Source organism: Chiloscyllium punctatum, chromosome 4 (genome assembly GCF_047496795.1).
Source record: "Chiloscyllium punctatum isolate Juve2018m chromosome 4, sChiPun1.3, whole genome shotgun sequence".
NCBI lineage: Eukaryota > Metazoa > Chordata > Chondrichthyes > Orectolobiformes > Hemiscylliidae > Chiloscyllium > Chiloscyllium punctatum.
This window is the reverse complement of record NC_092742.1, coordinates 9,412,868-9,557,046: the sequence shown is the minus strand read 5'-3', so window position 1 is coordinate 9,557,046 and position 144,179 is coordinate 9,412,868. Positions and strand designations below refer to the sequence as shown.

Here is a 144,179-nt window from a genome sequence, read left to right as displayed (position 1 = left end):
AGTGAAAGGGAGGTAGAGGTGAGAAAGATTAAAAGGTAAGGTCTGTAATAGGGTCAAGTAATAGCACAGCAGGTCAGGCAGCATCTGAGGAGCAGGAAAATCAACATTTCAGGCAAAAGCCCTTCATCAGGAATTTCCTACTCCTCGGATGCTGCCTGACCTGTTGTCATTTTCCAGCACCACTCTAATCTTGACTCTAATCTCCAGCATCTGCAGGACCCACTTCTGCCCTGTAATAGGGTGTAAAATTGGAGAGATAAAATGTTGAAAGGATTCATGGAATGACAGCCAAAGGGAGTGATAATGAATGAAGTAAAGAAACAAAGATGTGCCCAGATGTGGTGTGAATGGTTAATTAGCGGCTGTCTGAACACAAAGAAAGGAATATGATGAAACCAAAGTGGCAAAAAAAATGCAAAATGAAGGCAGAATTTATGATTTAAAACTGTTGAACTCAATGTTAAGTCTAAACAGTTGGAGGATGTTGAGTTGAAACAAGAGGGGCTGTTTCTCATGCATGTGTTCAGCAGTTCATTGGTGTATTACAGCAGACCAAAGACACGGATGTCAGATGAGGATTCAGATTCGAGAATTCTATTGACAGGATTATCAGGGTAATGCTTGTAGACTGAATGGGGCTACTCATCATGTCTCTTTTAAACCCAATGGGGATTCAAACCATCCAGTGCTACTCAAACATTGTTCCCCCACTACCCATCCTTGCTTCTTACCCCAATCTTCCATCCCTCTCACTGGCACCCACTTGACTGGCCCCAGCAAAAACTCTGAATATTGTCATTGAGGACTGGACAGAGTTACTGGGACCAGGGAGTGGCCTTCCATTTGATTGATTGACAGTTCTTGAAGGTGGGACCCTTTTTCCTAAGCCAATTAATAGCCTGATAGGTGCATCCACATACTGGATAAGAAAATTTCCTTGTACACACTTAACTAATTCCTCTCCATCCAAGCTCTTAACATTATGGCAGTCCCAGGCAACGTTTGGAAAATTAAAATCCCCTTCCGTTACAACCTTACATATCTGAGATCTCCATATTACATATTCGCTTTTCAATTTCCTGCTGACTATTGGGGGTGGCTATAGTACCACACTGGGGAGACAGGCCAACTCCTTGCGGAACGTTTCAGAGAACACCTCTGGGACACCCACACCAACCAACCCAACCGCCCCGTGGCTGAACACTTTAACTCCCCCTCCCACTCCACCAAGGACATGCCATCGCCAGACCATGGCAACACGACGCCTGGAGGAAGAGCACCTCATCTTCCGCCTAGGAACCCTCCAACCACAAGAGATGAATGCAGATTTCTTCAGCTTTCTCATTTCCCCTCCCCCCACCTTTTCACAGTCCCAAACCTCAGACTCAGCACCGCCTTCTTGACCTGCAATCTTCTTCCTGACCTCTCCGCCCCCACCCCCTCTCCGGCCTATCACCCTCACCTTAACCTCCTTCCACCTATCGTATTCCCAGCGCCCCTCTTCCCTACCTTTTATCTTAGCCTGCTTGGCACACCCTCCTCATTCCTGAAGAAGGGCTTATGCCTGAAACGTCGATTCTCCTGTTCCTTTGATGCTGACTGACCTGCTGCGCTTTCCAGCAACACATTTTTAAGCTTTGATCTCCAGCATCTGCAGTCCTCATTTTCTCCTAGCTATAGTACCATCCCTTTCTCATCTCTCAGTTCCACCCATATAACTTCTCTGGATGATCGCCCAAGAATATCCACCCTAAGTACAGTCGTAATGTTATCCTTAAACAAAAACGCCACATGCCCTCCTCTCTAGCCTCCCTTTCTATCCTCCCGATAGTGCATATACCCTGGAACTTTAAGTCCTGTCCATCCCTGAGCCACGTTTCTGTATGATATGGTATGGTAGTCCCATGTTCTGAACCATGCCCTGAATTCATCTGCCTTACATGTTAGGCCTTTTGCATTAAAATAAAAACAATTTACCTAATTTAGTTTATCAATTTTGCCTTGTTCTCTGCCGTGCCCCTTGGCTATTTGACTTGCTCCTCTTCTCAACTGGACCGGCCTCAGACTGATCTCTTTTCTCACTATGTCTTTGGAGGGACCTTGAGGATCTACTTTTTAACCTCCTGCCTAATTTCCAAATTATCTCTGCAGAGCCTCCTCCTTTTCTCTTCCTATGTTGTTCGTACTAATATGTACAACAACCTCCCCTGGTCACTCTCCCCTTTAAAATAGTCTGCAACTTCCCTGAGACATGCTTGAACCCTGGCATCAGGGAAGCAACGCACCATTCTGATATATCACTGTTGGCTGCAGAAACATCTGTCTCTTGAGAGTCTCTTTCACAATTGATTGTTTGGAACCTGACATAGCCCTCATTACAGGAGAGCACAGGAACTCGGCTATCAGTGCTACATTCCCTTGAGACTCCATCACTCCCAACATTATCTGAAACAATAGACATTTTTGAGATGGGAATAGCCACAGGAGACTCCTGCACTATCTGCCTACTCCTCCTACCTTTCCTAACAGTAACCCATCTACCCAACTGTCTCTGGGGTTTCTCCACCTTCCTGAAATTGCCATCCAACACACCGCTTGGTTCACGTAAATTCCACCTTGACTCTAACTGTCCCCCTTTCCAATCCATGCAATCCAATATGATTCACATCCAAACATACTTCCTGCAGACATAATCGTCAGGAACATTGAAATTCTCGTTAATATCCCACATCCAGCAGGAAGAACACATTGCTCTATAAAAGCTATCTCTGCACCTTGAAGCAAGCTACAGACCCAGAATATGCCCCAAAATCAACCAGAACACATTTTCTCAAAAACTCAGTATTAGCACAGTCTTACTGCTCAAAAACACAGCTCTCGGATAACTTGATAGATTAAAAATTTATATTAAATTTTAATCTTTTATATTAAAAATTTAATCAAGAGATAGATTTCAGTAAAATATGAAAGAAAAACTTGCACCCTACTCAGAATTGTAGGTTTACAAAACAAAACAGATTAAGATTTATAAGTTTTTTAAGTCCGAAAATCAAATATGCAGCTGATCAGGCCCTGATCACTCCCAGCTGCTGTGTGTAGTTTCGATAATGGACTGCAGTGGTTTAAGAAGGCAGCACCATATTCTCAACGGGAACAAGGGAGTGGGAATTGATTCTGGCCCAGCCAGTGATGCCTGCAGCCTCTGAATGAATTAAAAAAACTAACCAGTGAGTATGTTTTAATGGAGACTAGAGTATCCACTTCTGCATATTTGGGATTGGATTAGCAGTGTTCATCACCATGTGTGACTAACATATTGATGATTAATTGCCAAGGTCAAAACATCAGGCTCAACAGAAAACTTTACTTGGAGTTTCTGTGGTTTTCAATTTCAGTGTTTTGTTTTCTCTGCTCTCTCAGTTTTCAGTGAGGAGGAGGCACATCCCACTGACCGTGCAAGCAGAATGTTGAGGATCACAGGAGAAGGAATCGACAGCCAGGTTGGATTAGATCACAGGACTGAGATTACACAAATGTGGAAGGGGATACCGTCCCAGATGTCCCAGTCTCCAAGCAAACAGCTATCAGGAGTTGTCTCCCGTACTTTGTCAACAAATCCCATCAGGTGTAACTTGCCAATGACAGCAAAACATGGACCAGAATTAAGGACCAGCAAAGAGTCAATCATTCAGAGCAGGTGAGGGAAATACCTGGGTAGTTTCACTGATTCTCTGGCATATCTAACCGCTATAGTTCCTGCATATCCATTCCCATTTGCTATCCTGGATATTGTGTGCACTGCTAATCATGGAATTATCACACTCATACTTCGATTCCCTCAGGAGAGGGAAAGGGGATAGTCAGATGGTGCAGGGGTTCCCTGTGGCTGTTTCCCCTCAATAATAAGTATACCACTTTGGATACTGTTGGGGGGATGACCTACCAGGGGAAAGCAACAGGGCCCAGGTTTATGGCACTGAGTCTGGCTCTGTGGCTCAGAGGGGAAGAGGGACAATAGGAAAGCAATAGTGAGAGGAGATTCAATTGTGAGAGGAACAGACAGGACATTCTGTGGTCGCAAGTGAGACTCCCAGATGGTGTGTTGCTTCCCAGGTGTCAGGGCCAGGGATGTGTTGGATGGAGTCTACAGGATTCTTCAGGGGCAGAGAGAGCAGCCAGGTGGCATGGTACACATTGGTACCAATGATATAGGTAGGGAAAGGGATGGGGACCTGAAAAGAGAATATAGTGACTTAGGTTGGAAGCTAGAAGACAGGATGAGCAGAGTAGCAATCTCAGGATTGCTACTGGTGCCACGGGCTAGTGAGGCTAGGAACAGAGATGATTTAGAGATGCCAGTATTGGACTGGGATGTACAAAGTTAAAAATCATACAACACCAGGTTATAATCCAACAGGTTTAACTGGAAGCATGTGCGTGCACACACACACACAGGCACTCCTATACACACACATATACATAGACACTCACACACACTCCTACAGGCACAGTCCCACATTCGCACATGCACCCTCTCACATACTTAGACCACCTTACATTCACACACGCACATATACACTCTCTCACGGACACTCACAACCCCCCACCCCAGACACACACACACTCCCACACTCACACATGCACCCTCTCACAGACTTAGACCACTTTACATACACACATATATGCTCTCTCACAAAACCCCACCCCAGAGACACACGCACACACACACACAAACCCACATCACACATACATATATACATTTGTGGGGTGAATTTGTACTTGCAGAGTTACATTGCACTTTGCTCAAAAACTGCATGAATCGATGTAAGACTCTGTTAACTCACTTTTTAGATTAGAATCAGTCTAAACTTTATGGCACAGACAGGGAACACAGGGGGCTAACACCTTCAACATCTCAACATCTTATCTGGGCTGGCACCAATTGTTGCAGTTAACCTGAGAATGTAACTTTTAAAAAAAGTTTTGTGATTTACATATGAAAGAAGTGAAACTATCATGGTCATTCTAACAGATGAGAGACTCAATAAACAATCGAGAAATTTTTCAATGTATAATTTCAATTACATCACACTGTAAACTTTTGCTATAAATTCTGTGTCCTACAATTGTGTCCTCCTCAACCACCTGACGAAGGAGCAGCACTCCGAAAGTTAGTGCTCCCAATTAAACCTGTTGGACTATTACCTGGTGTTATGTGATTTTTAACTAGGAACAGAGAGTGAGTGCAGCTGAACACTTGTCTGCAGGGCTGGTGTAGGAGGGAGGGCTTCAGATTGACGGGGAGGGTGGGAATCAGAGCCACATATCTAAGAGGGGAACAGTTGCAGAGGGGGCAGTGACAGGATGTAGTGAATCTATCGGGAAGGTTTCTCATGTGATGAAACAAAGGGATTTGTTAAAGTGTGTCTGCTTCAGTGCAAGGAGTGTCAGAAATAAGAGTGACAAACTTAGAGCATGGATCAGTACTTGGGGATACGATGTTGTGGCCATAACAGAAACATGGGTTTCACAGGGGCAGGAAGGGTTGCTTGATGTTCCAGGGTTTAGAACATTTTAAAAGAACAAAGAGGGTGGAAAAAGAGGAGGGGATGTAGCATTGCTGATCAGAGAGTGCATCACAGTTACAGCTACTGTTGTTGAGAAAGGTCTGCCTGCTGAGTCAGAATGGGTGGAAGTCAGGAACAGCAAGGGAGCAACCACCTCACTGGGGGTTTTCTACAGACCACCTAATAGCAGTAGAGAGATTAAAGAACTCATAGGCGGCCAGATTCTAGAAAAATGCAGATGTAGCAGGGTTGTTGTTATGGGTGATTTCAACTTTCCCAATATCGACTGGAACCTCCTCAGTGCAGATGGTTTGGATGGAGCCGTTTGTGTCAGGTGTGTTTAGGAGGGTTTCCTTACTCAGTATGTAGACAGACCAATGAGGGGGGAGGCCATTTTGGATTTGGTGCTGGGCAATGAGCCAGGACAGGTGTCAGATCTCGCGGTGGGAGAGCACTTGTGACAGTGATCAAAACTGCCTAACATTTAATGTATCCTTAGAGAGGGAAAGGAGCAGTTACCGAAATTGTTCCACAGAAAGGGCACAGCAGACACGTGGAGGCTGTTTAAGAGCAGTTGTTGCGAGTGATGCACACATTTATTCCTCTGAGACAGGTAAGAAGCGGTAAGATTAAGGGGTAGGCCACTTAGAACAGAGTTGAGGAGAAACTTCTTCACCCAGAGAGTGGTGGGTGTATGGAATGCTCTGCCCCAGAAGGCTGTGGAGACCAAGTCTCTGGATACTTTCAAGAAAGAGTTGGATAGAGCTCTTAGAGATAGTGGGATCAAGGGTTATGGGGATAAGGCAGGAACAGGATACTGATTGAGGATGATCAGCCATGATCATAATGAATGGTGGTGCTGGCTCGAAGGGCAGAATGACCTGCTCCTGCACCTATTGTCTATTGTCTGTTAAGGAACCTTGGATGATGAGAGCAGAGGAGCTTCTCATCAAAAGGAAGAAGGCAGCTTACGTAAAGTGGAGGAAGCAAGGATCTAGCACAGCTTTAGAGGATTACAGGTTTGCTTGAAAGGAGTTCAGAAATGGACTGAGGAGAGTCAGGTGGGGGCACGAAAAAGGCTTGGCAAGAAGGATTAGGGAGAACCCAAAGGTATTTTCCTCATACGTGAGGAATAAGAGAATGATCAGGGAGAAGGTAGGGCTGATCAGGGATCGCGGAGGGAACTTGTTTATGGAGTCTCAGCAGATAGGGGAAGCCTTAAATGAGTATTTTGTTTCAGTTTTCTCTTACGAAAGGGACCTTGTTGTGAATAAGAACTTTGAGGAGCTGGGATACAGGCTTGAACAGATCAAGATTGATGAAGTTAATGTGCTGGAAATTTTGGAAAACATTAAGATTGATACGTCCCCAGGGCCAGACCAGATTTATCCCAGGCTGCTCTGGGAAGTGAGAAAAGGAGGTTGCTAAGCCGTTGGTGAAGATCTTTGCCTCCTCACTCTCCACAGGAGTCATATCGGCGGATTGGAAGGAGGTGAATGTTGTTCCTCTTTGCAAGAAGGGGAATAGGGAAATCCCTGGCAATTACAGACCAGTCAGTCTTATGTCTGTGGTCAGCAAAGTTTTGGAAAGAATTCTGATGGATAGGATTTATGACTATTTGGGAAAGCATAGTGTGATTAAAGGCAGTCAGCATGGCTTTGTGAGGGGCAGGTCATGCCTCACAAACCTTTTGAGTTCTTTGAAGAGGTGACAAGACAGGTCAATGAAGATTGAGCAGTGGATGTGGTGTATCTGGACTTCCGCAAGGCATTTGATAAGGTTCCCCATGGTAGGCTCATCCATAAAGTCAGGAAGTATGGGATACAGGGAGACTTGGCTCTCCAGATTCAGAATTGGCTGGCTGACAGAAGGCAGAGAGTGGTTGTAGATGAAAAGTATTCTGCCTGGAGGTCAGTGGTGAGTGGGGTCCCGCAGGGTTCTGCTCTTTGTAGTTTTTATAACTAACTTGGATAAGGAGGTTGAGGGGTGGGTTAGTAAATTTACCGATGACTCAAAGGTTGGAGGTGTCGTCGATAGTGTAGAGGGCTACTGCAGGCTGCAGCGCGACATAGACAGGATGCAGAGCTGGGCTGAGAAATGGCAGATGGAGTTCAACCTGGATAAATGCAAAGTGATGCATTTTGGAAGGTCAAACTCAAATGCTGAATATAGGATTCAAGACAGGATTCTGGGCAGTGTGGAGGAACAGAGGGATCTTGGTGTGCAAGTGCATAGATCCCTCAAAGTTGCCACTCAAGTGGATAGGATTGTTAAGAAAGCATATGGTGTTTTGGCTTTCATTAACAGGGGGATTGAGTTTAAGAGCCACATGGTTTTGCTACAGCTCTACAAATCTCTGGGTGAGACCACACTTGGAATATTGTGTCCAGTTCTGGTCACCCTACTATAGGAAAGATACAGAGGCTTTGGAGAGGGTGCAAAGAAGGTTTACCAGGATGCTGCCTGGACTGGAGGGCTTGCCTTATTGAAGAAGGGTTGAATAAGCTCGGGCTTTTCTCTCTGGAGAGAATGAGGAAGAGAGGAGACCTGATCGAGGTGTACAAAATAATGAGAGGAATGAATAGAGTCAATAGCCAGAGACATTTCCCCAGGGCAGGATTGACTGGTATGAGGGGTTTTAGTCTTAAGATATTAGGGGAAAAGTATAGCGGAGAAGTCAGAGGTAGGTTCTTTACTCAGAGAGTTGTGAATGCATGGAATGCGTTGCCAGCTGTGGTGGTGGAAGCAGAGTCATTGGGGACATTTAAGCGACTGCTGGACATACACTTGGATAGCAGTGAGTTGAGGGGTGCGTAGGTTAGCTTATTATATTTTACATTACGATTAAACCTCGGCACAACATCGCGGGCCAAAGGGCCTGTTCTGTGCTGTACTTTTCTATGTACTATGTTCTATATGTGGACTGTTGGGATAGCTTCTGGGGAGTGTGGGACTGTAGAAGAAGGACAGGTTGTATCTGAACAGAAGGGATTACCAATACCCTGGGCGAGAGATTTGCCAGAGCTCTTCGGGACAATTTACCCTGGACACCCCTGGACACTATGGGACAATTTACCCTGGGCACCCCTGGACACCATGGGATAATTTAGCCTACACAGACCTGGATACTCTGGGACAATTTAGCCTAGACACCCCTGGACACCATGGGATAATTTACCTTGGGCACAGCTGGATACCATGGGACAATTTACCCAAAACAACCCTGGACACCAAGGGACAATTTACCCTGGGTTCCCCTGGACATTACAGGACAATTTACCCTGGGCACCCCTGGACACCATGGGACAATTTATCTTGGGTAACCCCTGGACACCATGGGACAATTTACCTTGCACACCCTTGGACACCATGCGACAATTTAGCCTACGCAGCCCTGGACACTATGGGACAATTTACCCTGCACTCCCCGGAACACCATGGGACAATTTACCCTGGACACCCCGGACACTATGGGACAATTTACCACAGACACCATGGGACAACATGGGATAAGTTACCCTGCACTCCCCGGGACACCATGGGACAATTTACCCTGGACACCCCTGGTCACCATGGGAGAATTTACCAAGCACACCCCTGGACACCATGGGACAATTTACACTGGACACCCTTGGACACCATGCGACAAGTTACCCTGGGCACCCCTGGACACCATGGGACACCATGGAACAATTTACCCTGCACACCCCTGGACACCATGGGACAATTTACCCTGGACACCTCTGGACACCATGGGACAATTTACCCTGGACACCCCTGGACACCATGGGACAATTTACCCTGGACACCCCTGGACACCATGGGACAATTTACCCTGGGCACCCCTGGACACCATGGGACAATTTACCCTGCACACCCCTGGACACCATGGGACAATTTACCCTGGGCACCCCTGGACACCATGGGACAATTTACCCAGCACACACCTGGACACCATGGGACAATTTACCCTGGGTTCCTCTGGACACTATGGGACCATTAACCCTGGGCACCCCTGGACACCATGGGACAATTTATCTTGCACACCCCTGGACACCATGGGACAATTTCTCATGGACACCCCTGGACACTACGGGACAATTTACCATAGACACCCCTGGACACCATGGGACAATTTAGCCTACACAGCCCTGGACACCATGGGACAATTTATCTTGCACACCCCTGGACACCATGGGACAATTTACCCTGGGTTCCCCTGGACACTATGGGACCATTTACCCTGGGCACCCCTGGACACCATGGGACAATTTATCTTGCACACCCCTGGACACCATGGGACAATTTCTCATGGACACCCCTGGACACTACGGGACAATTTACCATGGAGACCCCTGGACACCATGGGACAATTTAGCCTACACAGCCCTGGACACCATGGGACAATTTATCTTGCACACCCCTGGACACCATGGGACAATTTAGCCTACACAGCCCTGGACACCATGGGACAATTTATCTTGCACACCCCTGGACACCATGGGACAATTTCTCATGGACACCCCTGGACACTACGGGACAATTTACCATAGACACCCCTGGACACCATGGGACAATTTAGCCTACACAGCCCTGGACACCATGGGACAATTTAGCCTACACAGCCCTGGACACAATTGGACAATTTACCCTGCACACCCCTTGACACCATGGGACAATTTCCCATGGACACCCCTGGACATTACGGGACAATTTACCATGGACACCCCTGGACACAATGGGACAATTTAGCCTACACAGCGCTGGACACCATGAGACCATTTCCCATGCACATCCCTGGACACTACGGGACAATTTACCATGGAGACCCCTGGACACCATGGGACAATTTAGCCTACACACTCCTGGACACTACGGGACAATTTACACTGGACACCCCTGGACACCATGGGACAATCTACCCTGCACACCCTGGACACTATTGGAGAATTTACCCTGGACATCCCTGGACACTATGGGACAATTTAACCTGGGCACCCCTGGCCACTATGGGACAATTTACCCTCCACACCCCTGGCCACTATGGGACAATTTACCCTGCACACCCCTGGACACCATTGTACGATTTACCCTGGACACATCTGGCCACTATGGAACAATTTACAGCCCTGGACACTATGGGACAATTTACCCTGGGCATTCCTGGACACCATGGGACAATTTGCCCTGCACACCCCTGGATGCCAGGGGACAATTTAGACTACACAGCCCTGGACACTATGGGATAATTTAGCGTACACACCCCTGGACACTATGGGACAATTTACCCTGGGCACCCCAGGACACTACGGGACAATTTAGCCAGCAGGCCCCTGGACACCATGGGACAATTTAGCCTACACAACCCTGGACACCATGGGACAATTTACCCGGGACACCCCTGGACACCATCGGACACCACTGGACACTATGGGACAAATTACCCAGCACACCCCTGGACACTATGGGACAATTTGCCCTGCACACCCATGGACACCATGGGACAATTTACCCTAGGCACCCCTGGACACCATTTTACAATTTACCCTGCACACCCCGGGACAACATGGGACAATTTATCCTGGACACCCCCGGACACTATGGGACAATTTACTCTGGACATTCATGGAAACCATGTGACAATTTTCCCTGCACACCCCTGGACACCATGGGACAATTTACCCAGCAAACCCCTGGACACCATGGGACAATTTTGCCTACACAGCCCTGGACACCATGGGACAATTTACCCGGGACACCACTGCACACTACAGGACAATTTACCCTGGACACCCCTGGACACCAAGGCACAATTTACCCTGGGTTCACCTGAACACCATGGGACAAATACCCTGCACACCCCTGGACACCATGGGACAATTTACCCTGCACACCCCGGGACACTATGGGACAATTTACTCTGGACATTCCTGGACACCATGGGACAATTTTCCCTGGACACCATGGGACAATTTAGCCTACACACTCCTGGACACTATGGGACAATTTACTCTGGACATTCCTGGACACCATGGGACAATTTTCCCTGGACACCATGGGACAATTTAGCCTACACACTCCTGGACACTATGGGACAATTTACACTGGACACCCCTGGACACCATGGGACAATCTACCCTGAACTCCCTGGACACTCTGAGAGAATTTACCCTGGACATCCCTGGACACTATGGGACAATTTACCCTGGGCACCCCTGGCCACTATGGGACAATTTACCCTGGGCACCCCTGGCCAACTACGGGACAATTTACCCTGCACACCACTGGACACCATGGGACAGTTAACCCTGCACACCCCTGGACACCATGGGACAATTTAGCCTACACACCCCTGGACACTACGGGACAATTTACCCTGGACACATGGGAGAATTTACCCTGGAAATCCCTGGACACTATGGGACAATTTACCCTGGACACCCCTGGACGCCATTGTACGATTTACCCTGGATACCCCTGGACGCCATTGTACGATTTACCCTGGACACACCTGGCCACTATGGAACAATTTACTCTGCACACCCCTGGACACCATGGGACAATTTAGACTACACACCCCTGGACACTATGGGGCAATTTAGCCTACACACCCCTGGACACTATGGGGCAATTTACCCTGGGCACCCCTGAATACCATGGGACAATTTACCCTGGACACTATGGGACAATTTACCCTGCACACCCCTGGACACCAAGGGACAATGATCCTGCACACCCCTGGACACCATGGGACAATTTACCCTGGTTAACCGTGGACACTATGCGACAATTTGCCCTGCACACCCCTGGATACCATGGGACAATTTACCCTGGACAACCGTGGACACTATGGGACAATTTGCCCTGCACACCCCTGGACACCAGGGGACAATTTAGCCTGGACACCCCTGGACACTACGGGACAATTTAGCCTACACACCCATGGACACCTTGGAACAATTTACCCTGGACACCCTGGACACTATGGGACAATTCACCCTGGGCACTCCTGGATACCATGGGACAATTTACCCTGGACACTCCTGGACACCATGGGACAATTTACCCTGGGCACCACTGGATAACATGGGATAACTTTCCCAGCACACCCATGGACACCAAGGGACAATTTACCCTGTGCACCCCTGGACAGCATGGTACAATTTACCCAGCACAGCCCTGGACACTACAGGACAATTTACCCTGCACACCCCTGGACACCATGGGACAATTTACCCTGCACACCCCTGGACACCATGGGACAATTTACCCTGGAAAACCCAGGACACTATGGGACAATATACCCTGGACATTCCTGGACACCATGGGACAATTTAGCCTACATAGCCCTGGACACTATCATACAACTTAGCCTACACCACTCTGGACACCAATTTAGCCAACACACCCCTGGACACGATGGGACAATTTACCCTAGGCACCCTTGGAAACCATGGGGCAATTTACCCTGGCCCCCCCTGGAGACTATGGGACAATTTAGCCTACACACCCCTGGACACCATGGGACAATTTTCCCTGCACACCCCTGGACACCAGGGGACAATTTAGTCTATGCAGCCCGGGTTACTATGGGACAATTTAGCCTAGACACCCTTGGACACCATGGATCAATTTACCCTGGGCACCCCTGGACACCAAGGGACAATTTACCCTGGGCACCCCTGGACACCATGGGACAATTTACCCTGGGCACCCCTGGATACCATGGGACAATTAACCCAGCACACCCCTGGACACCAAGGTACAATTTACCCTGGGAACCCCTGGACTCCATTGGACAATTTACCCTGGGCACTCCTGGATACCATGGGACAATTTACCCTGCACTCCCATGGACATCATGGGACAATTTACTCTGGATACGCCTGGACACTACGGGACAATTTACCCTGGACACCCCTGGATACTGTGGGACAATTTCCCCTGCACAGCCCTGGACACTATGGGACAACTTAGGCTACAGACCCCTGGACACCATGGGACAATTTACCGTGGGCACCCCTGGACACCATTGGACAATTTACCCTGGGCACCCCTGGACACTACTGGTCAATTTAGCCTACTCACCCATGGACACCATGGGACAATTTACCGTGGGCACCCCTGGACACCATTGGACAATTTACCCGGGGCACCCCTGACACCATGGGACAATTTACCCTGCACACCCCTGGACACCATGGGATATTTTACCCTGGACACCCCAGGACACTATGGGACAATTTACTCGCAACATTTCTGGACACCATGGGACAATTTATCCTACACACCCCTGGACACCATGGGACAACATAACCTACACACTCCTGGACACTATGGGACAACTTACTCTGGACACCCCTGGACACCATGGACAATCTACCCTGCACACCCTGGACACTATGGGACAATTTACCCTGGGCACCCCTGGCTACTACGGGACAATTTACCCTGCACAGCCCTGGACACAATGGGACAATTTACCCTGCACACCCCTGGACACCATGGGACAATTTAGCCTACACACCCCTGGACACTACGGGACAATTTACCCTGGACACCCTTGGACACTCCGGGACAATTTACCCTGCACGTCCCAGGACACTATGGGACAATTTACCCTGCACACCCCTGGACCCCATGGGACAATTTAGCCTACACACCCATGGACACCATGGGACAATTTACCCTGGGCACCCCTGGATACCATGGGACAATTTACCCTGGACAACCCTGGACACCAGGGGACAATTTAGCCTACACACCCCTGGGCACCATGGGACAATTTACCCTGGGCACCCCTGGATACCATGGGACAATTTACCCTGGGCACCCCTGGATACCATGGGACAATTTACCCCGCACAGCCCTGGACACCAAAGGACAATTTACCCTGGGCACCCTTGGACACCATGGGACAATTTACCCAGCACACCCCTGGACACCATGGGACAATTTACCCGGCACACCCCTGGACACCATGGAACAATTTACCCTGGGTTCCCCTGGACACTATGGGACAATTTATCCTGGGATCCCTGGACACCATGAGACAATTTACCCTGCACTCCCCTTGACGTCATGGGACAATTTACCCTGGACACTGCAGCACATTTTACCCTGGACCTCCTGGTCACCATGGGGCAATTTACTCTGCACACTCCTGGACACCATGCGACAATTTAACTCAGCACACCCCTGGACACTATGGGACAATTTAGCCTACACACCTCCAGACACTATGGGACAATTTTGCCTACACACCCCTGGACACTATGGGACAATTTGGCCTACACACCTCTGTACACTATGAAACAATTTAGCATACACACCCCTGGACACAATGGGACAATTTAGCCTACACAGCCCTGGACACTACGGGACAATTTAGCCTACACAGCCCTAGACTCTATGGGACAATTTAGCCTACACAACACCCCTGGACACTATGGGACCATTTAGCATGGCCAATCCCCCTCACCTGCACCTGGACTGTGGGAGGAAACCAGAGCACCCAGAGGATACCCATGAAAAGGTCTGGAATGTGGAGGGATTTTGGTATCCTGTACATGAATCACAAAGAGTTAATTGTCAATGCTTGTGGAATGTTATCTTATATTACAGTGAGAATTCCAATACAAAACTGGGGTTACACAAGGCATTGGTTAGACCACATATGGAGTACTGTGTACAGTATTGGTTACCTTATTTAATGAATGATATAAATAAATGCACTGAAAGTAGTTCAGAGAGGTTTTACTCAGCTAATACCTGAAAATGGCAGTTGTCTGATGAGAAAAGGTTGGATGGCTAGACCTCCACCCCCTGGAGTTGGGAAGAATAAGGAGTGATTTGATTGAAACATATAACATCAAGAGGAATCTGGGTAAGCTGGACGTGGAGAGGATATTTTCTGTTGTGGGAGAATTTAGAAAGAGGAGCCACTGTTTAAAATTAAGGGGTTCCCTGTATAAGATAGAAGTAAAAAGAATTTTTTTTTCTCTTTAGAGTCATGAATCTTTGTAACTCACTTGTTTGAAACATCTTAGAAGAAGGGATACAGTCGCTCAGTGGTCAGCACTGCTGCATCATAGCGTCAGGGAGCCAGGTTTGATTCCACCCTCAAGCGACTGTCTGTGTGGAGTTTGCATGCTCTCCCTGTGTCTGTGTGAGTTCCCTTTGGGTGCTCTAGTTTCCTCCCACAATCCAAAGATGAACAGGTTGGGTGGATTGGCAATACTAAATTTCCCTGTAATGCCCAGGGGTGTGTAAACTGAACGGATTAGCTATGGAAAATCTGCATAGGGTATGCATGAGAGGGTCAGTGTGGACTTGATGGACTGAATGGCCTTCTTCTACATTGCAGGGAGAGTCTTTGAATCTTTTTATGGCGGAGGTAGATAGATTCTTGGTAAACAAGGAACTGAGTTGTTATTTGGATAGATGAGAATGTGGAGTTAAGGTTACAATCAAATCATCCAGGATTAAATGGCGGGGCAGACTCGATCAAGGGGCCAAATGGTCTCCTCCTGCTCTTAACTCATTCACTCAAATTTAGACATTCCATAAACCTCTCTGACCAACATAGTTCCTAATATCCTTACATACAGCTCATTATCAATTTTCATATATTATAATGCTCATGTGATATGCCTTGGGCCTTTCAACTACATTACAGTTAACAAGCAGTTTCAGACATTTAATGAGGTAATTCGTGACTTTCAACAAAACTACATCCCAATAAGGAGGGAAGATTCTGAGAGGGATAAACCCAACCATGGCGAACCAAGGAAGGAGAAAGAAAAAAACAAATGAGGAAGCCAAGGTCAATTATAGCCCCAAAGAGAGATAAATTCAGAATCCAGCAAAGCACAACACTACAAAGAGGAAATGGCCTGACCTTACAATCCTCCTTCATTGTTTAGATCTCCTATAGTCATGGATAATGATGCCATCTTCCTTTATTTCATGTGAATTCCAGAACTAAGCTGTGTGCTGGGTCTGTGGTGGAAAGGGGGACTGACTGGGAGGGGAAATAATTGCAGCCTACACTGACCCACTGCTCACCAGATGCTCGACCAAATGGTTGGTATTTGATAAACTTGGTATAAAGCACTGGACTTTAAAGGATGGGGAATGCACATGGAGTGTTGGCCCCTATTGAACGAGGTATGGTATAGAGAAGCAGGACTGTCTTGTTACAGATGCACAGAGTATTGCTGAGATCACACCTGACACTGTGTACAGGTTTTGTCTCCTTGATTCAGGAGAGATATTGGAAGGAATTCAAATAAGATTGATTCCTGGCATGGAGGCTTGGCCGAATGAAGAAAGGCTGACTAGGTTGGGCTTATGATTGGTTAGAAGAATGAGAGGCGATCATATTGAAAAGTAATAACTTCTGAGGTAGGGAGAAAGGAATCCTTGACAGGGCAGATACTGGCTGGTTATTTCCCCTCATTGGAAAGTCTACAATTAAGGGGGATATAATTTAGTCATAAGAATTATGACTCAGTTAAGACTGAGATAAATAGGTTTTTCTTTGCTCTCAAGAGGATGAGTGTTTTTTTTAAATTCTTACCCTCGGAGAGTGAGGTCTGGATCCTTGAATAGTAAGAGAGGAAAGTGGAGCTGGAATCACAGAAAGATAGAATGCCTACAATGCAGATAGAGGCCATTCAGCCCATCGAATTTGCACTGACCCTCTGAAGAGTGTTCTACCCAGATCCACCTCCCATCAAGCCACAATCAAATCAATTGTGATCTCATCTGAATGAAAGTGCCAAATGGCCTACTGCTGTTCCTATTTCTTATGATCATTAACTATGATCATTGCCAATCATCCAACTCAGTCCCCTGTTCCTGCTTTCTGTCTATACCTCTGATCACTTTAGCTCTCAGAACCATATCTAACTCCTTCTTGGAAACATACAGTATTTTAGCCTTAACTACTTTCTGTAGCAAAGAATTCCACAGGCTGTCCACTCTCCGGGAGAAGGCATTTCTCCTCATTTCATGACCAAATGGGTCACTCTGTATCCTTATCCTGTGACCCGTGGTTCTTACACTAATATTAGATTCCCTACAGTGTGGAAACAGGCCCTTCGTCCCAACAAGTCCACACCGACCCTCCGAAGAGTAACCCACCCAGGTCCATTCCTCTACATTTAACCCCTGACTAATATAGGCAAAAGTGAGGACTGCAGATGCTGGAGATTAGAGTCAAGAGAGTGGTGCTGGAAAAGCACAGCAGGTCAGGGAGCATCTGAGGAGCAGAAGAATTGATGTCATCTGGAATGATGAAGGGCTTTTGCCTGAAATGTCAATTTTCCTGTTCCTTGGCCTGTTGTGCTTTTCTAGCACCACACTCTTGGTCCTGGCTAACGTACCCAAACTGCACATCCCTGAACACTATGGACAATTTAGCATGGCCAATGCACATCTTTGGACTGTGGGAGGAAACCCACACAGACACAGGGAGAATGTGCAAACTCCACACAGACAAGTCACCCGAGACTAAAATCGAACCCAGGTCTCTGAGGTAGCAGTGCTAACGACTGAGCCACAGTGCTGCCATCTCTCTGCAGTCAAAGCATGCACTGCGCATAGAAACACAATCTGTATATAATACGCAGTATACATCATTGTACCCCAAGGATTAGATTTACAATAGCTTTTGCAGTTCTTAGAAGTTCTAAGTTTTTGTTTGCCAATGTAAAGCTGCTGTAAAGAATTATCATTGTGATTGCAACATTCAATTCACAGAGCATCACCGGCTGCCTCCAAACCTGCATTGTGCACTTGTTCAGACTTACTGGATATCACCTGTGGAAACCAAGAGGAAACTGTAGGAAAGGGAGGTTCATTTCTGCCTCAGCATTGGGTGACATGCCTGATAAATAAACAACAGGAATCCTCCCGCTCCTCCCTACACATCGGGAAAGATGTGCAACAGCCAAGGAGAAGCCTGAGAATAGGTTTTGTGGAAAACCCACAGAGATTCCACATGAATACAGAGAGTTCTTCAGGGGGCCAGAAGAGGAGGTTGAGAATGAAGCTAGACAGGACTCCATTGCATCAAGCTACTAGGGTGCCGAAACGCAATGTTGAGCAAAGTCACGGTGAGACTCACGCTCTCTCAAGTATCTATACCGAGGATATGGCAGAATCACCAAAATCTAATCTCTTGAAGTCCCTGGAAAAGGATTTCAGTGTGACCTCCTTACAAACAGCACTTCAACTGTCATGATACATAGGGCTAGCAACTGAGAACTTCCACCTCAAGTCATTCTTGACTAACTGGTAACTCTGATGAATGAGGTTACAGTTCTCTAGTCAGGGAGAGAGGATTTGTTCCTTAGGTTTATAATTTAGTGTTAATAATTATTGGTTTAGCATCATATGTCTCCACATTGATCAATCACACTTCAGGTAACTATGGTTTAGCAAAGGCAAGCATTTTTACAAACAGTTTGTGTTTACATCAACACAACCAAAAATATATAACGCTCCCTCCCAATCAATCTATTGTCAACAAAAGCAGGCAAGAACCAATCAACAATGACTTATTTTAAGTTGAATTTCCAACGAAGGAGGACTGTTCCATTGGCTGTTCACTTCTGGTTGTTAGATGTTAAGGTGAACGGCTCAGATGGGAGCTTAACAAAAAACATTTAGGAAGAGGACAATGCGACTGTCTTCATTCTTACAGGGCCCTGTGTCCAAGATTACAATCTACAGCGACAGCAAACATATGAAGAAGGATGCTGTCAGGGGAACTTTTGCCTCAAGGGACAGACTTCACTCCTTGAGCTAAACAATGGGAAAAATATCACTCAGGAAATTCTGCTCGGTGCTGGAAGAGCACAGAAATTAAGGCAAAGGCAACTTCTGAATCCAAAAAAACCTGGAATTCTTTTTGTGGGATAAGGCTCCTTAAGTGAACTGATACTACACAGCAGACAATACAAGACAAAGTCAAAGAATGTTCGTTTTACAATATTCATCAATCTATTTTAAATTGGATTCAGCAATAAATGGCAAATAAATGAAAATAAAGCAAGACTTTGGAAAATTGGGTTGTTGGATTTCTCCCTCTATCCTCCTCTTTGCTGTTCATAAGTTATTCATGTTTGTGTGCCTAAGTATATGTAAATATACCCCCAGTAAGTACCAACACACTTTCAGATCTTTACCTTCACTTTCCAAACTCCATTCCCTCTTCAGACCTTAGCCTTTGTTGTGCGTCCACAATATCCCACAAGCTTCCTCTCTCTGGCCCTGAACAATCTGTCCTTAGCAAAGGCCTCAGTTTTAGCCCGTGACCCCTTCTGCTGAATGAACTTCAGACTCACTTTGTTGTTGGGATCTTCCTCTGTTGGGTTGAACTCTCACCCTCTTCAGTCAGCAGTCTTCCGTCTACGCAATAGATCTTTATGCGTGTCTTCCAAAACTGACATTTCACTTGAACTCCAGCATCTTATCTTCCCCTTTTCAAGATAGTTTCATTGAGAATTGTCAGCCACACATCAGTCATCTCAACCTCTCTGCCCGGTCAGTCCGGTTAAATCTATCTCCCTCTGGAAGTGCAGCATTCTCTTATGATCCAACCCTATCAGTGTCATCAAATCTGCTATATTGTTTGGCATTCTTATCTAGAATATAGAACATAGAACATTACAGCGCAGTACAGGCCCTTCGGCCTCGATGTTGCGCCGACCTGTCATACCAATCTGAAGCCCATCTAACCTACACTATTCCATGTACGTCCATATGCTTGTCCAATCACGACTTAAATGTACTTAAAGTTGGCAAATCTACTACCGTTGCAGGCAAAGCATTCCATACCCTTACTACTCTCTGAGTAAAGAAGCTACCTCTGACATCTGTCCTATATCTATCACCCCTCAATTTAAAGCTATGCCCCCTCGTGCTCACTGTCACCATACTTGGAAAAAGGCTTTCCCTGTCCACCCTATCTAACCCTCTGATTATCTTATGTGTTTCTATTAAGTCACCTCTCAACCTTCTCTCCAAAGAAAACAGCCTCAAGTTCCTCAGCCTTTCCTCGTAAGACCTTCCCTCCATACCAGGCAACATCCTAGTAAATCTCCTCTGCACCCTTTCCAAAGCTTCCACATCCTTCTTATAACGCGGTGACCAGAGCTGTACACAATACTCCAAGAGTGGCCGCACCAGAGTTTTGTACAGCTGGAGCATAACCTCATGGTTCCGGAACTCAGTCCCTCTATTAATAAAAGCTAAAACACCGTATGCCTTCTTAACAACCCTGTCAACCTGGGTGGCAACTTTCAAGGATTCTGTGTACCTGGACACCGAGATTTCTCTGCTCATAATCTTACCATTAGCCCAGTACTTTGCATTCCGGTTACTCCGACCAAAGTGAATCACCTCACACTTGTCCGCATTAAACTCCATTTGCCACCTCTCAGCCCAGCTCTGCAGCTTATCTATGTCTCTCTGTAACCTACAACATCCTTCGTCACTATCCATAACTCCACTGACCTTAGTGTCTGCAAGTTTACTAACCCACCCTTCTACACCCTCATCCAGGTCGTTTATAAAAATGACGGACAGCAGTGGACCCAACACTGACCTTTGCAGTACACCACTGGTAACTGGACTCCAGGATGAACATTTCCCATCAACCACCACCCTCTGTCTTCTTTCAGCAAGCCAATTACTGATCCAAACTGCTATATCTCCCACAATCCCATTCCTCTGCATTTTGTACAATAGCCTACTCTGGGGAACCTTATCGAATGCCTTGCTGAAATCCATATACACCACATCAACCAGTTTACTCTCATCTACCTGTTTGGTCACCTTCTCAAAGAACTCAATAAGGTTTGTGAGGCATGACCTACCCTTCACAAAACCATGCTGATTATCCCTAATCAAATTATTCTTTTCCAGATGATTATAAATCCTATCTCTTATAACCTTTTCGAACACTTTACCAACAACTGAAGTAAGGCTCACTGGTCTATAATTACCTGGGATGTCTCTACTCCCCTTCTTGAACAGGGGAACCATATTTGCTATCATCCAGTCTTCTGGCACTATTCCTGTAGACAATAACAATTTAAAGATCAATGCCAAAGGCTCGGCAATCTCCTCCCTGGCTTCCCAGAGGATCGTAGGATAAATCCCATCCGGCCCAGGGGACTTATCTATTTTCACACTCTGCAGGATTTTTAATACTGGATTAGTGGTGCTGGAAGAGCACAGCAGTTCAGGCAGCATCCAACAAGCAGCGAAATCAACGTTTCGGGCAAAAGCCCTTCATCAGGAATAAAGGCAGTGAGCCTGAAGCATGGAGAGATAAGCTAGAGGAGGGTGGGGGTGGGGAGAAAGTAGCATAGAGTACAATGGGTGAGTGGGGGAGGGGATGAAGGTGATAGGTCAGGGAAGGGAGGGTGGAGTGGATAGGTGGAAAAGGAGCTAGGCAGGTAGGACAAGTCCGGACAAGTCAAGGAGACAGTTACTGAGCTGGACGTTTAGACCTAGGGTGAGGTGGGGGAAGGGGAAATGAGGAAACTGTTGAAGTCCACATTGATGCCCTGGGGTTGAAGTGTTCCGAGGCGGAAGATGAGGCGTTCTTCCTCCAGGCGTCTGGTGGTGAGGGAGCGGCGGTGAAGGAGGCCCAGGACCTCCATGTCCTCGGCAGAGTGGGGAGGGGGAGTTGAAATGTTGGGCCACGGGGTGGTTTGGTTGATTGGTGCGGGTGTCTCGGAGATGTTCCCTAAAGCACTCTGCTAGGAGGCGCCCAGTCTCCCTAATGTAGAGGAGACCACATCGGGAGCAATGGATACAATAAATGATATTAGTGGATGTGCAGGTAAAACTTTGATGGATGTGGAAGGCTCCTTTAGGGCCTTGGATAGAGGTGAGGGAGGAGGTGTGGGCACAGGTTTTACAGTTCCTGCGGTGGCAGGGGAAAGTGCCAGAATGGGAGGGTGGTTTGTAGGGGGGCGTGGACCTGACCAGGTAGTCACGGAGGGAACGGTCTTTGCGGAAGGCGGAAAGGGGTGGGGAGGGAAATATATCCCTGGTGGTGGGGTCTTTTTGGAGGTGGCGGAAATGTCGGCGGATGATTTGGTTTATGCGAAGGTTGGTAGGGTGGAAGGTGAGCACCAGGGGCATTCTGTCCCTGTTACGGTTGGAGGGGTGTGGTCTGAGGGCGGAGGTGCGGGATGTGGACGAGATGCGTTGGAGGGCATCTTTAACCACGTGTGAAGGGAAATTGCGGTCTCTAAAGAAGGAGGCCATCTGGTGTGTTCTGTGGTGGAACTGGTCCTCCTGGGAGCAGATACGGCGGAGGCGGAGAAATTGGGAATACGGGATGGCATTTTTGCAAGAGATAGGGTGGGAAGAGGTGTAATCCAGGTAGCTATGGGAGTTGGTGGGTTTGTAAAAAATGTCAGTGTCAAGTCGATCGTCACTAATGGAGATGGAGAGGTCCAGGAAGGGGAGCGAGGTGTCAGAGATGGTCCAGGTAAATGTAAGGTAAAAACAATGACTGCAGATGCTGAAATCACTGCCTTTATTCCTGATAAAGGGCTTTTGCCCGAAACGTTGATTTCGCTGCTCGTTGGATGCTGCCTGAACTGCTGTGCTCTTCCAGCACCACTAATCAGGTAAATTTAAGGTCAAGGTGGACTGTGTTGGTGAAGTTGATGAATTGCTCAACCTCCTCGCGGGAGCACGAGGTGGCGCCAATGCAGTCATCAATGTAGCGGAGGAAGAGGTGGGGCGTGGTGCCGGTGTAATTACAGAAGATCAACTGCTCTACGTAGACAACAAAGAGACAGGCATAGCTGGGGCCCATACGTGTGCCCATGGCTACGCCTTTGGTCTGGAGGAAGTGGGAGGATTCAAAGGAGAAATTGTTAAGGGTGAGGACCAGTTCGGCCAAACGAATGAGAGTGTCAGTGGAAGGGTACTGTTGGGGACTTCTGGAGAGGAAAAACCAGAGGGCTTGGAGGCCCTGGTCATGGCGGATGGAGGTGTAGAGGGATTGCATATCCATGGTGAAGATGAGGCATTGGGGGCCGGGGAAACGGACGTCTTAGAGGAGCTGGAGGGCGTGGGTAGTGTCTTGAACGTATGTGGGGAGTTTCTGGACTAGGGGGGATAGGACAGTGTCGAGGTAGGTAGAGATGAGTTAAGTGGGGCAGGAGCATGCTGAGACAATGGGTCGGCCAGGGTGGTCAGGCTTGTGGATCTTGGGAAGGAGGTAGAACCGGGCAGTGCGGGGTTCCCGGACTATGAGGTTGGAAGCTGTGGGTGGGAGATCTCCTGAGGTGATGAGATTCTCTATGGTCTAGGAGATGATGGTTTGGTGATGGGGGGTGGGGTCATGGTCAAGGGGGCAGTAGGAAGTGGTTTCCTCGAGTTGGCGTTTGGCTTCAGCGGTGTAGAGGTCAGTGCGCCAGACTACCACTGCGCCCCCTTTATCCGCTGGCTTAATGGTGAGGTTGGGATTAGAGCAGAGGGATTGGAGGGCTGTGCGTTGTGAGGGTGAGAGGTTGGAGTGGGGGAGGGAGGTAGACAGTTTGAGGCGGTTAATGTCCCGGTGGCAGTTGGAAATGAAGAGGTCGAGGGCAGGTAATAGGCCAGTGCGGGGTGTCCAGGTGGATGCAGTGTGTTGGAGGTGGGCGAAGGGGTCCTCGGAAGGTGGGCGGGAGTCCTGATTGTGAAAGTAAGCTCGGAGGTGGAGGCGACGGAAGAAGTGTTCGACATCACGGCGTGTATTAAATTCATTGATGCGTGGACGGAGGGGGATGAAGGTGAGTCCTTTGCTGGGGACTGATCATTCGTTGGCAATTCATTGGAGGGATGGTGAAAACTCGGCAGGGCTGGGAGATGGGATCTGGTGTGGGTGTGGAGCTGGGAGTGGGGTCGGAGCCAGTACCTGGAGTGGGTGTGATGGTGGGGGGAATGGGGGTGGAGGCATGAGCAGGGGTAATGTTGCCCTCTGGGTTCTGGGGGGTGGGTATAGTGACAGTGGGGTCTGTGGGGGCCGTGTCAGCAGAATGCAGGTGAGTGCCGCTGGTGGGGGTGGAAGTGGTGGTGATCATGGCAGTAGGGGTGGCGGAAGTCACTGAGCGTGTGGCATCAGCGATGATGTGAGTGCCGGAAGTGGCTGTGGGAGTGGCCATGATGTGGGCGGAAGTGACATCATCACTCAGCGTGGGGGTAGCTGCATCAGCCGCATGGCTAATGGCGTTTCCGAGGCCAGGGGAATCTTCTGGAATGTTTGAGGAGCGTTGATTATGTAGGTGGGTGGATAAAAGTTTGTTGTACTTACAGTTTTTGATGTTTGAGATGGAATTGAAATACTGTTTGTTGAGAGTATGAATTCTCCTGAGGATGTAGTACAGAATGGGTCCTTTGCAATTCTGAGAGACTGTGGCCCTCAGCTGAGGCAGGGCTGACTGGAGAGAGGTTAGGTGCCGGCGCATTGCTGCAAGCGTGGAGCGGAGGATCCTGAAGGAGAACTGTTGCTGGTGTTTTTGAATCTGTAGTCTGTACTGTTTGTCCTGTTCGGGTCCGAACTCTGCTGGTTTAAAGGTGGTCTGGAGTCCGTGTGGGATGAGTTGGTTACGGAGGCAGGCACTGAGGAAGCAAATGTGGCTGTGGTACCGAGTTTGTTTCACAACATGGTTGAAGAGCCTCAGGGCAGAGGAAATGACCTGGGAGTTGCAGTGGGAGAGGGACTCCCTGAGATTCTTGTAGAGAGAGGAGGAAAACTTCTTCAAGGCACATCTCCGAGACACCCGCATGAATCAACCAAACCGTCCCGTGGCCCAACATTTCAACTCCCCCTCTCACTCTGCTGAGGACATGGAGGTCCTGGGCCTCCTTCACTGCCGCTCCCTCACCACCAGACGCCTGGAGGAAGAACGCCTCATCTTCCGCCTCGGAACACTTCAACCCCAGGGCATCAATGTGGACTTCAACAGCTTCCTCATTTCCCCTTCCCCCACCTCATCCTAGTTTCAAACCTCCAGCTCAGTAACTGTCCCCATGACTTGTCCGGACTTGTCCGACCTTCCTATCTTCTTTTCCACCTATCCACTCCACCCTCTCCTCCTTGACCTATCACCTTCATCTCCTCCCCCACTCACCCATTGTACTCTATGCTACTCTCTCCCCACCCCCACCCTCCTCTAGCTTATCTCTCCACGCTTCAGGCTCACTGCCTTTATTCCTGATGAAGGGCTTTTGCCTGAAACGTCGATTTCACTGCTCGTTGGATGCTGCCTGAACTGCTGTGCTCTTCCAGCACCACTAATCCAGAATCTGGTTTCCAGCATCTGCAGTTATTGCTTTTACCTCGAGGATTTCTAACACCTCTTCCTTGTGGACCTCAATCCCATCTAGTCTAGTAGCCTGTATCTCAGTATTGTCCTCGACAACATTGTCCTTTTCTAGAGTGAATATTGTCGAAAAATATTCATTTAGTGCTTCCCCTATCTCCTCTGACTCCACACATAACTTCCAACTACTATTCTTGATTGGCCTAATCTTACTCTCGTCATTCTTTTATTCCTTAAATACTCATAGAAAGCCTTAAGGTTTACCCTGATCCTATCCGCCAACAACTTCTCATGTCCCCTCCTGGCTCTTCTGAGCTCTCTGTTTAGGTCTTTCCTGGCTACCTTGTAACTCTCAAGTGCCCTAACTGAGCCATCACATCTCATCCTAACATAAACCTCCTTCTTCCTCTTGACCAGAGATTCCACTTCCTTCGTAAACCACGGCTCCCATGCTCTACAGCTTCCTCCCTGCCTGACAGGTACATACTTATCTCGGACACACAGTAGCTTTTCCTTGAATAAGCTCCACATTTCTAATGTGCCCATCCCCTGCAGTTTCCTTCCCCATCCTATGCTTCCTAAATCTTGCCTAATCGCATCGTAATTGCCTTTCCTCCAGCTGTAACTCTTGCCCAGTGGTATACACCTATCCCTTTCTATCACTAAAGTAAACATAACAGAATTGTGATCGCTATCACCAAAGTGCTCACCTACTTCCAAGTCTAACACCTGGCCAGTACCAAATCTAATTTGGCCTCGCCCCTTGATGGCCTGTCTACATACTGTGTCAGGAAGCCCTCCTGCACACACTGGACAAAAACTGACCCATCTATAGTACTCATACGATAGTGTTCCCAGTCAATATTTGGAAAATTGAAGTCCCCCATGACAACTACCCTGTCTCTCTCACTCCTATCGAGAATCATCTTTGCTATTCTTTCCTCTACATCTCTGGAACTATTCAGAGGCCTATAGAAAACCCCCAACAGGGTGACCTCTCCTTTCCTGTTTCTATCTGATTTTAGAGGCTGAAATCCAACCCTGACACTTCCTCCTATCACCCCCGGACCATAACTCCATCACTCAACATTAAATCATTCACCTCAAGTTTCCAATCTGAAAAGTCCAATTTCTAGAACCTTCCCAGAATCTAAAGGAAGAATTTCCCTGTTTGACCCGACTTCCTGAGTGACAGTAAAATAAAACGAATCTGAAGATCTGAAGCGAAAACAGAAATTGCCAGAGAAACTCAGCAGGTCTAGCAGCATCTGCAGAGAGAGAAGCTGAGTTAGCTGTGTTAGCTGTTTGAGTCCAGTGATCATGTTTAAACTCTTCTCTTAAAAAAGGGCACCGGATTCAAAACATGAACTGTGCTTTCTCTCCTCAGATGCTGCCAGACCTGCTGAGTTTTCCCAGCAATTTCAATTTTTTGCTGCCATGTGACAGTTCCCTACAGTGTTAATGTTACAATGCTAGCTCACACTCATAGAGGAATAAAGCATTGATGCCTGCCTCCTCTAGTGACACTGCTTTTTGCCTGGTCCCTGACATCTCCATGGAGATGACTTTGCAGTGATGTGACACTCATTACCATCGAATGAGCAGCGAAATCAACGTTTCGGGCAAAAGCCCTTCATCAGGAATAATCCTGATGAAGGGCTTTTGCCCGAAACGTTGATTTCGCTGCTCGTTGGATGCTGCCTGAACTGCTGTGCTCTTCCAGCACCACTAATCCAGTATTTGATTTTCAGCATCTGCAGTCATTGTTTTTACCTTGTTTTTACCTAACTCATTACCATCGGCCTGACTGACTAAAAGACTTCTGGATTAGTGGTGCTGGAAGAGCACAGCAGTTCAGGCAGCATCCAATGAGCAGCAAAATCGATGTTTCGGGCAAAAGCCCTTCATCAGGAATAAAGGCAGTGAGCCTGAAGTGTGGAGAGATAAGCTAGAGGAGGGTGGGGGTGGGGAGAAAGTAGCATAGCTTCAGGGCAGAGGAAATGACCTGGGAGTTGCAGTGGGAGAGGGACTCCCTGAGATTCTTGTAGAGAGAGGAGGAAAACTTCCTCAAGGCAGGCATCCTTGCAAGAGGATTCGCAGTCGGGTTAAAATCAACGAGGTAAAAACAATGACTGCATTTGCTGGAAACCAGATCCTGAATTAGTGGTGCTGGAAGAGCACAGCAGTTCAGGCAGCATCCAAGTAGCTTCGAAATCGACGTTTTGGGCAAAAGCCCTTCATCAGGAATAAAGGCAGTGAGCCTGAAGCGTGGAGAGATAAGCTAGAGGAGGGTGGGGTTGCTAAAAGACTTCCTCACCATCCACTCAACATTGTGGGGGGACAGGATGAGCACTAAGTTCCCTGAGTGTGACAAGCGCAAATTCTAAAGGAAAAGAAGGCGTGGCTGGGGTGGACATGAGGTTCAGTGATATTCCCAGTTTGCAGAGAGAACTAAAAACAGTAGTAGGCCATTTGGCCCTTCGAGCCTGCTCTGTCATTCATTATGCTCATCCAATTCAATAGCCTGTTCCTACTTTTTCCCAAACCTTTTTGATTCCTTTTGCTCCAAGTGCTATATCCAACTCAAGTGTGAAGAGAGTGAATGCCTTTTAAATATGGAACCCAGTCATAGTACCCCAGAAGGTGCTGCTCCTGAATCTTTGCATTTTACTCAAGTGCGCATACGTAATGAGCTGAAATGAATGTAATCGCCCAGGAAAACATATCCCACCCCTAAATGGAAGAGCCTCCAGTTTATACACCCACCTCAAGTCTTGACCCGACAGAAACAAAAATGCCTGTTGTTTCAGCCGATTGTTTTCCGGTTTGACTCGATATGTTCTCCCCTTTTCCACTCTCTTCCAACATCTACGATTCAACTGTCAACATCAGCAAGGTATACTGGAGAAGCCGAGAGCATCAGTACTGGATCCCAGGACAATCAGGTGACCTTGTTTGTGGGGAGAGAGGGATCTGCTGCAAAGGGGAGAGTATGAATCTCTACATTTCCTCTCCTCCCCGACTACCATCCTCTCTGGACCCTGCCCTGCTCCTCCCAGGATGAAAACAGCCTGCACGAATTTTCCATTCAAGTTGTTCCATTGATGGTGAGTTGAGAAAGTGTCCTTGAACCTCCCCATCCTGAGACAAAGCGAGGACTGCAGATGCTGGCGATCAGAGTCAAAAAATGTGGTGCTGGAAAAGCACAGCAGGTCAGGCAGCGTCCGAGGAGCAGGAGAATCGACATTTCAGGCATTCATGATGCAGGGTTTGTGCTGGTAATGTTGACGCTTCTGCTCCTCGGATGCTGCCTGACCTGCTGTGCTTTTCCAGCGCCATCTTTTTCAACCCTTCCCATCCTGGATCAGTTGTTAGTGATGTGGGAAGGCAATATGCATCTTCTAGACTGGCTGGCTGCTCACCTCACTATCCACACACTCCAGGAGAGGGCATTAAGTAACCCACGAAATCTGATGAGTGCAAGTTCTAAAGAAAATGAAAATGTATTCATCCAGGCTGACTGGGACAGACATGACAGCCCAGTATATTTCCCATCACAGCCCAGTATATTTCCCATCACAGCCCAGTACATTTCTCATGACAGGCCAGTATATTTCTCATTGCAGCCCAGTATATTTCCCATGACAGCCCAGTATATTTCTCATTGCAGCCCAGTATATTTCCCATGACAGTCCAGTATATTTCCCATGACAGCCCAGTATATTTCCCATGACAGCCCAGTATATTTCCCATGACAGCCCAGTATATTTCTCATGACAGCCCAGTATATTTCTCATTGCAGCCCAGTATATTTCTCATGACAGCCCAGTATATTTCTCATTGCAGCCCAGTATATTTCTCATGACAGCCCAGTATATTTCTCATGACAGCCCAGTATATTTCCCATGGCAGCCCAGTATATTTCCCATGGCAGCCCAGTATATTTCCCATAGCAGGCCAGTATATGGTGCCACCTCGTGCTCCCGCGAGGAGGTTGAGCAATTAATCAATTTCACCAACACATTCCACCCTGACCTTAAATTTACCTGGACCATCTCTGACACCTCACTCCCCTTCCTGGACCTCTCCATCTCCATTAGTGACGACCGACTTGACACTGACATTTTTTACAAACCCACCGACTCCCACAGCTACCTGGATTACACCTCTTCCCATCCTACCTCTTGCAAAAATGCCATCCCGTATTCCCAATTTCTCCGCCTCTGCCGTATCTGCTCCCAGGAGGACCAGTTCCACCACAGAACACACCAGATGGCCTCCTTCGTTAGAGACCGCAATTTCCCTTACCACGTGGTTAAAGATGTCCTCCAACGCATCTCGACCATATCCCGCACCTCCGCCCTCAGACCCCACCCCTCCAACCGTAACAAGGACAGCACACCCCTGGTGCTCACCTTCCACCCTACAAGCCTTCGCATAAACCAAATCATCCGCCAACATTTCTGCCACCTCCAAAAAGACCCCACCACCAGGGATATATTTCCCTCCCCACCCCTTTCCGCCTTCTGCAAAGACCGTTCCCTCCGTGACTACCTGGTCAGGTCCACACCCCCCTACGAACCACCCTCCCATTCTGGCACTTTCCCCTGCCACCGCAGGAAGTGTAAAACCTGTGCCCACACCTCCTCCCTCACCTCTATCCAAGGCCCTAAAGGAGCCTTCCACATCTATCAAAGTTTTACCTGCACATCCACTAATATCATTTATTGTATCCATTGCTCCCGATGTGGTCTCCTCTACATTAGGGAGACTGGGCGCCTCCTAGCAGAGCGCTTTAGGGAACATCTCCAAGACACCTGCACCAATCAACCAAACTGCCCCGTGGCCCAACATTTCAACTCCCCCTCCCACTCTGCCGAGGACATGGAGGTCCTGGGCCTCCTTCACCGCCGCTCCCTCACCACCAGACGCCTGGAGGAGGAACGCCTCATCTTCCGCCTCGGAACACTTCAACCCCAGGGCATCAATGTGGTCTTCAACAGCTTCCTCATTTCCCCTTCCCCCACCTCATCCTAGTTTCAAACTTCCAGCTCAGTTACTGTCTCCTTGACTTGTCCGACCTGCCTATCTTCTTTTCCACCTATCCACTCCACCCTCTCCTCCTTGACCTATCACCTTCATCCCCTCCCCCACTCACCCATTGTACTCTATGCTACTCTCTCCCCACCCCACCCTCCTCTAGCTTATCTCTCACGCTTCAGGCTCACTGCCTTTATTCCTGATGAAGGGCTTTTGCCCGTAACTTCAATTTCACTGCTCGTTGGATGCTGCCTGAACTGCTGTGATCTTCCAGCACCACTAATCCAGTATTTGGTTTCCAGCATCTGCAGTCATTGTTTTTACCAGTATATTTCCAATGACAGCCCAGTATATTTCTCATGACAGCCCAGTATATTTCTCATTGCAGCCCAGTATATTTCCCATGACAGCCCGGTATATGTCCCATGACAGCCCAGTATATTTCTCATTGCAGCCCAGTATATTTCTCATCACAGCCCAGTATATTTCCCATGACAGCCCAGTATATTTCTCATGACAGCCCAGTATATTTCTCATGACAGCCCAGTATATTTCCCATGACAGCCCAGTATATTTCTCATGACAGCCCAGTATATTTCCCATGGCAGCCCAGTATATTTCTCATGACAGCCCAGTATATATCCCATGGCAGGCCAGTATATTTCTCATGGCAGCCCAGTATATTTCCCATGACAGCCCAGTATATTTCCCATGACAGCCCAGTATATTTCTCATGGCAGCCCAGTATATTTCCCATGGCAGGCCAGTATATTTCCCATGGCAGGCCAGTATATTTCTCATTGCAGCCCAGTATATTTCCCATGGCAGCCCAGTATATTTCCCATGACAGCCCAGTATATTTCTCATGGCAGCCCAGTATATTTCCCATGGCAGGCCAGTATATTTCCCATGGCAGGCCAGTATATTTCTCATTGCAGCCCAGTATATTTCCCATGACAGCCCAGTATATTTCCCATGGCAGCCCAGTATATTTCCCATGACAGCCCAGTATATTTCTCATGGCAGCCCAGTATATTTCCCATGGCAGGCCAGTATATTTCCCATGGCAGGCCAGTATATTTCTCATTGCAGCCCAGTATATTTCCCATGACAGCCCAGTATATTTCCCATGACAGCCCAGTATATTTCTCATGGCAGCCCAGCATATGTCGCATGGCAGACCAGCATAGGGGAACATGCAAACTCCACACAGACAGTCACCCGAGGGGATTCGAACCTGGGTCTCTAGTGTTATGAGGCAGCAGTGCTAACCATTGAGACACCGTGCCGTCCAATCAGTTAGGATGAGGCCAGGCCTTGCTTGCCCCCTGTAAAATTGCAGCACCTCTGGAGTGTTGGGGGTGGGGTGGACGGAGAGGCGAGCGGAATACCATCTGGAAAAACTGTACAGGACCTGTCCAGCTACAAGGCTATTGAGGGTAGACCCTAAATGTCTGACCAAGAAATTGTTACCTCTGTCAGACACATTTCTGGAGGTTGATCACAGCTTCCTGATCCTGTCCAACACAACCTCAAAGATAGATTTACAATTAGTTCACAAACATGTTTGGAGAAAATGGAAACAAGCACATAACTTATTTTTAACAGTCCGCATGAATTTTCTCCTGACCTACTTATTACAGTGTAGAGGAGATTAACCTTTAGACCAGCACAGCAGGACATGCAGCAGCCCTACACATACTGTCTATACAGCAGGACATGCAGCAGCCCTACATATACTGTCTATACAGCAGGACAGACAGCAGCCCTACATATACTGTCTATACAGCAGGACAGACAGCAGCCCTACACATACTGTCTATACAGCAGGACATGCAGCAGCCCTACATATACTGTCTATACAGCAGGACAGACAGCAGCCCTACATATACTGTCTATACAGCAGGACAGACAGCAGCCCTACATATACTGTCTATACAGCAGGACAGACAGCAGCCCTACATATACTGTCTATACGGCAGGACAGACAGCAGCCCTACATATACTGTCTATACAGCAGGACAGACAGCAGCCCTACATATACTGTCTATACAGCAGCCCAACACATACTGTCTATACAGCAGCCCTACACATACTGTCTATACAGCAGGACAGACAGCAGCCCTACACATTCTGTCTATACAGCAGGACAGACAGCTGCCCTACATATACTGTCTATACAGCAGGACAGACAGCAGCCCTACACATACTGTCTATACAGCAGGACATGCAGCAGCCCTACATATATTGTCTATACAGCAGGACAGACAGCAGCCCTACACATACTGTCTATACAGCAGGACATGCAGCAGCCCTACATATACTGTCTATACAGCAGGACATGCAGCAGCCCTACATATACTGTCTATACAGCAGGACATGCAGCAGCCCTACACATACTGTCTATACAGCAGGACAGACAGCAGCCCTACATATACTGTCTATACAGCAGCCCTACACATACTGTCTATACAGCAGGACAGACAGCAGCCCTACATATACTGTCTATACAGCAGGACAGACAGCAGCCCTACATATACTGTCTATACAGCAGGACAGACAGCAGCCCTACACATACTGTCTATACAGCAGCCCTACACATACTGTCTATACAGCAGGACAGTCAGCAGCCCTACATATACTGTCTATACAGCAGCCCTACACATACTGTCTATACAGCAGGACAGACAGCAGCCCTACACATACTGTCTATACAGCAGGACAGACAGCAGCCCTACATATACTGTCTATACAGCAGGACAGACAGCAGCCCTACACATACTGTCTATACAGCAGCCCTACACATACTGTCTATACAGCAGGACAGTCAGCAGCCCTACATATACTGTCTATACAGCAGGACAGACAGCAGCCCTACATATACTGTCTATACAGCAGGACAGACAGCAGCCCTACATATACTGTCTATACAGCAGGACAGACAGCAGCCCTACATATACTGTCTATACAGCAGGACAGACAGCAGCCCTACATATACTGTCTATACAGCAGGACAGACAGCTGCCCTACATATACTGTCTATACAGCAGGACAGACAGCAGCCCTACACATACTGTCTATACAGCAGGACATGCAGCAGCCCTACATATACTGTCTATACAGCAGCCCTACACATACTGTCTATACAGCAGCCCTACACATACTGTCTATACAGCAGGACAGACAGCAGCCCTACATATACTGTCTATACAGCAGGACAGACAGCAGCCCTACACATACTGTCTATACAGCAGGACAGACAGCAGCCCTACATATACTGTCTATACAGCAGGACAGACAGCAGCCCTACATATACTGTCTATACAGCAGGACAGACAGCAGCCCTACATATACTGTCTATACAGCAGGACAGACAGCAGCCCTACATATACTGTCTATACAGCAGGACAGACAGCAGCCCTACATATACTGTCTATACAGCAGGACAGACAGCAGCCCTACATATACTGTCTATACAGCAGGACATGCAGCAGCCCTACATATACTGTCTATACAGCAGCCCTACATATACTGTCTATACAGCAGGACAGACAGCAGCCCTACATATACTGTCTATACAGCAGGACAGACAGCAGCCCTACATATACTGTCTATACAGCAGCCCTACACATACTGTCTATACAGCAGCCCTACATATACTGTCTATACAGCAGGACAGACAGCAGCCCTACATATACTGTCTATACAGCAGGACAGACAGCAGCCCTACATATACTGTCTATACAGCAGGACAGACAGCAGCCCTACATATACTGTCTATACAGCAGGACAGACAGCTGCCCTACACATTCTGTCTATACAGCAGGACAGACAGCAGCCCTACATATACTGTCTATACAGCAGGACAGACAGCAGCCCTACATATACTGTCTATACAGCAGGACAGACAGCAGCCCTACATATACTGTCTATACAGCAGGACATGCAGCAGCCCTACACCTACTGTCTATACAGCAGGACATGCAGCAGCCCTACACATTCTGTCTATACAGCAGGACAGACGGCAGCCCTACACATTCTGTCTATACAGCAGGACAGACAGCAGCCCTACACATTCTGTCTATACAGCAGCCCTACACATACTGTCTATACAGCAGGACAGACGGCAGCCCTACACATTCTGCCTATACAGCAGGACAGACAGCAGCCCTACATATACTGTCTATACAGCAGGACAGACAGCAGCCCTACATATACTGTCTATACAGCAGGACAGACAGCAGCCCTACATATACTGTCTATACAGCAGGACAGACAGCAGCCCTACATATACTGTCTATACAGCAGGACAGACATTCAGCAAAGTCTACCAGCCAGCTTTGCTATTCTGAAGTTAGTGAGGAGCCTGTTCTCCTGAAACCCCAGATAATAAGCGTGTACCTGTAATTCCCTCACCGTGCTGAGATGGGTAAGCTTGCTAGTGCCAAGAAGCACAATGCTCTGTGACCCCAATGCACCCAGGTTCACGGAGCAGATATGCAGAATGGAATTGTACATCACAACTCTTTTACTCTTTCTATCTTCCTTCGTCCCTAATAACTGTAGTCCGCACTTGACCAGAGTACTGAAGGACAAATGAAAAATACACTGTTTCGCGGTTACCCATGTGTTTAAAATATATTATTTGGAAAATGATACACAGTCTTCAAAAAGAATAATGTTGACGTAAATTATTTATAAGCACTTTGTGCCAATAGTTGCTCATGTTAATGCTGCTACAGTGAGCACTCTTCACTTCCAGGAGATGCCTCCCACACACCCCAGGGAAATGGCAATTGGTTTTGGAAAGATAATTCCTGATTTTGTTTTCTCCGATGAATTACTTTGCAATGTTTGCTGTGCTTCTTTAAGGTTCTTTAAGGTTCTGTGTGCCCGCACATAACACCTGCATCCTCATGATGCGAACAGTTAGTCTCTCCAATTTCTGAGTGGTGACACTGAAGAAGGTTCTTTTCGCTCCCATCACACTCTACATCATCCAGAAGAATAGGCCCACTTCCTCGGCCGAATTCAGCTCTCCGATAGGCTTCGATGGCAAATGGGAATCCAAGTTGGTGACACACAACAGCAGCCGACTGTCTGTTCCACAGATCGTCGCACACCGTCCCCCATACTCCATCAATGTAAATCTCCACCCTGCCACGGTCTGCCCTGTCATGTTCATTCACCAGGCGTACTGCTCCATTTGTCGGAGTACTCTCTGATCTCCTGCTTGCTGGGCCCACATTGCTCTGCTTCCTGCCAGAATGTGCGTGTCTTTCTTCAGGTCTAGGTGCTGACGTAGCGACATACTGATCGGGAGCTGTATCCCACTCTGTTTGCAGCTTTTCTAAGGTCTGCAGGAGTTCCAGGAACCAGTCTGGAGAGCTTCCTTTTCGTGGTAGATTGGTCCTTTGTCTACTTTTGGGTTTGTTCTTTGTAGGTCTCTTCCTGGGACGTGGTGTCCATTCTGGATGTACAAGGAGAAGAAGGAGATTTAAAGAGCACTTTCTCAAGTCTTAGAAACATTTAAAATAATCGGAAAATGATACATTAAAGACTCCATATCCCTAAGTCCAAAGGCACAGTCAATTTACACATCAACCTAAGTTGTGTACTCAAGGCCCGATGTATTGAAAAGAAAGTGAACAAGCTATGGATGTTGTAAATCAGAAATTGTTGGAAACGCTCAGCAGGTTTGACAGCATCCTCAGAACTAATCTAATCTACGTTAGTCATGGGTCTGGGTGGATTACTCTTCGGAGGGTCAGTGTGGACTTGTTGGGCCGAAGGGCCTGTTTCCACACTGTAGGGAATCTAAAAAAAACTTCTGAGGAAAGGTCATTGTTTCCGAGATGTTAACCCTGATTTTTCTCCACACACGCTTCCAGACCTGCTGAGCTTTTCCAGAAATGCCTGATGTATTGAATTGAATTAACTTTATTGTCATGTGTACAATGAAAAGTTTACCATCACTGCTTGACAGCGCCATCTTTTCAAGGGTACCAAGGTACAGACACTTAAGATCAAATACTTAAGAAATTTTTAAAAATCAGAAAAGTAAAGAAATAAATAGGTCATAGGAATAAACTGGAACAATAAAGAAGTAAGAGTGCTATAGGACTTGAATCCACAATCTCTGACCTAAAAATGAAATCATGGTAGCGATGATTTTATTAAAGCATAATGTATAGGAGCAAATGTGGCATTTAATTTTCAATAAAAGTCAGCCACATTGAACCTAAAATGGGTACAACTATGTGGCTACTAAATAGTGAAAAACTAAGAGGCAAAAAGGTTCAGGTACATACATCATAAAAATGCAATGAACAATTATTTTAAAAATCAGTTCAAAAAGGTTAATGGAACACTGGTGCTCATAGCTTGAGGACTACAACAAAAGGGGAACACGCTGCACTTCACTGAGGTTAGAGCACACCTGGATTACTGCGAGTGGTTCCAGGCAATGCACCTTATAAAGGATCGATTTGCCTTGACAAGATTGCAGTGTAGGTTTACTGGAATGGGACCTGGGCTCCAAGACTTACAATAAAAGGAGAGATTACACAAACTAGGATTGTATTTCCTGTAACATGAAGGGTGGGCGGTAAACACCTTCAAGCTGCAAATGAGAACCAAAGAGAACTGTGCTGGCAGACAGTCCGGAACTGGGGCACAATCTCAATCTTTTGGGAGTGAAATTTGGAAACACTTTCAGATACGAAGAATGGGAGACATTTGGAACTCCCCCTCTGTGAATTGTAAGTATTGCTTGATTAATTGTTAATCTGAGGCGAATAGACTTTTGTTAATCAAAGATATAAAGTGATGTGAGGTGAAGGTCTGATGATAATGTAAGTGCAGAGCAGTTATGTTGCAAAGTCAAGCTCCCTCTACATAGTTGACTACTTTAAATGAACAGAGAGGACATTAGCTGGTTGTACCATTGTCACAGTAGAAAGCCAGTGGCATAAACTGAGGAGATGCCAAAATTTAATTCAAGTGTATATATAAGACCATGACAATCGACAGTGGCTGGCTTTTCTGTTTTTTTTAGTCTGCAGTAATGTATCTGCAAATGACAGTCAGTACCTTATAACAGTCAAACCATCAGTCCCTTTGATAATCATAATGGACAGTATATTTGAGTATTGCCTAAAATAAAAGACACATTTGGTTGACGCTTTTCAACTTGCACTCATCAGGACAATTTGCAAGAATACCAATGTGATAGAGAGCAACATCTTAATCAGAGTGGTGCTGGAAAAGCACAGGCAGCATCTGAGGAGGAGGAATATCGACATTTTGGGCTCATTCCAGATGAAAGGCTTTTGCCTGAAATGTCGATTTTCCTGCTGTGCTTTTCCACATCTAGACCCTAATCTCCAGCAGCTGCAGTACCCACTTTCACCGAGCAACATCTTTATATTGTATAAGAAGAGGCGGCTGATTTATTGGCAAGTGGACTCCGATTGGTAGAGGCATTGTTGTAGAGAGTGCACCAGTGAGATAATGACTGACAGTTAACTTCTGGGCTTTGTTTAAATTTGAACAAGGCAGCTTGACTCTGATTTATCAACACGTTGCCAGGAGGAATGACCAGCGAATAGTAGTCACCTATCCTATTGAGCTGAAACAGACAGGGCATGTGTACATTATCCTTCTGTCTGTGAAGAGCAGTCTTTTGTGTTAATATAGCATCCAGTACTCACCAGTACTCCACTCTGCAAGCCGGCCTGACTTAAGCTGACTGGAATCCATTGTTAGCAGAATTGTTTATGCACTCAGGATTATATTTGAAATGTTACGAAGTAGATAAGGTGAAAAAAAAAGTCATATGGGATGCTTTCCTCCATTGGGTGAAGTATTGAATATTAATGCTGGAACTAGATAAAATTTGGAGATGCCGGTGTTGGACTGGGGTGTACAAAGTTAAAAATCACACAGCACCAGGTTATAGTTGTGGGATATAGGTAGTGTTACTTCTGCAGTCATAATTACTTCTGCAAGGTAAATGAACTCACACCAGTGTATAATTGTTTCAGCCAAGAGCTGAGTCAACAAGAATGAAAACTATGTGGAGGAAATATATAATTGTTTTTGTATTAACTAAAATGTGCATACAAGAATGAAACATGCCTGCAAACAATGGTAAATGTTACAGACAAATAGATAAGGTGCTGTGAGGATGTAGGTTAAGCCAGATATGCTTGTACAAGCAGTAGTTATAAGCATCTGTTCCCCACTTTTGCAAAAACACAAAAACAAACCCCAATTAAAAGGTCATAAAGCTCAATATGGTTGGGGAAAGGGAGGAAATGTTACAAGTAAGGGAAACAGATGGTAGTGAAGAAGGATATACCTAACCATGGGCCACAGCAGGATGTGGTGAAATGGCCAAGTAAAACTTGTACTTTGTTATGCACAAGGCTGGATAAGGCAAGAGATAAACAATAGTAATGGGCACCGGGTTTGGAGTAGTGAATCCTATATAAGATATGTACTTGCTAAACTCTGTGTGTGCCTTATTTCAGGCACCACGCTTGCAAGTGTATAATAAACATACTGATTGCTTCAGATCTTGTCTTGGACTGAAATTATTGAAGTGAGTGTGTTCTATTTCCCACAATTGGGGGCGCGTCCGGGGTATTCTTCCATCGCCGAGGGGAGTGGCTGGCCCTGGACACTGGGAAGACGCGTCCCGTTCCCAATTGAGGAGCGGTCTCGTGTCCCGGTTTGGTCCGCTCCCTTGGGCGACTGGTTCGAATCCCACAAGAGAGACATCTGAATCAGACAGTGAACTGTGGTCAATAGAAAATACAGAAAAAGGGGCCAGGCAACTCTGTGCACAGACCAAGGTAAGAAAACTGACTTTTAAGTATTGCCTTGGTGGCCGGGAAAAGGGGTATTTAATCGCTGAGGGACTGGCGAGTGCCCCAAGAAATGGGGGGTAGGCAAAGTAAGTTGAACTGTGACGAAGTAAGGGAAGAAAAAGTCCCTGGTAACATTCCTCCTGAAGGTCCGTTGGGGAGGATGTTGCGGGAATGGACAAGTAACACTTGTACAAGGGAAAAAGATAAAAAGAAAATGATTAAATATTGTTGTTTAGTATGGACCAAAGACCCAATCCTTCGTCCAGCTGTCTTCTGGCCAAAGTACGGTTCGGACGAGGATTGGGTCTGTCAGTATTTAGATTTATATGTGAATAAAAAACAACCTTTTAGTCAAGAAAAGGCAGACTATGCGTCCTGTTGGAAGGGCAGTTTGGGAATAATGGATTCCCCCTCTGCCCCACCCAGTCCCTGGGATCCTTTTGGCTGCTTATGGACAGTGAATGGGCACCACAGGCAACAACGCACATTCGGTGAAAATGGAGGAGGAGGAGAGACAGACAGACAGGGACAGGGAACGGATGACCCACAAGAGGAGGACGAAGGGGCGGTGGACGAAGATGTTGTTGTCCCTGACCCTCAATCCTCAACAAAAGAATGGGAAGATAAAGTAGATATAGAGGAGGCCTCCGGAGTATCTAAACCAAAGCCTAAGGGGGATAAACAAAAACAAAAGAAGGGGAGGAACGTAAAGACTTATCCCCTTCAGGAGGTATCAATGGGGGACAAAGAGATTGGGTTTGTAAGTGCCCCCCTCACCAGTGGGGAGGTCAGAACATTTAAAAAGGAGATGAAGGTCCTGGTTGAGGATCTGGTACGGTTGTCTGAACAAATTGACCAATTCTTGGGGCCCAGTCTGGATGCATGGACTGAGTTCTGTCTATTTTGAATATACTATTTACTGGGGAAGAAAGGGGACTTATACGAGGAGCAGCCATTAAAATATGGGACAGGGAACATCCCATTGGAGATGGGCAATGCTGAACAGAGAGAGATGAAGTTTTCCCTCAGAGACCCCCAGTGGGAAAATCAAAACCCAGAGCATAGAGAAGAGATGAGGGAATTGAAAGACCTGATTCGAAAAGGTATAAGAGAGGCAGTTCCAAAGTTGCACAATTTGACTAAAGCGTTTGAAGTTTACAGGAGAAAGATGAGACTCCCTCAGCTTTCTTGCAACGATTAAGAGACTCAATGCAGAAATACTCTGGAATGAACCCTGAGGACCCAGTGGCACAGGGTATTTTGAAAGTACATTTTGTGACAAAGGCATGGCCAGACATACAGAGAAAGATACAGAAGATAGAAAGGTGGAGTGAAAAACCATTAGATGAATTGTTAAGAGAGGCATAGAAAGTGTTTGTAAAGAGAGAGGATGAGAGACAAAAACAGAAGGCAAAAATGATGGTAGCTACGGTTGATGAGGTAGTTAAGAAAAGAATGGAACCGATAGTGAGCAATCGGAGCGGTGGGTGGCAGCAGGTCGGACAGAGAGGGAGAGGGAGAGGGAGAGAACAAGGGGGAGCCTTTTATACAGAGTTTGGGCGACAGGGGCAGAGATGGAAGTCTCCACAGGCAGGATGCTATTATTGCGGAAAGAGAGGGCATTTTAAGTGGGAGTGTCCTGCTCAACAAAGGGAAGAAAGGGCAATACCGCTTATGAATTTTGATGAAGAATAGGGGTGTCAGGGGTTCCTGCCCTCGGGGACCCACCAGGAACCCTTGCTAAACTTGAAGGTGGGACCCTGTAGGAAAGAGGTAGTCTTCCTCGTAGATATGGGGACAGCAGGATCATCGCTGTGGAGTGTAAGATTGTAACACACAGAATTTATAGCAAAAGTTTACTGTGTGATGTAACTGAAATTATATATTGAAAAAGACCTGGATTGTTTGTTAAGTTTCTCATCTTTTAGAATGACCATGTTTGTTACAGTTCTTTCATATGCAAATCCCTCGAACCTTTTTAAAAAGTTACACTCTTATGTAACCTTTAACAATAGGTGTCATGTCGTCTCAGATAATGCATTGAAGGTGTGAGGTGTCCTGTGTAAATCTGTCTGTGCCACAATGTTCAGACTAATTCTATTTCTAAAAAAAGGGATTTACAGAATCTTACATGGATCCATGCAGTTTTTGAGCAAACTAAAATACAGTTCTGCAAGTACAAATTCACCTCACAAGCGTGTGTGTGTGTGTGTGTGCGCGCGCTGGGGTGGCAGGTGGTATGAGGGTCTGTGAGAGGGTGCGTATGCGGGGTGTGAGTGTGGGTGTGTATGTATGAGCGTATGAAAGAGACCTTGTGTATGAGAGAGGGTCTGCGTGAGTGTGTGCGCGTGTCTGTCTGTGTCTGTGTTTATAGTGTAGTGTGGTCACCTGTAGTGTGACATGAACCCAAAGTCCCAGTTGAGGCCATTCCCATGGGTACTGAACTTAAGTATCATCCTCTGCTTGGCCACATTGTGTTGTTGCCTGTCCCAAAGTCCGCCTTGAAGGATGGTCACCGGTAGGTCCAAGATCGAATTTCCTGGACCGCTGAAGTGTTCTCCGACTGGAGGGGGGGAAAACACTCCTGTCTGTTGATTGTTGTGTGGTGCCCATTCACTGTCCATAAGTGGCCAAGCAGAGGCTGATAGCCAAATGTGGGACCCATGGAGATGGTCTCACCTGGGACCTTGGGTTCATGTCACACTGCAGGTGACCCCAATGCACTAGACACACACACAAAGTGTGAGTTGATTGTGTGGCCAGTTTATTCAGCCAGTGCAGATAATGATAGGTTGAATGGTTTCCTTTTGTGGTGTAACTTTTCTATGGTTCTATGCTGTCCAATCACAGAATGATTTGGAGATGCCAGTGTTGGACTGGGGTGTACAAAGTTAAAAATCACACAATACCAGGTTATAGTCCAACAGGATTAATTGGAAACACACTAGCTTTCGGAGTGATAATCACCTGATGAAGGAGCGTCACTCCGAAAGCTAGTGTGCTTCCAATTAAACCTGTTGGACTATAACCTGGTGTTGTGTGATTTTTAACCAATCACAGAATCACATCTAAGTTGGACATTGTGTTTAGGGTTTTGCAAGTTTCGGCTTAAGGGAAGGCAATAGCCTAGTGGTATTATCAATAGCCTGTTGATCCAGACACTCAGCTAATGTTCTGGAGACCTGGAACCTGGGTTTGAATCCCACCTTGCAGATAGTGGAATTGATTTCAATAATAATGTGGAGTTAAGAATCTAATGATGACTGTAAACCCATTATCAATTGTCAGGAAAAATCCACCTGGTTCACTAACATCCTTTAGAGAGGGAAATCTGCCATCCTTACCTGGTCTGGCCTAAATGTGACTCTAGACCCACAGCAATGTGTGGAGGTGCCACTGTTGGACTGGGGTATAAAAAGCTTATAGTCCAACGAGTTTATTTAAAATCACAAGCTTTTGGAGCGCTGCCCCTTCATCAGGTGAAGTGGAATGGGACTTCCTCTGGTGCCATGTAAGTTTGGATTTTGTCCACAGCAATGTGGTTAACTCTTAACTATTCTCTGGGCAATTAGAGATGGGCAATAAATGCTGTCCTAGCCAGCGATACCCTCATCTTGTGGATGAATTTAAAAAAAGACGTGCTTTGGCATTGTCAGTTAGTTTGGAGATTGTGAGATGCTGGAGAGTCAGCGTGGATAAAGACTGGTGCTGGAAAAGCACAGCAGGTCAGGCAGCATCCGAGGAGCAGGAGAGTGAATACCTACTGAAGGGATATACTGTTTGATACGGTCCACCAACCTTTGAGACATGTGACATACCTGGCATTATACTGGCACTGAAATTCATATGCCACATTTGTCATTTGTTTGAGAGGGAGGGTGTCCTTTTGGCTTGGTGGGTGTATCCTGTAACTGGCAGACATCATTTATCCTGCTACTGCCCAGTAGCTTCACATGTTCAAACTGAGGGAGACCATACCTTTCCCGGGTCATCCAAGATAGACCAGGGAATTTAAAACCCCAAATCTGGCAGCTTTACTACCTGAATGTACCTGACATGCAGCATGGAATGATCGGATGAGGCTGGCCACTATTTCAGATAATGGCTTGTATGATCTGTCCATACCTTAGAAAGATGTTGTTTCTGTTCGTTTTGGTATTCTTGTGAATTATCCTGATGAGTGCCCAACAAAAAGCTTTCACAAGTTGTGACCTTTTATCTTGCAATACATAATTGATAAGTGACAGGGAGTGTCAGAAGGAGGGAAAACACTTACTTGGTTTAGGCACAAAACTGATGAGGCGGCTTTTCACTTTAACCGGTAAAGGATTATACCGACACGCTCCTGGTGGTGCCCTCCTGGTTGTTTTGGGGGGGGTCGGGGTAGGGGGAGAGGCAGAATGAGAATTAGGATTTGATGGTTTCAATCTTCAAGAAAACACCTTAAGTTTCCTTTCACTTTCCTTCTGCTCTGCTGCTGGGCTCAAACCTGGAACAAAACACTGATAAACTACAAGCACATGGCCTGCCACTTTCACCACTGCGCCCTGCCCCCTGGACAAGCCTCTGTCTCTGGCTTGCTGCAGTGAAGCTCAGTGTAAGCTGGAAGAACAGCTCCTTGCTTTCCACTTTGGGACCCTGCAGCCCTCCAGACTCCACAGCGTGTTTAACAATTCTCGAGTCTGAACACTGCCCTTTCATGTCTTTTACCCAGCCCCACATCCCAGGCCCTTGTCATAGAATGAGCCAATCCATTTTCAGCCTCCATTGTCATCTATCCAGCTTCTCCTTTTCTCTGGCTTATGATCAACAATGTTTTTGCCTGCTTCCCCCTTTTCCTCTCACTTTCTCGCCCTCTCTTTCTGGGCCCTGTCTCGAGGTATATGCTCATCCTTCCCCCCATCCCTGTAAGCAAGATCACTACCACCTTTTCATAGCTGCTTCAACTTCTGACAGAGACCCACTGGGCTCGAAACGTTAATTCTGTTCTTCTCTCTCCACAGATGCAGCCAGACTTGCTGGGTTTCTCCAGCAATTTCTGCTTTTGAAGCAAATGGACTGCCTGACATATATATGCACCAATATTTTCAACACAATGTTATCGCAGAATTGAGACTACCCTTTACGTACTCAATCTGTGGATGTCTCCTCTGACAGAGCGAGCAAACAAGTCAAAGGGTTGGTGCTGTCGATGAAAATGCTCAAAGATTCATGCTCTTCTCTGTCAGCTGGTGTGAAGCGTGAAGATAGTAAATTCTGATTTTTTGGGGGTTAATAGACAAATCAGCCAGAACTCCCACACTGTGGGCAGAATCTCCAAGTGTCAGAGATGGTGAGGTAGGAGGTGACAGAGATATTTAGTGAGGCGGGATACTACTGTAGCCAGTCTCTGCTACCTTCCCATCCCCAATGGAATTAAGGTCTGGGTGGGCACGTCAACGTTTGACCCTCCTGCCACCAAATTAAATACCACTCTACAGGCCTCAGCACACAACCACTGGCATTGTACCATCCATGCATGTGGTTAATGGCTCCCTTACTCAGTGTCTGCAAGGAACCACGAACATGGGCAACAAGATCGGCTCCTGAGAGATACCCCCTTCCCCGTGCGTTTGATGCATCTGACCCCCATCTCACTGTAACCACCATCGCTGGAAACCATTCCCTCCCCCCGCCCCCAACAACAACATCCCTTACCCCCAGGAAACTTGCTAATAGATACTGTGGCTCCATATGGACTCTCTCAATGGTAGCTGCAGCATTTGAGTGGAGACTGCCGATATTGGAGGCGTCCTGGCTTCAAGAGGCTGGAAGCCTTATCAGGTGGGGGGGGGGGGGGGGGGGGCGCTCTGAGCCCAAGGTCCTGATTCCAAATGAAGGCCCTCCAATGTCCTTTGAACTACCTGATGGAGGATGCAGGGCTCCTTCCTTACAAGATGCAGCAGAGCCCAGTCAAGTCAGTGAGTCAAAGCCAAAAACAGACATTGCTGGGAATGTTCAGGAGGGTTCTGAGGAAGGGTCACTGAACTCAAAACATTAACTCTGATGCTGCCAGACCTGCTGAGCTTTTCCTGCAACTTCGGTTTTTGTTTCTGATTTATGGCACCCGCGGTTCTTTCGGTCTTTAGCCACCAGAAGAGGATTTTACATCTTACTGCTGCCCCGTCGCACCCCCCCCCGGTGGTACACGTGGATGTTCCAGAGAATTTAAAACAAAAATTAATTCAGGGGATGTGGGTGGTGAGCTGCTTTCCTGAATCAATGCCCTTAGGGAGGGAATTCCAGGATTCTGACCCAGCGACACTGAAGGAACGGTGATATATTTCCAAATTGGGATGGTGAGTAGCTTGGAGGGGCACTTGCTGGGGTGATGTTCCCATGTCTCTGCTGCCCTTGTCCTTCCAGATGGGAGTGGTCGTGGGTTTGGAAGGTGCTGTTCAGCAGCATAGGTGAGTCGCTCCCTGATTCTGGGTGCAGCATGTACTGTGACTGTGTACTGTGACTGTGTCCTGTGATTGTGTACTGTGTACTGTGACTGTACACTGTGACTGTGACTGTGTACTGTGTGTACTGTGTCGGCACGGTGGCACAGTGGTTAGCACTGCTGCCTCACAGCACCAGAGACCTGGGTTCAATTCCCTCCTCAGGCGACTGACTGTGTGGAGTTTGCACGTTCTCCCCGTGTCTGCGTGGGTTTCCTCCGGGTGCTCCGGTTCCCTCCCACAGTCCAAAGATGTGCAGGTCAGGTGAATTGGCCATGCTAAATTGCCCGTAGTGTTAGGTAAGGAGTAAATGTAGGGGAATGGGTGGGTTGCGCTTCGGCGGGGCGGTGTGGACTTGTTGGGCTGAAGGGCCTGTTTCCACACTGTAAGTAATCTAATCTAATCTAATCTATTGTGACTGTGTACTGTGTACTGTGTACTGTGACTGCGTACTGTGAACTCTGTATTTGACTGTGTACTGTGACTGTGTACTGTGATTGTGTACTGTGACTGTGTGCTGTGATTGTATACTGTGTACTGTGACTGTACACTGTGACTGTGACTGTGTACTGTGTGTACTGTGTACTGTGACTGCGTACTGTGAACTCTGTATTTGACTGTGTACTGTGACTGTGTACTGTGATTGTGTACTGTGTACTGTGACTATGTACTGTGATTGTGTACTGTGTATTGTGACTGTGACTGTGTACTGTGTACTGTGACTGTGTATTGTGACTGTGTACTGTGTGTACTGTGTACTGTGACTATACATTGTCACTGTGTACTGTGAACTCTACTTGACTGTGACTGTGTACTGTGTGTACTGTGTACTGTGACTGTGTATTGTGACTGTGTACTGTGACCATGACTGTGTACTGTGACTGTGTACTGTGCACTTCATGCACTATGTAGTGTGACTGTGTTCTGCATACTGTGACTGTGGATGTGTACTGTGAACTGTGTACTGTGAACTGTGTACTGTTATTGTGTACTGTGACCTGTGACCATGTACTGTGACTGTGTACTGTGCACTTTGTGCACTATATAGTGTGACTGTGTTCTGTGACTGTGACTGTATACTGTGTACTGTGACTGTGTACTGTGACCTGTGTACTGTGACTGTGTACTGCATACTGTGTACTGTATACTGTGACTGTGTGCTGTGTATTGTGTAATGTGACTGCGTACAGTGACTATGTATTCTGGCTGTGAACTGTGTACTGTGTACTGTGACAGGGTACTTTGTACAATGACTGTGTACTGTGTACTGTGACTGTATACTGTGTACTGTGACTGTGTAATGTGACTGTGTACTGTGACTGTGCACTGTGTACTGTGACTGAGTAATGTGTACTGTGACTGTGTGCTGTATATTGTGTACATTGACTGTGTACTGTGACTGTGTACTGTGACCATGTACTGTGTACTGTGACTGTGTCCTGTGTACTGTGAACTGTGTAGTGTGACGCGTACTGTGACTGCATACTGTGTACTGCGTATTATGACAGTGTACTGTGATGGTGTACTGAGTACTGTCACTGTGACTGTTTACTGTGACTCTGTAGTGTGTACTGTGTACTGTAATTATGTACTATGTACTGTGATGGTGTACTTTGACAGTGCACTGTGTAGTGTGACTGTGACTGTGTCTTGTGACTCTGTACTGTGTACTGTGACTGTGTACTGTGACGGTGTGCTGTATACTGTGACTGTATACTGTGTACTGTGACTGCGTATTGTGACTGTGACTTAGTACTGTACACTATGATGTGTACTGTGACTGTGACTGTGTACTGTGTGTACTGTGTACTGTTACTGTGTACTGTGACTGTACACTGTGACTGTGTACTGTTTACTGTGACTGTGTACTGTAACTGTGTACTGTGTAATGTGTAATGTGACTGTGTACTGTGACTATGTACTCTGGTTGTGTACTGTGTACTGTGACTGTTTACTGTGACTATGTACTCTGGCTGTGAACTGTGTGCTCTGTACTGTGTACTGTGACTGGGTACTTTGTACAATGATGTGTACTGTGACTGTGTACTGAGTAATGTGACAGTGTACTGTGACTGTGCGCTGTGTACTGTGACTGAGTAATGTGACTGTGCTGTGTACTGTGTACATTGACTGTCTACTGTGACTGTGTACTGTGTAGTGTGACTGCATATTGTGTACTGTGACTGCATACTGTGTACTGCGTATTATGACGGTGTACTGTGATGGTGTACTGTGTACTGTCACTGTGACTGTGTACTGTGACTCTGTAGTGTGTACTGTGTACTGTAATTATGTACTAGGTACTGTGATGGTGTACTTTGACAGTGCACTGTGTAGTGTGACTGTGACTGTGTCCTGTGACTGTGTACTGTGTACTGTGACGGTGTGCTGTATACTGTGACTGTGCACTGTGACTGCGACTGCGTATTGTGACTGTGACTGCATACTGTGTACTATGATATGTACTGTGACTGTGTACTGTGTGTACTGTGTACTGTGACTGTGTACTGTGTGTACTGTGTACTGTGTACTGTGACTGTACACTGTGACTGTGTACTGTGAACTCTGTACTGTGACTGTGACTGTGTACTGTGCACTTTGTGCACTATGTAGTGTGACTGTGTTCTGTGACTGTGACTATATACTGTCTACTGTGTACTGCTTACTGTAACTGTGTACTGTGACTGAGTACTGTGTACTGTGACTGTGTGCTGTGACTGTGACCTGTGGACTGTGACTGTGTCCTGTGTACTGTGACAGTGTACTGTGATGGTGTACTGTGTACTGTCACTGTGACTGTGTACTGTGGTTCTGTAGTGTGTACTGTGTATTGTAACTGTGTACTATGTACTGTGATGGTGTACTTTGACAGTGCACTGTGTAGTGTGACTGTGACTGTGTCCTGTGACTCTGTATTGTGTACTGTGACTGTGTACTGTGACGGTGTACTGTATACTGTGACTGTGTACTGTGACTATGACTGCGTATTGTGACTGTGACTGTGACTGTGTACTGTTACCGTGTACTGTTACCGTGTACTGTGTACTGTGACTGTGTACCGTGACTGTTTGCACACAGGCACTGAAACTTTGAGAGGGTTCAAACTTAAGGTGTTGATGGACTGCCAATCAAGCGGGCTGCTTTCTCCTGGATGACGTTGAGCTGCTTGAGTGTTGGAGCGGCCCCCATCCAGGCCCCCATCACACTCCTGACTTGTGCCTGGTCGATGATGGACAGGTTTTGGGGAGACAGGAGGTGAGTTACACACTGCAATATTCCCAGCCTCAGACCTGCTCTTGTCACCACAGTATTGATATGGCTGGTCCAGTTCAGTTTCTGATCAATAACAACCTTCAGGAGTCACAGATGTATGTGTAAAGCTCCATACAGAAAGCCATACACATGTGGCAGGTTCACATATTAAAATCATACATATCCTAATGATTTAAAACTAATGGAAAATCACTTGTGCAAGAGTACAGTGTATACTCATCATGATAGATCATTCATGGGAACATATAATACTAGCCTTGTTTTCTTCATGCCCTGAAATCTCTACACTTGTTTTCAGTTAATATCTAAAATGCAGTTCCTATCAAGATGCTTTCATATATTACGAGGAACAAGATTGAGTGCAGTTCTTGTCCCTCTGACTGAGAACAGCGAAGGGTGAGTGGTGACTCGCACTAAAATTGTAAATTCTTAAATACTTGCTGTGAGTTAAATTTGATGTACATTTGTTTGGGGTGACTTTGCTACACGGTTAATTCCAGCAAATCTGAAAGGAAAAGTTCACAACTCTCAGACCAGGATCAGAACAGAGGTTTGAACATATTGGGTTGGGAAGTCATGTTGAGGTTGTACAGGACATTGGTGAGGCCTCTTCTGGAATATTGTGTCTGGTTCTGGTTGCCTTGTTATGGGAAGGATAGTATTAAGCTGGAGAGAGTCCAGAAGAGATTTCCCAGGATGTTGTCGGGTACGGCACTTTAGATTTGGAATGAAAGGCTGGACAGACAGGGCATTTTTCACTGGAGTGTAGGATGTTGAAAGGTGGCCTTATTAAAGTTTATAAAACCGTGAGGGATATAGATAGGGTTAATGGGGGTTGTCTTTTCCCTAGGACCGGGAATTTCAAAACTAGTGGGGGCATATTTTTAAGGTGAGAGAAGAGAGATTTGAAAAAGACATGAGAGGCACATTTTTTCACACAGAGGGTGGTTTGCATGTAGATTGAATTTCCAGAGGAAGTGCTGGATGTGGGTACGGTTATGATGTTTTAAAGATCCTTACATAAGTGCATGAACAGGAAAGGTTTGGAGGGATATGGGCCTGGAGCTGGCAGATGGGACTGGTTTAGTTTGCAATTATGTTCGGCATGGACTGGCTGGACCCAAAGGATCTGTTTGTGTGCTGTATGACTCTGTGACTCCATATAATTCTCCTGAAAATACCTACAGAGCAAGCATATTAAATATACAACATCCTGGGTGTGCAGATTATGAGTTTGGTTCATTTACACACAAGACACACCACAATCATTGAGGTATCCCACTTGGATCGATTTTTATCATATGCAGATGTTCCTTTGCCTTACCGTGAAGGATCAACTATTTTGTAAACCACTCCAGTAGCAGATGTGGATGTAGGAATCCGTGTAGACAGGAAATATAATTCTCCTGGAAAGAAAAATGATTTGCAAGAGACAGCAGAGGATGCATTCTGATTTCACTACTGTCTACAGATTCAGCTGTAATTGTTCATCTTGAGAATGTCATAGTGGCTTTCAATTTCACTTTTATTCCTATCGTGTTTCAGCAGAGCCCAAGCTGTATTATATTAAATAAACCACTTATCCAAGAGTAGCCATCACTGTTAGCTGCTCGTTGGATGCTGCCTGAACTGCTGTGCTCTTCCAGCACCACTAATCCAGTATTTGGTTTTCAGCATCTGCAGTCATTGTTTTTACCTTGTTTTTACATCACTGTTAGAACAGCCAATATGGGCATGAGGATCACCAAAGTGGAAGCCAGCTAAACAATTTGGTTTCAGGACATGAAGAGAATTCCCTGCTCTTCCTCAGATAAATGTGATTGAACAGCTCAGACCTCAGTTTAACATTTCATTTTAAAGATGGCGTATCCCGGACTTGCAGAGTTCCCTCCCACAATCCCCTTGAAATGGGTGATATGACATTCAGGAATAAGATGGGAAGGTACACTTCCACACTCTGCTGTGTCAAATCATATTTTCAAACTGGACCCAGTGATGTCTTTATTGAGTAAGGATGGCTTGGAAAATGGATAAACGGGAATTTTATGAGACATAGGAATAGCAGTAGGCCATTCAGCCTATTGAGCCTGTCCCACCATTCAATGAGACCATGGGTGACAATCCCTCAGCTCCACTCTCCTGCCTTTTCCCCAAAAACCTTCGATTCCTCTTTACGGATCAAAAACCTGTCTCTCTCAGCCTTGAATATACTGAATGACCCAGCCTCGACAGCCTTCCGTGGTAAAGAATTCCACAGATTCACCATCCTCTGAGAGCAGAAATTCCTCTTCATCTCTGTCTGAGATGCACAATTCCTCATTCTGAGAGGATGCCCTCTGGTTCTAGACTCTCCCACAAAGGGAAACATCCTTTCTGCATCTATCCTGTCAAGTCCCCACAGCATTTTGTATTTTTCGGTAAGATCGCCCCTCATTCCTCTATATTCCAACAGACACAAGCCCAACCTACTCAACATCTCCTCATAAACCAGGTCTACCAACCCGATATCAGCCAAGTGCACCTTCTCTGGACTGCCTCCAACTCCAGTATAGCCTTTGCTTCGATAAAGGTCCCAAAACCGTTCACAACATTCCAGTTGTGGTCTGAATAGTGTCTTACATAGTTTTGGTGAAACGTCCCTTTTGTTTTTACTTATTCCCTTTGGAATAGAGATCAATATCCCATTAGCTTTCCCTGCTTGGATATGAGCTTTTTATGATTCATGATCAAAGATTCCCAAATCCCTCAGCTCCCTAGCTTCCTGCAGCCTTTCACCATGTAAATAATATTGAGCTCCTCTATTCTTCCTGCCAAAGTGGATAGCCTCATATTTCCAGATATCATGTAGCATTTGTCATGATTTTGCCTACTCACTTAGTCTGTCCATATCTCTCTTTTATGTATAGATCATAGAGTCATAGAGTCATACAGCATGGAAACAGACCATTTGGTCCAGCCGAACATAATCGCAAACTAAACTAGTCCCACTTGGCACATATCCCTCCAACCCTTTCCTATTCATGGGCTTATGCAAATATCTTTTAAATGTATTGTGCCCACATCCACCACTACCTCAGAAAGTTTATTCCAAACGCGAACCACCCACAGTGTGAAAACATTTGCCTCTCATGTCTTTTTAAAATCTTTTTCCTCACACCTTAAAACTGTGCCTCTTGGTCTTGAGACCCCCAATCCTAGGGAAAAAAATAACTACCATTAACTTTATCTATACCTCTCATTATTTTATAAACTTCTACCAGATCACCTCTCAACCTCCTACGCTCCAGTGAAAAAAGTCCTAGCCTTTCCAGCCTTTTGCTATAACCCACGCCCTCCATTCCCAGCAACATCCTGGTGAATTTCTTCTGAACCCTCTCCAGCTTAACAATATCCTTCCTACAACAGGGCGACCAGAATTGTACACAGTATTCCAGCAGAGGCCTCACCACTGTTCTGTACAACCTCAACATGGCGTCCCAACTCCTATACTCAATGCCTGAACAATGAAGACAAGTATGCTAAATATCTTTTTAACCATCCTGACTGTATGTGAAACAAACTTCAACGAGTTATCTATCAGACCTCTAAGCCCTTCTCTTCTACAACACTGCCTAAAGATCTACCATTAATTGTTATAAGCCCTGCCCTTGTTTGATTGAGTGGTGTAACAGTCTCAAGGGGCAGAATGGTCTCATCCTGTCCCATTCTTACATAAGCTGGTGTCAGTTTTAGCATCTTCCTGATGAGAGGACAGCACTGCCTCAGTACTGCAGAGAAATACTGGATTAGTGGTGCTGGAAGAGCACAGCAGTTCAGGCAGCATTGGATGCTGCCTGAACTGCTGTGCTCTTCCAGCACCACTAATCCAGTATTTGGTTTTCAGCACCTGCAGTCATTGTTTTTACACTGCAGAGAAATGTCAGTCTCAAACGTAACCTCTGGATGAACAGGCAAGAGCAAATGACTGAGCCCTAGCTGACATAATCTGCATTAGTTATTTAAAGACTCTAGAATGATGATAAGATTGACATCAACAAAAAGATTAAGTTAAAATAGGATTGAATGTCCTCAGTGTTGATTTCAATAGTTATTTAATTACAAAGTGGGAATCTCTGATAACAACAATAACTTGAGTTTACATGTCATTTTCCGAAGAGAAATAAGTGGCCCGGATCTTTACAGGAATTCTAACAAGAAAGGTTTGTTTGAGAGGCCGATCGAAAGGGAATTATAATAGTCAACTGGAGAAGCAACAAAGACATGAAGGAGAGGTTCAGTAGCGAGTGAGCTGAGGCAGGGATTCAGAAAATAAGGTTGCAAAGATAAAAATCAGAAGTCACGCAACACCAGGTTATAGTCCAACAGGTTTATTTGAAATGATAAGCTTTCAGAACCCTGCTCCTTCAGCGCTCCAAAAGCTTGTGAGTTCAAATAAACCTGTTGGACTATAACCTGGTGTCGTGTGACTTCTGACTTTGTCCACCCCAGTACAACACCGGCACCTCCACATCAAAGATAACAGGGGATAGCCTTACTGATGTGTGCATGAGGCCAGAACCACACCTCAGTGACAGATACATCAAAGCTGCAAGTTCAGACAGTTGCCAGAGAGATGGAAGAGGATAGCAACTGGGAAAAGGTATAGTTTCAGTCATCCAATATTTAGTGGGAGGAAGCTTCTGCTCATCCAGAACTGGACATTGGATAATGCAGAGTTACAAATCAGGCCAAGGAGGGTTTGAGAGAGCAAGGAGGAACTGGAAATCATCAATATATTGGGCAACCTGAAGTTGTACTTTTGGGTGATATTGTTCAGGAGCAGCAGAGTGATGAGAGATAAGAGCAGGGTAAAGGTAGATGCTTGGGGTGGAGGGGAGTATTGAGGTTACTGGGCAGAACAGAAGAAAAAGCCATTGATGATACTCTTTACCAACAACTGGTTAGATAGGATTGGGATTCAGCAACAGGAATTCTATCACATTCTACCAATGATGGGAGAAAGAGCTTGAAGGAGGACAGTGTGGTCATCAATATAAAGGACTGCAGACAGATCAAAAATCGGCATAATGGAGAGGAGATTACCATGGTTACAGTCAAACAAAGTGTCATCTGTGACTTTGATAGTGATCTTTCAGTGCTCCTGTGGGAAAGAAAGTTAGTTGCAGGACTTGTGAGAAAGGTGGATATAGACATTAGTAACGACTGTGTCTAGCTGATCCCAGAATCAGGGCAGAGAAGTGATAGGATGGACTATTTCAAATTAAAGAGGTAAAAACAACAATGACTGCAGATGATGGAAACCAGATTCTGGATTAGTGGTGCTGGAAGAGTACAACAGTTCAGGCAGCATCAAAGGAGCAGCAAAATCTCACACACTCTCCCTCACACACACACACACACACTCTCTCCCTCACATACACACACACTTCTCTCTCCCTCACACACACACTCTCTCTCTCCCACACACACACACACACACACTCTCTCTCTCTCACACACACACTTTCCCCCACACATACACACTCTCTCTCACACACACACACACACACTCTCTCTCACACACACACTCTCCCTCACATACACACACACACACACTCTCCCCCCCACACACACACTCCCTCACACACACACATTCTCTCTCTCCCACACACACACACACTCTCTCTCTCCCACACACACACACACACTCTCTCTCACACACACACACTCTCCCTCACACACACACTCTTCCCCCCCCCACACACACATATACACACAAACTCTCTCACCCTCTTAAACTGTTAGTAAAAATGTTATTGATGCAGCTCAGTACGCTTTAGACAGACGAAAATTACCTGCCTCATCCTCAGCGAAGGAGATAATGTACCGATAATATTTGTTCAATAGTCCTGGGAACAGACATGTCTGACCTCTTCCCATGCAGATCTTATAATCATACCAGCTTCCTGTTCTAGAACCTTCAGCTAGTGCCATCAGACGCCTGGTTACAGAGAAGAACAATGAGTTAACAAAGCTAATGAAATAAAAGTGATTGCCGCTGAAAATTGTGATTTTAACCAAGTGAGGGATTAAAGTGAGTGATCTTTTTTATTCACTCACAGGATGTGGGTGTTGCTGGCTTATTATCCACCCCTTGAGAAGGTGATGGTGGGCTGAAATGGGACACTCTATATTCAATGCCCAGTGCCTGTTCCAAAATGAGGAGAGATGTCTCAAAGACTAGTCAAGCACCATCTGATCTTCTCTGCTATTTTTAGACTGCTGAATGGGTCTCTCTAACTTCAAACCTAATGTTAATCTGGCCTAGTGCCCCTCCTGTGCAGTATAATATTGTATACCTCACTCTAAGTCCCCTATGATCTGTTGTACTGCTCACAAAACAATATGTTTCACTGTATTTAGGCATATGCGAATACGAGAAATAAAATCAAAATCAAATATAATCACAGAATTGTACCTCACATTCTAAGGGCAGAACATTCTCAGTCTCTGAACATTGCTGAGAGAATTGGAACAATGGAGTGAGTTTGGCATTGAAGAAGGATCAACATCAAGAGCAAAATGTCTAGATTTCCATCCAAGTGTTGCATGGGATTCATTTTTCGAAGTCATGAGAGCTTTATTTGCACTTGTTTGCTGACATCAACACATCTTTATGACCCAATCCAGCCTCAAAGATGCAGTTTCCCATTCTCCCACCCACTGAGTGGAGATTAGATGGCAAACGTTCCCGATGTGAAAATCGGAGCAGTTACCTGGCCTTTCCTTCAGTGTCGCTGGGTCAAAATCCTGCAACTCCCTCCCTAACAGCATTGTCCACCTCCAGCACATGGACTGCAGTGGTTCAAGAAGGCAGCTCACCCCCACCTTCTCAAGGGGTAACTAGGGATGGACAATAAATGCTGACCCAGCCAGCAATGCCCATATCCAGTGACTGAAGAGCCTTTCTCTGCACGACAGACCTCTATGATTCTATGATACAGGTAATAAAATTAAGTTACTCTTTCTTAATTGTAGACAAGACAGTTGTCATGTCTCAAGATCCAATCTTCATCACTATCTATTTGGCTGGATCACATCTACTGCCTTAGTGGCATCCAGATCCATTTACACATGTTCTTGAGTTATTTTCTCAAGTTGTAACTTATTCTCTGACCCCACTGCATTTGCTTTCAATCATCAAAACCTCATTAGAAAAATACTACCTGACATTCCCAGTCAATATAATAATTTTCACGTTTCTTACATTACTGTCTGATCTCCCCTCTACCTAGCCTCTAGAATTTCCTTGGATTGATATGACATGACTAACTCACCCCTACACAACTGCAACTGTTCTCAACACGATTCGGAGATCACCTGATGAAGGAGCGTCGCTCCGAAAGCTAGTGCTTCCAATTAAACCTGTTGGACTATAACCTGGTGTTGTGTGATTTTTAACTTTGTTCTAAACATTATTGCCTGCCTCCTGTTCTGAATCCATTTGGCTCCACTATTACCATTATCCTCACTATCCCATATCTCAAATTATTGTATTCAAAGTACGAGTTCTCATATTTCTTAACAAGCTCATATTCTCCTAACTTTGAGTTTCTTCCCGTTCCATATCCTAGCATATTCATTCCCAAAGTCTGACATTGATTTCTATCAGAATAAATGCAATTCCTTTGCTCACTGTTGGAATGGCTCCATTGTGTTAATTCTTTAATCTCACACCTCCACTCAGAAGCAACATGCCAGACAATGTTTTGGAGATAAGGCCAACAATGCTATACTTTTGATTCTGTCTCCTTAGTTGTTTCTCAGCATGAACCTCTAAACCCACAACGACTTCCATCTGGAAGGACAAGGCCAGCAGACACATGGGAACACCATCCCCTGCAAGTTCTCCTCTGAGCCACCCACCATTCCGACTTGGAAATATATCGCCATTCCTTTACTGTCGCTGGGTAAAAATCCTGGAATTCCCTCCCTTGGTCAACCCACAGCACATGGACTGCAGCGGTTCAAGAAGGCAGCTCACCCCCACCTTCTCAAGGGGCAACTAGGGATGGGTTATAAATACTGGGCCCAAGCAACGATGCCCATACCCTATGAATGAATTCAAAACAGAATCAGATATTTAAAATGTCATTTGAGTGCAAAATGAGCTTAACACTGCATATCCTATATATCACCAAAATGACTTAATTCATCTCTGCAACATTGCCCTTAATTAACTGCTACCATGACTGAAACCCTTTCTTAGACTAGTCTTCTCCAGCACTTCCCTTAGGAGCCTCCCAAACTCCACACAAGCTGTAATTCTTCCAGACTTCCTGTCGGAATTCTGCTTCAAATCTCAATCACCTCCAATCTTCTTTGGTTTCATAGAATCATAGAGTCATGGAGCTGTACAGCACAGAAACAGGCTCTTCAGTCCAACTCATCGATACCGACCACATATCCTAAATTAATCTAGTCCCATTTGCCAAGAACTTGACCCATATCCCTCTAAACCCTTCCTATTCATGTACCCATCCAATGCCTTTTAAATGCTGTAATTGTACCAGCCTCCACCACTTCCTCTGGCAGCTCATTCCATACACACACCACCCTCTGTGTGAAAAAGTTGCCCCTCAGGTCCCTTTTAAATTTTTCCCCTTTCACCTTAAACCTATGCCCTCTAGTTTTGGACTCACCCAACTTAGAAAAAAAGACCTTGGCTATTTACCCTATCCATGCCCCTCATGATTTTATAAACCTCTATAAGGTCACCCCTCAGCCTACAATGTTCCAGGGAAAATATCCCCAGTCTATTCAGCCTCTCTCTGTAGCTCAAACTCTCCAGCATCCTTGCAAATCTCTTCTGAACCCTTCCAAGTTTCACAACATCCTCCCTATAGGAGGGAGACCAGAATTGCACACAGTATTCCAATAGTGGCCTAACCAATGTCCTGCACAGTTGTAGCATGACCTCCCAACTCCTATACTCAATACACTGATCAATAAAGGCTATTGCAGAACATATGGAGGCATGGGATTAAGGGTGTTTTAGGGGTTTGAATCAGACATTGGCTCGCTGCAAGAAGACAGAGGTGGTGATTGATGGGATTGATGTTCAGTTGCTAGTGGGTGCCGCAAGTACCTGTTTTGGGTTCACTATTGTTTGTCATTTTTATTAATTACCTGTGTGAGGGCATAGAAGGATAGGTTAGTAAATTTGTAGATGACACTAAAGTTGGTGGAGTTGTGGACAGTGCGGAAGAATATTGCAGGTTATAAAGGGACATAGATAAGCTGCAGAGCTGGTCTGAGAGATAGCAAATATGGAAAAGTGTGAGGTGATTCACTTTGGAAGGAGCAATAAGAATACACTGTACTGGGCTGATGGTAAGATTCTTGGTAGTGTAGATGAGCAGAGGGATCTCGGTGTCCAGGTACACAGATCCTTGAAAGTTGTCACCCAGGTTGATAGGGTTGTTAAGAAGGCGTATGGTGTGTTAGCTTTTATAGGTAGAGGGATTGAGTTTTGGATCCATGAGGTCATGATGCAGCTGTACAAAACTCTGGTGTGGCCGCACTTGGAGTATTCCGGATAGTTGGACAGTGAGATCCTTTTTCCTAGGATGGTGATGGCTAGCATGAGGGCACATTGCTTTAAAATGAGGGGTGATAGATATAGAATAGATGTGAGAGGTAGTTTCTTTACTCACAGAGTAGTAGGGGTGGGGAATGCACTGTCTGCAACAGTAGTGGACTCACCAACTTTAAGGGCATTTAAATGGTCATTGGATAAAGATATGGATGATAATGGAATAGTATAGGTTAGGTGGGCTTTTGATTGGTTTCACAGGTTGGTGCAACGTTGAAGGTGAAGGGCCTGTACTGTGCTGTAATGTTCTATGTTCTATAAAGACATGCATACAACCACTATCCTACTTACCTGGGACTCCTCGTTCAAGGAGCTATGAACCTGCACTACAAGGTCTCTTTGTTCATCAACACTCCCCAGGACCTTACCATTAAGTGTGTAAATCCTGCCCTGATTTGCTTTTCCAAAATGCAGCACCTCGCATTTATCTAAATTAAACTCCATCTGCCACTCCTCAGCCCATTGGCCCATCTGATCAAGATCCCATTGTAAACCTTCTTCACTCTCCACTGCATCTCCAATATTGGTGTCATCTGCAAATTTACTAACCGTACCTCTTATGCTCATATCCAAATCATTTATATAAATGATGAAAAGTAGAGGACCCAGCACCGATCCTTGTGGCACTCCACTGGTCACAGGCCTCCAGTCTGAAAAACAACCCTCCACCACCACCCTCTGTCTTCTACCTTTGATCCAGTTCTTTATTGAAATGGGAGAAAGTGAGGACTGCAGATGCTGGAGACCAGAGTTGAAAAGTGTGGTGCTGGAAAAGCGCAGCAGGCCAGGCAGCATCCGAGAAGCAGGCTTATGCCCGAAACGTCGATTCTCTGCTTTATCGAAATGGCTCGTTCTCCCTGTATTCCATGAGATCTAACCTTGCTAACCAGCCTCCCATGGGGAACCTTGTTGAACGCCTTACTGAAGTATATTTCAATTACGTCTACCGCTCTGCCCTCATCGATCCTCATTGTTACTTCTTTAAAAACCTCAATCAAGCTTGTGAGACATGATTTCCCACACACAAAGCCATGTTGACTATCCCTAATCAGTCCTTGCCTTTCCAAATATATGTATATCCTGTCCCTCAGGATTCCCTCCAACAACTTGCCCACCACCAACATCAGGCTCACTGGTCTATAAATCCCTGGCTTGTCCTTACCACCCTTTTTTTTAAAAAATAAAAACTTATTGCTCTTTTACAGAAGGAAAATAAAATACAAAAATACAAAAAAACAAAAATGATGTCACAGTATTACATTACAGTAATGTTGACAATGAACTACCTACTACTCTACGGGACCTGATCCTCTCATATTTACTTAAATTAAAATAAACTTGAATTAAATAAAATAAAAATAAATTAAATTACATTATTCCACTCACCACATCTCCACTAAAGCTCCCGTGCACAGGAGCAATGGTTATTATACCCATATTTGCTAGGCCTCCTCTCCCCAGAGTCCCCGGACCACCATATATGGCGCTTGTGGCTATATAAAGGCCCTAATCAGTACCACCGATAGGTCTGCGTCTATGTAATTTACAAAGGGCTGCCATGTCTTATACAATTGGTCCATTCCAAGGCGCACCACTCTTGTCAGATAATCTTGGGGGACGTACTCCATCTTAAGTCTGCACCACCCCACAAGACCTGGGTTTTTTTTCCGATATCCAGTTCATTAGGATGTTCTTCCTTGCACAATGTGTAAGAATGTTAAATAATGTCTTCCTGTGCTCAGCCAGAGAGGGCAGATTTGGTAATCCCAAAAGAAGCGATCTGTCTAAATTTCAATTCCCAGGATCTTCTCCAGCTCATTCACTATGGAACCCTAGTGTCTGTGAATCTTGTAGCAGGTCCAATAGCAATGTGTAACGGTGCCTGTGCTAATTCTAGATTTGGGACATCCTGGAGGAGATCCTTCCTTAAACTTTACTAACCTCTCTGGTGCCATATGGGCCCTGTGAAGCATCTTCAAACACAAGCATAGCTTGTGCTTTATTGTATATTGAGATTTTCTTTACATTCTCCCATATCTCCTCCCATGTTTCTGACAAAATTTCTTCCCCTAGCTCCTGATTCCTGCTACCATGGAGTCTCTCAATATGCCCCAAGGCGCTCCCTCTCTGCAAATGGTATATGGCTTCACCACATTTCTCAAATAGTGGCACCATGCTAGCTAATGTCCAATCTTCTGGCAACTCACTCATGGCTATCGATGATACAAATATTTTAGCAAGGGGCCCTGCAATCACTTCCCTAGCTTCTGTGATAATGCTGTCACTTTTAAAAATGGTTATTTTGTCCTGGGTTTTTTTTTGAAGTGGGGCTGTAAAGGCAGAGGTGTCGAAGAATCTGAGGTGGAGGTGGGCGGATTGTTTTTAACAGTTTAGCAATGGAAGGAGAGTGGTCAGTTCTCCCAGTTCCTAGTTTTCCTAGTTTTGTTTTCGCTGTAGCACTCACAAGATGGGTGAGTACTAGGATTGCAAGCTTGGGTGAATGATTCCTTACTGACCGTCTCTGAAATCTCTGTCTGGATATTGCTCCCTCCTGCCTGTAAGAATCTGTGTTTGAATTTACCTTTTCGCCAAGGGGTATGTTTATACGATGTTACTTTATTGGAACAGTTGGTTAGATAAATTATTAGATTGAGTATTTGGTTAAGTTTCCCAGTGGTTAAGTTATTCCAAATTCCTCTTTCTTTTGATGATGTTTTAACTGTAATGTTTAAATAAATTCTGTTTTGCTTAAAGCCGAGTGGTTTGACCAGTTGTATCACACCTGGAACACCCACTTCACCTCTACCTCTAAAATAAGAAAAAAGTTAGGGTCTAGGCTACCTTCTTAAAATACTTTGAGGGTCTGGGCCTAGTCCACAGGGTTCTAAGGTACACCTGATCAGGATCTGGGGATTTATCCAACTTTATGCATTTTAAGATGTCCAGCACCTCCTCCTCTGCAACATGGACACTTGTCAAGATTTCCCTATTTACTTCCCCATTATCTCTATCCTCCATATCCTTCTCCACAGTAAACAATGATACAAAATACTCATTTAGTATCTCCCCCATCTCCTGCGTTTCCACACATAAGCTGCCTTGCTGATCTTTGAGGGGTCCTATTTTCTCCCTAGTTAATCTTTTGTCCTTAATATATTTGTAGAACAAATTTGAATTTTTCTTAATCCTATTTGCTAAAGTTATCTCATATCCCTTTGTGCCCTCCTGATTTCCCTCTTAAGTATACTCCTACTGCCTTTGTATTCTTCTGGGGAATCGCTTGATCTCTGCTGTCTATATCTGACATATGTTTCCTTCTTATTCTTGACCCAAAACCTCAATTTCTCTTAGTCATCCAGCATTCCTTACACCTATCAGACTTGCCTTTCACCCTAACAGGAATATACTGTCTCTGGTCAAATGTAATTGAATATTATCAATATTAACACAGGCACAAAGTTGAACTAAATGTCTTTCATCCTTCATGACCAATTCTATAGTAGTGACACCCCTCTCTATTTCTGTTATCTCCTCCTGCCCTATGCTCCAAACTGCTGCCAAACTCTGGTTTCCTATGTATGTTATTATTTAACAAATGCAAGTGCCTGAAGCCAAGAGGTCTCCGGTTGTGTTTAAGGGGATGAATGCATCACTGAACTGTAGGGGGAACATTCCTCAGTAAATGTGGGCGGCACGGTGGCACAGTGGTTAGCACTGCTACCTCACAGCGCCAGAGACCTAAGTTCAATTCCTGCCTCAGGCAACTGTCTGTATGGAGTTTGCACATTCTCCCCGTGTCTGCGTGGGTTTCCTCCGGGTGCTCTGGTTTCCTCCCACAATCCCAAAAAATGTGCAGGTTAGGTGAAATGGCCAAGCTAAATTGCCCATAGTGTTAGGTGAAGGGGTAAATGTAGAGGAATGGGTTTGGGTGGGTTGCTCTTCGGCGGGTCGGTGTAGACTTGTTGGGCCGAAGGACCTGTTTCCACACTGTAAGTAATCTAAAGTTCTGCTGTGTGCATCAAGGATGTGTCCATTTGCAGGGCCTCTGGCTGGTCCTAGACCTGTTTAAGATCAACAATTCTCACTGTGGTTGAATCATAGAGGCATCCCAGTCAGCCCACCAAAAAAACACTATTGCCTGCACTAGTCCAACTTTCCCACACCAGCCCCGTAGCCTTGAATGTTACAACATTTCAAGTGCATTGGAAAAGGTGCAGAGGAGATTTACCAGGATTTTGCCTGGTCTGGAGGGAAGGTCATAAAAGGAAAGGCTGAGAGACTTGGGTCTGTTCTCATTGGAAAGAAGGCAGCCAAGAGGGGATTTGATAGAAACATACAAGATGATCAGAGGATTAGATAGGCTGGACAGTGAAAGTCTTTTTCCTAGGATGATGGCGTCAGCGTGTACGAGGGGCATAACTGCAAATTGAGGGGTGATAGATTTAAGACAGATATCAGAGGCAGGTTCTTTACTCAGAGAGTGGTAAGGGCATGGAATGCCCTACCTGCTAATGTCGTTAATTCAGCCACATTAGGGGCATTTAAACTGTCCTTGGATAAGCACATGGATGATGATGGGATAGTGTAGGGGGATGGGCTTAGATTAGTTCACAGGTTGGCGCAACATTGAGGGCTGAAGGGCCTGTTCTGCGCTGTGTTGTTCTATGTTCTATGTTCTAGGATCATCCAAGTTCTTTCTTTTCAAAAGTTGGAAAGATTCCTGCGCTAACTACTGTCCAAGGCAGTGCATTCTTGGACAGCATGATGGGGAGAAAGGTAGATCAAAGAAATCTACCATTCAACTGATGGGTTGGCCATCAGGCACTTTCAGTGTTCCCTGTGCATTGCTGAAGGTAGAGTTGCAGGTAGAAAAGATAGTGAAGAAGGCTTTTGGTAGGCTTGCCTTTATTGGTCAGTGCACTGAGTATAGGAGTTGAAAGGTCATGTTGCTGTTGTACAGGACATTGGTTAGGCCACTATGAGAATACTGCAGTTCTGGTCTCCCTATTATAGGAAAGGTGTTGTTAAATTTGAAAGGGTGCAGAAGACATTTACAAGGAAGTTGCCAGGGTTGGACGGTTTGAGCTACAGGGAGAGACTGAATGTAGGGGTTATTTTCCCTGGAGTGTCGGAGGCTGAGGAATGATCTTGTAGAGGTTTATAAAATCATGAGAGGCATGGATAGGGTGAATAGTCTAGGTCTTTTCCCCACAGTCGCAAAATCTAAAACTGGAGGGCATAGGCTTAAGTGAGAGGGGAAAGACTTAAAAGGGACCTAAGGGGCAACATTTTCATGCAGAGGGTGGTATGGAATGAGCTGCCAGAAGAAATTATGGAGGCTGATTCAACACCAACATTTAAAAGGCATTTGGTACAGGAATAGAAATGGTTTGGAGGGATATGTGCCAAATGCTGGCAAATGGGACTAGATTAATTTAAGACATTTGGTCAACATGGACGGGTTGACCGAAGGGTCTGTTTCATTGCTGTACATCTCTGTGATTCAATGATTAACCACGTACCCCAGTATCAACGTCACAACTTTCAAATGCCTTGACCTTCAGAAACTCCATCTTTGTTAACTCTTCGCCTCACTGCCATTAAAACCTTCTATAAAACCCAAACTATGGACTATGGCATGATGTGTCTTTCCACATTCTCCCCAGTCCCTGACATGCATTTCTCCTCTATAAATTCCAGCGATCTCAATGGTTTTTACAAGTCAATTGTTAATAACTTACCCACTCATAAAGTCACCGAATATGTAGAGTCCATTAAGGTTGGGAGATTCACAGCCTCTGTAGACATAACCCCCAGTGACAGACTTTCCAACACTATGTGGATAGGCGAATATAGGCAGAACACCATCTGTGAAAGAACAGCAAGAAACTGTTCAATGTCTCAGTAGCCAATGAGGAGAAAAGCTGAGGTAAACAAAATTATTGTGAATCAAAGGCATGCTTCTATTGAACAACATGGAACTACCCAAATCGTATTCCCTGGATATAGACAGGGTTAAATAGAACATAGAACAGTACAGCACAGAACAGGCCCTTCAGCCCACCATGTTGTGCCGAGGGTTATTCCTAACCTAAAGTAAAATAACCTAACCCTAGGCACCCCTCATGTTATGTTAAATATCCCCTTCACATTGATCCCTCCTGATTATCTTGAACTTTTAAAGTACCCTGTTATAATGTCTTTAAAAACAGCTTCTAACATTTTCCTTATGACAGATGTTAAATTCATTGGCCTATAGTATCTTGTTTCAGCTCCATTCCTATTTTCCAAACATTTCCCAGATCGAGGGAATTACTGAAATTAAAACCAACCTATCATCTTTCTTCGTAGCCACTTCCTTTAAGACTCTGGGATGAAGTCCATCAGGACATTATATTTCCAACCAACTTTCTATTATACTTTCATTTCTCCTTCCACATTAATCTTTTAGTCATTCTTTTCTGTTTTGTTTTAACAATCAGTCCAATTGCCTTGGCACAATTATATGGTGATTTATTTAGATTTGTCACTCTTAAAAACAAAATTCACCACAGATGATGTATCCTCCCTTGAATAATTTCTTTTTCCTTGGAATGGATCATTTCTGGCTATTCTCAAAAGTCAGCCAATGCATCTCTAGTGAGCTATCAATCTACCAGTTTACTTTGGATAGCTGTATTTCATGTGTTCAAAATTCCCCCTTTCAGGTTTAAAATTCTAGTTTTAGATGCACTCTTCTCTCCTTCAAATTGTCTGTAAAATTCAACCAAGTTATGGGAGCAAGAAAAATGAGGACCCAGTGTCAGTCAGCATCAATTAGAAGAGTAAGGAGTACAATTTTGTCATTTAAAGAAAAAACATTCAGACAGATCCATGGGTGGGATAGAGATGGAAGGAAATGGGACTAGACTAATTGTGAAAAGTGAGCGGCATTGACAAGTTGGGCTGAAGGGCCTGTCTCCATGCTGTAATCCTCTATGACTGTATGAGAATTGAAAGGCAGCCTGATGGTGGTTTGGAATTGATTCTGACTCTACTACAACAGAGATGTTAGCTGATTGATGAGCAACCGGTAATTGGTTAAAAGGTCTTTTCTATTTTTAAGGCTGAAAACAATACAAGGGCAGGTGATAGGGTTAGTAAAATATATTAAAAAGGGAAATAAATAAGTCAGCCTTTGTGATCATCCGACAGGTTTGAGATCCTTCCTGCTTGTTTGGCTGACAGTAAGGTCTGAAGGGTGGTTGAACTAACGGACAATTGCGGCATGATACAAGTGAAGGAAATACAAAGGAAGGTGTTGGTGATAGGTGATATGTAGACACAGTTCTGTGCCATCAAGAGCGTGAATCCAGTGTTGTATCACCAGTGTCAGGTTTCATGACATCTGCTGTAGACTCAGGGACAGCGTGGCGGTTCAGTGGTTAACACTACGGCCTCACAGAGGCAGGGACCTAGGTTCAATTCCACTGAACTCCACACTGTCTGTGTGGAGTTTGAGCATTCTCCCCGTGTCTGCGTGGGTTTGCTTTGGTTTCCTCCCACAGTCCAAAGATGTGCAGGTTAGGGTGGATTGCCTATGCTGAATTATCCATAATGTGCAGGCTAAGTGGGTTAGCCGTGGGAAATGTGGGGTTACAGGGACAGAGTAGGGGAGTGGATCTGGGTGGGATGCTCTTTGGAGGGCTCGTGTAGACTCAGAGATCTGAATGGTCTGTTTCCTCATGGGGTACATGGGGCCTCCTTTTTCAAATTTATATTAATGACTCAGATGATGCGAATGGTAGCACAAAGATAGCACAAATATATTGTGAAGAGAACACAAGGGGGTTGCTGATGGACATAGAATGGTTGAGTGAGTGGATAATGATCTGAGAGTATAATAAGGGGAAATGTGCCATGGTTCACTTTGCCATGAAGAATGAAAAAAGCAGAGTATTCCTTCCATGGAGAAGGACTCCAGAATTCCGAGGTGCAGAGGGATCGAGGTGTTCTTGTGTATGAGTTAGTATGCAGTTGAAATATCCAGGACTCTTAAGGGGCTCGACAGGGCAAATACTGAGAGGGATGTTTCCCCTCATGGGAGAGATAGGGCCAGAGTGCACAGTCTCAGAATAAAGGGGCACCAATTTAAGACTGAGATGAGGAGGAATTTTATCTCTCTGAGGTTTGAGAGTCTTTGGAACTCCTTACCACAGAGAGCTGTGGGGACAGAGTCCTTGTGTATATTAAAGGCTGAGAGACAGGGAGAGATTCTTGATCAGTCGGCGAATCAAGGGAAAGGGCAGGGAAGTGGAGTGAGGAGTGTTGGATCAGTGAACAGTGATCCTATTGAACAGTGGAGGAGCCAAATGGCCTGCTCCTGTTCCCGTTTCTCACGGTCTTCAGTACAGAAAGTAATTAAATAATTTTTTCCATGCAACACCTTGGCTCCTAGTTCTATATTAAAGGCTCTAAAGTATCCTGTGCTTATCCTCAGAACCCAAGACTCTTAATAAATAATCTTCGAGGAGAAAGTGAGGACCGCAGATGCTGGAGATCAGAGCTGAAAATGTGTTGCTGGAAAAGCGCAGCAGGTCAGGCAGCATCCGAGGAGCCTTCAGGCAGCATCCTGAAGAAGGGCTGATGCCCGAAACATCGATTCTCCTGTTCCTTGGATGCTGCCTGACCTGCTGCACTTTTCCAGCAACACATTTTCAGCTCTTAATAAATAATGGCAAATTATGACAGCTTCATTATTTACTGTGTGATTATTTTGACAAAGTTGCTACATTAAATTGTCTGATAAATCTCTCAAGTTCCAGGGTGAAGAAGTTGGAAAGGAGAAAATAAGCAGAGAGAATGCTGGAGCAACTTAACAGGTCCAGCAGCATCGTTGGAGAGAGAGAGAGTTTTGGAATAAATTGTCAGCAAAGGGCTGAATAAATAGAATAAAATGGAGGGAGTTTTCAAGTGGTGAAATGCTGGAAACAGAAAGCAGAGTCAGGAGAAAGAATAGTTCAAGTTATAGATTCCAGAACGTTTGAAACAACTGAAGGACATGGAGCTAACAGTTGAAATGGAACACAAAGATTTCGATGAAGGCAGTGGCTGAGGGAACTGCCTTAAGATTTATTGATGCCACAAACAATTATTTTAGATGAGCATTAAAAAAAATAGTTTCTCACTCAGGGAGGAATTTCCACAGAGCTTCTTGTCATAGCATGAAAATCCCTCTCTTGCTTTCCAACCATAGTTCCTCCCTTTCTCAACGATATCAATTTCCTCGAATTTGTTCTGTCCAACATCCCCACAGAAGATTCTTCCATTTCCCTCTTTCGTTTGAGGGTCACCCCGATCTACAGAGCATCGCCACATATTCCGCACTCCGTAGGCATAAACCTCTGGCCGGGCATCTGGGTCCTGGATGAAGGGATTGTCCGGGGGAATCTTATAAAGGGGACCACGATTATTATTGTTGATATCTATCCGGAGTACTTTACCCAGTAAAGCTGACCTAGAGGGGCACGAAGACACAGGAAAATTACATTGCAATGCCGACAAACAACATCTGAAATATTTACTGGACGGCTCATCTGGGATTGGCAAAGTGAACCTCTTATTTATTTGCGTCTGCCTTCATCCTAATTCATTGAAATGGAAAACGACATTCTGCAACTATCACCGCATTGTTCAGCAAGAAAGGAAAATCTGAAAGAAAAGCCAACCCATTGGTATACGATCCTGAGGGAACTTGACCAGGTGGACATAGACAGGATGTTTACCCTTGTGGAAGGATCTAGAAACAGGGGTCAGAGTTTAAAAATAAGGGCCTTCCCATCTCAACCAGGGATGAGAAAACAATGTTTCTCTGAGGGTTGCAAATCTTTGGAATTCCCTTCCTCAAAACTAGAATTTTTAAATAACTTTAAGGCAAATTTGGATGGATTTTTGTTTACCAAGTGGATAAAAGATGGTTGATGAAAGATATACAGAACTGTAGAGTTGAGGTTAAAAGCAGGTCAGCATTGATTTTATTGAATGGCTGAGCAGGCTTGAATGAAATCTGCCAATGTTCAAGGAGGGAAAGAGGCAAAGGAACAGGTAACTATAGGTCCATGAGTCTAACATCTGGCGTTGGAAAAGAATTGGAATGAATTTGGTTTCAGTTATTAATCTGTGGGATGTTGGGTGTTGCTGGCTGGCCCCAATATTTATCGCCTGTCCCTAGTTGCCCTTGAGAAGGTGAGGGTAAGCAGCCATCTTGAACCACTGCAGTCCATGTGTTCTGGGTTGACCCACAATGCCCTGAGGGAGGGAATTGAACGCTGTGCAGTCATCGGCATGTCTGATCCTACAACTCTCACCAGCGGCGTGTTTGCCCCTGATACCCACTGATTCCAGCTTTGCCAGGGCTCCTTGATGCCACACTCAGTTAAATGCAGCCTCGATGTCAAGGGCAGTCCCTCTCCCCTCCCCTCTGGAACTCAGCTCTTTTGTCCATGTTTGACCCAAGGCTGTAATGAGGTCAGGAGCTGAGTGGCCCTGGGGGAACCCAAACTGGGTGTCACTGAGCAGGTTATTGCTGAGCAGGTGCTGCTTGATAGCACGGTTGGTGACCCCTTCCATCACTTTACTGATGATCGAGAGTAGACTGATGGGGCAGTAATTGGCCAGGTTGGGTTTCTCCTGCTTTTTGTGTATAGGGCATACCTGGGCAATTTTCCACATTGTTGGGTAGATGCCAGTTTTGTAACTATACTGGAAGAGTTTGGCTAGGGGAACGACAAGTTCTGGAGCGCACGCCTTCAGTACTATTGCCGGAATGTTATCAGGCCTGTGGCACTATGCAATGCCTCCAACCACATTTTAATCTCATGATATGAATCAAATTTGCTGTAGACTAGAAGCTGTGATGCTGGGGACCACTGGAGGAGGCCAAGATGGATCATCCACTCAGTACTTCTGGTGGAAGATTGTTGCAAATGTTTCAGCCTTATCTTATGGAATGATGTGTTGGGCTCTTCCATCATTGAGAATGGGGATATTTGGGGATCCACGTCCTCCAATTTTTAATTATCCACCACCATTCATGACTGGATGTGGCAGGACTGCAGAGCTTAGATCGGATCTGTTGGTTGTGGGGTCACTTAGCTCTGCCTGTCACTTACTTCTTAAGCTGCTGAGTACGCAAGTAGTCCTGATTGGGTGGCTTCATCAGGTTGTTGTCTCATCTTCAGGTATACCTGGTACTGCTCCTGACATGCCCTCCTGCACTCTCCATTGATTCTGGATTAGTGGTGCTGGAAGAGCACAGCAGTTCAGACAGCATCCGAGGAACAGCTCCTTGGATGCTGCCTGAACTGCTGTGCTCTTCCAGCACCACCAATCCAGAATCTGGTTTCCAGCATCTGCAGTCATTGTTTTTACCTCACCATTGACTCCCTGGCTTGATGGTAATGGTTGAGTGGGGGATATGCCGGACCATAAGGTTAAAAATTGTGCTGGAGTACAGTTCTGCTGCTGTTGATGGCCCACAGTGCCTCATGGATGCCCAGTCTTGAGTTGCTAGATTGCTGTGAAGTCTGTCCCATTTAGCACAGTGACAATGCCACACAACATGAAGGGTATTCTCAATGTGAATGTGGGACTTTGTCTCCACAAGGACAGTGCAGTGGTCATTCTTACTGATACTGTCATGGACAGATGCATCTGCAGCTGGCAGATTGCTAAGGATGAGGTCAGGTATGTTTTTCCCTCTCGTTGGTTACCCCTCCACCTGCCGCAGACACAGTCTCGCAGTTATGCCCTTTAGGATCTGACTAGCTTTATCTGTAGTATTGTTGCCAAGCCACTCTTGTTGGGGGTCATTGAAATCCCCCACCCACAGTACATTTTGTGCTCTTGCCATCCTCAGTGCTTCTTCCAAGTACTGCTCAACATGGAGGAGTACTGACCCACCAGCCGAGGGACAATGGTACGTGGTAATCAGCAGGAGGGTTCCTTTCCCATGTTTAACCTGAAGCTATGAGACTTCATGAGGTTTGGAGTCAATGCTGAGGACTCCCAGGGCAACTCTGTCCTGAATCTTAAGGAAGTTGTTGAAAATCTCACACAACACCAGGTTATAGTCCAACAAGTTTATTTGGAAGTACTAGCTTTCAAAGTGCTTCTTCTTCATCAGGTAGCTAGCTTAGCAAACTGTCAAAGGGGCAGCGCTCCGAAAGCTAGTGCTTCCAAATTCACCTGTTGGACTATAACCTGGTGTGGTGTGATATTTATCATAGGTGGAAGGTCAGATTGTGAGAGAGAGGTACAAACAGTTTACAGAGAGGTAAGTGGGCAAAACATTGCCAAATGGAGGACAATGTGGGAAAGTGTGAAAAGAGCAGAATATTATTTAAATGAAGAAAAACTGCAAAAAGCTGCAACTTGTGTACATAACAGAAAGCTAGCACACAGACGCAGCAGTCAATGTGGAAGGCTAATGGAATGTTGGCCTTTATTTCAAGGGGTTTGGAGTATATATGAGTAGGGAACTCTTACTGTAACTGAACAAGGGGCTGGTGAGACCATATCTGGAGCACTGTGAGCAGGTTTGGTCCCCTTATTTCAAAAAGATATCATTTCAATGGAGGTAAGGGAGGGTTCACTAGGATGGTACCTGGGAAGGAGGGATTGTCTTACCAGCAAAGAGCAAACAGGTTAGGACTCTGCTCCTTGGAGTTTAGGAGGTTGAGAGGTGATCTCAATGAAATTTATGGGGTTCTTCAAAGGCCTGACAGGGTCAATGCTGAGAGGGAGATTCTAGGACCAGAGGGCACACTCTCAGGATAAAGGGGTGCCAGTTTAAGACTGAGATGAGGAGGAATTTCATCCCTCAGAGGGTTGTGAATGTTTGGAACTCCTTGTCACAGAGAGCTGTGGAGACAGACTCCTTGTGTATAGTTAAGGCTGAGAGAGAGAGAGAGATTCTTGACCAGTCGGGGAGTCAAGGGTCACGGAGAAAAGGCAGGAACATGGATGTGAGGAATGTTGGCTCAGCCATGATCCTATTGGATGGTGGAGCACGCTCAAGGGGCTGAATGGCCTCCTCCTGTTCCTTATGGCCTTGTGCCTGACTGGCCCATTCTTGCTTGTTGTTTCACAATCTCTTCCCCCACCCCCAGTTCTGCAGTTCTTCCACTGTTCACTGTCAATGCTTTATTGAACAACCCTTTGACATGAACCATTTCAGAAAATTATCAGCCAAAGTCTAATGAAATAATACTTTACTTGTTTAGCGCATTTCCATATTTCCCAAATGGATCCCCGGCCATTCCACCATCTCCAGTGAAAATGTAGAGGTAGCCATCATTGCCAAAAAGGAGTTGTCCTCCATTATGGTTCGATGCTGGTTCGTCCACTTCCAAAATGATCCTGTAAAGTTAGGATATTTGGTGAAAGTTGGCAGTGACTCAGAAAAAAAAATCATCTCTTTGAAAACAAAGGTAAACCTTTGATTGGTTTTCTTTGAGAGCATGGGACCATGCGCTGGGTTTTGGAAAACTGTATAAGTTGACAGAAGAATACCTAAATCACTATCTGATCTGGGAGAGAGAGGTGTCTCGAGCCTTTGGAAGGTGAGGGCGGAGGAGTTAAGAGGTCACATATGGCAATTACATTAGTAGCATCTGGAGGTGATTGAGGGGCGTTACTGAGGGAAGGGTCCCTTCAGAAAGGAGACAGACTAAACTTGGTTGTCACTTCAAGCAGGAGGTATCATCTTCAGAGGATGGTAAGGTGGAAGGAGAGGACAAGAGGAACCTCGTCGTAATTGTGGGTGGGAGGGGAAGGAGTGGCAGCAGGATTGCAGGGAAATAAGATGGTCAAAGCCCTTGAGTCGTGGTTGGGGAATCAGTTTTGATTGAGGAAAAAAAGAAGACATAAGAAATAGGTGCTGGAGTAAGCTATACAGAATTGTGCTGTCATTAAATACAAGCATGGCTAATCTTTGGCTGTAACTCAATTTTCTTGGCAAAAGTGAGGACTGCAGATGCTGGAAACCAGAGTTTAGATCAGAGTGGTGCTGGAAAAGCACAGCAGGTCAGGCAGCATCTGAGAAGCAGGAAAATTGACGTTTCCGGCAAAAGCCCTTCGTCAGCCCTTCCTGCTCCTCGGATGCTGCCTGACCGGCTGTGCTTTTCCAGCACCACTCCATTTTCTTGTCCAGTCCTCAATTTGCTGTGGGACCAAAAGTCAGTGTCTCTCAGTTTTAAATATATTAATGGTGGAGCTCCCACAGCCGTCAGGGAGAGAGTGTTTTGTTCTTTGGATAGGGAAAATTCTCCTCGTCTTAGTCCTGAAGAATTATTCCGTTATCCTGACACTCTTCCCGATGTTCCAGATTGTCCAGTGGCAGGAAAATAACCTCTCTGTATCAATCCTGTCCAGCTCCTTGGAAACTTGTGTGTTTCAATGAGATTGTCTTTCATTCTTCTCCAGAAAATGGAACACCAATTCACACGGCATTCATTCTAGGAAGTTTCTTCACCCAGTGAACAGTCCAGTAAAACCTCACTGTAGTCCCGTTTATGGAAATATATCTGATTGTCCTTATATCTGATTGTCAAATGCACACAGTGTTCCAGATATGGTCTGGCCAATGTCCTGGGCTATTGTAGCAAGACCTTTTTCCTCTTGTACTCCAATCCCCTTGGAATAAAGGCTCTAGATTCCGAATTGTTTGCTGAGCTGCTTGTTAACTTTCTGCATTCCATGTACCACAATGCCCAAGCTCAACTGAACATCAACATTTACAAGATCTACACCTTCTGAATATATTCAGCTCTTCTTGTCTTCTTAACAAGTTGAGTAATCTTCCACTTCCATTCTTTTATTTACAAACCGAAAAAGCTGCGGGTGCTGTAAATCAGAAGTAAAAAACAGAAATTGCTGGAAATTCTCAGCAGGTCATAGAGTTGTAGAGTCATAGAGATGTACAGCACAGAAGCAGACCCTTCCATCCAACTTGTCCATGCTGACCAGATATCCCAACCCAAACTAGTCTCACCTGACAGCACCCACCTCATATCCCTCCAAACACTTCCGAGCCTCCACCACTTCCTCTGGCAGCTCATTCCATACACATACCACCGGCTGTGTGAAAGAGTTGCCCCTTAGGTCTCTTTTATATCTTTCCCTTCTCACCCTAAACCTATGCCCTCTAGTTCTGGACTCCCCCATCTCAGGGAAAAGACCTTATCTATTTACCCAATCCATGCCTCTCATGATTTATAAACCTCTATAAGGTCACCCCTCAGCCTCCAATGCTCCAGGGAAAACAGCCCCAGCCTGTTCAACATCTCCCTATATCTCAAATCCTCCAACCCGACAACATCCTTGTAAATCTTTTCTGAACCCTTTCAAGTTTCACAACATCTTTCCAATAGGAAAGTCTGGCTGCATCTGTGGAGAGAAATCAGAGCTGACATTTGGGGCCCACTGATTTCTCTCCACAGATGCTGCCAGACCTGCCGAGCCTTTTCAGCAATTTCTGTTTTTATGCCTAGTCAGTTAATCTGTCTAAATCTCTCTGTCTGTTTCTCAGAGTTTGTTATCCAACCTGGATTTGTATCATCAGCATGATTGTACGCATTCCTCTCTGACACTTTATCCAAGCCATTAATAAGATTGTCAATAACTGAGGTCCTAGCATTGCTCCTTACAGCACACCGCAGCTGTCAACTTGAAACGACACATTTATCTAAACTCTTTGCTTCCTGTCCTGTAATCGATTCTCCATCGTTACATCTGTGATATATTACACTAATTCAAGGAGGCCTTGTTTTGAGTATTAACCTTTCATCGCACCTTATTGAATGCCTTTTATAACTAACTGGTTCCTCTTTATCCAATATGCTACTTACATTGTCAAAAAACACTAGTATCTTTCATAGAATCCCTACAGTGTGGAAACAGTCCATTCGGCATAACAAGTTCACACCAGCTCTTCGAAAAGTATCCCACCCAGACTCACCCCCTCTACCTTATCCCTGTAACCCCACATTTCCCATAGCTAATCCACCTAGCCTTCACACCCTAGACACTATGGGGCAATTTAGCATGGGCAACTCACTTAACTTGCGCACATCCTCGGACTGTGGGAGGAAACCAAAGCACCCAGAGGAAACCCACGCAAACATGGGGAGAATGTGCAAACTCCACACAGACCGTTGCCCGAGGCGGGAATCAAACCCGGGTCCCAGATGCTGTGAGGCAGATGTAATTTGTTAAAACATGATTTTCGTCTTGTAAAACCATGCTGACTTTGATCAGACTAAAATTCATTAAATGCATTCGAGTAGATTCCAATAATAATGGATTCCAGCATTTCCCTAAGATGGCTGATGTTTCTTTATTCCCTCTCTCCCTCCTTTCTTCAATAATAGGATTACATTGGCTAACTTCAAATATCCTGAGACCATTCCTGAATCCAAAGCATTGTGGAAAATCTAGTGCATCCCTATCTGTGTAGGCCCGACTCTCAGAAGCATTGAATATAGACCATCAGCCCCTAGGAATGTAAGAGTCTACTCTCTGTAAACCTCTCTAATATTTCTTCTCTACAGACCTTGCTTACTTTAATTTCCTTACTCTTTTAAATAACTTGATTTCCCTCTGGAATGCAACTTGTGTCTTTTAACCCGAAGAGCAGTATAATTTCTTTTATCAATGTCTGCACCATTTCTCATTTCTGATCATGATTCTTCCTCTTCCCGCTTCGAAGGAGCCAAGGTTGACTTTAGCTACTCTCCTTCTTATATATACTGGCCCATTACAACCTGTTTCAGTCTACAACAAAGTAGTTCACAGTGTGGAGATCACATGATTCCCCAAAGAAATACATTTTCATGTAAATCCTTGTTTTGCTAGTTATAAATTAGAGAAATTAGGCCTAAACTAACTAATTCAGTCTGGATGTAATGCAATTCTATTTTTCAAACTCCAACATTCACAAACAAAACAGAAAGTGCTGGAAAAACTCAGCAGGTCTGACAACAGCTGTGGAGAGAAAGCAGAGTCAACATTTCAGGTGCAGTGATCCTGGTTCAGAAGGATCTGTTTTGGAAGAGTGTCACTGGAGCCAAATTGTTATTTCTGCTTTCTCTCCATAAGATGCTGCCAGACCTGTTAAGTTTTTCCTTCACTTTCTATTTTCGTTTCTGATTTCCAGCATCCACAGTTCTTGTTTTTTTTAACCCAATATTTATAATGTCTGCAGTGAAGTTTTTAGAGCTGAGGGTACTAGCTATCCCTGTGGTTGGCAAGGTGATGACTATGCTAAGCTTTTATGTAACTGTGTACTGGTGATTGTGTAGTATCAAGCCTCTGGTGACTGTCTGTGTGGAGTTTGCCCGTTCTTCCTGTGCTCGCATTGGTTTCCTCCGGGTGCTCTGGTTTCCTCTCACAGTCCCAAAGATGTGCAGGTCAGGTGAATTGACCATGATAAATTGCCCATAGTGTTCAGCGATGTGTAGGTTAGGTACATTAGTTAGAGATAAATGGGTCTAGGTGGGTTACTCTATTGGAGGATCAGTGTGGACTCATTGGAACGGAGGGCCTGTTTCCAATCTGTAGGGATTCGAAGATTCTAAGATCTCACAACCCTCATCCCAAAACTATACCAAGGGCCGTACTTGTGTAACTTGTGTCAGATCACACTGCTTTGTCTGATTTTCCTGGGGTGAGGACAGAGTCAACAGTGGGCAGTGGGCTGTGCCAATGTAGCAGGTAACCACAGGCACAGAGTTTCATAGACACAGTTCACGATGAGAGATCTGCCTTCATTAACAGAAAAGGATTACACTTCTTCCATGTCCAAGTACTCTGTGATCAGTGATGCCACATCTTAGAATTCTGCAGCAGCTATTCTAGGAGCTGCCATGGTAACTATATCCTTGAGAAGTCTCTTGTTTCAAGGACCAAATACCTTATAAGGATACGGGGAATGGGGGGGATGTTGTAGTGTGACTCAGACAGAGTGTGTGGATAATCTCCACAACTGGAGCAAGCAAGGAGAGGGTGTGATGGACTCTGAAGAGCTGGGGGAACAGCAGTGCAGGAGGAAGACTATGGCATGGAGCAGGGGAAAACATCGTAGAAGCCCTACAGTGTGAAAGCAGGCCATTTGGCCTACAGAATCCATATTGACCTTCTGTAATGTATCCCACCTAGCCCTGGACTGTGGGAGGAAACCGGAGCATCCGGAGGAAACCCACGCAGACACGGGGAGAATGTGCAAACTCCACATAGGCAGTCGCCCGAGGCTGAAATCAAAGCAGGTCCCTGGCGCTGTGAAGCAGCAGTGCTAACCACTGAGCCGCCATGTTGCCATGCACTTCATGATAGAGCACGGAGGCAATAGGGGAAATAAGCCAGGCAGGGTTAAATTGACCAAAAGGACTGCGGGTGCAACACTTTGGATTCTGACCTCCAGTTCTAAGGAAGGGTCACCGAACCCGAAACATTAACTCTGATTTCTCTTCACAGATGCTGCCAGACCTGCTGAGCAATCCCAGAAGTCTCTGTTTTGGTTTGTTCAGCACTTAGTTGACAATGGTTTCCACTAGAATGAGCTGGGAGCAATGATTCCTAATTGATGGTACTTTTGTTGATGTTTGAAAGGCAAGCAGTGTCTTCCAGTTCTGAGAAGCAAACACAGCTTTGGTTCCAAACTTTCCCTCTGGCTTTTCCTCTCCCTGAATAACAGTGAAGGTTTTCAGCTATTTCAAGGCTTTTGAAGGATTCCTGGGAGATTCTGTTGGTGGTTTCAGCTTCCACTTTTGGTCAGAGGGAAGATACCACAAGCTGAGTGCCATAGCGACAGGTTGCAAGGCTGCGCGTCTTTGTGGAGATGAGTGAGAAAGCTCACTAGACCTCACAGAGAAGAACCCTCCATGAGACGCACCAAAATTAACACTGACATGATTTCTCGAAAATGCAACCCCTTAAGAATAGACACAATGAGTTTCTATAAAGGCTTTAAAAAGAAAAGAAGCAGCAAAGTAATCTTCGGTCTAATTGAAAGTGAGAATGGGGAATTAATAGCAGCAAATAAGGAAATAGCAGATTAATCGAACAAGTCCTCATCACTGTTCACTCTAGAGGATTTAAACAATAGTTCACAGACGTGGGTGTTGCTGGCTGGGCCTGGCATTTATTGCCCGTCCCTAGTTGCCCCCCTTGAGAAGGTGGGAGTGAGCTGCCTTCTTGAACCACTGCAGTCCATGTGCTGTGGGTGAACCCACAATGTCCCTTAGGGAGGGAATTCCAGGATTTTTACCCAGTGACGGTGTGGAATGGCAAGGGGCTTGGAGAGGAACTAGCAGAGGGTGGTGTTCCCACATACCTGCTGCCCTTGTCCTTCTGGATGGAAGTGCTTGTGGGTTTGGAAGGTGCTCTCTGAGGATCTTTGGTGAATTTCTGCAGCGACATCTTATTGATGGTACACCCTGCTGCTACTGAGTGGAGGGCGCAGTGTTTGTGGATGTGGCACCAATCAAGCGGCTGTTTTGCCAGTGATGCCCACATCCCACAAATAAAAAATGCGATTGAATAGTGGAGCAGGCCCGACGGGCTGAATGGTCTGCTTTATTTAATCAAAGCCTTAGCTCGAAAGAAACATGTGACTATCAGACAGCTGAGAGACTTCCAGTCCTCTCGTTAAAACGGACAGCCAATGGGCAAGTTGTCCATGTACTGTCCACTTTAAAAGGCTGGTGTCGGGTGTTCACAACACACCAACAGAAATTTGTTTCCTTGTTACCATTCATTTTGGTTGGCCATCAAGAGGCAGAAAGCTTAGAGTTTGATTGGGTGATGGGGGGGGGGGGGGGAGGAGAATGGAGTGGTGGAGTCAACAAAACCTAAAGAAGTCAGAGAATAACTGTCATTATTGCAAGATTTTCAGCCACACTCTTATTGAGCAGAACAGGAGGAAAGCAATAATCCGGATTTTACACATTTCTACTAATTGAGGGGAAGGTGGTTTGGATTAGTTGAAGAACTTTTTTTCCCATTTTGGTCTGGAAAGATTGAAAATCATGATTTGCACCTACCTCTCGGAACTATGATCCAACATATTCATATCATGGGAAGAAATTCTAAACTCACTGATTCTAATCTTCTCTTCGAGATTCACTTCAACAGAGTAATATACGTAGACCTTTCCAGTGTGTTTGAATTTTGGGTGAAATGCCAGGCCCAGAAATCCTCGCTCATCCCCTTCCCAGGGTGAAGTGAGGACTGCCTCAGTAATGTTCAAAAATGGTCTCTCAACCCTGGCCCGGTTGGGCAGATATGCCCAGACCATGCCAATCTGTTCAGCAATAAAAAAACGATGGGTTCCGTCATTGGCATGTACCATAGCAACAGGATTGCGTAGACCGTTTGCTGTCTCCTCCAGACATAGCTGGAGACAGCCATCAGGATCAGCCACAACTGCCCCAAGATTTCTCGTCAGATTGCTGTTCGATAAGACACGAGGGAAGCAATAATCCAGGTCTTGCAGTTGTAAGATGTCACAGAATTGCTTTCTGTTGGATACAGTTTCCAGAAGCTCTCCTTCTTTCACTAAGGCGCGCACAGTTGTCTTGCATTTACTCCAGAATTCAACACAATATTCATCACAAAGACCTGGCAGCTGTCTGACTGGGGTAGTTGGATCCTCCGCATCGTACAAGTGAGCAGCGTACGGAGAGCATTCCTGCAAAGGGAACAGATTGCAGTCAAATAAATACTGCGTCAACAATACTAAACGACAACCATCGATATGTTTCATGTAAGTAATCCCCACAGTTTGCACAGACAAGACTGCTAAGAGCAAATGGGAAAGATGTTAGGAAATGTGACAATGGTCAAAGATATATGTCATGAAGAGGATGGGACATGGACATCAATGGCTAGAACCAACATTTATTGCTTAGCTCTAATTACCCAGAGGGCAGTTAAGTACCAACACATTGCTGTGGGTCTGGAGTCACATGTAGACCAGTTAAGGATGGCAGTTTCCTTCCCTAAAGGACATTAGTAAATCAGGTGGGCTTTTTTGATGATAGTTACATGGTCACCATTAGGCTAGCTTCTCATTCCAGACTTTTTAAAAAAAATTCAGATTTTACCATTTACTGTGGAAGGCGTTCAAAGTCGTGTACCCAGAAGATTAACCCGGGGCTCAGGGTTGCTGTGACTAAGCTAACATCTCCCAGTGAATGTTTGAAACAGAGGGAAGCAGAGGAAAATTATTGCTGAAGGACTTGCAATCAAATCCTACGATTAGGAGAACGTAGCACCCTGTGTGAAGAATAGGTGGCTCCCCCCTCGTGGTATAGCATCGACGATTACGCAGAAGTACAGTTGAGTGAGCCTGTGGAGGGATTTGAAATGTAAGCAAAGATTTTGAGTTCCATGCACTGGGAAATCGGAAGTTAAAAGAGGTGGATCAGACAACAGGTGCCTGAAACATAGAGTAGGCCACAATATCAGTAACAGAGATTCGAACAAGTCAGAAGTGAAGCAGAATGGTATGTCGATGAGATTGTGTACAGTGAGTTACGTACAGTACAATCTGGGACAGTAGCAGGATTTTACAATAAGCCTCATGAGAGGCAAACAGCTCTGGCCATTATAAAACCAGAATTACAGAACAGTGCGAAGGTTTTAGGAATACTTCTGTTCCCAACACTGACCCCTGTGCAACTCCTTTGGAAAGCTGGGCAGAGAAATGGCAGATGGAGTTTAATCCAGGCAAGTGTGAAGTGTTGCATTTTGGGAGGTCAAATGTTGGAGGAAAATGTATAGTAAATGGCAAGCACCTTAGGAACATTGATGTACAGAAGGATCTTGGTGTCCAAGTCCATAGCTCCCCGAAAGTGGCAACACACATGGTAAAGGTGGGAAAGAAGGCATATGGTATGTTTGCTTTCAGTCAGGACATTGAGTATAAAAGTTAACAGTATAGATAAGAGTGGTGCTGGAAAATCACAGCAGGTCAGGCAGCATCCGAGGAGCAGGAAAATCGACGTTTCAAGCAAAAGCCCTCAGGGCCTTTGCCTGAAACATCAATTTTCCTGCTCCTCGGATGCTGCCTGACCTGCTGTGTTTTTCCAGCACCACCCTAATCTAGACTCTGATCTCCAGCATCTGCAGTACCCACTTCTGCCAATAAAAGTTAACAGTCATGTTGCAGCCAGATTTCTGTTAGGCTACATGTGAAGTATTGCGTGCAGTTCTGGTCCCCACACTATAGGAAGGAGGTGGAAGCTTTGGAAAGGATTGACCAAGATGTTGCCTGGATTGGAATATATTAGTGATAAGGAGAGGTTGGACAAACATTGATTGTTTTCTCTCGAGTGTGGGAAGCTGAGGGGTGACCTGATAGAAGCGTATAAAATTATGAGAGGCATGGATAGGGTGGATGGTCGGAGTCTTTTTCCCAGTATTGTGATGTGAAATACAAGAGGGCATAGGTTTAAAGGTGAGAGGGGACAATTTCAAAGCGAAGGTGAGAGGTAAGTTTTTTGCGCAGATGAAGGTAGGTACCTGGAGAATGCTACCAGAGGTGGTGGTAGAATCAGATATGACAGCAACATTGAAGAGGCATTTAGATAGACATGTGAACAGGTGTGGAATAGAGCAATATGGACAAACAGCAATCTTTGGAGATTCGTTTAGACTGGCACCATGGTCAGCACAGACATGGTGGGGTGAAGGGCCTGTACCTGTGCTGCACTGTTCCAAGTTCAAGATTACATTAGATTACTTACAGTGTGGAAACAGGCCCTTCGGTCCAACAAGTCCACACTGACCCTCCGAAGAGCAACCCACTCCCCTACAGTCCAAAGGATGTGCAGGTTAGGTGAATTGGCCATGCTAAATTGCCCGCAGTGTTAGGCAAGGGGTAGATATAGGGGTATGGGTGGGTTGCGCTTCGGTGGGGCGGTGTGGACTTGTTGGGCCGAAGGGCCTGTTTCCACACTGTAAGTAATCTAATCTAGTCTAATCTTGTAATCTAATCTAGTAAATAATCTAATCTAATCTAATCTTGTATCTAATCTAATCTTGTAAGTAATCTAATCTAATCTAATCTAATCTTGTATCTAATCTAATCTAATCTACATTTACCCCTTCACCTGACACCATGGGCAATTCAGCATGGCCAATTCACCTGACCTGCACATCCTTTGGACTGTGGGAGGAAACCGGAGCACCCGAAGGAAACCCACGCAGACACGGGGAGAATGTGCAAACTCCACACAGGCAGTTGCCCGAGGCGGGAATTGAACACAGGTCTCTGGCGCTGTGAGGTTGCAGTGCTAACCACTGTGCCACCGTGCCACCCATATTCTCAGTCAATATCAGAGTGAAACAGACGGGGAGGAATGTGCAGTGAGTCAGTCTCACTGTGAAACCGGCTTGGTTGGGGGTATAGTCTGTAGTGAATCAGTATCCATTTCAGGTCCAGTGATCCTTCCTCAAAACTGCAGAGTTCTGAGGAAGTGTCATTGGACCCGAAACGTTAACTCTGATTTCTCTCCACAGATGCTGCCAGACCTGATGAGCTTTTCTCGCAATTTCTGTCTTTGTTTCTGATTTAAAGCATCCATTTTTTTTGCTTTTGATTTGTGGAAGAGTTTTGCGAATTGATGCTGTGCAAAGAGACACTGTTGCGTTAGTGTAAAGGACGTTGCACCGCATCACATGGTAAATTACTGCTCGAAAGCCAAGAACACTATCAGCAGGTAAAACAATCGGCAGGTAAACATTCAGCAGGTAAACAATCTGCAGGTAAACAATCAACAGGTAAACAATCTGCAGGTAAACAATCTGCAGGTAAACAATCTGCAGGTAAACATTCAGCAGGTAAACATTTGGCAGGTAAACAATCTGCAGGTAAACATTCGGCAGGTAAACATTCAGCAGGTAAACATTCAGCAGGTAAACAATCTGCAGGTAAACAATCAGCAGGTAAACATTCGGCAGGTAAACATTCGGCAGGTAAACATTTGGCCGGTAAACAATCTGCAGGTAAACATTCAGCAGGTAAACTTTCGGCAGGTAAACATTCGGCAGGTAAACATTCAACAGGTAAACAATCTGCAGGTAAATAATCTCCAGGTAAATATTTGGCAGGTAAACATTCGGCAGGTAAACAATCTGCAGGTAAACATTTGGCAGGTAAACATTCAGCAGGTAAACATTCAGCAGGTGAACAATCTGCAGGTAAACATTCAGCAGGTAAACATTCGGCAGGTAAACATTCGGCAGGTAAACATTCAGCAGGTAAACCTTCGGCAGGTAAACATTTGGCAGGTAAACAATCAGCAGGTAAACATTCAGCAGGTAAACATTCAGCAGGTAAACATTCATCAGGTAAACAATCGGCAGGTAAACAATCTGCAGGTAAACTTTCAGCAGGTAAACAATCTGCAGGTAATCATTTGGCAGGTAAACATTTAGCAGGTAAACATTCAGCAGGTAAACAATCTGCAGGTAAACAATCGGCAGGTAAACATTCGGCAGGTAAGCATTCAGCAGGTAAACATTCGGCAGGTAAACAATCTGCAGGTAAGCATTCAGCAGGTAAGCAGTCGGCAGGTAAACATTCGGCAGGTAAACATTCAGCAGGTAAACATTTGGCCGGTAAACAATCTGCAGGTAAACATTCAGCAGGTAAACATTCGGCAGGTAAACATTCGGCAGGTAAACATTCAACAGGTAAACAATCTGCAGGTAAATAATCTCCAGGTAAATATTTGGCAGGTAAACATTCGGCAGGTAAACAATCTGCAGGTAAACATTTGGCAGGTAAACATTCAGCAGGTAAACATTCAGCAGGTGAACAATCTGCAGGTAAACATTCAGCAGGTAAACATTCGGCAGGTAAACATTCGGCAGGTAAACCTTCGGCAGGTAAACATTCGGCAGGTAAACATTTGGCAGGTAAACAATCAGCAGGTAAACATTCAGCAGGTAAACATTCAGCAGGTAAACAATCAGCAGGTAAACATTCATCAGGTAAACAATCGGCAGGTAAACAATCTGCAGGTAAACTTTCAGCAGGTAAACAATCTGCAGGTAATCATTTGGCAGGTAAACATTTAGCAGGTAAACATTCAGCAGGTAAACAATCTGCAGGTAAACAATCGGCAGGTAAACATTCGGCAGGTAAGCATTCAGCAGGTAAACATTCGGCAGGTAAACAATCTGCAGGTAAGCATTCAGCAGGTAAGCAGTCGGCAGGTAAACATTCGGCAGGTAAACATTCAGCAGGTAAACAATCTGCAGGTAAACAATCGGCAGGTAAACATTCAGCAGGTAAGCAATCAGCAGGTAAACATTCAGCAGGTAAACATTCAGTAGGTAAGCATTCAGCAGGTAAGCAGTCGGCAGGTAAACATTCGGCAGGTAAACATTCAGCAGGTAAACAATCAGCAAGTAAACAATCTGCAGGTAAACATTCAGCAGGTAAACATTCAGCAGGTAAACAATCAGCAGATAAACAATCTGCAGGTAAACATTCGGCAGGTAAACATTCGGCAGGTAAACAATCTGCAGGTAAACATTCACCAGGTAAACAATCAGCAAGTAAATAATTTCCAGGTAAACATTTGGCAGGAAAACATTCGGCAGGTAAACAATCGGCAGGTAAACAATCTGCAGGTAAACATTCGGCAGGTAACCAATCAGCAGGTAAACAATCTGCAGGTAAACATTCGGCAGGAAAACATTCGGCAGGTAAACAATCGGCACGTAAACATTCAGTAGGTAAACATTCGGTAGGTAAACAGTCGTTAGGTAAACAATGAGCAGGTAAAAATTCAGCAGGTAAACAATCGGCAGGTAAACGTTCAGTAGGTAAACATTCAGCAGGTAAACAGTAATCAGGTAAACAATCGGCAGGTAAACAATCTGCAGGTAAACTTTCAGCAGGTAAACAATCTGCAGGTAATCATTTGGCAGGTAAACATTCAGCAGGTAAACATTCAGCAGGTAAACAATCTGCAGGTAAACATTCAGCAGGTAAACAATCAGCAGGTAAGCATTCGGCAGGTAAACATTCAGCAGGTAAACATTCAGCAGGTAAACATTCGGCAGGTAAGCATTCGGCAGGTAAACATTCAGCAGGTAAACATTCGGCAGGTAAACATTCGGCAGGTAAACATTCAGCAGATAAACATTCAGCAAGTAAACAATCTGCAGGTAAACATTCAGCAAGTAAACATTCAGCAAGTAAACAATCGGCAGGTAAACATTCGGCAGGTAAACATTCAGCAGGTAAACAATCAGCAAGTAAACAATCAGCAGGTAAACATTCAGCAGGTAAACATTCAGCAGATAAACAATCGGCAGGTAAACATTCAGCAGGTAAACATTCAGCAGGTAAACAATCAGCAGGTAAACAATCAGCAGGTAAACATTTGGCAGGTAAACATTCGGCAGGTAAACAATCGGCAGGTAAATAATCTCCAGGTAAACATTTGGCAGGTAAACAATCGGCAGGTAAACATTCAGCAGGTAAACATTTGGCAGGTAAACATTCGGCAGGTAAACAATCGGCAGGTAAACAATCTGCAGGTAAACATTCAGCAGGTAAACAATCTGCAGGTTAACATTCTGCAGGTAATCAATCAGCAGGTAAACAATCTGCAGGTAAACATTCGGCAGGTAAACATTCGGCAGGTAAACAATCGGCAGGTAAACAATCAGCAGGTAGACAATCAGCAGGTAAACAATCTGCAGGTAAACATTCAGCAGGTAAATAATCTCCAGGTAAACATTTGGCAGGAAAACATTCGGCAGGTAAACAATCGGCAGGTAAATAATCTCCAGGTAAACATTTGGCAGGAAAACATTCGGCAGGTAAACAATCGGCAGGTAAATAATCTCCAGGTAAACATTTGGCAGGAAAACATTCGGCAGGTAAACAATCTACAGGTAAACATTTGGCAGGTAAACATTCAGCAGGTAAACAATCAGCAGGTAAACATTCGGCAGGTAAACAATCGGCAGGTAAATAATCTCCAGGTAAACATTTGGCAGGAAAACATTCGGCAGGTAAACAATCTACAGGTAAACATTTGGCAGGTAAACATTCAGCAGGTAAACATTCGGCAGGTAAACAATCAGCAGGTAAACAATCAGCAGGTAAATAATCTCCAGGTAAACATTTGGCAGGAAAACATTCGGCAGGTAAACAATCTACAGGTAAACATTTGGCAGGTAAACATTCGGCAGGTAAACAATCGGCAGGTAAACAATCTGCAGGTAAACATTCAACAGGTAAACAATCTGCAGGTTAACATTCTGCAGGTAATCAATCAGCAGGTAAACAATCAGCAGGTAAACATTCGGCAGGTAAACAATCTGCAGGTAAACATTCAGCAGGTAAACAATCTGCAGCTAAACATTCAGCAGGTAAACATTCAGCAGGAAAACATTCGGCAGGTAATCAATCAGCAGGTAAACAATCTGCAGGTAAACATTCAGCAGGTAAACATTCAGTAGGTAAACAGTCGTCAGGTAAACAATCGGCAGGTAAACAATCTGCAGGTAAACTTTCAGCAGATAAACAATCTGCAGGTAATCATTTGGCAGGTAAACATTCAGCAGGTAAACATTCAGCAGGTAAACAATCTGCAGGTAAACAGTTGGCAGGTAAACATTCAGCAGGTAAACAATCAGCAGGCAAACATTCTGCAGGTAAACATTTGGAAGGTAAGCATTCAGCAGGTAAACATTCGGCAGGTAAACATTGAGCAGATAAACATTCATCAGGTAAACAATCAGCAGGTATGAATTCGGCAGGTAAGCATTCAGCAGGTAAGCATTCAGCAGGTAAACATTCGGCAGGTAAACATTCAGCAGGTAAACAATCAGCAGGTATGTATTCGGCAGGTAAGCATTCGGCAGGTAAACATTCAGCAGGTAAATATTCAGCAAATAAACATTCGGCAGGTAAACATTCGGCAGGTGAACATTCAGCAGGTAAACAAGCAGCAGGTAAACAATCAGCAGGTAAACATTCGGCAGTTAAACAATCTGTAGGTAAATTATCAGCAGGTAAACATTCGGCAGGAAAACATTCATCAGGTAAACATTCAGCAGATAAACATTCTGCAGGTCATCAATCAGTAGGTAAACACTCTGCAGGTAAACAATCAGCAGGTAAATTATTAGCAGGTAAACATTCGGCAGGTAAACATTCAGCAGGTAAACATTCAGCAGGTAAACATTCAGCAAGTAAACATTCGGCAGGTAAACATTCGGCAGGTAAACAATCAGCAGGTAAACATTCAGCAGGTAAACATTCAGCAGGTAAACAATCTGCAGGTAAACATTCGGCAGGAAAACATTCAGCAGGTAAACAATCAGCAGGTAAACATTCGGCAGGAAAACATTCAGCAGGTAAACATTCTGCAGGTAAACAATCAGTAGGTAAACATTCGGCAGGTAAACATTCAGCAGGGAAACAATCGGCAGGTAAACATTCAGCAGGTAAACAATCAGCAGGTAAACATTCGGCAGGTAAACATTCAGCAGGTAAACATTCAGCAGGTAAACAATCAGCAGGTAAACATTCTGCAGGTAAACAATCAGCAGGTAAACATTCGGCAGGTAAACAATCAGCAGGTAAACATTCTGCAGGTAAACATTCAGCAGGAAAACATTCAGCAGGTAAACATTCTGCAGGTAAACAATCAGCAGGTAAACATTCGGCAGGTAAACATTCAGCAGGTAAACAATCTGCAGGTAAACATTCAGCAGGTAAACAATCAGCAGGTAAACATTCAGCAGGTAAACAATCTGCAGGTAAACATTCTGCAGGTAAACATTCAGCAGGTAAACAATCAGCAGGTAAACATTCAGCAGGTAAACAATCAGCAGGTAAACATTCGGCAGGTAAACAATCAGCAGGTAAACAATCTGCAGGTAAACATTCGACAGGTAAACATTCAGCAGGTAAACTATCAGCAGGTAAACATTCAGCAGGTAAACATTCAGCAGGTAAACAATCAGCAGGTAAACATTCGGCAGGTAAACATTCAGCAGGTAAACAATCAGCAGGTAAACATTCGGCAGGTAAACATTCAGCAGGTAAACAATCAGCAGGTAAACATTCAGCAGGTAAACATTCAGCAGGTAAACAATCTGCATGTAAACAATCTGCAGGTAAACAATCAGCAGGTAAACATTCGGCAGGTAAACATTCAGCAGGTAAACATTCAGCAGGTAAACATTCAGCAGGTAAACATTCAGCAGGCAATTAATCAGCAGGTAAACATTCGGCAGGTAAACAATCTGCAGGTAAACAATCTGCAGGTAAACAATCAGCAGGTAAACATTCGGCAGGTAAACACTCTGCAGGTAATCAATCTGAAGGTAAACATTCGGCAGGTAAAAATCTGCAGGTAAACATTAGGCAGGTAAACATTCAGCAGGTAAACAATCTGCAAGTAAACATTCGGCAGGTAAACATTCGGCATGTAAACAATCGGCAGGTAAACAATCTGCAGGTAAACATTCAGCAGGTAAACATTCAGCAGGTAAACAATCTGCAAGTAAACATTCGGCAGGTAAACAATCCACAGGTAAACAATCTGCAGGTAAACATTCAGCAGGTAAACATTCAGCAGGTAAACAATCTGCAAGTAAACATTCGGCAGGTAAACAAACTGCAGGTAATCAATCTGCAGGGAAACATTCGGCAGGTAAACAATCTGCAGGTAAACAATCTGCAGGTAAACATTCGGCAGGTAAACATTCAGCAGGTAAACAATCGGCAGGTAAACAATATGCAGGTAAACAATCTGCAGGTAAACATTCGGCAGGTAAACAATCAGCAGGTAAACAATCGGCAGGAAAACAATATGCAGGTAAACAATCTGCAGGTAAACAATCTGCAGCTAAACATTCAGCAGGTAAACATTCAGCAGGAAAACATTCGGCAGGTAATCAATCAGCAGGTAAACCATCTGCAGGTAAACAATCTGCAGGTAAACAATCAGCAGGTAAACAGTCGTCAGGTAAACCATCAGCAGGTAAACATTCAGCAGGTAAACAATCAGCAGGTAAACATTCAGCAGGTAAACATTCAGTAGGTAAACAGTCGTCAGGTAAACAATCGGCAGGTAAATAATCTGCAGGTAAACTTTCAGCAGATAAACAATCTGCAGGTAATCATTTGGCAGGTAAACATTCAGCAGGTAAACATTCAGCAGGTAAACAATCTGCAGGTAAACAGTTGGCAGGTAAACATTCAGCAGGTAAACAATCAGCAGGTATGAATTCGGCAGGTAAGCATTCAGCAGGTAAACATTCAGCAGGCAAACATTCTGCAGGTAAACATTCGGCAGGTAAGCATTCAGCAGGTAAACATTCGGCAGGTAAACATTCGGCAGGTAAACAATCAGCAGGTATGCATTCGGCAGGTAAACAATATGCAGGTAAACAATCTGCAGGTAAACATTCGGCAGGTAAACAATCAGCAGGTAAACAATCGGCAGGTAAACAATATGCAGGTAAACAATCTGCAGGTAAACAATCTGCAGCTAAACATTCAGCAGGTAAACATTCAGCAGGAAAACATTCGGCAGGTAATCAATCAGCAGGTAAACCATCTGCAGGTAAACAATCTGCAGGTAAACAATCAGCAGGTAAACAGTCGTCAGGTAAACCATCAGCAGGTAAACATTCAGCAGGTAAACAATCAGCAGGTAAACATTCAGCAGGTAAACATTCAGTAGGTAAACAGTCGTCAGGTAAACAATCGGCAGGTAAATAATCTGCAGGTAAACTTTCAGCAGATAAACAATCTGCAGGTAATCATTTGGCAGGTAAACATTCAGCAGGTAAACATTCAGCAGGTAAACAATCTGCAGGTAAACAGTTGGCAGGTAAACATTCAGCAGGTAAACAATCAGCAGGTATGAATTCGGCAGGTAAGCATTCAGCAGGTAAACATTCAGCAGGCAAACATTCTGCAGGTAAACATTCGGCAGGTAAGCATTCAGCAGGTAAACATTCGGCAGGTAAACATTCAGCAGGTAAACAATCAGCAGGTATGCATTCGGCAGGTAAGCATTCGGCAGGTAAACATTCAGCAGGTAAACATTCAGCAGGCAAACATTCTGCAGGTAAACATTCGGCTGGTAAACATTCAGCAGGCAAACATTCTGCAGGTAAACATTCGGCAGGTAAACATTCGGCAGGTAAACATTCTGCAGGTAAACATTCAGCAGGTAAACAATCAGCAGGTGTGCATTCGGCAGGTAAACAATCAGCAGGTAAACAATCAGCAGGTGTGCATTTGGCAGGTAAACATTCAGCAGGTAAGCATTCAGCAGGTAAACTTTCGGCAGGTAAACATTCAGCAGGTAAACAATCAGCAGGTGTGCATTCGGCAGGTAAACATTCAGCAGGCAAACATTCTGCAGGTAAACATTCGGCAGGTAAGCATTCAGCAGGTAAACATTCGGCAGGTAAACATTCAGCAGGTAAACAATCTGCAGGTAATCATTCGGCAGGTAAACATTCAGCAGGTAAATATTCAGCAAATAAACATTCGGCAGGTAAACATTCAGCAGGTAAACAATCAGCAGGTAAACAATCTGCAGGTAAACATTCAGCAGGTAAACATTCGGCAGATAAACAATCTGCAGGTAAACATTCAGCAGGTAAACATTCAGCAGGTAAACAATCTGCAGGTAAACAATCAGCAGGTAAACAATCAGCAGGTAAACAATCTGCAGGTAAACAATCTGCAGGTAAACATTCAGCAGGTAAACAATCTGCAGGTAAACAATCAGCAGGTAAACAATAAGCAGGTAAACATTCAGCAGGTAAACAATCTGCATGTAAACATTCAGCAGGTAAACATTCGTCAGGTAAACATTCGGCAGGTAAACAATCGGCAGGTAAACATTCTGCAGGTAAACAATCAGTAGGTAAACATTCGGCAGGTAAACATTCAGCAGGTAAACATTCAGCAGGAAAACATTCAGCAGGTAAACAATCAGCAGGTAAACATTCGGCAGGTAAACAATCAGCAGGTAAACATTCGGCAGGAAAACATTCAGCAGGTAAACATTATGCAGGTAAACAATCAGCAGGTAAACATTCGGCAGGTAAACATTCAGCAGGTAAACATTCTGCAGGTAAACAATCAGCAGGTAAACATTCGGCAGGTAAACATTCAGCAGGTAAACAATCGGCAGGTAAACATTCAGCAGGTAAACAATCAGCAGGTAAACATTCGGCAGGTAAACATTCAGCAGGTAAACATTCAGCAGGTAAACAATCAGCAGGTAAACATTCTGCAGGTAAACAATCAGCAGGTAAACATTCGGCAGGTAAACATTCAGCAGGTAAACAATCAGCAGGTAAACATTCTGCAGGTAAACATTCAGCAGGAAAACATTCAGCAGGTAAACATTCTGCAGGTAAACAATCAGCAGGTAAACATTCGGCAGGTAAACATTCAGCAGGTAAACATTCTGCAGGTAAACATTCAGCAGGTAAACAATCTGCAGGTAAACATTCAGCAGGTAAACCATCTGCAGGTAAACAATCAGCAGGTAAACATTCGGCAGGTAAACATTCAGCAGGTAAACTATCAGCAGGTAAACATTCAGCAGGTAAACATTCAGCAGGTAAACAATCAGCAGGTAAACATTCGGCAGGTAAACATTCAGCAGGTAAACAATCAGCAGGTAAACATTCAGCAGGTAAACATTCAGCAGGTAAACAATCTGCATGTAAACAATCTGCAGGTAAACAATCAGCAGGTAAACATTCAGCAGGTAAACATTCAGCAGGTAAACATTCAGCAGGTAAACAAGCTGCATGTAAACATTCGGCAGGTAAACAATCAGCAGGTAAACATTCAGCAGGTAAACATTCAGCAGGCAATTAATCAGCAGGCAAACATTCGGCAGGTAAACAATCTGCAGGTAAACAATCTGCAGGTAAACAATCAGCAGGTAAACATTCGGCAGGTAAACAATCTGCAGGTAATCAATCTGAAGGTAAACATTCGGCAGGTAAAAATCTGCAGGTAAACATTAGGCAGGTAAACATTCAGCAGGTAAACAATCTGCAAGTAAACATTCGGCAGGTAAACATTCGGCATGTAAACAATCGGCAGGTAAACAATCTGCAGGTAAACATTCAGCAGGTAAACATTCAGCAGGTAAACAATCTGCAAGTAAACATTCGGCAGGTAAACAATCCGCAGGTAAACAATCTGCAGGTAAACATTCAGCAGGTAAACATTCAGCAGGTAAACAATCTGCAAGTAAACATTCGGCAGGTAAACAAACTGCAGGTAATCAATCTGCAGGGAAACATTCGGCAGGTAAACAATCTGCAGGTAAACAATCTGCAGGTAAACATTCGGCAGGTAAACATTCAGCAGGTAAACAATCGGCAGGTAAACAATATGCAGGTAAACAATCTGCAGGTAAACATTCGGCAGGTAAACAATCAGCAGGTAAACAATCGGCAGGTAAACAATATGCAGGTAAACAATCTGCAGGTAAACAATCTGCAGCTAAACATTCAGCAGGTAAACATTCAGCAGGAAAACATTCGGCAGGTAATCAATCAGCAGGTAAACCATCTGCAGGTAAACAATCTGCAGGTAAACAATCAGCAGGTAAACAATCAGCAGGTAAACATTCAGCAGGTAAACAATCAGCAGGTAAACATTCAGCAGGTAAACATTCAGTAGGTAAACAGTCGTCAGGTAAACAATCGGCAGGTAAATAATCTGCAGGTAAACTTTCAGCAGATAAACAATCTGCAGGTAATCATTTGGCAGGTAAACATTCAGCAGGTAAACATTCAGCAGGTAAACAATCTGCAGGTAAACAGTTGGCAGGTAAACATTCAGCAGGTAAACAATCAGCAGGTATGAATTCGGCAGGTAAGCATTCAGCAGGTAAACATTCAGCAGGCAAACATTCTGCAGGTAAACATTCGGCAGGTAAGCATTCAGCAGGTAAACATTCGGCAGGTAAACATTCAGCAGGTAAACAATCAGCAGGTATGCATTCGGCAGGTAAGCATTCGGCAGGTAAACATTCAGCAGGTAAACATTCAGCAGGCAAACATTCTGCAGGTAAACATTCGGCTGGTAAACATTCAGCAGGCAAACATTCTGCAGGTAAACATTCGGCCGGTAAACATTCAGCAGGTAAACATTCAGCAGGTAAACATTCGGCAGGTAAACATTCTGCAGGTAAACATTCAGCAGGTAAACTTTCGGCAGGTAAACATTCAGCAGGTAAACAATCAGGAGGTGTGCATTCGGCAGGTAAACATTCAGCAGGCAAACATTCTGCAGGTAAACATTCGGCAGGTAAGCATTCAGCAGGTAAACATTCGGCAGGTAAACATTCAGCAGGTAAACAATCTGCAGGTAATCATTCGGCAGGTAAACATTCAGCAGGTAAATACTCAGCAAATAAACATTCGGCAGGTAAACATTCAGCAGGTAAACAATCAGCAGGTAAACAATCTGCAGGTAAACATTCAGCAGGTAAACATTCGGCAGATAAACAATCTGCAGGTAAACAATCAGCAGGTAAACATTCAGCAGGTAAACAATCTGCATGTAAACATTCAGCAGGTAAACAATCAGCAGGTAAACAATCAGCAGGTAAACAATCTGCAGGTAAACAATCTGCAGGTAAACATTCAGCAGGTAAACAATCTGCAGGTAAACAATCTGCAGGTAAACATTCAGCAGGTAAACAATCTGCAGGTAAACAATCAGCAGGTAAACAATCAGCAGGTAAACATTCAGCAGGTAAACAATCTGCATGTAAACATTCAGCAGGTAAACATTCGTCAGGTAAACATTCGGCAGGTAAACAATCAGCAGGTAAACAATCTGCATGTAAACATTCAGCAGGTAAACATTCAGCAGGTAAACAATCTGCAGGTAAACATTCAGCAGGTAAACATTTGGCAGGTAAACATTCAGCAGGTAAACATTCAGCAGGTAAACAATCTGCATGTAAACATTATGCAGGTAAACATTCAGCAGGTAAACATTCAGCAGGTAAACAATCTGCAGGTAAACATTCTGCAGGTAAACATTCGGCAGGTAAACAATATGCAGGTAAACAATCTGCAGGTAAACATTCGGCAGCTAAACAATCTGCATGTAAACATTCAGCAGGTAAACATTCAGCAGGTAAACATTCAGCAGGTAAACAATCTGCAGGAAAACATTCGGCAGGTAAACAATCAGCAGGTAAACATTCGGCAGGTAAACAATCTGCAGGTAAACATTCAGCAGGTAAACAATCAGCAGGTAAACATTCGGCAGGTAAACAATATGCAGGTAAACAATCTGCAGGTAATCAAACAGCAGGTAAACAATCTGCAGGTAAACATTCAGCAGGTAAACAATCAGCAGGTAAACATTCGGCAGGTAAACAATATGCAGGTAAACAATCTGCAGGTAAACAATCTGCAGGTAATCAAACAGCAGGTAAACAATCTGCAGGTAAACATTCGGCAGGTAAACAATATGCAGGTAAATAATCTGCAGGTAAACATTTGGCAGGTAAACATTCGGCAGGTAAACATTCAGCAGATATACAATCGGCAGGTAAACAATCTACAGATAAACAATCTGCAGGTAAACAATCTGCAGGTAATCAATCTGTAGGTAAACAAGCAGCAGGTAAACATTCAGCAGGTAAACATTCAGCAGGTAAACAAACTGCAGGTAAACAATCTGTGCAGGTAAACAATCAGCAGGTAAACATTCGGCAGATAAACAATCAGCAGGTAATCAATCTGCAGGTAAACATTCAGCAGGTAAACATTCAGCAGGTAAACAATTAGCAGGTAAACAATCTGCAGGTAAACATTCAGCAGGTAAACATTCAGCAGGTAAACAATCTGCAAGTAAACATTCGGCAGGTAAACATTCGGCAGGTAAACATTCAGCAGGTAAACAATCAGCAGGTAAACAATCTGCAGGTAAACATTCAGCAGGTAAACATTCGGCAGGTAAACAATCTGCAGGTAATCAATCTGCAGGTAAACATTTGGCTGGTAAAAATTCAGCAGGTAAACAATCTGCAGGTAAACATTCAGCAGGTAAACAATCTGCAAGTAAACATTCGGCAGGTAAACATTTGGCAGGTAAACATTCAGCAGGTAAACAATCAGCAGGTAAACAATCTGCAGGTAAACATTCAGCAGGTAAACATTCAGCAGGTAAACAATCGGCAGGTAAACATTCGGCAGGTAAACCATCTGCAGGTAAACATTCGGCAGTTAAAATTCAGCAGGTAAACAATCTGCATGTAAACAATCGTCAGGTAAACAATCTGCAGGTAAACAATCTGCAGGTAAACAATCGTCAGGTAAACAATCTGCAGGTATACAATCTGCAGGTAAACATTCGGCAGTTAAAATTCGGCAGGTAAACAATCTGCAGGTAAACAATCATCAGATAAACAATCTGCAGGTAAACAATCAGCAGGAAAACATTCGGCAGGTAAACAATCTGCTGGTAATCAATCTGCAGGTAAACATTTGCCAGGTAAACATTCAGCAGGTAAACATTCAGCAGGTGAACATTCGGCAGGTGAACATTCGGCAGGTAAACAATCTGCAGGTAAACATTCGGCAGGTAAACATTCAGCAGGTAAACATTCAGCAGGTGAACATTCGGCAGGTAAACAATCTGCAGGTAAACAATCAGCAGGTAAACAATCAGCAGGTAAACATTCAGCAGGTAAACATTCGGCAAGTAAACATTCGGCAGGTAAACATTCGGCAGGTAATCAATCTGCAGGTAAACATTTGCCAGGTAAACATTTGCCAGGTAAACATTCTGCAGGTAAACAATCAGCAGGTAAACATTCAGCAGGTAAACATTCGGCAGGTAAACAATCTGCTGGTAATCAATCTGCAGGTAAACATTTGCCAGGTAAACATTCTGCAGGTAAACAATCTGCAGGTATACAATCTGCAGGTAAACATTCGGCAGTTAAAATTCGGCAGGTAAACAATCTGCAGGTAAACAATCATCAGATAAACAATCTGCAGGTAAACAATCAGCAGGAAAACATTCGGCAGGTAAACAATCTGCTGGTAATCAATCTGCAGGTAAACATTTGCCAGGTAAACATTCAGCAGGTAAACATTCAGCAGGTGAACATTCAGCAGGTGAACATTCGGCAGGTAAACAATCTGCAGGTAAACATTCGGCAGGTAAACATTCAGCAGGTAAACATTCAGCAGGTGAACATTCGGCAGGTAAACAATCTGCAGGTAAACAATCAGCAGGTAAACATTCAGCAGGTAAACATTCGGCAAGTAAACATTCGGCAGGTAAACATTCGGCAGGTAATCAATCTGCAGGTAAACATTTGCCAGGTAAACATTTGCCAGGTAAACATTTGCCAGGTAAACATTCTGCAGGTAAACAATCAGCAGGTAAACATTCAGCAGGTAAACATTCGGCAGGTAAACAATCTGCTGGTAATCAATCTGCAGGTAAACATTTGCCAGGTAAACATTCTGCAGGTAAACAATCAGCAGGTAAACATTCAGCAGGTAAACAATCTGCAGGTAAACAATCAGCAGGTAAACATTGAGAAGGTAAACAATCGGCAGGTAAACATTCGGCAGGTAAACCATCTGCAGGTAATCATTCTGCAGGTAAACATTCAGCAGGTAAACATTCGACAGGTAAACACTCAGCAGGTAAACATTCAGCAGGTAAACCATCTGCAGGTAAACATTCGGCAGTTAAAATTCGGCAGGTAAACAATCTGCAGGTAAACAATCGTCAAGTAAACAATCTGCAGGTAAACATTCGGCAGGTAAACATTCGGCAGGTAAACAATCTGCAGGTAATTAATCAGCAGGTAAATATTTGGCAGGTAAACAATCTGCAGGTAAACATTCGGCAGGTAAACATTCAGCAGGTAAACAATCGGCAGGTAAACCATCTGCAGGTAAACCTTCGGCAGGTAAACCATCTGCAGGTAATCAATCTGCAGGTAAACATTCAGCAGGTAAACATTCAGCAGGTAAACATTCGGCAGTTAAAATTCGGCAGGTAAACATTCAGCAGGTAAACATTCAGCAGGTAAACATTCGGCAGGTAAAGAATCAATAGGTAAACAATCTGCAGGTAAACATTCAGCAGGTAAACATTCGGCAGGTAAACATTCTGCAGGTAAACATTCGGCAGGTAAACATTCGGCAGGTAAACAATCTGCAGGTAAACTATCAGCAGGTAAACATTCAGCAGGTAAACATTCTGCAGGTAAAGAATCAATAGGTAAACAATCTGCAGGTAAACATTCGGCAGGTAAACATTCGGCAGGTAAACAATCTGCAGGTAAACATTTGGCAGGTAAAAATTCAGCAGGTAAACAATCTGCAGGTAAACATTGAGCAGGTAAACATTCGGCTGGTAAACATTCAGCAGGCAAACATTCTGCAGGTAAACATTCGGCAGGTAAACATTCGGCAGGTAAACAATCTGCAGGTAAACTATCAGCAGGTAAACATTCAGCAGGTAAACATTCTGCAGGTAAAGAATCAATAGGTAAACAATCTGCAGGTAAACATTCAGCAGGTAAACATTCGGCAGGTAAACATTCGGCAGGTAAACAATCTGCAGGTAAACAATCTGCAGGTAAACATTGAGCAGGTAAACATTCGGCTGGTAAACATTCAGCAGGCAAACATTCTGCAGGTAAACATTCGGCAGGTAAACAATCAGCAGGTAAACATTCAGCAGGTAAGCATTCAGCAGGTAAACATTCAGCAGGTAAATATTCGGCAGGTAAACAATCAGCAGGTAAACATTCGGCAGGTAAACAGTCGTCAGGTAAATAATCGGCAGGTAAACAATCTGCAGGTAAACTTTCAGCAGGTAAGCATTCGGCAGGTAAACATTCGGCAGGTAAACAATCAGCAGGTAAACATTCGGCAGGTAAACATTCAGCAGGTAAGCATTCAGCAGGTAAACATTCAGCAGGTAAACATTCGGCAGGTAAACAATCAGCAGGTAAACATTCGGCAGGTAAACAGTCGTCAGGTAAACATTCTGCAGGTAAACAATCTGCAGGTATACAATCTGCAGGTAAACATTCGGCAGTTAAAATTCGGCAGGTAAACAATCTGCAGGTAAACAATCATCAGATAAACAATCTGCAGGTAAACAATCAGCAGGAAAACATTCGGCAGGTAAACAATCTGCTGGTAATCAATCTGCAGGTAAACATTTGCCAGGTAAACATTCAGCAGGTAAACATTCAGCAGGTGAACATTCAGCAGGTGAACATTCGGCAGGTAAACAATCTGCAGGTAAACATTCGGCAGGTAAACATTCAGCAGGTAAACATTCAGCAGGTGAACATTCGGCAGGTAAACAATCAGCAGGTAAACAATCAGCAGGTAAACATTCAGCAGGTAAACATTCAGCAGGTAAACATTCGGCAAGTAAACATTCGGCAGGTAAACATTCGGCAGGTAATCAATCTGCAGGTAAACATTTGCCAGGTAAACATTTGCCAGGTAAACATTCTGCAGGTAAACAATCAGCAGGTAAACATTCAGCAGGTAAACATTCGGCAGGTAAACAATCTGCTGGTAATCAATCTGCAGGTAAACATTTGCCAGGTAAACATTCTGCAGGTAAACAATCAGCAGGTAAACATTCAGCAGGTAAACAATCTGCAGGTAAACAATCAGCAGGTAAACATTGAGAAGGTAAACAATCGGCAGGTAAACATTCGGCAGGTAAACCATCTGCAGGTAATCATTCTGCAGGTAAACATTCAGCAGGTAAACATTCAGCAGGTAAACATTCGACAGGTAAACACTCAGCAGGTAAACATTCAGCAGGTAAACCATCTGCAGGTAAACATTCGGCAGTTAAAATTCGGCAGGTAAACAATCTGCAGGTAAACAATCGTCAGGTAAACAATCTGCAGGTAAACATTCGGCAGGTAAACATTCGGCAGGTAAACAATCTGCAGGTAATTAATCAGCAGGTAAATATTTGGCAGGTAAACAATCTGCAGGTAAACATTCGGCAGGTAAACATTCAGCAGGTAAACAATCGGCAGGTAAACCATCTGCAGGTAAACCTTCGGCAGGTAAACCATCTGCAGGTAATCAATCTGCAGGTAAACATTCAGCAGGTAAACATTCAGCAGGTAAACATTCGGCAGTTAAAATTCGGCAGGTAAACATTCAGCAGGTAAACATTCAGCAGGTAAACATTCGGCAGGTACACGATCAGCAGGTAAACATTCAGCAGGTAAACAATCAGCAGGTAAACATTCGGCAGGTACACGATCAGCAGGTAAACATTCAGCAGGTAAACATTCGGCAGATAAACATTCGGCAGGTAATCAATCTGCAGGTAAACATTTGCCAGGTAAACATTTGCCAGGTAAACATTCTGCAGGTAAACAATCAGCAGGTAAACATTCAGCAGGTAAACATTCGGCAGGTAAACAATCTGCTGGTAATCAATCTGCAGGTAAACATTTGCCAGGTAAACATTATGCAGGTAAACAATCAGCAGGTAAACATTCAGCAGGTAAACAATCGGCAGGTAAACAATCAGCAGGTAAACAATCAGCAGGTAAACAATCGGCAGGTAAACAATCGGCAGGTAAACATTCAGCAGGTAAACAATCAGCAGGTAAACATTCGGCAGGTAAACATTCGGCAGGTAAACAATCGTCAGGTAAACAATCATCAGGTAAACAATCTGCAGGTAAACAATCTGCAGGTAAACAATCTGCAGGTTATCATTCGTCAGGTAAACATTCGGCAGGTAAACAATCTGCAGGTAAACAATCTGCAGGTTATCATTCGTCAGGTAAACATTCGGCAGGTAAACAATCTGCAGGTAAACAATCTGCAGGTAAACATTCGGCAGGAAAACATTCGGCAGGTAAACATTCGGCAGGTAAACTATCAGCAGGTAAACATTCAGCAGGTAAACATTCGGCAGGTAAAGAATCAATAGGTAAACAATCTGCAGGTAAACATTCAGCAGGTAAACATTCGGCAGGTAAACATTCAGCAGGTAAACATTCGGCAGGTAAACATTCGGCAGGTAAACAATCTGCAGGTAAACTATCAGCAGGTAAACATTCAGCAGGTAAACATTCTGCAGGTAAAGAATCAATAGGTAAACAATCTGCAGGTAAACATTCGGCAGGTAAACATTCGGCAGGTAAACAATCTGCAGGTAATCAATCTGCAGGTAAACATTTGGCAGGTAAAAATTCAGCAGGTAAACAATCTGCAGGTAAACATTCAGCAGGTAAACAATCTGCAAGTAAACATTCGGCAGGTAAACATTCGGCAGGTGAACATTCAGCAGCTAAACAATTAGCAGGTAAACAATCTGCAGGTAAACATTCAGCAGGTAAACAATCTGCAAGTAAACATTCGGCAGGTAAACATTCGGCAGGTAAACATTCAGCAGCGAAACAATCAGCAGGTAAACCATCTGCAGGTAAACCTTCGGCAGGTAAACCATCTGCAGTTAATCAATCTGCAGGTAAACATTCAGCAGGTAAACATTCGACAGGTAAACATTCAGCAGGTAAACATTCAGCAGGTAAACATTCGGAAGGTAAACATTCAGCAGGTAAACAATCTGCAGGTAAACATTCAGCAGGTACCCAATCGGCAGGTAAACAATCAGCAGGTAAACATTGAGCAGGTAAACAATCGTCAGGTAAACAATCTGCAGGTAAACAATCTGCAGGTAAACATTCGGCAGGTAAACATTCAGCAGGTAAACATTCGGCAGGTAAACATTCGGCAGGTAAGCATTCAGCAGGTAAACAGTCGGCAGGTAAACAATCTGCAGGTAAACAATCAGCAGGGAAACAATCTGCAGGTAATTAATCAGCAGGTAAACATTTAGCAGGTAAACAATCGGCAGGTAAACAATCTGCAGGTAAACATTCGGCAGGTAAACATTTAGCAGGTAAACAATCGGCAGGTAAACCATCTGCAGGTAAACCTTCGGCAGGTAAACCATCTGCAGGTAATCAATCTGCAGGTAAACATTCAGCAGGTAAACATTGAGCAGGTAAACCTTCGGCAGGTAAACCATCTGCAGGTAATCAATCTGCAGGTAAACATTCAGCAGGTAAACATTCGGCAGGTAAACATTCGACAGGTAAACATTCAGCAGGTAAACATTCAGCAGGTAAACCATCCGCAGGTAAACATTCGGCAGTTAAAATTCGGCAGGTAAACAATCGTCAGGTAAACAATCAGCAGGAAAACAATGAGCAGGTAAACAATCTGCAGGTAAACAATCAGCAGGGAAACATTCGGCAGGTAAACATTCGGCAGGTAAACAATCTGCAGGTAAACAATCATCAGATAAACAATCTGCAGGTAAACAATCAGCAGGGAAACATTCGGCAGGGAAACATTCGGCAGGTAAACAATCATCAGATAAACAATCTGCAGGTAAACAATCAGCAGGTAAACATCCGGCAGGTAAACATTCAGCAGGTAAACAATATGCAGGTAAACAATCATCAGATAAACAATCTGCAGGTAAACAATCAGCAGGGAAACAATCAGCAGGTAAACATTCGGCAGGTAAACATTCGGCAGGTAAGCATTCTGCAGGTAAGCATTCTGCAGGTAAACATTCAGCAGGTAAACATTCGGCAGGTAAGCATTCTGCAGGTAAACATTCAGCAGGTAAACATTCGGCAGGTAAACATTCGGCAGGTAAACAATCAGCAGGTAAACATTCGGCAGGTAAACATTCAGCAGGTAAGCATTCAGCAGGTAAACATTCTGCAGGTAAACATTCAGCAGGTAAACATTCGGCAGGTAAACATTCGGCAGGTAAACATTCAGCAGGTAAACATTCGGCAGGTAAACAGTCGTCAGGTAAATAATCGGCAGGTAAACAATCTGCAGGTAAACTTTCAGCAGGTAAGCATTCGGCAGGTAAACAATCTGCAGGTAAACAATCTGCAGGTAAACAATCAGCAGGTAAACATTCAGCAGGTAAGCATTCTGCAGGTAAACATTCAGCAGGTAAACATTCGGCAGGTAAACATTCGGCAGGTAAACAATCAGCAGGTAAACATTCGGCAGGTAAACAGTCGTCAGGTAAATAATCGGCAGGTAAACAATCTGCAGGTAAACTTTCAGCAGGTAAGCATTCGGCAGGTAAACAATCTGCAGGTAAACATTCAGCAGGTAAACATTCGGCAGGTAAACATTCAGCAGGTAAACAATCGGCAGGTAAACCATCTGCAGGTAAACCTTCGGCAGGTAAACCATCTGCAGGTAATCAATCTGCAGGTAAACATTCAACAGGTAAACATTCAGCACGTAAACCATCTGCAGGTAAACATTCGGCAGGTAAACAATCTGCAGGTAAACAATCTGCAGGTAAACATTCAGCAGGTAAACAATCTGCAGGTAAACATTCGGCAGGTAAACATTCAGCAGGTAAACATTCGGCAGGTAAACAATCTGCAGGTAATCAATCTGCAGGTAAACATTCAGCAGGCAAAAATTCAGCAGGTAAACAATCTGCAGGTAAACATTCAGCAGGTAAACAATCTGCAAGTAAACATTCAGCAGTTAAACAATCTGCAGGTAAACATTCGGCAGGTAAACATTCAGCAGGTAAACAATCAGCAGGTAAACAATCTGCAGGTAAACATTCGGCAGGTAAACATTCAGCAGGTAAACAATCGGCAGGTAAACCATCTGCAGGTAAACCTTCGGCAGGTAAACCATCTGCAGGTAATCAATCTGCAGGTAAACATTCAACAGGTAAACATTCAGCAGGTAAACATTCAGCAGGTAAACCTTCTGCAGGTAAACATTCGGCAGTTAAAATTCGGCAGGTAAACAATCTGCAGGTAAACAATCGTCAGGTAAACAATCTGCAGGTAAACATTCGGCAGGTAAACATTCAGCAGGTAATCAATCTTTAGGTAAACATTCAGGAGGTAAACATTCGGCAGGTAAACATTCGGCAGGTAAGCATTCGGCAGGTAAGCATTCAGCAGGTAAACATTCAGCAGGTAAACATTCGGCAGGTAAACAATCTGCAGGAAAACATTCAACAGGTAAACAATCAGCAGGTAAACAATCTGCAGGAAATCATTCAACAGGAAAACAATCTGCAGGTTAACATTCTGCAGGTAAACAATCAGCAGATAAACATTCTGCAGGTGAACATCGGGCAGGTAAACATTCAGCAGGTTAACAATCTGCAGGTAAACATTCGGCAGGTAAACATTCAGCAGGTAAACAATCAGCAGGTAAACCTTTGGCAGGTAAACAATCTGCAGGTAAACATTCAGCAGGTAAACTATCAGCAGGTAAACAATCTGCAGCTAAACATTCAGCAGGTAAATATTCGGCAGCTAATCAATCAGCAGGTAAACAATCTGCAGGTAAACAATCAGCAGGTTAACATTCAGCAGGTAAACAATCGGCAGGTAAACAATCTGCAGGTAAACATTCAGCAGGTAAACAATCGGCAGGTAAACATTCGGCATGAAAACATTCAGCAGGTAAACAATCAGCAGGTAAACATTCAGCAGGTAAATTTTCGGCAGGTAAACAATCTGCAGGTAATCAATCTGCAGGTAAACATTCAGCAGGTAAACATTCACCAGGTACACAATCGGCAGGTAAACAATCTGCAGGCAAACATTTGGCAGGTAAACCATCTGCAGGTAACCATTCGGCAGGTAAACAATCTGCAGGTAAACAATCTGCAGGTAAACAATCAGCAGGTTAACATTCAGCAGGTAAACAATCGGCAGGTAAACAATCTGCAGGTAAACATTCAGCAGGTAAACAATCGGCAGGTAAACATTCGGCATGAAAACATTCAGCAGGTAAACTAGCAGCAGATAAACATTCAGCAGGTAAACATTCAGCAGGTAAACAATCAGCAGGTAAACATTCAGCAGGTAAATTTTCGGCAGGTAAACAATCTGCAGGTAATCAATCTGCAGGTAAACATTCGGCAGGTAAACATTCACCAGGTACACAATCGGCAGGTAAACAATCTGCAGGCAAACATTTGGCAGGTAAACCATCTGCAGGTAACCATTCGGCAGGTAAAACATCTGCAGGTAATCAATCTGCAGGTAAACATTCGACAGGTAAACATTCGGCAGGTAAACAGTCTGCAGGTAAACAATCGTCAGGTAAACAATCGTCAGGTAAACAATCTGCAGGTAAACTTTCAGCAGGTAAACAATCAGCAGGTAAACAATCTGCAGGTAAACATTCGGCAGGTAAACATTCAGCAGGTAAACAATCAGCAGGTAAACATTTGGCAGGTAAACATTCGGCAGGTAAACATTCAGCAGGTAAACATTTGGCAAGTAAACATTCGGCAGGTAAACAATCGGCAGGTAAACAATCTGCAGGTAAACATTCAACTGGAAAACCATCTGCAGGTTTACATTCGGCAGGTAAACAATCTGCAGGTAAACATTTGGCAGGTAAACATTCGGCAGGTAAACAATCGGCAGGTAAACAATCTGCAGGTAAACATTCAACTGGAAAACCATCTGCAGGTTTACATTCAGCAGGTAAACAATCAGCAGGTAAACAATCTGCAGGTAAACATTCGGCAGGTAAACATTCAGCAGGTAAACAATCAGCAGGTAAACAATCTGCAGGTAAACATTCGGCAGGAAAACATTCAGCAGGTAAACATTCAGCAGGTAAACAATCTGCAGGTAAACTATCAGCAGGTAACATTCTGCAGGTAAACAATCTGCAGGTAATCAATCAGCAGGTAAAGAATCAATAGGTAAACAATCTGTAGGTAAATTATCAGCAGGTAACATTCTGCAGGTAAACAATCTGCAGGTAAACTATCAGCAGGTAACATTCTGCAGGTAAACAATCTGCAGGTAATCAATCAGCAGGTAAACTATCAGCAGATAAACATTCAGCAGGTAAACAATCTGCAGGTAAACATTCAGCAGGTAAACAATCTGCAGGTAAACAATCTGCAGGTAAACATTCAGCAGGTAAACAATCTGCAGGTAAACATTCAGCAGGTAAACATTCAGCCGGTAAACAATCTGCAGGTAAATATTTGGCAGGTAAACAATCTGCAGGTAAACAATCTGCAGGTAAACATTCAGCAGGTAAACATTCAGCAGGTAAACAATCAGCAGGTAAACAATCAGCAGGTAAACAATCAGCAGGTAAACAATCTGCAGGTAAACATTCTGCAGGTAAACATTTGGCAGGTAAACAATCAGCAGGTAAACAATCTCCAGGTAAACTATCAGCAGGTAAACATTTGGCAGGTAAACATTCAGCAGGTAAACAATCAGCAGGTAAACATTCAGCAGGTAAACATTCAGCAGGTAAACAATCTGCAGGTAAACATTCGGCAGGTAAACAATCAGCAGGTAAACATTTGGCAGGTAAACAATCTGCAGGTAAACATTCAGCAGGTAAACAATCAGCAGGTAAACATTTGGCAGGTAAACAATCTGCAGGTAAACAATCTGCAGGTAAACATTCAGCAGGTAAACATTCAGCAGGTAAACAATCAGCAGGTAAACATTCGGCAGGTAAACATTCAGCAGGTAAACATTCAGCAGGTGAACATTCGGCAGGTGAACATTCGGCAGGTAAACATTCAGCAGGTAAACATTCAGCAGGTAAACATTCAGCAGGTGAACATTCGGCAGGTAAACAATCTGCAGGTAAACATTCAGCAGGTAAACAATCAGCAGGTAAACTATCAGCAGGTAAACAATCAGCAGGTAAACAATCAGCAGGTAAACTATCAGCAGGTAAACAATCTGCAGGTAAACATTCGGCAGGTAAACATTCAGCAGGTAAACATTCAGCAGGTGAACATTCGGCAGGTGAACATTCGGCAGGTAAACAATCAGCAGGTAAACAATCAGCAGGTAAACATTCAGCAGGTAAACATTCAGCAGGTGAACATTCGGCAGGTAAACAATCTGCAGGTAAACAATCAGCAGGTAAACAATCAGCAGGTAAACATTCAGCAGGTAAACATTCGGCAAGTAAACATTCGGCAGGTAAACATTCGGCAGGTAATCAATCTGCAGGTAAACATTTGCCAGGTAAACATTTGCCAGGTAAACATTCTGCAGGTAAACAATCAGCAGGTAAACATTCAGCAGGTAAACATTCGGCAGGTAAACAATCTGCTGGTAATCAATCTGCAGGTAAACATTTGCCAGGTAAACATTCTGCAGGTAAACAATCAGCAGGTAAACATTCAGCAGGTAAACAATCTGCAGGTAAACAATCAGCAGGTAAACATTGAGAAGGTAAACAATCAGCAGGTAAACATTCGGCAGGTAAACCATCTGCAGGTAATCATTCTGCAGGTAAACATTCAGCAGGTAAACATTCAGCAGGTAAACATTCGACAGGTAAACACTCAGCAGGTAAACATTCAGCAGGTAAACCATCTGCAGGTAAACATTCGGCAGTTAAAATTCGGCAGGTAAACAATCTGCAGGTAAACAATCGTCAGGTAAACAATCTGCAGGTAAACATTCGGCAGGTAAACATTCGGCAGGTAAACATTCGGCAGGTAAACAATCTGCAGGTAATTAATCAGCAGGTAAATATTTGGCAGGTAAACAATCTGCAGGTAAACATTCGGCAGGTAAACATTCAGCAGGTAAACAATCGGCAGGTAAACCATCTGCAGGTAAACCTTCGGCAGGTAAACCATCTGCAGGTAATCAATCTGCAGGTAAACATTCAGCAGGTAAACATTCAGCAGGTAAACCATCCGCAGGTAAACATTCGGCAGTTAAAATTCGGCAGGTAAACAATCGTCAGGTAAACATTCAGCAGGTAAACATTCAGCAGGTAAACATTCGGCAGGTACACGATCAGCAGGTAAACATTCAGCAGGTAAACAATCAGCAGGTAAACATTCGGCAGGTACACGATCAGCAGGTAAACATTCAGCAGGTAAACATTCGGCAGGTAAACATTCGGCAGGTAATCAATCTGCAGGTAAACATTTGCCAGGTAAACATTTGCCAGGTAAACATTCTGCAGGTAAACAATCAGCAGGTAAACATTCAGCAGGTAAACATTCGGCAGGTAAACAATCTGCTGGTAATCAATCTGCAGGTAAACATTTGCCAGGTAAACATTCTGCAGGTAAACAATCAGCAGGTAAACAATCAGCGGGTAAACAATCGGCAGGTAAACATTCGGCAGGTAAACATTCAGCAGGTAAACAATCGGCAGGTAAACATTCGGCAGGTAAACAATCGTCAGGTAAACAATCATCAGGTAAACAATCTGCAGGTAAACAATCAGCAGGTAAACAATCTGCAGGTAAACAATCTGCAGGTAAACAATCTGCAGGTTATCATTCGTCAGGTAAACATTCGGCAGGTAAACAATCTGCAGGTAAACAATCGGCAGGTAAACATTCGGCAGGAAAACATTCAGCAGGTAAACAATCGGCAGGTAAACTATCAGCAAGTAAACATTCAGCAGGTAAAGAATCAATAGGTAAACAATCTGCAGGTAAACATTCGGCAGGTAAACATTCGGCAGGTAAACAATCTGCAGGTAATCAATCTGAAGGTAAACATTTGGCAGGTAAAAATTCAGCAGGTAAACAATCTGCAGGTAAACATTCAGCAGGTAAACAATCTGCAAGTAAACATTCGGCAGGTAAACATTCGGCAGGTAAACATTCAGCAGCTAAACGATCAGCAGGTAAACAATCTGCAGGTAAACATTCAGCAGGTAAACAATCTGCAAGTAAACATTCGGCAGGTAAACATTCGGCAGGTAAACATTCAGCAGCGAAACAATCAGCAGGTAAACCATCTGCAGGTAAACCTTCGGCAGGTAAACCATCTGCAGTTAATCAATCTGCAGGTAAACATTCAGCAGGTAAACATTCGACAGGTAAACATTCGACAGGTAAACATTCAGCAGGTAAACATTCAGCAGGTAAACATTCGGCAGGTAAACATTCAGCAGGTAAACAATCTGCAGGTAAACATTCAGCAGGTACCCAATCGGCAGGTAAACAATCAGCAGGTAAACATTGAGCAGGTAAACAATCGTCAGGTAAACAATCTGCAGGTAAACAATCTGCAGGTAAACATTCGGCAGGTAAACATTCAGCAGGTAAACATTCGGCAGGTAAACATTCGGCAGGTAAGCATTCAGCAGGTAAACAATCGGCAGGTAAACAATCTGCAGGTAAACAATCAGCAGGGAAACAATCTGCAGGTAATTAATCAGCAGGTAAACATTTAGCAGGTAAACAATCGGCAGGTAAACAATCTGCAGGTAAACATTCGGCAGGTAAACATTTAGCAGGTAAACAATCGGCAGGTAAACCATCTGCAGGTAAACCTTCGGCAGGTAAACCATCTGCAGGTAATCAATCTGCAGGTAAACATTCAGCAGGTAAACATTGAGCAGGTAAACCTTCGGCAGGTAAACCATCTGCAGGTAATCAATCTGCAGGTAAACATTCAGCAGGTAAACATTCAGCAGGTAAACATTCGGCAGGTAAACATTCGACAGGTAAACATTCAGCAGGTAAACATTCAGCAGGTAAACCATCCGCAGGTAAACATTCGGCAGTTAAAATTCGGCAGGTAAACAATCGTCAGGTAAACAATCAGCAGGAAAACAATGAGCAGGTAAACAATCTGCAGGTAAACAATCAGCAGGGAAACATTCGGCAGGTAAACATTCGGCAGGTAAACAATCTGCAGGTAAACAATCATCAGATAAACAATCTGCAGGTAAACAATCAGCAGGGAAACATTCGGCAGGTAAACATTCGGCAGGTAAACATTCGGCAGGTAAACAATCTGCAGGTAAACAATCATCAGATAAACAATCTGCAGGTAAACAATCAGCAGGTAAACATTCGGCAGGTAAACATTCAGCAGGTAAACAATATGCAGGTAAACAATCATCAGATAAACAATCTGCAGGTAAACAATCATCAGATAAACAATCTGCAGGTAAACAATCAGCAGGGAAACAATCAGCAGGTAAACATTCGGCAGGTAAACATTCGGCAGGTAAGCATTCTGCAGGTAAGCATTCTGCAGGTAAACATTCAGCAGGTAAACATTCAGCAGGTAAACATTCGGCAGGTAAACAATCAGCAGGTAAACATTCAGCAGGTAAACATTCGGCAGGTAAACATTCGGCAGGTAAACAATCAGCAGGTAAACATTCGGCAGGTAAACATTCAGCAGGTAAGCATTCAGCAGGTAAACATTCAGCAGGTAAACATTTGGCAGGTAAACATTCTGCAGGTAAACATTCAGCAGGTAAACATTCGGCAGGTAAACATTCGGCAGGTAAACATTCAGCAGGTAAACATTCGGCAGGTAAACAGTCGTCAGGTAAACAATCGGCAGGTAAACAATCGGCAGGTAAACAATCAGCAGGTAAACATTCGGCAGGTAAACATTCAGCAGGTAAGCATTCAGCAGGTAAACATTCAGCAGGTAAACATTTGGCAGGTAAACATTCTGCAGGTAAACATTCAGCAGGTAAACATTCGGCAGGTAAACATTCGGCAGGTAAACATTCAGCAGGTAAACATTCGGCAGGTAAACAGTCGTCAGGTAAACAATCAGCAGGTAAACATTCGGCAGGTAAACAGTCGTCAGGTAAATAATCGGCAGGTAAACAATCTGCAGGTAAACTTTCAGCAGGTAAGCATTCGGCAGGTAAACAATCTGCAGGTAAACAATCTGCAGGTAAACATTCAGCAGGTAAACATTCGGCAGGTAAACATTCAGCAGGTAAACAATCGGCAGGTAAACCATCTGCAGGTAAACCTTCGGCAGGTAAACCATCTGCAGGTAATCAATCTGCAGGTAAACATTCAACAGGTAAACATTCAGCACGTAAACCATCTGCAGGTAAACATTCGGCAGGTAAACAATCTGCAGGTAAACATTCGGCAGGTAAACAATCTGCAGGTAAACAATCTGCAGGTAAACATTCAGCAGGTAAACAATCTGCAGGTAAACATTCGGCAGGTAAACATTCAGCAGGTAAACATTCGGCAGGTAAACAATCTGCAGGTAATCAATCTGCAGGTAAACATTCAGCAGGCAAAAATTCAGCAGGTAAACAATCTGCAGGTAAACATTCAGCAGTTAAACAATCTGCAGGTAAACATTCGGCAGGTAAACATTCAGCAGGTAAACAATCAGCAGGTAAACAATCTGCAGGTAAACATTCGGCAGGTAAACATTCAGCAGGTAAACAATCGGCAGGTAAACCATCTGCAGGTAAACCTTCGGCAGGTAAACCATCTGCAGGTAATCAATCTGCAGGTAAACATTCAACAGGTAAACATTCAGCAGGTAAACATTCAGCAGGTAAACCTTCTGCAGGTAAACATTCGGCAGTTAAAATTCGGCAGGTAAACAATCTGCAGGTAAACAATCGTCAGGTAAACAATCTGCAGGTAAACATTCGGCAGGTAAACATTCAGCAGGTAATCAATCTTTAGGTAAACATTCAGGAGGTAAACATTCGGCAGGTAAACATTCGGCAGGTAAGCATTCGGCAGGTAAGCATTCAGCAGGTAAACATTCAGCAGGTAAACATTCGGCAGGTAAACAATCTGCAGGAAAACATTCAACAGGTAAACAATCAGCAGGTAAACAATCTGCAGGAAATCATTCAACAGGAAAACAATCTGCAGGTTAACATTCTGCAGGTAAACAATCAGCAGGTAAACATTCTGCAGGTGAACATCGGGCAGGTAAACATTCAGCAGGTTAACAATCTGCAGGTAAACATTCGGCAGGTAAACATTCAGCAGGTAAACAATCAGCAGGTAAACCTTCGGCAGGTAAACAATCTGCAGGTAAACATTCAGCAGGTAAACTATCAGCAGGTAAACAATCTGCAGCTAAACATTCAGCAGGTAAATATTCGGCAGCTAATCAATCAGCAGGTAAACAATCTGCAGGTAAACAATCAGCAGGTTAACATTCGGCAGGTAAACATTCAGCAGGTAAACATTCGGCAGGTAAACATTCGGCAGGTAAGCATTCAGCAGGTAAACAATCGGCAGGTAAACAATCTGCAGGTAAACAATCAGCAGGGAAACAATCTGCAGGTAATTAATCAGCAGGTAAACATTTAGCAGGTAAACAATCGGCAGGTAAACAATCTGCAGGTAAACATTCGGCAGGTAAACATTTAGCAGGTAAACAATCGGCAGGTAAACCATCTGCAGGTAAACCTTCGGCAGGTAAACCATCTGCAGGTAATCAATCTGCAGGTAAACATTCAGCAGGTAAACATTGAGCAGGTAAACCTTCGGCAGGTAAACCATCTGCAGGTAATCAATCTGCAGGTAAACATTCAGCAGGTAAACATTCAGCAGGTAAACATTCGGCAGGTAAACATTCGACAGGTAAACATTCAGCAGGTAAACATTCAGCAGGTAAACCATCCGCAGGTAAACATTCGGCAGTTAAAATTCGGCAGGTAAACAATCGTCAGGTAAACAATCAGCAGGAAAACAATGAGCAGGTAAACAATCTGCAGGTAAACAATCAGCAGGGAAACATTCGGCAGGTAAACATTCGGCAGGTAAACAATCTGCAGGTAAACAATCATCAGATAAACAATCTGCAGGTAAACAATCAGCAGGGAAACATTCGGCAGGTAAACATTCGGCAGGTAAACATTCGGCAGGTAAACAATCTGCAGGTAAACAATCATCAGATAAACAATCTGCAGGTAAACAATCAGCAGGTAAACATTCGGCAGGTAAACATTCAGCAGGTAAACAATATGCAGGTAAACAATCATCAGATAAACAATCTGCAGGTAAACAATCATCAGATAAACAATCTGCAGGTAAACAATCAGCAGGGAAACAATCAGCAGGTAAACATTCGGCAGGTAAACATTCGGCAGGTAAGCATTCTGCAGGTAAGCATTCTGCAGGTAAACATTCAGCAGGTAAACATTCAGCAGGTAAACATTCGGCAGGTAAACAATCAGCAGGTAAACATTCAGCAGGTAAACATTCGGCAGGTAAACATTCGGCAGGTAAACAATCAGCAGGTAAACATTCGGCAGGTAAACATTCAGCAGGTAAGCATTCAGCAGGTAAACATTCAGCAGGTAAACATTCGGCAGGTAAACATTCTGCAGGTAAACATTCAGCAGGTAAACATTCGGCAGGTAAACATTCGGCAGGTAAACATTCAGCAGGTAAACATTCGGCAGGTAAACAGTCGTCAGGTAAACAATCGGCAGGTAAACAATCTGCAGGTAAACTTTCAGCAGGTAAGCATTCGGCAGGTAAACAATCTGCAGGTAAACAATCAGCAGGTAAACATTCAGCAGGTAAGCATTCTGCAGGTAAACATTCAGCAGGTAAACATTCGGCAGGTAAACATTCGGCAGGTAAACAATCAGCAGGTAAACATTCGGCAGGTAAACAGTCGTCAGGTAAATAATCGGCAGGTAAACAATCTGCAGGTAAACTTTCAGCAGGTAAGCATTCGGCAGGTAAACAATCTGCAGGTAAACAATCTGCAGGTAAACATTCAGCAGGTAAACATTCGGCAGGTAAACATTCAGCAGGTAAACAATCGGCAGGTAAACCATCTGCAGGTAAACCTTCGGCAGGTAAACCATCTGCAGGTAAACATTCAACAGGTAAACATTCAGCACGTAAACCATCTGCAGGTAAACATTCGGCAGGTAAACAATCTGCAGGTAAACAATCTGCAGGTAAACATTCAGCAGGTAAACAATCTGCAGGTAAACATTCGGCAGGTAAACATTCAGCAGGTAAACATTCGGCAGGTAAACAATCTGCAGGTAATCAATCTGCAGGTAAACATTCAGCAGGCAAAAATTCAGCAGGTAAACAATCTGCAGGTAAACATTCAGCAGTTAAACAATCTGCAGGTAAACATTCGGCAGGTAAACATTCAGCAGGTAAACAATCAGCAGGTAAACAATCTGCAGGTAAACATTCGGCAGGTAAACATTCAGCAGGTAAACAATCGGCAGGTAAACCATCTGCAGGTAAACCTTCGGCAGGTAAACCATCTGCAGGTAATCAATCTGCAGGTAAACATTCAACAGGTAAACATTCAGCAGGTAAACATTCAGCAGGTAAACCTTCTGCAGGTAAACATTCGGCAGTTAAAATTCGGCAGGTAAACAATCTGCAGGTAAACAATCGTCAGGTAAACAATCTGCAGGTAAACATTCGGCAGGTAAACATTCAGCAGGTAATCAATCTTTAGGTAAACATTCAGGAGGTAAACATTCGGCAGGTAAACATTCGGCAGGTAAGCATTCGGCAGGTAAGCATTCAGCAGGTAAACATTCAGCAGGTAAACATTCGGCAGGTAAACAATCTGCAGGAAAACATTCAACAGGTAAACAATCAGCAGGTAAACAATCTGCAGGAAATCATTCAACAGGAAAACAATCTGCAGGTTAACATTCTGCAGGTAAACAATCAGCAGGTAAACATTCTGCAGGTGAACATCGGGCAGGTAAACATTCAGCAGGTTAACAATCTGCAGGTAAACATTCGGCAGGTAAACATTCAGCAGGTAAACAATCAGCAGGTAAACCTTCGGCAGGTAAACAATCTGCAGGTAAACATTCAGCAGGTAAACTATCAGCAGGTAATCAATCTGCAGGTAAACATTCGGCAGGTAAACATTCACCAGGTACACAATCGGCAGGTAAACAATCTGCAGGCAAACATTTGGCAGGTAAACCATCTGCAGGTAACCATTCGGCAGGTAAAACATCTGCAGGTAATCAATCTGCAGGTAAACATTCGACAGGTAAACATTCGGCAGGTAAACAGTCTGCAGGTAAACAATCGTCAGGTAAACAATCGTCAGGTAAACAATCTGCAGGTAAACTTTCAGCAGGTAAACAATCAGCAGGTAAACAATCTGCAGGTAAACATTCAGCAGGTAAACAATCAGCAGGTAAACATTTGGCAGGTAAACATTCGGCAGGTAAACATTCAGCAGGTAAACATTTGGCAAGTAAACATTCGGCAGGTAAACAATCGGCAGGTAAACAATCTGCAGGTAAACATTCAACTGGAAAACCATCTGCAGGTTTACATTCGGCAGGTAAACAATCTGCAGGTAAACATTTGGCAGGTAAACATTCGGCAGGTAAACAATCGGCAGGTAAACAATCTGCAGGTAAACATTCAACTGGAAAACCATCTGCAGGTTTACATTCAGCAGGTAAACAATCAGCAGGTAAACAATCTGCAGGTAAACATTCGGCAGGTAAACATTCAGCAGGTAAACAATCTGCAGGTAACATTCTGCAGGTAAACAATCTGCGAGTAAACAATCAGCAGGTAAACATTCGGCAGGTAAACAATCTGCAGGTAATCAATCAGCAGGTAAACTATCAGCAGATAAACATTCAGCAGGTAAACAATCTGCAGGTAAACATTCAGCAGGTAAACAATCAGCAGGTAAACAATCTGCAGGTAAACATTCAGCAGGTAAACAATCAGCAGGTAAACAATCTGCAGGTAAACATTCTGCAGGTAAACATTTGGCAGGTAAACAATCAGCAGGTAAACAATCTCCAGGTAAACAATCAGCAGGTAAACAATCTCCAGGTAAACTATCAGCAGGTAAACATTTGGCAGGTAAACAATCTGCAGGTAAACATTCAGCAGGTAAACATTCAGCAGGTAAACAATCAGCAGGTAAACATTCAGCAGGTAAACAATCTGCAGGTAAACATTTGGCAGGTAAACAATCAGCAGGTAAACATTCAGCAGGTAAACAATCAGCAGGTAAACATTTGGCAGGTAAACAATCTGCAGGTAAACATTCGGCAGGTGAACATTCAGCAGGTAAACTATCAGCAGGTAAACAATCAGCAGGTAAACAATCAGCAGGTAAACTATCAGCAGGTAAACAATCTGCAGGTAAACATTCGGCAGGTAAACATTCAGCAGGTAAACTATCAGCAGGTAAACAATCTGCAGGTAAACTATCAGCAGGTAAACATTCAGCAGGTAAACAATCAGCAGGTAAACATTCAGCAGGTAAACAATCTGCAGGTAAACAATCTGCAGGTAAACATTCAGCAGGTAAACATTCAGCAGGTAAACAATTAGCAGGTAAACATTTGGCAGGTAAACATTCAGCAGGTAAACAATCAGCAGGTAAACATTCAGCAGGTAAACAATCAGCAGGTAAACATTCTGCAGGTAAACATTCAGCAGGTAAACAATCAGCAGGTAAACATTTGGCAGGTAAACATTCAGCAGGTAAACTATCAGCAGGTAAACAATCTGCAGGTAAACAATCTGCAGGTAAACATTCGGCAGGTAAACATTTGGCAGGTAAACATTCAGCAGGTAAACATTCAGCAGGTAAACAATCTGCAGGTAAACATTTGGCAGGTAAACAATCAGCAGGTAAACATTCAGCAGGTAAACATTCAGCAGGTAAACATTCGGCAGGTAAACATTCAGCAGGTAAACATTTAGCAGGTTAACATTCGGCAGGTAAACATTTAGCAGGTAAACATTCAGCCGGTAAACAATCAGCATGTAAACATTCAGCAGGTAAACATTCAGCAGGTAAACATTCAGCGCTAGTTCTTTGCTGCTGACTACAAAATCTGTGCCAATCAATTATTGACTAAATCTGTTTTGGATATTATTAAGTACACCTCAGTATATTCAGCACAGAGGGCTTTACATGCAGTGTGTCATGAGTGGTGTTGTATACAGGGGGAATTACACACAGTGTGATGTGTACATCTACATAGTGAGCACACACACAGTTATAGATGTGGAATTGTAAATAAGTTTTGTATGTTGGAACGTAAGCACTTCCTTGACCGGGTGTTGTGGACTGACACGTTCCAAGGTCAGGGATTACATGCTGAGGGACACAGTAAAACTTGGAGCAGCTGCCGCTAAGGTGCAGTGAGGAAAGGCTAAAATCTAAGGTCTTTCTGCCAAAATACAATGGGGGTCTGTTATGTTGCCAGATACCCTTGTTGCCTTAGTGAGAATGTAATTCCTTAGTAAATGTCTTTTTTTATTGCCACTGAATTGAAACTCTAATGACAAATGTCAAAATTCCACTGTTCCTTCTGCAAAGTCCAGACTGAACTTCTGTTTAATTGTAGATAATTTATGAATAAGGTATATTTTTTAACTAGAAGAAAATGCAAGGTAAAGTACTGGCATAGACAGAGGATTGGCTGCCTGGCAGAAGGCAGAGAGTGGGGATAAAGGGGTCTTTTTCACAATAGAAAGTGGTAGTTGGTGCAGTTCTGCAGAGTTACAACCACAACTAGTCACATTAGACAGTAACCATCAGGACAAAGGAGCTGAGGACATTGTTGCTAAGTTTGCAGACAGGCAATGTTGAGGAAGTAGGGAGACTGCAGAAGGACTTGGTCAAGCTAGGAGTGTGGGCAAAGAAATGGCAGGTGGGATAAAATGGGTGAAAGAATGAGGTTATTCACTTTGATATGAAGACAGGTAAAGACTATTTTCTAAATGGGGAAAGGCTTCAAAAGTCTAAAACACAAAGGGACTTGGAGGGTCCAGGTTTAGGATTCTCTTAAGGTTCAGTTCAGTTAGGAAGGTAAATGCAATGTTGGGATTAATTTCAAGAGAGCTAGAATACAAGAGCAGATATCACAGAGTCATAGAGTCCTACAGTACAGAGACAGACCGTTTGGCCCAAACTGGTCCATGCCGAACAAAATGTCCATCCACACTAACCCCATTTCCCTGCACTTGGCCCATATCCTTCTAGTCATTTCCTATCCATGTATTTACCCAAATGCCTTTTAAATGTTGTTAATGTACCCACCTCAACCACTTCCGCTGGCAGCTCATTCCATATGCGTACCACCCTCTGTGTAAAAAAGTTGCCCCTCGGTTCCCTTTTATTCTTTCCCCTCTAACCTTAAACTGATGCCCTCTCGTCCTCGATTCCCCAACCCTGGGAAAAAGACTGACTGCATTAACCCTATCCATGCCTCTCATTATCTTATACACCTCTATGGGGTACACCCCCTCAGTCTCCTCCACTCTAAAGAAAAAAGTTCTAGCTTGTTCAACCTCTCCCTATAACTCAGTCCCTTGAGTCCTGGCAAAATCCTTGTAAATTTCTTCTGCACTCTTTCCAGTTTAATAACATCCTTCCTATAGTAAGGTGAAAAACTAAACACAATACTCCAAGTGTGGCCTCATCAATGAGTCTTTATAACGTTCTGGTCAGTCCAAATTTGGAATATTTTGAGCAGCTTTGGACCCAGTATTTAAGGCAGGATATGCTGGTGTTGGAGGGAGTCCATACGGGTTTACAAGAATAATCCCAGGAATGTAAGGCTTGTCATACGTGGAGCGGTTGAGGACTCTGGGTCTGTACTTGATGGAGTTTGTCAAGATGAGGGAAAGATCTGACTGAAGCTTACAGAATACTGTGAGGCCTGGATAGAGTGGATGTGGAGAAAGTGAGGATCGCAGATGCTGGAGAACAGAGTTGAGAGTATAAAAGCACAGCAGGTCAGGCAGCATCTGAGGAGCAGGAGAATCGATGTTTCGGGCATAAGCCCTTCATCAGTGGATTTAGAGAAGATGTTTCCACAAGCAGGAGAGACTAGGACCCGAGGGCATAGCCTCAGAGTGAAGGGCTGATCCTTTAGAGTTGAGACAAGGAGGAATCTCTTCAGCCAGAGGGTGGGGAATCTTTGGCAATCATTGGTGCAGAGGGCTGTGGGGGCCGAATCACTGAGTGACTTTAAGACTGAGATAGATATGTTCCTGACTGGGAAGGGATCAAGGGTTACCAGGAGAAAGCAGGAGAATGGGGTTGAGGAACACATCAGCCATGATCGAATAGTGGAGCAGACTTGATGGGCTGAATGGCCTAATTGTGCTCCAAGATGTTACGATCTATAGTCAATATAAACTGCAGGCTGCCCTGAAGGAGTTCCCCTGAAGAGCAGGTAGGAGTTTAGCTAAACATCAACATTGAAATGATGAGGGTTAATTGTCAGGAAAATGAATGTGTTGTCACCATGCAATTACAGATGGAGAAGGTCATTGACAATCTTAATTTAACCATCCAGTGAGAGCTCCCCTACAATTCTCAATTTTCAGCCTGCAATTAACACTTAAACCTTTTTGCCTCCACCAGTCCACCAGATTAAATTGATTGTGCTATTTCTCACTGTCACACTGTGAAATCCACCCTTACATGTCGTTTCCCAATCTGCGAGTGGGAATCACGAGTTAGATATAAAAGAACCAAAGAACTGCAGATATCAGAAATCAGAAAAAAAACACTAGATATGACTAGTCATGACAGCACGTGCTGATTAATATTTACTTATTCAGTCAACAAACCATATTCCACCTCAATGGGAGCAGCCATCATTGAACCGATTAGAGATTGTAAATCACTTTATCAGGCTTGTTTCGTGGAGTTCAGATTTGCAGGGACTTGTTTTACAACTGTGGAATTCTCTCTGATATTGATTTTTAAGATTTTACAACAACCCTTGTCCAGAATTGCAAAAGTTGTTTGTTCTAGACATGAAAACAAAATTACTTATTCAGATTGCTAAAACTCTTCAAAAGGTAGTTCCTTTCTCATTCTTTGAGTCCTGGAGATGTACAGCACGGAAACAGACCCTTCGATCCATGCTGACCAGATATCCAATATCCAAAATTAATCTAGTCCCATTTGCCGGCACTTGGCCCATATCCCTCTAAACCCTTCCTATTCATATACCCACCCAGATGCCTTTTAAATGCTGTCATTGTACCAGCCTCCAACACTTCCTCTGGCAGCTCATTCCATAAACGCACCACCCTCTGTGTGAAAAGGCTGTCCCTGTAGGTCCTTTTTAAGACTTCCCCTCTCACCTTAAACCTATGCCCTCTAGTTTGGACTCCCCAACCCCTGGGAAAAGACCTTGTCTATTTACCCTATCCATGCCCCTCGTGATTTTACAAACCTCTATAAGATCACCCCCGTCAGCCTCCAACACTCCAGGGAAAATAGCCCCAGCCTATTCACCCTCTCTCTAGAGTTCAATTCCCTGATCAATAAAGGGCAAGCATCCCATGAACCTTCTTTACCATGCCATCTACTTGAGTGGCCACCTTCAGGGAGCTATGGACTATAGAATGTTAAAGGTTATCATAAAGGATACAAGAGTAGACCACTGAGAACGATAAGCAGAGTTGGTGTGGCTGCACAAATGGGGAATCATGCTGAGCAAATTAAAAAGAATTCTTTGGGAATGTCAAGAACAGGACTGGATTTTCAAAGTTGAGACATCGCTGGATCAGGAGATAGTGTATGTCAATGAAGACAGGGGATATGGGTGAGTGGGTCTTACTGCTGGATTGGAGAGGGGCAGCGCAATATTGACTGAGGTTTGGATTGTGGAGGGAGGAAGGTGAGAGAGTGCCCATGGAAACACTAGAAAAGAGAAATCTGGTGATGCAGCAGGAGTTAGCAGACAGTATGATGTCTCGGCACAAGGCGAAAACCATTATGGATTAGTAACATCCAGTTAAAGTCACTTACCGCACACAGCATATCCTGGATGTAGGCAGCACATGTGGCATACAGAGAGTAGTCAAAACTATCCACGATGCTGTAGAAGCGGTTCATGATTTCCTGGTCTTTGGTGGAATCACAGCAACCGAACTGACTGTACATGGTACAGAATGACAGGCCGCTCTGTGGCCGGAACGGGGGTTTAAAATCCAGGCACTGGGGGTGGCATTTCACCAGCAGCACAGGATACATCAGGGCAATAAAGAGGGCAAAGAGTTGGCCATGCCCATGTTGACTGTAGGCCATGCTTGACTCTGATTCCAGGCTGTGACACACTGCCACTCTCACAGCCTGAAGGCAGCTGACTGCAGCAGCTCAGAGAAAGACTGCACACTGAAAATCTGAACTCTGCACTTTGTTCTGGTCATCGCTACCTCAGCCTCTCCCAGCACCTGCTGATATTGTCAGCTCAGATAATCTTTAAACTTTTGTTCTACTCTGCTATCTGTGCTGCACGAAGTAAACACGACTCTTGTGACGATGAGAAAAATGTGCTCACTCCCAACGTTTAAAATATAGCTCTCCCTAATTGCAGATCTCCGACAAAGCCCTCAGCAATGTGGACCCACCTCCTTCCTGTTTCTGCAATGTCAGCAGACAGTCCTCAGCTTGTTTACTTTGGAAATGACTCTCGATTCTCTCTGCAGACTCCTACAGGGCCTCAAGTTGTTTGGATCAGTCAAGTGTCTGGCTACAAGGAGCTTTGACTCAGACTGAGCTTGAGCTGTACACACACTGGGCCACAGAGGGAGTCGGTTATCCAGCCAGTGTTACACAGGCAGCCACACTCTTTAGGACGGGACTGACTGCCTAAATCAGATTCTGGATTAGTGGTGCTGGAAGAGCACAGCAGTTCAAGCAGCATCCAAGGAGCTTCGAAATCGACGTTTCGGGCAAAAGCCCTTCATCAATGAGCCTGAGGCGTGGAGAGATAAGCTAGAGGAGGGTGGGGGTGGGGATAAAGTAGCATAGAGTACAATGGGTGAGTGGGGGAGGGGATGAAGGTGATAGGTCAGGGAGGAGAGGGTGGAGTGGATAGGTGGAAAAGGAGATAGGCAGGTAGGACAAGTCTGGACAAGTCATGGGGACAGTTACTGAGCTGGAAGTTTAGAACTAGGGTGAGGTAGGGGAAGGGGAAATGAGGAAGTTGTTGAAGTCCACATTGATGCCCTGGGGTTGAAGTGTTCCGAGGCGGAAGATGAGGCGTTCTTCCTCCAGGCGTCTGGTGGTGAGGGAGTGGCGGTGAAGGAGGCCCAGGACCTCCATGTCCTCGGCAGAGTGGGAGGGGGAGTTGAAATGTTGGGCCACGGGGCGGTTTGGTTGATTGGTGCGGGTGTCCCGGAGATGTTCCCTAAAGCGCTCTGCTAGGAGGCGCCCAGTCTCCCTAATGTAGAGGAGACCACATCGGGAGCAACGGATACAATAAATGATATTAGTGGATGTGCAGGTAAAACTTTGATGGATGTGGAAGGCTCCTTTAGGGCCTTGGATAGAGGTGAGAGAGGAGGTGTGGGCGCAGGTTTTACAGTTCCTGCGGTGGCAGGAGAAAGTGCCAGAATGGGAGGGTGGGTCGTAGGGGGGTGTGGACCTGACCAGGTAGTCACGGAGGGAACGGTCTATGCGGATGGCGGAAAGGGGTGGGGAGGGAAATATATCCCTGATGGTGGGGACTGTTTGGAGGTGGCGGAAATATCGGCGGATGATTTGGTTTATGCGAAGGTTGGTAGGGTGGAAGGTGAGCATCTGGGGCGTTCTGTCCTTGTTACGGTTGGAGGGGTGGGGTCTGAGGGCGGAGGTGCGGGATGTAGATGAGATGCGTTGGAGGGCATCTTTAACCACGTGGGAAAGGAAATTGCGGTCTCTAAAGAAGGAGGCCATCTGGTGTGTTCTGTGGTGGAACTGGTCCTCCTGGGAGCAGATCCGGCGGAGGCGGAGGAATTGGGAATATGGGATGGCATTTTTGCAAGAGGTAGGGTGGGAAGAGGTGTAATCCAGGTAGCTGTGGGAGTCGGTGGGTTTGTAAAAAATGTCAGTGTCAAGTCGGTCGTCATTAATGGAGATGGAGAGGTCCAGGAAGGGGAGGGAGGTGTCAGAGATGGTCCAGGTAAATTTAAGGTCAGGGTGGAATGTGTTGGTGAAGTTGATGAATTGCTCAACCTCCTCGCGGGAGCACAAGGTGGCGCCAATGCAGTCATCAATGTAGCGGAGGAAGAGGTGGGGAGTGGTGCTGGTGTAATTACAGAAGATCAACTGCTCTACGTAGCCAACAAAGAGACAGGCATAGCTGGGGCCCATATGTGTGCCCATGGCTACCCCTTTGGTCTGGAGGAAGTGGGAGGATTCAAAGGAGAAATTGTTAAGGGTGAGGACCAGTTCGGCCAAACGAATGAGAGTGTCGGTGGAAGGGTACTGTTGGGGACGTCTGGGGAGGAAAGAAATGGAGGGCTTGGAGGCCCTGGTCATGGCGGATGGAGGTGTAGAGGGATTGGATATCCATGGTGAAGATGAGGCGTTGGGGGCCGGGGAAACGGAAGTCTTGGAGGAGGTGGAGGGCGTGGATGGTGTCTCGAATGTATGTGGGGAGTTCCTGGACTAGGGGGGATAGGACAGTGTCGAGGTAGGTAGAGATGAGTTCAGTGGGGCAGGAGCATGCTGAGACAATGGGTCGGCCAGGGTGGTCAGGCTTGTGGATCTTGGGAAGGAGGTAGAACCGGGCAGTGCGGGGTTCCTGGACTATGAGGTTGGAAGCTGTGGGTGGGAGATCTCCTGAGGTGATGAGGTTCTGTATGGTCTGGGAGATGATGGTTTAGTGATGGTCGAGGGGGCAGTAGGAAGAGGTTTCCTCGAGTTGGCGTTTGGCTTCAGCGGTGTAGAGGTCAGTGCGCCAGACTACCACTGCGCCCCCTTTATCTGCTGGCTTGATGGTGAGGTTGGGATTGGAGCAGAGGGATTGGAGGGCTGCGCGTTGTGAGGGTGAGAGGTTGGAGTGGGGGAGGGATGTAGACGGGTTGAGGCGGTTAATGTCCCGGTGGCAGTTGGAAATGAAGAGGTCGAGGGCAGGTAATAGGCCAGCGTGGGGTGCCAGGTGGATGCAGTGTGTTGGAGGTGGGCGAAGGGGTCCTCGGAAGGTGGGCGGGAGTCCTGATTGTGAAAGTAAGCTCGGAGGTGGAGGCGGCGGAAGAAGTGTTCGACGTCACGGCGTGTATTAAATTCATTGATGCGTGGACGGAGGGGGATGAAGGTGAGTCCTTTGCTGAGGACTGATTGTTCGTCCTCAGTGATGGGGAGGTCTGGGGGGACGGTGAAAACTCGGCTGGGTTGGGAGCTGGGATCTGGTGTGGGTGTGGAGCTGGGAGTGGGGGCGGAGCCGGTAACTGGAGTGGGTGTGATGGTGGGGGGAATGGGGGTGGAGTCATGAGCAGGGGTAGTGTTCCCCTTTGGGGTTCTGGGGGGTGGGGATAGTGACAGTGGGGCCTGTGGGCGGTATGTCAGTAGAATGCAGGTGAGTGGAGCTGGTGGGGGCAGAAGTGGTGATCACGGCAGTAGAGGTGGCGGAAGTCACTGAGCGTGTGGCATCAGCGATGATGTGAAGGGTGGAAGTGATGTCGCGTGTGATTCATGAGGAATTGTGAGGGGTGGAAGTGGTTGTGGGAGTGGCCAAGATGGGGGCAGAAGTGACATCATCAATCAGCGTGGGGGTGGCAGCTGCATCAGCCGCATGGCTAATGGCGGAATAGATTCCGAGGCCAGGGGAATCTTCTGGAATGTTTGAGCACTGGTTATGGAGGTGGGTAGATAAAAGTTTGTTGTACTTACAGTTTTTGATGTTTGAGATGGAGTTGAAATACTGTTTGTTGAGAGTATGAATTCTCCTGAGGATGTAGTACAGAGTGGGTCCTTTGCAATTCTGAGAGAGTGTGGCCCTCAGCTGAGGCAGGACTGACTGTAGAGAGGTTAGGTGACGGTGCATTGCTGCAAGCGTGGAGCGGAGGATCTTGAAGGAGAACTGTTGCCTAGTGTTTTTGAATCTGTAGTCTGTAATGTTTGTCCTGTTCGGGTCCGAACTCTGCTGGTTTAAAGGTGGTCTGGAGTCCGTGTGGGATGAGTTGGTTACGGAGGCATGCACTGATGAAGCAAATGTGGCTGTGATACCGAGTTTGTTTCACAACATGGTTGAAGAGCTTCAGGGCAGAGGAAATGACCTGGAAGTTGCAGTGGGAGAGGGACTCCCTGAGATTCTTGAAGAGAGAGGAGGAAAACTTCTTCAAGGCAGGCATCCTTGCAAGAGGATTCGCAGTAGGGTTAAAATCAACAAGGTAAAAACAATGACTGCAGATGCTGAAAACCAAATACTGGATTAGTGGTGCTGGAAGAGCACAGCAGTTCAGGCAGCATCCAAAGAGCTTCAAAATCGACGTTTCAGGCAAAAGCCCTTCATCAGGAATAAAGGCAGTGAGCCTGAAGCGTTTGGTGCTCACCTTCCACCCTACCAACCTTCGCATAAACCAAATCATCTGCCGACATTTCCGCCACCTCCAAAAAGACCCCACCACCAGGGATATATTTGCCTCCCCACCCCTTTCCGCCTTCCGCAAAGACCGTTCCCTCCGTGACTACCTGGTCAGGTCCACGCCCCCCTACAACCCACCCTCCATCCTGGCACTTTCCCCTGCCACCGCAGGAACTGTAAAACCTGTGCCCATACCTCCTCCCTCACCTCTATCCAAGGCCCTAAAGGAGCCTTCCACATCCATCAAAGTTTTACTTGCACATCCACTAATATCATTTATTGTATCCGTTGCCCCCGATGTGGTCTCCTCTACATTGGGGAGACTGGGCGCCTCCTAGCAGAGCGCTTTAGGGAACATCTCCGGGACACCCGCACCAATCAACCACACCGCCCCTTGGCCCAACATTTCAACTCCCCCTCCCACTCTGCTGAAGACATGGAGGTCCTGGGCCTCCTTCACCGCCACTCCCTCACCACCAGACGCCTGGAGGAAGAACGCCTCATCTTCCGCCTCGGAACACTTCAACCCCAGGGCATCAATGTGGACTTCAACAGTTTCCTCATTTCCCCTTCCCCCACCTCATCCTAGTTCCAAACTTCCAGCTCAGCACTGTCCCCATGACTTGTCTGGACTTGTCCTACCTGCCTATCTTCTTTTCCACCTATCCACACCACCCTCTCCTCCTTGACCTATCACCTTCATCTCCTCCCCCACTCACCCATTGTACTCTCTGCTCCTCTCTCCCCACCCCCACCCTCCTCTAGCTTATCTCTCCACACTTCAGGCTCACTGCCTTTATTCCTGATGAAGGGTTTTGCCCGAAACGTCGATTTCGAAGCTCCTTGGATGCTGCCTGAACTGCTGTGCTCTTCCAGCATCACTAATCCAGAGTCTGGTTTCCAGAATCTGCAGTCATTGTTTTTACCTGCCTAAGTCAGTGATCAGGGCGGAGGATGTCTGATTGAGAGTAATCCTGAGGGTAAGGAGACTGAAGAGGTGGAAGTTGGGGGGGGGTGGGGGGGAAGGCGCGGATACCTTGCTCCTTCCAGTTTCAGGGTTCGGCCAGCTGGTACAGCTGGAGGAGTAAATTGCCTGTGGCTCTGGGATATAGGAAGCTATTGATTTGCATGTGGGAGTAATTGGAATATTGTGGTAATGGGAATAACAGAGACCAGGAGAATAGACACACAGCTCACTGCAGCAAAGAGTGAGAATCCACAATGATTGTGTGGCCTTCTCTCAGTGGGAGGTTTCAGGACATCTCCAGCAGACAGGAGAGGAACTTACAGTGTGATGGGGTGGGGTGTGAGGGGGGGATCATAGTTCATGTAGTTACCAACAGCACAGGGAGGAGGTTCGGTTTGTGTGTTAGGAGCAGCGAAGTTTAAAAACAAAAGCAGAAACAGTAACATAAGACTTTAGAGTGGGGAAGGGTTCCCAAATTGGTGTCAGGTTCCTGGGCTGGATCATGAGCTGAAATTTCAGGTTAGCCAACTCAAAGTGGTGGTGGCCAGTGGGGATCTCCAGCTGTATTACAGACCCAGCTCCCTGTCCACCACATGTCTTTACTCCCAGGCTACCCCACCCTGCTCTCTCACATCACTCCCCATCTCCCCCACTCCCTCACAGATCACACTGAGGGCTCCCCACTCCCTCACTGTTCACATTGAGGGCCCCCTCTCCCTCCCACTGAGTGACCCCCTCTCCCTCACACTGATTGACCCCCCTCTCCCTCCCACTGAGCGGCCCCCTCTCCCTCTCACTGAGTGACCCCCTCTCCCTCTCACTGAGTGACCCCCTCTCCCTCTCACTGAGTGACCCCCTCTCCCTCACACTGAGTGACCCCCTCTCCCTCACACTGAGTGACCCCCTCTCCCTCTCACTGATTGACCCCCTCTCCCTCCCACTGAGTGACCCCCTCTCCCTCCCACTGAGTGACCCCCTCTCCCTCCCACTGAGTGACCCCCTCTCCCTCACACTGAGTGACCCCCTCTCCCTCTCACTGAGTGACCCCCTCTCCCTCCCACTGAGTGACCCTCTCTCCCTCCACTGAGTGACCCCCTCTCCCTCCCACTGAGTGACCCCCTCTCCCTCCCACTGAGTGACCCCCTCTCCCTCTCACTGAGTGACCCCCTCTACCTCTCATTGAGCGTCCCCCTCTACCTCCCTTTGAGAGTCCCCTCTCCCTCCCTTTGAGAGTCTCCCTCTCCCTCATACTGACCGGCTCCCTCTCCCTCACACTGAGGGCCCTCCTCTCCCTCACACTGAGGGCCCTCCTCTCCCTCACACTGAGGGCCCTCCTCTCCCTCCCACTGAGCGTCCCCTCTCCCTCCCACTGAGGGCCCTCCTCTCCCTCACACTGAGGGCCCTCCTCTCCCTCACACTGAGCGTCCCCTCTCCCTCACACTGAGGGCCCTCCTCTCCCTCACACTGAGCGTCCCCTCTCCCTCCCACTGAGGGCCCTCCTCTCCCTCACACAGAGTGACCCCCTCTCCCTCACACAGAGTGACCCCCTCTCCCTCACACTGAGCGTCCCCTCTCCCTCCACTGAGCGACCCCTTCTCCCTCCCACTGAGGGGCCCCTCTCCCTCCCACTGACCGGCCCCCTCTCCCTCACACTGAGTGACCCCCTCTCCCTCCCACTGACCGGCCCCCTCTCCCTCCACTGAGGGCCCTCCTCTCCCTCCCACTGAGTGACCCCCTCTCCCTCCCACTGAGGGCCCTCCTCTCCCTCCCACTGAGTGACCCCCTCTCCCTCCCACTGAGGGTCCCCCTCTCCCTCCCACTGATTGACCCCCCTCTCCCTCCCATTGAGCGTCCCCTCTCCCTCCCATTGAGGGCCCCCTCTCCCTCCCACTGAGTGACCCTCTCTCCCTCCCACTGATTGACCCCCCTCTCCCTCCCATTGAGCGTCCCCTCTCCCTCCCATTGAGGGCCCCCTCTCCCTCCCACTGAGTGACCCTCTCTCCCTCCCACTGAGTGACCCCCTCTCCCTCCCACTGAGGGCCCCCTCTCCCTCCCACTGAGTGACTCCCTCTCCCTCCCACTGAGTGACTCCCTCTCCCTCCCACTGAGGGCCCCCTCTCCCTCACACTGAGGGCCCTCCTCTCCCTCACACTGAGCGTCCCCTCTCCCTCCCACAGAGTGACCCCCTCTCCCTCCCACAGAGTGACCCCCTCTCCCTCCCACTGAGGGTCCCCTCTCCCTCATACTGTGTGAACCCCTCTCCCTCCCATTGAAGGTCCCCTCTACCTCACAGTTCACATTGAGAATCTTCACACCACTAAAGACGATGAGAGTGGGATGATGTTTGGGATGCACTGGAAGAAGGTGATTAAATTTAACCGATGAATGAGCAGCAGAAGGTGAGATGTGTACACATTAGGAAGGGACTGACCTGAACATTACTGGGGCCAGTGAGCTGGTGAGTTCTGTAACTCCAGTAATGGAGAGGGCTTGAAACTAATGAGGTGGGTCATGTGACAGAAGACATAGTGACTCAAAGACAAACAAGAAGGTTAATGCCGCACAGTAGGAATCTGACTAACGGTCATACTCATGTAGGCTAAAGGTGTGGCACTGAAAAAGCACAGCCTGTCAGGCAGCGTCTGAGGAGCAGGCAAGTCAACGTTTTGGGCATAAACCTTTCATCAGGAATGTGGGGTGGAGGAGTGGGGAGGAGAGGTCCCAAGGGGGCTGAGAGATAAATGGGAATGGGGGATGGGACTGGGGCAAGGTAGCTGAGAATGCGAGAGGTAGATGAAGTTGGAGGGTGATGGTGATAGGTCAGAGTGGATGGTGGAGCTGATAGGTGGGAAGGACGAACACCACATCTTCCACCTTGGGATTCTCCAAGCACATGGGATCAACGTTGATTTCACCAGATTCCACATCCCCCCTCCCCCCACCTTATACCAGATCCAACCCTCCAAAGTCAGGCGAATTGACCATTCTAAATTGCGCACAGTGTTAGGTGCATTAGTCAGAGGGAAATGAGTTTGGGTGGGTTACTCTTTGGAGGGTCGGTGTGGACTTGTTGGGCTGAAGGGCCTGTTTCCACACTGTAGGGAATCTAATCTAATCATTCACACTTGGCACCGCCCTCTTGAACTGTCCTTCCTGTCCATCTTCCTTCCCACCTATCCGCTTCACCCTCCACTCTGACCTTTCACCTTTACCCCCACCTCTATCTACCTATTGCATCCCCAGCTACCTTCCCCCCCCAGACCGACCCCCTTCCCAATTATTTCTCAGCCCTCTTGGGAACCACGCCACCCCCTCACTCCTGATGAAGAGCTTATGCCCGAAATGTCGATTCTCCTGCCCCTTGGATACTGCCTGACCGGCTGTGCTTTTCCAGCACCACACTCTCAACGGCATTTACTCTGGCTGGGCGTGCATGGATTGAGAAGTGCATTTTGATTCCTGGTGTTAATATCTTTAATAACTGAACACCATGGTCATCAAATTGCAAAATAAAAATCAAGGCAGCTTTCACTTTGAAATTTGACTGTATCCATCAGCTGGGATTATAACATTGAAGATGCTTGCAAATGTATCAGCCCTATCCTTTGCACCTCCATCATTGAGACAAGGGATGTTTATGCAATGTGTTATCTGTGTTATCTATCATGATCATAGCTGCACATGGCAGGACTGCAGAGCTTAGATCGGATCTGTTGGTAGTGGAATCGCCTAGCTCTGTCAATCACTTGTTGCTGATGCCATTTGGCACACAAGTAGTCCTGTTTGGTGGCTTCTCCAGGTTGGCACCTCATCGTCAGGTATACCTGGTGCTGCTCCTGACACGCCCTCCTGCACTCTCCATTGTACCAGGGTTGATCCCTTGGCTTGATGGTAATTCTGGAGTGAGGGATGCGACAGACCATGTGGGTTGACTATGACTGAACTGCTACTAGTTTCCAGCATCTCATCAGGTGGGGGACGTCAATGCCCATCACCAGAGCGGTTCAGCAGTACCGTCACAGATCAACGTGGCTGAATCCTGAATGTCAGAGCTGCTAATCTGGGTGTGTAACTGATGGTTAGGGAAACAAGAGGGAAAAAAAACCTCTTCAATCATCCTCACAGAACTACCTGTAGCAGATGCATCTGCCTCTGACAATAGTAAAAGAGGAAGCCTAGCTTTGAATTGCTAGATGTGTTTAAATGCTTCATTCAGCACCAGGATAGTCTCACTCAACAGTGTAGAGGGAATCTGCCAAATGTGACAGAGACAGGTTCAGCTGAGGAATTCAAAGGGGCACATTGCATGATCATTGGGCTAGGAATGATGTGCTAGAGCATGGGGAAAAGGCAGGGAATTGATGCTAGGTAATAGTGATTGTTTGAAGAGATGGTTCAGACATGATGGGCTGAATAGCCTCTTTCTGTACTGGAACAACTTTGTGATTTCTTAATTTGCAACTCTGGGATTTCAGTCCAAAGATGTGCAGATTGGGCGGACTGGCTGTGCTAAATTGCCCATAGTGTTCAGGGATGTGTAAATTGGCTGCATTAGCCATGGGAAATGGAGAGTTTTGGGGAAAGTGTTAGGGGATGGGTCTGGGTGCGGTGCTTTGCAGAGGGTTGGTGTGGACATGTTGGGCCGAATGGTCTGCTTCCACACTGTATGGAATCTATAGATTCTATTGTAATGTGACGATGAGACTGGGACTGCACAAGGACTGTGCGATGAACACTTTTTCTATTGTCAGAGGCAGAGGTAGCTGCTACAGGTAGGTCTGTGAGGATGATGTGAAGAGGTTTTCCCTCTTGTTTATTCCCTCACCATCAGTTACACGCCCAGATTAACAACTCTGACATTCAGGATTCAGCCATCTTGGTCTGTGATGGTGCTACTGAATCACACTGGGTGATGGGCATGGACATTCCCCACCCAGAGTCCACCCGGTGCCCTTGCCACCTTCAGTACTTCTTCCAAGTGTTGTTCAACACGGAGAAGCACAGAGTCATCAGCTGTGGGAGGTCAGTATGTGGTAATCAGCTGGCGCTTTCCTTGCCGGGGTACGACCTGATGGTACAAGGCTTCATGGGATCCAAAGTCAATGTTGAGAACTCTTGGAGAAAATTCCTCCAGGAAGTTTATCACTTTATCACCACCTCTGGTGCCATCTCTCTGACAGAACAGTGGACAGGGATAGAGATGTCAGGAAGGTATGTTTCTGTCAGAATGACTATGTCAGGTTATAGCAGATGACATCGATGAGGAGATCAATGTGGATGTGTGTGCCATCGTGAGGAGCCAACCGCATTACTGTATATACTCGTGTGTAAGGCAAAATTTAAAAACTGTATTTTAAATCTGAAATTAGGGGGTTCGACATATACACCAGGTATTATTTTTGAGGGGATGAATATTTATCTACAAAATAGATAAAATAATAAATTTTCTTTCCCGGCAGCTCCTAGTCCCTGATTCTGGTATGTTCCCTGTAATATGTTTGGGGCATGGTAAACTGCAGGTAGCTGAGAACTGGCATACCATTATAGTAATTCTGAAAACCTGGAGCAGAGCGTGATAGCTGGGGGACTGGAAGACGTGGAACAAAGTGCAGCAGGCAGGCACACTGACTCATAAATGTTGATCTGTAACTGTGAGATAAATAGAAAATGCAATATTTTTGGCCAAAATAAGGGGTCGACTTATACGTGAGGTCAACCTACACAGGATGTGGAAAATGGGACATGGACAAGCTGGATGGGCTGTTCCCCAGCAGTCTGCCAGCAATATCCTCAGACTCATACAGTAGGAAAAGGTTAAATAGAGTGGCAGCAGATAGGAAGCAGAGTGGGGGAAAAGAGTGCAGGAAACTAAAATGGAAATGAAAGGTGGAAAAGTACAGAGCAAAATTGGAAGGTAGAGGAAATAAGGGCTAGCAGTAAAAATGTTTTTGAGTTACATGAAAATACATAAAAAACATCAAAAGGTCATGTAAAAAGATTATACCTAAATGCAAGAAGCAGGTCATAGAGTCATAGAGATGTATAGTATGGAAACAGACCCTTCGGTCCAACCTGTCCATGCCGACCAGATATCCCAACCCAATCTAGTTCCACCTGCCAGCACCCGGCCCATATCCCTCCAAACCCTTCCTATTCATATACCCATCCAAATGCCTCTTAAATGTTGCAATTGTACCAGCCTCCACCACTTCCTCTGGCAGCTCATTCCACACACGCACCACCCTCTGCGTGAAAAAGGTGCCCCTCAGGTCACTTTTATATTATTCCCCTCTCACCTTAAAACTATGCCCTCTAGGTTTGGACTCCCCCAGTCCAGGCAAAAAAGACTTTGTCTATTTACCATATTTCTGCCCCTGTAAGGTCACCCCTCAGTCTCCGACGCTCCAGGGAATACAGCCTGTTCAGCCTCTCCCTATAGATCAAACCCTCCAATCCTGGCAACATCATTGTAAATCTTTTCTGAATCCTTTCAAGTTTCATAACATCTTTCCGATAGAAAAGAGACCAGAATTGCACATAATATTCCAACAGTGGCCTAACCAATGTCCTGTACAGCTGCAACATGACCTTCCAATTCCTGGACTCAATGCTCTGATCAATAAAGGAAAGCATACCAAACGCCTTCTTCACTATCCTATCTACCTGCTATTCCACTTTCAAGGAGCTATGAACCTGCACTCCATGGTCTCTTTGTTCAGCAACACTCCCTAGGACCTTACCATTAAGTGTATAAGTCCTACTATGATTTGTTTTCCCAAAATGCAGCACCTTGCATTTATCTAAATTAAACTCCATCTGCCACTCCTCAGCCCATTGGCCCACCTGGTCAAGATCCTGTTGTAATCTGAGGTAACGTCCTTCATTGTCCACTACACCTCCAATTCTGGTGTCATTTGCAAACTTACTAACTGTACCTCTTATGCTCACATCCAAAACATTTATATAAATGATGAAAAATAGTAGACCCAGCACCAAGCCTTGTGGCACTCCACTGGTCACAGGCCTCCAGTTTGAAAAACAACCCTTCACCACCACCCTCTGTCTTCTGCCTTTGAGCCAGTTCTGTATCCAACTGGCTAGTTTTCCCTGTATTCAATGAGATCTAACCTTGCTCACCACTCTCAAATGGGGAACCTTGTTGAACACCTTATTGAAGTCCATATAGATCACATCCACTGCTTTGCCCTCATCAATCCTCTTTGTTACTTTTTCAAAAACTCAATTAAGTTTGTGAGACATGATTTCTCACGCACAAAGCCATGTTGACTATCCCTAATCAGTCCTTCCCTCCAAAATACATGTACATCCTGTCCCTCAGGATTCCCTCCAGCAACTTGCCCACCACCGAGGTCAGGCTCACTGGTCTATGGTTCCTTGGCTTGTCCTTACACCTTCCTTAAACAGTGGCACCACATTAGGCAACCTCCAGTGATCCGGCACCTCACCTGTGACTATCGATGATACAAATATCTCAGCAAAGGGCTCATTACATCACTTCCCTAGCTTCCCACAGAGTTCTCGGGTACACCTGATCAGATCCTGGGGATTTATCCATTTCAAGACATCTGGCACTTCCTCCTCTGTCATATGGACATTTTTCAAAATGTCACCATACATTCCTTACATTCTTCATCTTGCATGTCCTTTTCCACAGTAAACAATAATGCAAAATACTCGTTTAGTATCTCCCCCATTTTCTGCAGCTCCACCTCTCCTTAATTACCCATTTGTCCTTAGAGTATTTGTAAAAATCCTTTGGATTCTCCTTAATTCTATTAGCCAAAGCTATCTCATGTCCCCTTTTTGCCCTCCTGTTTTCCCTCTTAAGTATACTATTGTCTTTATACTCTAAGGATTCACTCGACCTATCTTGTTTGTACCTGACATATGCTTTCTTCTTTTTCTTAACCAAACTCTCAATTTCGTTCGTCATCCAGCATTCCCTATACCTACCAGCCTTTCCTTTCACCCTGACAGGAATATACTGTCTCTGAACTCCCTTTATCTCATTTCTGAAGGCTTCCCATTTTCCAGCTGTCCCTTTACCTGCGAACATCTGCCCCCAATTAGCTTTCGAAAGTTCTTGCTTAATGCCATCAAAATGAGCTTTTCTCCAAATTTAGAACTTCAACTTTTTGATCTGGTCTATCCTTTTCCATCACTATTTTAAAACTATTAGAATTATGGTCGCTGACCCCAGAGTGTTCCCCCATTGACACCTCAGCCACCTACCTTGCCTTATTTCCCAAGATAAGGTGATCATCCCCTTTTTTATTTCTCAGTTCCACCCAAATAACTTCCCTGGATATTTTTTTGGGAGTATTTTCCCCTCAGTACAGCTGTAATGCTATCCCTTATCAAAAACAACACCCTCCCTCCCCTCTTGCCTCCCCTTCTGTCCTCCCTGTGGCATTTGTAACCTGGAACATGAAGCTGCCAGTCCTGTCCATCTCTGAGTCACGTTTCTGTAATTGCTATGATATCCCAGTCCCATGTTCCTAACCATACCCTGTGTTCATCTGCCTTACCTGTTAAGCCTCTTGCATTGAAATGAATGCAGTTTAATTTGTCAGTCCTACCTTGTTCTCTGCTTTATCCCTGCCTGCCCTGACTGTTTAACTCACTTTTGTTCTCAACTGTACCAGTCTCGGATTGATCTCTTTCCTCACTATCTCCCTGGTTCCCACACCCCCACCTTACTAGTTTAAATCCCCTGAGCAGCTCTAGCAAATCTCCCTGTCAGTATATTAGTCCCCTTCCAATTCAGGTGCAATCCGTCCTTCTTGTACAGGTCACTTCTACCCCAAAAGAGATCCAGGTGATGAGGAAACATTTCTTTACCCAGAATTCTCTGCCTCAGAGAGCAGGTGAGGCCAAAACATTGAATATTTTCAGGAAGGAGTTAGAGATAGTTCTTAGGGTTAAAGGGACCAAAGGGCTTGGGGGAGAAATCAAGAACAGTGGTCCAAGTAGGATGATCAGCCATAGTCATAGAGTCATACAGCACAGAAACAGACCCTTTGATCCAACCAGTCCATGCTGACCAGACTCCCCATATCATGCCAAACCTTTCCCATTCCTATTCTAATCCAAATGTAGTTTGAATCTAGTAACTGTATTTGCATCCACCAATTCCTTGGGGAGGTCATTTAACACACAAACCACTCTCTGTGTAAAAAGGTTACCACTCCTGTCATTGACTCATAGAGTTGTAGAGATGTCCAGCACAGAAACAGACTGTTGGTCCAACTCGTCCATGCTGACCAGATATCCTAAATTAATCTAGTCCCATTTGCCAGCACTCGGCCCATATCCCTCTAAACCCCATCCTTATTCATACATTACAGACTGGAAGTAGTCACCTTCACTGAAGAGCAGATTGTTATTGGCCTGGTATCAAGGATTGCTAAAGGCCCAAGCATTACCCCATAGCAGTGTTTCCCTCCTTCCCTCCTCTTCTAACCCAAAAGTAAAGAGGCAAGGTCAAGAGAGATGCTGTGAAATTTGTTGGTAGCAGAGTAAATAGATTGATCCAGGGCTGAGCAGGAGAGAACAAAGAGCAGCCTGGGTAGGTAAGTGATTATAAACACATACCTCATGGATTTTGGGCCTGCACATTGGGATGGGAGCTGAGCGGAGAGCAGTTTGCGAAGGTGTAAGAGATTGAGGAGAATATGAAAAGTGGTCACAGGGGAGCTGTGATTTGATTGGCTAATAAGAGGTCTGCTAAATTTGAACCTGTGTTAAATTGAATCTTGTTAATTTGTTGGTTACAACTTGCATGAGCAGAGATGAAAAAAAGTTGAAAATTAAAAAAGCCAAATTCAAAACAAATTAAATAAAGTAAGGGTGAAGGGTCAGGTGATGTGTTGTTTGTGTGGGATATGGGAGCTTGTGGACCCCATTGTGGATCTCAGTGACCATGGCTGTAATCAATGTTGGTTACTGGAAGAACTCCGGCTCAGAGTCGATGAGCTGGAGTCTGAGCTTCAGACATTGCAACACATCAGGGAGGGACAGAGTTACCTGGATGCTGTGTTTCAGGAGACAGTCACACCCCTTAGACTAATTAACTTGAATTTGGCCAGTGGTCAGGAATAGCAGGGTATGGTTGTGAGTGAGGTAGGTGGAGGGATCCAGGAGGTCAAGTTGCAGGACCTCAACCCCTGCCCATGTCCAACAGGTTCCAGAGTTTGGCTCCCTGTGGTCAGGAATAGGGACAGCGGGGAGGATGAGCCGACTGACCACAGCACTGTGGTGCAGGGAGCCATTCCACGGGGGTGGGGGTGGGGGTGGGGTGTGGGGGGGGGGGAGGGGGTGTAGAGAAGAGAAATGTTGGTGTAACTGGGGATAGTAGAGTTAGGGGCACAGACACTGTTCTCTGTGAGAGTCCCGAAGGTCGTATTGCCTGCCTCTGGATACCTCATGTGGGCTACAGAGGAACTTGGAATGGGAGGGTAAAGATCCAGTCCTCATGGTCCACATAGGTGCCAATGATATAGATAAAACTAGGGCAGAGACTTTGCTAAGGGAGCATGAACAGCGAGGAGCTAAATTAAAAAGCAGAACCAAAAAGGGAATAATCTCTGGATTACTACCTGAGCCATGAGCTAATTGGCACAGGGTCAGTAAGATTGAGCAGGTAAATGCATAGCTCAGAGATTGGTGTGGGAGAAATGGGTTTGAATTCATGGGACCTTGGCACCAATACTGGGGAAGAAGGGACCAGTTCCAATGGGATGGTCTTCATCTGAACCGTGTTGGGACCAACATAACCAGGGCTGTAGGCTGGGCTTTAAACTAAATTGGGGATGGGTTGTTTGGCGTGATGAGTGGTAGTATTGCACTTTTGGGCCCCATATCTCAGGAAGGATGTTCTGGGCCTGGAGTATGTTCAGAGGAGGTTCACGCAAATGGCCCCAGGAATGAAAAGCTTAACATATGAGGAACATTTAAGGACTCTGGGACCATACGCAGGTTAGAAGAATGAGGGGGTATCATGGGCAAATAGGATTAAGGAGAATCCCAAGGCTTTTTATACATGGATAAATGCAAGAGAGTAGACAGGGACAGGGTTGGCCCACTCAAGGGCAAAGAGGGAATGTGTGTGTGGAGCCAGGAGAGGTAGGTGAGGGTTAAACAAATACTTTGTGTCAGTAATCACCAAAGAGAAGGAATTGGGACAGGATAGTCTCGGGGAATGCAGTGTTGAGTTTCTAAGCCATGTTGCTATTACAAAAGAAGAGGTGTTGTGTGTCTTATAAAGTATTAAAGTTGATAAGTCCCCTGGTCATGATGGGATGGATCCAAGAATATTGAGGAAGGCAAGAGAACAAATTGCTGAAGCATTGACAGACATCTTTGTCTCCTCCAATCTTCACCATTGTCCCTATTATCCCTATCAATGTGCATCCTAAAGTCCACAATATTATGGTCTCTGATCCCAAAACACTCCCCCATTGGAACTTCACTCACCTGGCCTGCCTAATTTCCCAAAACCAGGTCCAGTATAACCCTTTCCCTGTTTAGGCTATTTACATACAGTGTCAATACACCCTCCCAAATGGTCCTTACAAATTCTTACCCATCCAAGCACCAAGCTCATAGTGAGTCCCAGTCAATATATGGGAAGTTAAAATCACACACCACTAAAACTATGGTTAACAAGAGAAATTAAGAATAGTATTAGATCCATTGAGTAGTCATATCAAGTTGCTCAAAAAAGTAGCAACCCCAACCCTGGCCTCAATCCTAATATGAAAGCTAACACTAATCCACACCCTAACCCAAACACTAACACTAACCTCAACCCTAACACTAACCCTAACTCTAATCCAAGCACTAACCCTAACCTCAACACTAACCCTAACCCTAAACCTAACTCTAATCCAAGCCCAAGCTCTAGCCCTAAACCTAACGATAACCCTAGCCCAAGACCTAGCCCTAATCCTAACCCTAGCACTATCCCTAGCCCTAACCCTAGCCCTAACCCTAGCCCTAACCCTAACCCTAACCCTAGCCCTAACCCTAGCACTAGCCCTAACCCTAGCCCTAACTCTAACCCTAACCCTAACCCTAACCCTATGAACCTGCACTCCAAGTCTCTTTGTTCCTTGAAAGTGGAATAGCAGGTGGATAGGATAGTGAAGAAGGTGTTCAACAACACTCCCTAGGACCTTACCATTAAGTGTATAATGTGGGTGGCACGGTGGCACAGTGGTTAGCACTGCTGCCTCACAGGACCAGAGACCCTGGTTCAATTCCCGCCTCAGGCGACTGACTGTGTGGAGTTTGCACGTTCTCCCCGTGACTGCTGGGTTTCCTCCGGGTGCTCCGGTTTCCAAAGATGTGCAGGTTAGGTGAATTGGCCTTGCTAAATTGCCCGTAGTGTTAGGTAAGGGGTAAATGTAGGGGTATGGGTGGGTTGCGCTTCGGCAGGGCGGTGTGGACTTGTTGGGCCGAAGGGCCTGTTTCCACACTGTAAATAATCTAATCTAATAAGTTCTGCTAAGATTTGCTTTCCTAAAATGTAGCACCTCGCATTTATCTGAATTAAACTCCATCTGCCACTTCTCAGCCCATTGGCCCATCTGGTCAAGATCCTGTTGTAATCTGAGGTTACCTTCTTCATTGTCCGCTACACCTCCAATTTGGTGTCAGCTGCAAACTTACTAACTGTACCTCTTATGCTCACATCCAAATCATTTATGTAAATGATGAAAAGTAGAGGACCCAGCACCGACCCTTGTGGCACTCCACTGGTCACAGGGCGCCAGTCTGAAAAACAACCCTCCATCACCACCCTCTGTCTTCTACCTTTGAGCCAGTTCTGCATCCAAATGGCTAGCTTTCCCTGTATTCCATGACCTCTAACCTTGCTCACCAGTCCCCCATGGGGAACCTTGTTGCATACTAGAAGGCAAAGGTTTAGGGTGAGAAGGGACAGATGTAAAAGTGACCTAAGGGGCAACTTTTTCACACAAAGGGTGGTACGTGTATGGAATGAGCAACCAGAGGAAGTGGTGGAGGCTGGTACAGTTGCAACATTTAAAAGGCATCTGAATGGGCAAATGAATAGGAAGGGTTTAGAGGGATATGGGCCAAGTGCTGGCTGATGGGACTAGATTGGGTTGGGTTATCTGGTTGGCATGGACAAGTTGGACTGAAGGGTCTTTTTCGGTGTTGTACATCTCTATGACTCTATGACTCCATAGGTCAAAGTACATAGGATTGCCGGAAATACGCTGGCATGGATTGAGAATTGGTTAGCAGAGAGGGAATAAACAGTAAGAATAAATGAGTCACCTTTCAAGTAGAAACCTTTCAAGAAGTGGGGTAATGCAGGGATCAGTACTTGGGTCCCAATCATTCACATCAGGAATCACTGATCTGGGTGAAGGAACTAAATGAAATATTTCCAAGTTTGCTGACAACATAAAACGAGGTAGAACTGTGATTGATAAGGATGATGTAATAAAATGACGGATAAATAATTGGCCGATACAGTGTAAATGTGGAGGGACATGTCATTGTTCACGCTGATAGGAAAGGCAGAGTTTTAAGGTGGAGCTGAAATTACTTTCTTTTGCTCAGATGGTTATTATCATGTGGGATGCTCATCAAAGAGCTGGAGACTGGGTCATTGAATGTATACGGCAGAGCGAGTCAGTGTGTGACTTCAATATGCACATAGGAGAAAGTGAGGACTGCAGATGCTGGAGACCAGAGTTGAAAAATGTGGTGCTGGAAAAACACAGCAGGCCAGGCAGCATCCGAGGAACAGGAGAATCGACGTTTCAGGCATAAGCCCTTCTTCAGGAATTCCTGAAGAAGGGCTTATGCCCAAAACATCGATTCTCCTGCTCCTCGGATGCTGCCTGGCCTGCTGTGTTTTTCCAGCACCACATTCTTCAATATGCACATAGACGGGGTAAACTAATCGAACGTTAAAGCTGTGGAGGAGGAGTTTCTGGAATGTGTTAAGTGTGGGTTTCTTGATCAGCATATTGGAGAGCTGACTAGAGAGCAGGTTAATTTTGTTCTCATAAAATGTAATAAAAAAGGAAGAATTAATAACTTTTTTTTCAAAAGGGCCACAATACGATAGAATTTACATAATGTTTGAAAATGAAGTACTCCAATCCGAAGCAAGGGTGTTAATTTTGAATAAGGGAAATTATGAAGGTATGATTCACAAATTAGTTAAGAAAGATTGAGAAAATACATTAAAAAGGCATGACTGTACATAGGCAACAGATAGTCTTTAACAAAAGTTATTACAGAACTTATAGCAATTACACATTATTCAAGGGGTGAAAACAGCCAACAAAAGTGACTTGTGACTAACTAAAGAAATTAAGATTTGCACGAGATTATAGGATAAAGCTTATAAAATTGCCAGGAGATCGGTAAATCTAAGGACTGAGAGTTTTTAGAATACAACAAAGAGGGAACCAAAAACTGGGAAGGAACAGGAGAATAGAGTTTGAATGCAGTCTGGCAAAAATACACATAATAATGGATTGTAAAAGCTTCCTTAGGTACTTAAAAAGGAAATGTTTGGCTAAGCTGAATGTGGGTCCATTATAGGTTATGTAAGGAGGATTTATAATGAGGAAATAGAGAAATGGCAGAGAAGTTAAATGATTACTTTATGTCCGTTTTCACTGATGAAGGTACAAGAAATCTCCTAGACCTAGTGCCTAGGGAGAAGAAAGTTGAAGGAAACTAAATGGCATAGGTGAGAGGAGAAAGAGTTAAAAGAGACCTGAGGGGCAACATTTCATGCAGAGGGTGGTGTGTATATGGAATGAGCTGCCAGAGGAAGTTGTAGAGGCTGGTACAATTACAGCATTTAAAAGGCATCTGAATGGATAAATGAACCGGAAGGGTTTAGGGGGATATGTGCCAAGTGCTGGCAAATGGGACTAGATTAATTTAAGATATCTGGTCGGCATGGACGAGTTGGACCGAAGAGTCTGTTTCTGAGCTGTACATCTCTATGACTCTAAGACTCTATGAGATTGTACCAAAGAAACTAATGGACCTGGAAAATGTTACATCCCTAGGAGCTGATATTCTACATCCCAGAGTGTTGAAGGACGTGACTACAGAGTTAATCAATGCATTGGTGATTATCCTAAAGATTCTGGAATGATTCTTCCAGATCCGCTATTTAAGAAACAAGAGAGAATGAAAATGGGTTAAATACTTGTATCCGTTGTAGGGAAAATACTGGAATCTATTTTAAAGAATGTGATAAATTGTGTTTGGATAATAATGATCTGACTGGACATTTTCAGCATGGATTTGTGAATGGGAAATTGTATTTGAGGAATTTGGGGATTTTTTTACAAACAAAATTGTTGATGGATGTAATTTACTTGGATTTTCAGACTTTTAACAAAATCCCTCACAGGAAACTAGCTAGAAATATAACAACACCTGGGATAATAGGGAAGTAATGTACTATATAGATGGATGATAGACTAATGGCCGGAAAACAGAGAGTAAAAATTAATGAATCATTCTCAAGGTGGCAGAATATAACTAGTGAGTACCACAAGGATCAATACTTGGGTCTCATCTGTTCACTATATTTACCAATGGTTTGGAGGAGAGGACGAAATACAACATTCCCACATTTGCAGAGGACACAAAGCAAAGTGGAAATGTGTGTCATGAGGAAGCTGTACGATGGCTTCAGGAAGATTTTAGATTAGATTACTTACAGTGTGGAAACAGGCCCTTTGGCCCAATCAGTCCACACCGACCCTCCGAAGACCAACCCACCCAGGCCCATTCCCCTACGCCTAACACTACGGGCAATTCAGCATGGCCAATTCACCTAGCCTGCGGGAGGAAACCGGAACACCCGGAGGAAACCCACGCAGACACGGGGAGAAATGTGCAATCTCCACACAGACAGTTGCCTGAGGCGGGAATTGAACCCAGGTCTCTGGCGGTGTGAGGCAGCAGTGCTAACCACTGTGCCACCCTAGACAGACTTAACGAATAAGAACATGGCTGATGGAGTATAATGTGGGAAATGTGAGGTTCTCCACTTTAGCAGGAAGATCAGATGTGCAATGTACTTTTTAAATGGCAAAATAGTAGAAGGAGAGGATGTACAAAGGGACTCGAACAACTTAGTTGATGACTCACTGAAGACTAACATACAGGTGCAGTGAGCTACAAGGAAGGCTAATGGAATGTTAGCTTTTATCACAAGAGGATTTGGGTACAGGAGCAGTGAATTGTAAGAGTTCTACAGGAGCTGAGAGCAATATGGAGTTTTAGTCTCCTTATCTCAGGAAACATATCGTTACCACAGCAGGAGTGCAGTGAAGTTTCACTGGTTCCTGGTCCTGGTTGTCCAATAATTGGGTAACCTGGGCCCGAATTCTCTCACCATGTTTCACACTTTGCTACGGTCTCTACACTTCATTGGATGTTCTGCAGATGAGGAAGTGAGGACTGCAGATGCTGGAGATCAGAGCTTAAAAACGTGTTGCTGGAAAAGCGCAGCAGGTCAGGCAGCATCAAAGGAACAGGAGAAGAAGGGCTTCCTAAAGAAGGGCTTATGCCCGAAACGTCGATTCTCCTGTTCCTTTGATGCTGCCTGACCTGCTGCGCTTTTCCAGCAACACATTTTTATGTTCTGCAGATAAGAAAGGCTCAAACTAAAAGGAAATCCTTCTTTATCCAGTATGACTGTGTCTGTAAATAAGGTCCAACCCACCCAAACGTTATACCATCTGAAGATGGAATGTAAAGTGGGCCAATTTGCCACTCTGACACATTCTCCTGGAAATGTATTCAGGTTGTAGAGTCCACAATAAGGAGGGAATGGCTTCATGAGGTGTTCAAAATCAACAAGGTAAAAACAATGACTGCAGATGCTGAAAACCAAATACTGGATTAGTGGTGCTGGAAGAGCACAGCAGTTCAGGCAGCATCCAACGAGCAGCGAAATCGACGTTTCGGGCAAAAGCCCTTCATCAGGAATAAAGGCAGTGAGCCTGAAGCGTGGAGAGATAAGCTAGAGGAGGGTGGGGTGGGGAGAGAGTAGCATAGAGTGCAATGGGTGAGTGGGGGAGGAGACATAGAGTACAATGGGTGAGTGGGGGAGGAGACATAGAGTACAATGGGTGAGTGGGGGAGGAGACATAGAGTACAATGGGTGAGTGGGGGAGGACCTCCCCCACTCACCCATTGTACTCTATGCTACTCTCTCCCCACACCCACCCTCCTCTAGCTTATCTCTCCACGCTTCAGGCTCACTGCCTTTATTCCTGATGAAGGGCTTTTGCCCGAAACGTCGATTTCGCTGCTCGTTGGATGCTGCCTGAACTGCTGTGCTCTTCCAGCACCACTAATCCAGTTCATGAGGTGTTGTTGATCTGTGATTTTTTTAAAAAATAGTATAGTTGAAGCAATGTAGATGTCTGACCAGTAGGTGGCGTTGTCTACCTTTCTATCCAGGAATGCTGAAGTACATCATGTGACCATAAGACAGAGGAGCGGAAGTAGGCCATTCAGCCCATCAAGTCTGCCTCACTATCCCATTAGATTATGGCTGATAAACTGATAATCCCCCACTGGTTGGGGATTCTAGAACTGGAGGCAAAGTCTGAAAATTAGGGCCAGGCCATTCAGGGAAAATGTTAGGAAGCCCTTGTACACACAGAGAGGGGCAAAGGTTTGGAACTCTCTTGCAGATACAGTGGTGGATGCTGGGTCAGTCATTAATTTTAAATCTGAGACAGATTCATTTTTAGGCAGCAAAGATATTAAGGGATATGGGCCAAAGGCAGGTACATGGGGTGAGACCACAGATCAGACATGATCTCATTGAATGGTGGAACTGAATCAAGGGGTTGAATGGCCTCCTCCTGTTCTGATGTCCCTATTTTCTTATCTTCCTACGATCTGGTAATCCTTAACTCCACTTTCTAGCCTTTTCCTCTTCATTCCCTTACTGACTAAAACGTTGTCTCTCGCAGCCTTGACTAAGTTTAATCATCCAGCCTCAACAGCCTTCTGCATAAAGAATTCCATAGATTTACTATCCTCTGAGAGTAGTTCTTCCTCATCTCTGTGTTAAATGGGATCCTGCTCACTTTGAGATTCTGTCAGCTTTTTAAAAAAGGTTTTCTAATGCTTAAAATGGTTGAACTGTAACTTAACACTACAGGAATCTATTCCTGATGAAGGGCTTTTGGCCGAAACATCGATTTTCCTGCTCCCCGGATGCTGCCTGACCTGCTGTGCTTTTCCAGCACCACTCTAATCTTGACTCTATTCTCTAGCATTTGCAGTACCTACTTTCGCCTGTAACTTAACACTGACTGACTATGATGTCTCACTACCTGGAGTCCCTGGTCTCTTCCTTATCTCTGTGAAATCAAAATGCAGTGCTAATTTTTTTTTGATTATTCCTATCTCCTTCAGGCAAGCCCACTTCTAGTTTATCTGTCAATGCAGTTACCTGAGCTTTGGTACTCTCTTGTAAGCTCATCAGGGACATCAGTTCCACTTGCAGGTTCATAGGTCCTTGAAAGTGGAGTCACAGGTAGACAGGATAGTGAAGAAGGTGTTTGGTATGCTTTCCTTTATTGGCCAGAGCATTGCGTACAGGAGTTAGGAGGCCATGTTGCGGACAGGACATTGGTTAGGCCACTTTTGCAATACAGAAGACCCCCGATTCACTGAATGACATGGGTGGGGAGTGTTTTATCGAGTGTTCGGATAA

General features: G+C 45.1%; 1 protein-coding gene across 1 annotated transcript; it reads right to left on the bottom strand.

Moving 5' to 3' along the window:
- Positions 1-35,563: 35,563 nt before the first annotated feature.
- On the bottom strand, positions 35,564-120,616 carry hhipl1 (HHIP-like 1). The gene is made up of 9 exons (XM_072568039.1): positions 119,895-120,616; positions 79,293-79,939; positions 72,469-72,612; positions 68,382-68,710; positions 64,956-65,082; positions 55,415-55,560; positions 50,905-50,986; positions 44,102-44,184; positions 35,564-36,422 (listed from the first exon to the last, which is right to left on the bottom strand). The coding sequence occupies exons 1-9, from the start codon at positions 120,171-120,173 to the stop codon at positions 35,830-35,832; spliced, it is 2,430 nt and encodes an 809-aa protein (XP_072424140.1). The 5' UTR covers positions 120,174-120,616; the 3' UTR covers positions 35,564-35,829.
- Positions 120,617-144,179: the final 23,563 nt, after the last annotated feature.

Coding starts and splice junctions, on each gene's coding strand:
- hhipl1 (XM_072568039.1), bottom strand. CDS start 120,173: ATGGCCTACAGTCAACATGGGCATGGCCAACTCTTTGCCCTCTTTATT. Junction 65,083..68,381: donor CTGTGGAAATTCCTCCCTGA/GTGAGAAACTAT, acceptor GTTCTTTCACAG/ATGGTGTTCTGCCTATATTC. Junction 36,423..44,101: donor CAGTTTTGTGCCTAAACCAA/GTAAGTGTTTTC, acceptor TTGTACATCCAG/AATGGACACCACGTCCCAGG.